Source organism: Heteronotia binoei, chromosome 21 (assembly GCF_032191835.1).
Source record: "Heteronotia binoei isolate CCM8104 ecotype False Entrance Well chromosome 21, APGP_CSIRO_Hbin_v1, whole genome shotgun sequence".
Classification (NCBI taxonomy): domain Eukaryota; kingdom Metazoa; phylum Chordata; class Lepidosauria; order Squamata; family Gekkonidae; genus Heteronotia; species Heteronotia binoei.
In genome coordinates this window covers 145431628-145575806 of record NC_083243.1, presented here as the reverse complement: position 1 = coordinate 145575806, position 144179 = coordinate 145431628, and the positions used below count along the sequence as shown (strand labels likewise).

The following is a 144179-nucleotide window of genomic DNA, read 5'->3' as shown; positions in this document are numbered from 1 at the left end:
TCTGACTAAGAGCCACATAGTCCTTTCTAATACGTTCAGGGCTATGACGGGCGGTATTGTTCGTTCCCACGTGGATCAGCACGAGAGGATAGTAATCCATGGGCTTGATAAATCTTCCAATCCTTTCTGTCACGTGCTGGATGCATGCACCTGGCAGACAGCAGACCTCTTGGGATGACAAGTCCAGTCGGCACACTTTGGGCTCCATCCCTCTAAGCAAGGAGTCTCCAATCACCACCACCTTCCTCTTCCTATAATGGGGAGCAGAAGCTCCAGGCTTCTTATCCACAGGATCCTGAGAAATTTTCTTCAAGCTTCATGGAGGCTGGAAAGTAGCCCTTGTTCCAATGGCTCAGAATCAGTTACTGTGGGGAGATCCCAGAACCTATTGCTGAGCAGCAGGGGCTCAGAACATCTCCTGATTTTCTTTCTCCTTCGGGTTACATTTTTCCAGGAACCCTCCTCCTGTGTTGGGTCCTCTTCCAATTGCTGAGATACCGTTTCCTCTCCCTCCTCTTGTCCTTTCAAGAGTGCCTCATATGTTTTGTCAAGGAAATTCTCATCTTCCTTTATACACTGCAGTGTGGACAATCGCGCCTCCAGTCCCTGTATCTTTTCCTCCAGCAGGGCCACTAACTTACACTTGCTGCAAGTATAATTTGTGCTACTCTCAGGTAGAAATACAAACATCCCACAGTCTTTACACATCACTGCCTATGCTCCCTCACCAGCCATACTGCTGCAATCCATTTCAAAAATTTCTTTATCTTCACTTCTCTTTAAATCTCACTACCAACTGCCACTTGAAACTACTTTTGAGTAACTACCCACCTTTCTACAGAACCCCTAGGCTAGACCCCCAGGCTAAGAGCCACAGGCCAAGAGCCCTTCGGCTCGCTCTGGCAATGATGAGCCTTGCAAATTAAAGGCTCAAGCCCCCACACACCTCTGACTCAACAGCCAGAGCAACAGCAGAGGGTGGGGCCAGCAATTACCCCCAGGCAAACAAGCTGTCCTCACTCAGCAACAGCTACATAAAAGACACACAAAAGCAATCAGAAACCCCTCTCCAGCAGGCACCAAGCACTCCACAGTTACCTCCCACAGCAACTCTAAGTAATGCTCCCCAGCAGTTTTAGAAAAGCAAATCAACTCTCACTCACTTTACCAGTAGCTCTGTTCTAGATCCAAACAGCTTCTTCTACTGCAGCTGAGCCACTTCTGCCTCTGGCAACTATTATCACCTAAAATAGTGGTGCCAGGTCCAGCTCAGAAAATATCTGGGGACTTTGGGGGTAGAACCAGGAGACTCCCATTCCCTAAAATAAACAAAAATACAGCAGTGCAGTTCCCCTGAATACAGTCTTTATTTCCTTGTCCCGCAGCAGCTAAACTTCCACTAAATGAAAGTGAACACACTCTCACAAAGCAACCAAAATAAACACAGTTAGCAAACACACACTTAGGGCAATTTACTCATGTTGCTGAATATAATCATCTGCTCTATTTCAACTGACTTCTTCAGACTAATAGGAAAATGAAAAAATAGCCTAGGGGGTAGAGTTTTTCTCCAAACAGAGGTACTGAGAGCATATGGCTCTATCTGCTCACTCCATCCCCCTGAAGCTTTCCTGCCAAGATTTAAAGGCAAACACACATTTAGAAACACAAATAGTTGCAAACCTCTTCTAAACTTGCTGAGGTTTAAATGTACATGGTGGCTGTCAGGGTGGAACTTCCCCCACCGGCCAGCTGGCTGGAGATGGGGAGGAGGCTGAAAAACTGGGTGGTCTCTGGCCTGGACCTGTGGACTGGCAAACCTAATCTAAAACCACACTTCTGGATTTGTGGAGTGAATAGCAAAGACATTATAGCTAGATAAAAAAGAAGATTTGGTTATATAAGGTTGTACTAATGGAATAAGTTAATGATACGCTACCTGTAGATGCAAATGTATGTATTTTGTATTTTATTTCTTTTTTCTTTTTCTTTTTTTTCTTTATTTTTCTTACCTTTTTAAATTTAACATAAAAGTTAAATAAAAATAATATCAAACCACACTGCAAAAACCCCCAAACTCCTGAGATCCCGGAGAGCCACTGCCAACTGAGTAGACCCAGGGAGAAGCTGATAATGCTCAGCTATTTCATATTTTTCCCCTGGGTCCTAGGCTCAGGCCATTTATATTTTAGTTTATATTTTTAAGGGCAGGGGGGAAAGGTTTGTTACCAACCATAGTTAAAATATAGAGTTCAGCAAACTCAAGGAACTTCAGTTTTGTCTAGAAATATTAATTTTAACATCCCCCTCCTAATGTGGGGCTCCAGTGGAATAGCTGCCATAATATCTTTGTTTTTGCCTGTGTCCTTTATAAAGTTTATATCTCCACTAACTGGCATTCAGTTTTATGACACACATGGCTCTGCTCAATAAAGTCCCATTAATGTCAGATCCAGCCCTCATAACAAATTAGTTCAACACCCCTGGCTTAGTGGGAACATTGATTACAACTGATCATCAAAAGACAGAGATCAGATCCTCTGAAGAAAATGGCTGCTTTGGAGGATGGCCTGTATGGCATTATACCCTGCTGAGGCCCCTCCCCTCTCCAATTTCTGCCTGAGGTTCCACCTCCAAGTCTCCAGGAGTCATCCTACCCAGAGTTGGCAACCTTAATGGACAGACAATATGTAATTTAGCCTACTTCTGCTTGAGGAGTGAATTTCAAAGACTTCCTATTCCATTGTTTTGCAGGTACATTTAAACATCTAGCTTCTTAGACTCATTTGAAAATCGCAGCCTGCAGTTTGTATCTTTATTCCCCCTGCATTGTGAAGAAACTGCCCCAAATTGTAATAAAGCAGATCCAGTCTCTTCATTGCACTGAATACTCCTTTCTCCATTATCACATCTAACGTCTTTTATCCTTTGAGATGGACGGATACCCTGTGTGTTGGTACCTTTGAATCTGATGGGATCTCAGCTCATTAAAAGCAATAAAAGAGCCACTTCTTATCCATGAAATTATATTAAGTGAGAAATATCCATTCTTACTGATATAAGCATCTGGACAGCTGCATTCTTTCCTCAGCAGTTAGCATCACCCACAAGTGCATTAATATTGAATGAGAAGCTGTAGATCACTTTCCCATTCATAATTAGTGCTTAAATTTTCCTTTAGTGAAAATACTGATTGATATGATATTAAAACCAGTGTTTTCAATGTGCTTACAAATCTTCTGAATGCCAAATAGATTAAAATAATGTGATTAGATTTCTTTTTAAAAAACATGAGAATGGTTTCCCCCTCCTCCAACAGAATATCCACTTATTACATGGATATTTACAACATCAATGTGCTTGTTGTAAATTTAATACATCCATTACTACCAAGCAACATTTTAAATTTGACTCTCAGTTAGAATTTTAGGAGGGAGAAGAACTGAGAATGAGGGCAACTGGCACATTTGAGCTTCAAGTTCCCAAAATTTTCTATAAAATACAATAGGAAACATAAGAGCCCTGCAAGCTCAGAAAAATAGTAAGTCTGACATCTTATTTCCCATAGTGGCTGATCAGATGCCTGAAAGGTTCACAGCAGGAGCACTACGCATCCACCTTCACCAACTAGCTTTTTGATCTATAATATCTCTGAACTTGGAAGCCCCATTTAACTAATATAGCTAATAGCCACTAATGTACGTATCCACCATGAGTTTGCCTAGCAAGGGCATTTTGCCTAAAACCCTGAAATACTATTCTTTTAACAGTGCTCTTTTAAATGCAGATGTCAGGGACAGATGCTATGATATTCCAAATGTAAAGCATGAGTTCTATCATGGAGCTACTTCCCCTATTCAAACATTTTGGACAGAGAAGGCCACCCCCATACAGCTGCAAGAGAAAGCTATTGTGGCCAGTAAACTCAGTGTGTGTATACAAGAGATCTCTGGACAGCTCCATAGCCAAGATTTGGAAAGTTGGGGGGGGGGGGCTGAAATTTTTTCAGGGGGCACTCAGCAGCCCCACTCCCATAGCTTTTCCCCCACCACTAGCTAGTTCACCCCAGGGTCTTTCCAGCACTGCTGCAGAGCCTTCCCTTCCCACTCCTCTCCCAGCCACTCTCATGGCTGCTGCCTAACCTACCAGTGCCCTGCACAACCTTCCCTTCCCTTTCCTCCCCTCCCCTTCTTGCTGCTCTTGCTGCCACTGCCCTCCCTTCCCCGCCACTCAAATAGCCCTTGACCTTCCATAGCTCTGGTCAGCACCGCACAGGACCTTCCCTTCTGTAACGTACTCGAAGCGGAGACGAGAGTAGGGCAACATTGTTTATTAGGAGCACGTTGCAAGAGACACAACACGCGGGCCGGGTCCCACTTATATACAATCCCCGGTACAACCTACAGGGTTGGTCAGGCCAATCCTGACCCGTTGAACTTCCCGCCGCAGCGGTTGATAGGCGGGGAGATTCGCGCCCTGCGCTGGGGCTCCTGGGACGGCCCAGTTGCCCCTGCGCCCGGTCGCATATTGTTTGCTGATACACTACACCCCTCCCCCCCTGGTTAATGAACATAGTCTTGCAGATAAGCGGGAGGTCGGCGCTCTCGGGTGGACCGTCTGGGGAGGTCCTGTGGGGGAGGCGCTGTCACCGCATCTGGTGCTGCGGGGGACCCGGGTGCGGACAGTGGCGGCCGGACTGGTTCTTCGACACCTTCGGGCTCTGGCGGTTCTGGTGCTACCTGGGCCGGCGTTAGGGGTGATGGGGCCGTGTCCTCCGGTCGGTCCCCGATGAGCCCCTCTCCGGCTCTTGCCCCTTCTGTGTCCGCCAGTTCCTCTGGTAGCGTGCGGCGCCTCAATTGGTCTATGTGCCGCCGTAGTACCTGGCCCCCCTCAGTTGATATATCATAGTGGCTGGACCCGGTGACTCGTAGCACTCGGCCCGCCACCCAATTGGGCCCCTTTGCGTAGTTCCGGGCGTAAACCGGGTCGCCCGCGAAGAAACCCCTGACTGCGTCCCGGACCTCGGGGCTCTCGCGGGTGTCTGACGCCCAGTCAGGGTGTAGTCTGTCCAGCCGGGTTATGAGCTTTCGCCCCATGAGGAGCTCGGCCGGGCTCACCCCTGTGACCGGGTTGGGGGTGATCCTATTGTCGAATAGGAATGCCGCTAATCGGTGGTCCCAGTCTCCCTGTACAATACGGCCCAGGGCTTCCTTGGTGGTGCGGACCATCCGCTCTGCCTGACCGTTGGTGGCTGGGTGGAAGGGGGCCGACCTTATGTGCCTAATAAGGTATCGCTGGAGGAACGCCTGGAAGTCTGCGGACGTGAAAGCGGTCCCATTGTCCGAGACTATGGTGTCCGGGATACCGTGTGTGCTTAAGACCCTGCGTAATGCTCGGATTGCGGCTGCGGATGAGGTGGACCCTACGGGGATGACCTCGAGCCATTTGGTGTAGGCGTCCACAATTATCATGAAGATCTGCCCCTGGAACGGCCCCGCGAAGTCGAGGTGGAGTCTCGACCATGGTTTCCTGGTGGACTCCCACCTAGTGGCGGGGGCGCTGGGAGGCTCGGGCCGCGACTCCTGGCATGTCTGGCACCTGCGGACCCAACTCTCTATTTCCCCGTCCATTCCCGGCCACCAGACGTAGCTTCTGGCCAGGGCCTTCATACGAACTATGCCGGGGTGGGTCTCATGGAGGGATTCTAGAACACGCCTTTGCAGCGGGGGCGGAATCACCACCCTACTTCCCCATAGTAGGCACCCCTTGTGGGCCGCTAGTTCCTCCCTCCTGACCTTATAGGGTTTGAAATCTTCCCCCATGTTCCCCTCTGGCCACCCCCTCACCACCCAGTCGAGCACCCGTGCAAGTGTCTTATGTTTCTGGGTGGCCTTGGCGACCTCCGCTGCGTGAAGGGGCGGCTCTGGGAGGCTTTCCATCAGCATGACCTGGTGTGCGGGGGCGGGGTCTGGACCCATTTCCGGAAGCGGCAAGCGGCTGAGCGCGTCTGCGTGTCCCATAGCCTTGCCGGCCCGGTGTACCAGTGTGTAAGTGTAGGAGTTGAGGAATTGATTCCACCTCAACACGCGCTGTGACAGGATTTGGGGGGTTTGTCAATCTGGGGCCAGCAGACCTAAGAGGGGCTTGTGGTCCGTGGCTATGGTGAACCTCCGCCCGTACAGATACTCATGGAACTTGCGGACCCCCGCCACGATCGCCAGAGCCTCCTTGTCTATCTGCGCGTAATTGCGCTCTGCCGGTGTCAGTGTCCGGGAGTAGTACGCTACCGGCACCTCCCTCCCGTCCGGGAGTTGGTGCCCCAGGACTGCTCCCACCCCATACGGCGACGCATCGCAAGCCAAGATGACGGGGAGGCCCTCGTCAAAATGGTGGAGCACCGCGTTGGACACCAGAACGTCCTTGACCGCCTGAAACGCGGCGGCTTGTCGTTTGCCCCAAACCCAAGGGGCTTTTTTATCCAGTAGGCGGTGAAGGGGCTCTGCTAGGGCTGCCTTGTGGGGGAGGAATGAGTGATAAAAGTTAAGGACCCCCAAGAAGCTTTGTAGCTCCGCTTTGCAGGTGGGGACCGGAGCTTGCACGATGGCCCGTGTCTTTTCTTCCGTGGGGTGGATTCCCGCTGCGTCCACGGCGAACCCCAGGAACTCCACCCGCAGAACCCCCAGCAGGCACTTCTCCCTCTTGACTTTGAGCCCCGCAGCCTGGAACCGGCGGAGCACCTCTCTTAGGCGGTTGCCGAACTCTTCGGGGTCCGGGGCGGCGACTAAAACGTCATCGAAGAACGGCTGGACTCCGGGGATCCCTTTAAGGAGAGCGTCCATTATACTCTGGAAGATCCCCGGAGCGACGCTTACCCCGAACTGTAGCCTCCTCACCCGGAAGGCCCCCCTGTGCGTTACTATCGTCTGGGCCTCGGCCGTCTTATTGTCTACCGGGAGCTGTTGGTAGGCCTGGGCCAGATCCAGCTTCCCGAAGATTTTAGACCCCACGAGGGCAGCCAGGACGTGGCTCACCACCGGCACTGGGTAGGGGTTATCCTGCAGTGCCCGGTTTATCGTGCATTTGTAGTCTGCACAGATCCGCACCTCCCCGTTTGGCTTTAGTGGGGTTACGATGGGGGTCTCCCAGGGGGCGTAGTCCACTGGCTCCAGGACTCCCTGGGCTGTGAGGCGGTCTAGTTCGGCCTCTATTTTGGGCTTCAAGGCGAACGGAACCCTCCTTGCCTTGAGCCGAACCGGCCTGACCGTGGGGTCTAGGGGCAGGGAGATGGCCGGCCCCTTGTAGCTTCCCAGGGACCCGTCGAATACTTCGGGGAACTCTTTGCAAATCTCCCCGAACCCGCTGGGCGTTAAGGTTTGCCCCACCCCCTCCACGCGTATCCCCAAGGGTTTGAACCAAGCCAGCCCTAGCAGGGTGGCAAGTTGGCGCTTTACCACCAGGATGTCCAGCGGCCCGTAGAAGGACCCCCTCTCGACTTGCACCCGCGCCCACCCCGCAATTTGCACCGGGTTCTTCTGAAAGTCCCGGAGTATGAAGTTCGCCGGCCGTAGTTGCAGCCGCTGCCGGGGGCACAGTTCCCTCAGGGTCTCCTCCGCTATGAGGGAAATGGAGGAACCTGAGTCCACCTCCATTTGGCAGGGGTTCCCTTCGATGAGGACTGCCACTTTAATCTTATCGGGGGTGGCGAGGGGCAAGTTCAGTACCTGTAGGGACGTGGAGTCTGCTGAGTGGGACACCGCTGACTCGTGGTGCGTGGTCGGCCTCCGGCGGTTGAGCTTGGCCCGGCAAGCCCTGGCGATGTGGCCGGTCTTCCCGCAGCTCCGGCAGTCCCAGGTCCGGTACTGGCAGTCTCTCCGATCGTGGGAGTCGCCGCAGCTGGCGCACTTGGTGGCCGGAACCCTCTCCGACGCCGGTGGTCGATCGGCCGCTCGGGGGCGTTGGGCCGCTCTGTTGGGTGGGCCGGCGGGGCGACGCAGCTGGTAGGCTTCTCTCTCCTCCATGCGGTCATGGTCCAGCTCCTCGTGGTGGACGGCGTCTGACCGGGTCTTGGGAAAGGTCCTGGAGGTCCTCTCGAACGCCACCGCTTCGCTGAAGGCGCTCTGGAGGGTGAGCTCTTCTTTGGCGAAGAGCTTCTGCTGGAGCCTCTCGTCGCGGAGGCCCCACGTGAATCGGTCGGCCAGGGTGTCTTCCAGCTGGGGGAAGTTGCAGTTCCCGGCGATCTTGCGGAGGGCTGCCAGATAGTCGGCGGCCAATTCTCCTGCCGCCTGGTCCCTCCTGTGGAACAGGAATCTGCGAGCCACCCGTGAGGGCTGCGGCAAGAAGTGGCCCGTGAGGAGTCTGATGATCTCCTCGTAGGATTTCTCCGCCAGGCGGGCGGGCGCCGAGAGACCCTTTGCGATCTCGAACGTGGCAGGCCCGCATACGCTCAGGAGAACATCCCTCTTTGCTCCGGCGTCGGTGATCTTGTTGGCCCGGAGGTAGAACTCGACCCGTTCCGAGTAGGACTCCCAGCCCTCTGGATTTGCCGGGTCGAAGGGCTCGAGGTAGCCGGTGATTCCGCCCTGGTTGGCCATGGTGGCGGCGGCGGTCGTGACCGGTCGTTCGTTGCCCAAGATCTCTGTCGTAGCCGATAAGGCTAGAATCCCATCCTCGTCGCCAGTGTAACGTACTCGAAGCGGAGACGAGAGTAGGGCAACATTGTTTATTAGGAGCACGTTGCAAGAGACACAACACGCGGGCCGGGTCCCACTTATATACAATCCCCGGTACAACCTACAGGGTTGGTCAGGCCAATCCTGACCCGTTGAACTTCCCGCCGCAGTGGTTGATAGGCGGGGAGATTCGCGCCCTGTGCTGGGGCTCCTGGGACGGCCCAGTTGCCCCTGCGCCCGGTCGCATATTGTTTGCTGATACACTACACCTTCCCCCCTTGCTGCTCTCACCACCTTGTCCCTTCCTTGCCACTCAAATCATGTACAGAATTCATTTTATAATGCTATGTACAACTTAGAATTTTTCAATAAACTTATCTTATTTTGGGAAAAGGTCATGTTTGGGACAGGCAGCCGAAGCAACCATAGGCCTCCAGCATGTTTTAAAGGGCCTGCTGATCAGCTGATCAACGGGGGCTTTAACTTGTGCAGGAGACCAATGGATGCTTCTGCCACTTCTTCCATAGCATGATTTGAATTGCAGATGGAGAGGTGGTAGGGAGAGTGGCTGCTTGAGGGGCCACAGTCATCGCCTCCCTCCCTCCTCCTCCATTCCAATCACACCATGGGAGAGGTGGAAGAAGCAGGCATTGGCCTCCACATGAGTTAAAGCTGGCTGCCAATCAGCAGATCACCGGGCCCTTTAACTCATGTGGGAGGCCAACAGCTGCTTCTGCAGCCCATCCCACACACAATTTGAGTGGAAGGGAAGGGAGGGCAGCGGTGGTGAGAGCAACAAGGAGGGGAGGAAAGAGAAGTGAAGGCACTGTGGGGTGCCACTGGTGCTATGATATGTCGAGGGCCCTGTATCGGGTCCCTGGGGCCTACTTGAAGTCAGGAGGCTGTAATCTCACAGGCCGTCTCGTAGCTATGGGCCTGTTTCTGGATTGGAGTAGTTACATTGATTGATTTGATTTATATCTTATATCAAAATGGTGGACAAAGTTGGTGAGGGCTATAGACAAATCACAGCATCACTGTGAAGTAAAGGATGGAAAGGACAACAGAAAGGCAACTTATACGCCCGGCTGCAAAGCTCTTGTAAATCTCTAAATCTGGGGGTAGGGGGAAGCACTATCTAACTACTCAGCCTAGGCATATATGTTGAAAATATTGGAGCAGGGAAATTATACTGTGATCAAACACATATTTTTGAAATTTGTTCAGTTTAAAATGTATTACAAGTATTACCAACATTAGTTTATAGATAAGGGCCAGTCATTGCATCAATTGCTGCCCCCAAAGAGAGTAAATCACACTACTCATCTGGGCATGTTTAAGTGCTGGGACTGGTATACAACAATAGATACCAGCTAGAGGCATGGTCTAATTTAAATAAAATATGACTGAAGTAATGCAAGGATAACAGAGCTTTGTTTTTATTTTACCGTTTGTTCACCAGAAATGGCCACAGCTTCAGCAAGAAGCTGAATACAAATTAATTATAATCCGGAGGCTGTTCGAATGCCTTAAAAGTCTGTAGGCTCCTGAGTGGTTACTCCCCGAAAGACACTTAAATACTAGCCAAGTTCATTTTTCTGGCCACCATGATACGCCAAAGGATTTTGTAGCCATAGTTTTAATTGATAGTGATGTTTCTAAATTTTAATTGTACTTTTTGTATTTTATGGGTATTTTTTAATCTGTATAACTTGGTAATCCTTTCATTCTGTGTAACTGATTTCTTTTATGCCAACAAAGGCTGATGAGGATGATGAAGTTAATTAAGATTGCTGTGGAGCAGAACCCACAGGAGATGCTCACATATCGTAAAATGCAATGTGCAATTTGCCTGTTTCTATCTTTTAGTCCCCAAATGCTGTTTTCTATTTAGAATCTGGATGATATTCCAAGACATGTTTTTTAATGCAAGTCAGATTTGATGTCTCTGTAATGCGAGGTCTTTGAATTCACAGGGGCTAAATATGCAGTTGTTTAAGTTTGAAATTAGGTAACTATAGGACTAATAAACCCATTTAGTAATAGCATTATTGTCGTTATTTACGAGCAATTAGCTGAAAGGCATTCAAGACAATATTGAAAATAATCAAACATTTGATTCAATAATTGCCAGGCACATTCATTCTATATAAGAGAAATTGGAGGATAGAGGTGGTGGGATGTCAGTATAGCTGGATGTCAGGCAGGAAACAGTTAAGTCACTCCTCTTTCCTTCATTTCACCCTGCCCTCTACCAAAGCTGCTTTTTTCTCAGAAGCTGTCCACACTATGTATAAATTGGTCCTAAAAATTAACCTTTGAAGCATATAATGCTGCAGCTCTGAAGTATGTTCTTTTATTTCCAAGCAATTTTACAGTGTGACAGGGGTAGTATTACTTTCTACCAGTACTACCCCCAAGGCATTATTGACACCAGCACTGTAATCACAAATGGAGTTGCACCTGCCACACAATTCAGACATACACTGGCACACATCTGGTGTACAATCAGTCCATGCATCACTGATAGTATAGGCTAACAAAGCAAAGAAAGCATGTTCCATAGTTGGTGGGGAAAGGGGGCTATCAATTACATGTCAGCCATTCATGGCAGTCCTCACTTGGGACCCTGATAAACCCTTTTTTCTAGCTGCCTCAGGGATCTGGGAGGTGCCGCATCATGTTTGTCTTAGTAGACCAGCAGTTGTGAAAGCTAGAACAAAACTGGTCATAAAGAACACCATAAGAATATAATAATTTCCCACCTTGAAGTAAGTTTGCTATTCATCCCCAGGTCATGTTTGCGGGCCTTCTAAAATCTTAAACCCACTTAAAGAACTTTAAGCATTCACATTTAGTTTGACTCTCATAAAGAACTTTAAACATGAACTATCACTGACAGGTTTATTTCCTACAAGTTTAGATTCTCAAATTAAACTAGATCATTTGATATGAGGGCCAGATCCAACATAAAGGAGACCTTGTCAGGTTGGGTCATGTGTGTCACAAAATGTAATGTCAGGTAGCAGAGATGTAAACTTTATAAAGGGCATAAACACAATTAAAGATTGTTTAAAACTTAAAACATGCTTCAAACATTAGCAGTCTTGCAATATTTTGTTTATGTAACAGTCTCTGATAACTGACACCTCTTGCTCTGAATTATTGCATCAAAATCTAAAGACAATGTCTGTGCTGTAGTAATGAGTATGCTGCTCAGGTGTTGTTCAGGTCTGTATAAATTGTAAACCTACTTCTGATTTATTGCCATTCATTATAAAAATCTCATTATCAATGCTCTGTGCTCTAGGACCCAGGGGAAAACATGAAATGGCTGGGCATTGTGAGCTTTTGTACGTAAATTGCTAGTCAATAACATGTGAAGGCACAATGACACAGACTGAGGGCTATGTGCATATCTAGTAGCTAAAGTCTTCCTCAGAAAAATAATTCCTATGACGTGTTGCAAGAAGAGAGAAACAGCCATGTATAGTGATCAGTATCAGCCTACTACCTGGGAAGCCTAAGTTCAAAATCTGCAGTCTCCAGTCTCCCTGGCTTCTTGTTAATCTAAACAGTTCTCACTGCTTTCCTACTGAGAAAGATTGGATCATGAGAGTGTGGATACAGTGAAAAGGAAGTGGAAACCCAGTTGCACCCAGAAAATCCCAGTTTAACAAGAGAGAGAGGCAAGACCAAAAGCCCTTACTTATCTTGAACAAAACAGTGTTGGTCATAAAGGTGTTTTAAGGCAGCCAAGAAGCACCTCTCTCTTTTCCTCAAGGGAGGGGGAGGAAGGAGCCTCAGCCAATGGAGGAGCTTGGCTCTGTAGCTCTGCTATATGACTGAGAGAACCTGGCACAGCTCGAGCTTTTATTGGGAGAGCTCTAGCTGTGCCAGGCTATTTCAATCACACAGCAGAACTACAAAGCCAAACTCTTCCATTGACTGAGATTCCTCCTCTGTCCTCCTCCCTGGGGGAAGAGAGAAAGAGTGAGGAGAGACTGCTTTCCTTGACTGCCTCAATCCCATGGAGAAAAGCAAAAATGGTGATGACAGAAGCAGGAGAGAGGGAGAAAGAAGCAGGCCATGCAGGACCACACAGAAGACCTCTGGGAGCTGGATCAGACCCACAGGATGGACATTTGACTCCCCTGTCCTAGATAGTGCTGCTGTCTGAAGAAAATGGCTGCTTTGGAGGGTGAACACTATGATGTTATACCCTGCTGAGGTCCCTCCTGTTTCCAAACCCTGCCCTTCCTAAGCTCCACCCCCAAATCTCCAGGAATTCTCCCCCCCAACAGTTGACAATCCTAGATGCATACACTATACTCACTGGCAGGACTCTGATGCTGCATATTCCAGAGAGGCGAACTTTCCATCGAGAATGCCCACTTCCAGTTTCCTGAAGGGTCATATTTGGAGACTATTAATAAGACTACTCTGGTAAAGCTTAATTATATCAAGCAAAAGGCAATTTAAAGAACCTAGGGCATATATCATACTCAACACATTGACTTGCTTTTAAAAAAAATTATGGAAGCCAGTGACAAAAGCAAAGTAAAGATGTTCTGGCATAGCTTAAAGTTAGCTCAATGCATGGCACAATAAGGAAATCCAGTCTGGAGGTTACAGTAACAAATAAAGGATTTCTGGAACCAGAGACATCAATTAGGCAGCTTTAAGATGTACTAACATTCACTAAAAAGGTAAGAAAGGGAAAGATTAAAGTCCCTTTGTTTCTTTGAAAATACTCGTCCTGACCTTTTTTCACTCTAGTTTCATGGAAACCCATTTTTCCTCATCGATCATATCAAAGAGAAGCAACCCTTGAGCTACCAAGTTTGCTTTTTGTCCCTCACCTATACATCCTTTTCTTTGATTGTAAAGTGCTATGTTCCATCTCCCCCCCCCCCCTTCTTCTTCAAAATATGCTGAGAACCCTCAGCTACATCCTCAAGTAGAGAGCTCCTGCTTTAGGGGAAAATGACTAATTTAGATTGGGACTAATTTGTTCGTATCTTATTATTATGAATAATTGGAAAAGCAGAAAAAGATGCATAACATTTTATCAATGGAATCCAAATATAAGAAGATGGGGTTTGCACAGTGTTTTTTTTAAACTACTTTGGTAAGTTACAGGTATTCAGATAAACTGAACTGCACTGAGTTATTTTTAAGCATCAACTTGCAAAATAAATCCTTTCCTAATAAATATTTTCATTAAGCTTTTGTTCTCTTAAATTGGAGTCTTAAACATGTATTAAAATATTATCCACTATTATGTACATTACTGAAATTTTTAACAGGAAAAGAATTGAGAAAGCTATCATCATCATCATGCCATCTTTTCACCCAGTTAGGGTCCACAAGGTGGCTAACATAAAAATATTTAAACATCGTTGAAATATAAAATGCAGTTTAAAAGACATAACCAAACAACAGAAATACGGCCAATAACCTTTACTGTTTGTATGTCAGAAGAAAGGGTGCTGACAAAAGACATGATAGAGAGAAACAGATAAATCTGTTTTGGTGCCACAATGGAGAAGACCCTCAAAGTGTGGAGACAACCAAAGCAGGACAACTTCAAATTACACAAACTGAAAAAAGGCCTTTTTTGTAGAAAAATCCCAGCAGGAACTCATTTGCATATTTGGCCACACACTCTGATGTCACCATCACGGGGTGTGGCCAAATACTGATTTCAGCATGCTCCAAACTCCAAAATTTCCTATTTTAAAACTATCAAGATTCAAGCCCTCAAGAATTTCTAGTTGTCTGTCATAAAGGCTTTGTTGGACATTAGGGAGGGATTACTAGTTATCAAACCCTGCATGCCCCTCCAGTGGCTAATGAAAAAAAGAGCTAGCTTGAAACTATCAGACACTCTGGATGTGGAGGATTCAGACCTGTCTTGAAATGTCTTTGTATCCTTGGCACATGGGCCTGACCTACAGGGCTACAGAGCACCAGGCACACCCCCAAAGATTTCTGGCGCTGCCAATGAGTAAGAGTGCCAAAACAGATGTCCTAGCACAGATGGCAACTCTCAGACCATGAACATTCTGGGACATTTCTCAAGAGTCATACGGTACAGGTGTGTGGGACACAAAGATGTCCTGGGCTTGTCTTCACCAGGCTCATGTCACACCTGATGCACAACAAGCAGGCCAAAGGGGGGTAGGGTTTCAGTTCAGTGGGAGTCTGCCTTCCTCAAATCACTCTGAAAGACCTCTAGACCACAGTGGGTCTGAGTTTATGGGGCACAACTGAGGGTCAGCTAGAACGAGGGGTTGAGTGGGGGGAGGAAACCCCCACCCCACCCCAGGTTTCAAAAACCACCAACCAGGAACTAGAAGCTGAGAATTTCAAAGGGAAAGTAGACGCAAACCAAACTATTAAGAAACACTCATTGGGAAACTGGCCCACTTACTTCACAGCTAGTGGCAGGACAACAAAAGGAAAGGGGGGGGGGGAGTTTGGACAGATAGGAAATGTTGCAGAGTTTACTTTGCTGTGTCAGGAATTTCACCAGAGCATCCAGGTAGGTGTTGGAAAGGGGGGGGGGCAGGAGGTCTAGGAAAGAGCTGCTCCACCCACTACATACAATGAGGGGCATTTTCTTGGTGATCATTTTGGACCAGCTGGAAGCCTCACCTCACAAAACTCCCAACCACTGTGCCCCCCCTGCACAAGCTGTGCTCCCCCCTCCCTTCACACTCTCTGGTCTCCCCCAGCTGGGCTGGGCATTCTTCCTCCTGGGATACTTCACTGGCCACATTTTTTCTTATCCCCACACCCTTCCTCGTCCAGGCTGCTGCCTTCACCAGGCTCATCCCCACAACATCCCTGTGAGGGAGGCTGGCCTGAGAGAACATAGCACAGGCCCAAGAGACCCCTAGAGAGCTCCCAAGTTGAACTCAGGCTTCCCCAGTCTGCACCAAACTATCACACTGGCAGCTTCCACCAAGGGATGGTTTCCCTCTTTCTGCATTGCACTCCTTGTTGCCTGGGAGAAAGGTGAAACATTTCAGAGAAGGAAATAGACTCTTGTGCACACCCCTGTTCACCTCTGGTGCATTCTCAGGTCTGAGCCAGCAGGACCTCCCCCGCATTCCAGATCTCTGTCAGTAGCTAGGGGGCATACACTAGCCTCTTGCCCTTGACTATGGGGGAAAGGGGGCACTGGCCTATTTTAGAGGGCTATAAGCCAGATTGCAAGTGCACCCCACATCCTCCCTTCCAGCTCTTACCCTGCTTTTCCCCCTTGCCACCCTCAACACTCCGAGCACTTCAAGAGCCCCCAGCCCTTCCTTGGGCCAAACTCCCTCACACATATGCTCCCTTTTCCTCCCTGCAATGGTCAGCTACGGCTTTGGCACACCTCCTGTCCCTCAGTCAGCCTCCCTGCATTAACCTTAAGGTTCACTGCCAGCTCCCATCCCAGCTGCCACCACCACCTGGCCAACTTTCTTCTGCTCTGGCCCAGCCAGGCCCCACCCCACCCTGTCCTGCCAGGACCCATGACTTCTGCTGCTGCCCTGGGCAGATGGGCAGACTCCACCTCCCCTGAGGCACTGAAAAAAGCATAGCCAGAAAACCTGGGAAGTTGCGACTGCAGCGCAGCTGGACCCTGAGGGCCTGGGCAGTGAGCCAGGCTCCAGGAAAGCTGCTGCAGCAGCACATCTTCGCCCCTGAGCCAAGCTGGCAACCTGGGCTCCAGGGAATCTGCTGCAGCAGCACAGCTCTGCCCCCAAGCCCTACTACCAGAGGAGGCAGTGACAGAGAGGCCGAGGAAGGAAGGAGCCCATGGCTGCCTTCCATGACTATTTTTGAGCTAGAGCACTTGCTAAGCCAGCCAGAATGGTATTCCAGTGTGTTCTGGCTCAAAAAGAGCCCTGTTGAAAGGTATTCCACACAACTGAACAAACTGACACCCTGGGACTATCTGATCCTGTCACTGCTAATATGGGGTCCAAGTTGGAATGGATGCAAGAGATTTTACCTGCAATGTGCTTAGAAAAGTGATCACTGTGAGCTGCAGAGCGGTCTACCTCCTCCCGCTGGGTGCAACCTAATAGGCCTCTGACCACTTGGAAGAGTTCTGCAGGTCTCCAGTGAGTGGATGCAATAGTTGCAGAAATTTATTGTTTCCTTCTATCATCCCCACCATGGAATATGCTTTCAAATGAGTTCTCCCAGGCCCTTTCTCCACTGTCCCTCTAGCTGTCTTTCCTTCTCTTTTTGTCCTTTGCAGACCCACAGTAAACCAAGGGGTTGCTCAGACTCTTTGACTTGAGAGAGGAAGCTAGGGTTGCCAGGTGTGTGTTGGGAAATACCTGGAGATTTGGGGGGTGAAGCTGGGAGAGGGCATGGTTTGGGGAGGGGTGGGGCCTCAGCATGGTACAGTACCATAGAGTCCACCCTTCAAAGCAGCCATTTTCTCCAGGGGAGCTGATCTCTGCCAGTTAGAGATCAGTTGTAAAAGCAGGAGATCTCCAGGCCCCACCTGGAGACTGGCAATCCTAGCAGGGAACCTCGGTGCAATTGTGTCAATTGCATGTAGGGTTGCCAAATCCAATTAAAGAATAATCTGGGTACTTTGGGGGCGGAGCCAGGAGACTTTGGGGGTGGAGCCAGGAGACATTGGGGGTGGAGCCAGGAACAAGGATGTGACAAGCATAATTGAACTCCAAGGGAGTTCTGGCCATCACATTTAAAGGGACAGCACACCTTTTTAAATGCCTTTCTTCCATAGGAAATAATTAAGGATAGGGGCACCATCTTTTGGGGCTCATAGAATTGGACCCTCTGGTCCAATCATTTTGAAACTTGGGGGGTATTTTGGGGAGAGGCACTAGATGCTGTACTAAAAATTTGGTGCCTCTACCTCAAAAAATAGCCCCCCCAGAGCCCCCAATACCCATGGATCAATTCCCTATTATTCCCTATGGGAATCGTTCTCCATAGGGAATAATAGAGTGCCTAGTAGACATTTCCCTCCCCCCCCCATGCTTTCTAAAGGGGGGGAGGGCCTCCATACCAGGGAATTCCCCCTCCCTGCCCCCTCCCTCTCTCACACACACAAATACTTACTTGGTCTTCTTCCAGCAGAACTTTGCTGTGAAAACGAAAGCAAGGCTGCACAGGAAAAGAAAGGGAGGGGCCATTCTCCATGGAAACTGTTACTGACCCTTTCCCATGAAGCCCTTCCTGTTTCCTATGCAGCCTTAAAGGGACACATTTTAAAAATGGATCAGAAGCTCTACAATAACATGATGCCTACAGATATGTTCTCTCTCCCCCCCTGCCCCCCACCCCCAAATTTTTGAGAGCGGGGGAGGAGGCCGCAAATTCGGGGGTCCCCCGCCAGGGCGGGAGGGTTGGGAAGCCTAATTGCATGGGTCATTTACCCATTCCAGAGGTCTATCAGGACACTGATAGGAGTGCTGACAATACCATCTGAAAACCTATCAGACCCATCAGTCCCTCCACCTTCAAATCATCTTCTTCCTACTCAGAACAAAAGATCAGAACAGATCACTAGTAGGAGTATATTCCAAAAAGGTTATGGCTTGTTTGTAATACATAGCATTTAAAAAAACACCATGGATGAGGTACTATCTTGGTTTATATGGGGTGAAAATGTTTTAAGCAATGAGGCCTCTGTATTTGAGGGCATTGTGTGCATGCACAATGTCCTCTTTCAGTTCCTTCAAGACCAATAAGCTACACTTCATGGTGAACAGAAATGAATCATGGTCAGTCAGGGTGTGGGAAATCCTATGCCACAGCAACCTTCTTTTCTCCATGGCTGCTTACTGAACTTCTGGTTTCATATGAAAGCACTTAACTAGGAACAAGGAAAGCTACTAGAATAATCAAGTATCTCAATTTTAAAGTTGTTTTTAATTTGAAACTCCACCAAGGACTCATTGGCTTAATCCATAATTCATCAGCCCCTGTATCTGTTAAGAGACAAATCCAGCATAAGAAATACAAAAATTTTACCTCAAGTTGGATATTTTTGGATGTGTTGCAGAGGCTGATCATGTACAAGGGGTATCTGTGGTAGAATGGTAAAATATACTGTGAGAACTGTAATTTCTGATTATTTTTATTAATTTACTGATCTATTTATTAATTTAAAAGGCTTACAGTGCTATCCTAAACTGAGTTACACTTTTAAATTCATAGAAGTCATAGAGTCTAACTGCTTAGGAATCACACTGTTATATTTTACCTCAACCAAAGATTGTTTGGAATGGCATGGAAAAGCCTACAAAGGCTAAATGTGATCTTTGCGTACTTTTATGTATCAAGATGGCAGCACCTGGTTCAAGCTGCATGTCAAACTTTTCTGTCTCAACATTCCTGAAATGAATCACTCTGCCAGCAAAAGTTGAAGAATTGTGACTCCAAGAAATTCTTCCAAACCAACATGATCATGTAACCTGGTCTTGAATCAAATAAGATATTCCTACTGATAAGCCTAACTAGGATGGACAAAATGGAGTCTGTCCAAAGCTATGACAAATACAATTTAGGAAAGGGGCTGTGGCTCACTGGCAGAGCATCTGCTTGGCATGCAGAAGGTCCCAGGTTAATTGCCTGGCATCTCCAGTTAAAAGGATCAGATGATGGGAAAGACCTCAGCCTTGAGAACCTGGAGAACTGCTGCCAGTCTGAGCAGACAATACTGACTTTGATAGACCAAGGATCTGATTCAGAATAAGGCAGCTTCATGTGTTCAGCATCTTCAAGTGTTGGTAAAACCTTCTAGCTAAACAAAGTTGAATCTGTTCATTCATATTTCTCAGAACTGATGAGCAGCTAGGAAACAATTACTAAGGCATAGGATTAGGCTTCCCAATCCCAAGGTCCCAGCGGGGGATCCCCCAGTTTTACAGGCTTCCCCCCGCCCCTAGCCAGCTGGCCAGCGGGGGGAAGCCCCACCCCCCACAGCCACCACCTATCTGTAGATCTCTGGCAGCTTTAGAAACCAGCAAATAGGTTCCATTTTAAAATGTGTGCATGTGCCTTTAAATAAGAGCAGGAAGTACTTCATTGGGAAGGGTCAGAAGGAGTTCGCTTTGTCAAAGCAGAGTCCTTCCATTTGTTTTGCTTTCATTTCAAAGCAAGTGTGTGTTAGGGTTGCCAATCCCCAGGGGGGGGGGCAGGAGATCCATAGTTTGGAGGCCCTCCCCCTACTTCAGGGTCATCAGAAATGGCGGTGAGGGGGAGGGAAATATCTGCTCTGCACTTCATTATTCCCTGTGGAGACTTATTCCCATAGGAAATAATGAAGAACTGATCAGCAGGTATCTGGGGCTTGGGGGGGATGTTTTTTGAGGTAGAGGCACCTAACTTTCAGTATAGCATCCAAGGCCTCTCCCCAAAATACCCCCAAGTTTCAAAAAGTTTGGACCAGGGGGGCCAATTCTATGAACCCCAAAAGAAGGTGCCCCATCCTTCATTATTTCCTATGGAAGGAAGGCATTTAAAAAGGTGTGCGGTCCTTTTAAAAGTGATGGCCAGAAATCCCTTGGAGTTCAATTATGCTTGTCACACCCTAGGTCCTGGCTCCACCCCCAATGTCTCCTGGCTCCACCCCCAAAGTCCCCAGATATTTCTTGAATTGGACTTGGCAACCCTACATAGGATGGAGGAGTTATTTCTTTGGACAGAGGAACAAAGATCACAAGACATTTAACATGTTTGGCATGCTATAGGTAGTTCTATTTTCTGAAAAAGGATGTGCTTATAAATGTGCGTTCTGTCCACTTTCAAGGGTATTCTTTTCTGTCATAGGAAGAACTTTTGTGGTAGGAATTCAGCTCCTTACCTGCAGCCAATCGAGTCTGCAGGGGGGGGGGCTGCCTTTGCCTCAGACGGAAGGAAAAGAGCAGAGGAGTTGGCTGCTAGAGCAGCCAGTTTCCTGTCCTGGGGGGAGGGCACAAACCTAGTCATATGACTTCCCCTCCTTGTGCAGTCTTGCCGCATGTTCAGGCAGAAGAGAAAGCAAAAGAGCTAGCTCACGCTCGATCAAGGCATCGCGTTGCAGAGCGGATTTTTTTTTTTATATTTTATATTTTTAAATTTTATTTATAACATCAACAACAACAGAGCGGATTTCAACAGCAACACAGAGTTCCCTAGCAGCTTGCAGGAGCCTTTTGTTCACGAAGGAGCACCACAGAGCATATTTACAGCTGTTTTTTTCAACCCCACTCCCCCCCTTCTTGCTGTTCTTCCTCTGCTCCTTTTGTAAGGGCTCTTGCTGCTTGCAAGTTTAAGTGGGCTTGCTGGCAGCTGGGAGGCAGCGCTAGCTCACCCAGGGAAAGGTGGGGAGGGCCATTCGTGTGCTTCCCCCTCCCACTGGGCAGTTAAGGCGCTGCTTAACTGGAGCCAGGGGAAGACATGGCCGGGTTTTGGGTCCCTTTTCTTCACCACCTCTTCCCAATTTGAGGGTTTCTCCCTTGGGCATTGTGCCCAAAAAAGAGCCTGGTGAATTTTGTTTAATCCACCATCTGTCCTATGCACGGGGGGAATCAGTCAACGATGCTATCCCTGATCAGTTGTGTACTGTGTGGTACACCTCCTTTGATCAGGCAGTCCACATTGTGTGCCAGTGTGGCCCCGGGGCAGAGCTAATGAAATGCAACATGCAGTCCGCATTTCGCCTGCTACCTGTTCACCCAGAGGACTTTGAATTGCTGGGCTTTGCCTTCAAAGGCCAATTCTACATAGACAGGGCCCTACCCATGGGATGCTCCATCTCTTGTGCCGCAATTAAGCACTTTAGCTCATTCGTAGAGTGGGTGGTGCTAGTGAAGATGGGCCTTTGGGGGGTGGTGCATTATTTAGATGACTATTGATGGTAGGCTCCCTGGGAACTGGCCAGTGTATTTAGTTATTGGAGGGTTTCATTGAATTGGCAGGGGAGCTCGGCATTCCCCTAGCACATGAAAAACCAGAGGGCCCCATGCAGAAGTTTACCTTTTTAGGTGTGGAGTTGGATACGGTGGCCAAGGCCTCTTGCCTGCCCACTGGCAAGGTCCAGAACCTGCAAGCCCACATCGCCACTTTTTTAGGCACAAGGAAGGTCACTTTTAGGGAAATACAGCAGTTAGTTGGGTGCCTCAACTTTGCATGCAAAGTGGTTGCACGAGGCCAGGCCTTTCTGAGGAGGCTTTGTGAGGTGATGGACGGGCTCCACCTCCCGCAACACCAGGTGCATGTCACCAGTTGCATGCAGGCAGACCTTCTGGTCTGGCAGGAATTCCTACAGTCATTTAATGGGATTTCTTTCTGGAAGGAAGACCTAAAAATTGAGGCTGAACTTCAGGTCACCTCTGATGCTGCAGGTGCACAGGGCTTCAGAGCCTATTTCCACAGACACTGGTGTGCGGAAACATGGCCAGAAGCTTGGATTAATGAGGGATGCACCAGGGACCTTACCTTCCTTGAGTTTTTTCCGATACTAGCGGCAACTTGGCTGTGGGGGGATGAGTTGGCCAACCATACAGTCCACTTTTGGTGCGATAACTTGGCTGTGGTGCAGGTCATCAGTTCCCTTACATCAAAATCGCCAGGGGTGATGGGGCTGGTCTGGGCCTTCATGCTGCATTGCCTCCGACTTAACATTTTGTTTAGGGCCAGGCATGTGCCAGGGGTGAATAATGGGATTGCTGACGCTTTCTCTCGCAAACAGATGGTGAGGTTTCATCAGCTCACTCCAGATGCTGATCTGCAGCCGGCAAGGATGCCCCCGGAGCTATGGCAGGTTGGAGGGTTGAGGCTTACAGAGCAATAGGTTTGGCTATTGCACAAGGAAAGGGTATGACTGGGCAGTTCATCAATTTGAGCAATTTAGGAGGCAGGAGGGGTATGGTAAGGCCTGGCCAATACCAGTGGAGCATCTGCTCCATTTCTGTGTTTCCCTTAAGACACAAGGTTTGGCTGTCCGCTCAGTACGGGGGAGGCTGTCAGTGATTGCCTACGCCAGCAAGGCCTTGGGTTTCAGCGAAGCTACCAGCAATTTCCGTCTATGGAAGATGCTGGAAGGTTGGACCAGGGTAGCAGGCAAGCAGAGGGATGAGTGGAGGTCCATTTCTCCTGTGATATTTAAGGGGCTGCAGCGGGCCTGGGGGAATGTATGCACTTCAGTGTATGAGGCTTGCCTTTTCCATGCCGCTTTCCTGGTTGCTTTCTTTGGAGTTCTGAGGGTGTGAGCTGGTAGCGCTGTCTAAAACAGACTGGACCAGCTGGGCACTGATTGTGCAGGATCTTAAGTGGGTTGAGGGGGAAGCTCACATTTCGATAAGGGGTTCTAAAACCGATCAGTAGGGGAAGGGGGTCCTGGTAAATCTGGGTCCATGTTCAGACAGGGAACTCTGCCCAGTCACAGTGCTGTCTCAGTATTTGGCACTGAGGCGTAGCGAGGCTGGCTGGCTGTTTCATCATACAGATGGGAATCTGCTGTCAAAACATTAGTTTTGGGTCATCACTGGCAGGGCCCTAGCAAAACTGGGCCTGTCCGGGGTGAAGTTCGGTAGTCACTCCTTTAGGATTGGTGCTGCCTCAACACCAATCCTTAGGGTATGCCGTTATGGAGATTCAGCACTTGGGTAGGTGGAGGTCAGCATCTTTCAAGAGCTATGTGTACCCACTCACTTGGTTGTGAGCTCTGCTCCCCCCTCCTTACCTTGCTGTGAGTTGCTGAAGTGGGGAGGTTGGTGCTTCTTTTTAGGTGCCTTGGTGCGCGGCAGGAAATGAAGGGTCCTCATCTGCAGGCACAGCTATATCTTTTGGGTAGCTCATCATGCCAAGAGATCAGCTACTGGCTCCCATTTGGGGCTCAGTGAATGGGCCACGGTTGAGTGGCAGGGAAGACGAGATTTGCATTGGTCAGGCCTCTTGCCCATGTTGTTTAGGGAGGGCAAAGAGCCCCCACCGCATATACTGGTGATTCATTTGGGTGGCAATGACCTGGGCCTGCTGAAGGGTAAGGCCCTGGTATTGCTGGCCAGGGATGACCTGAGGACCATAAGAGGACCACAATTGTGTGGTCGGCCATGATTCCACGTTTGTCATGGTGGGGTGCTCTGGATCCCAGGGGCATGGAGCGGGCTCACCATAAGGCGACTAGGGAGCTTCAGAAGGCTTTGAAAGATGGGTTGGGCCACATTCTGCCTCACCAGGTGATTCAGGCCGGCAGTCTGGACCTATACAGGAGTGATGGCGTTCATTTATCTGATCGGGGAAATGATTTGTTTCTGGCAGACACAGCAAGGTCTTTGGCAGATTTTAAAAGTTTAAGTGGCCCAGGATCCTAAGCAGAGGCTTGGCCCTTGTGTTGGCAGGTTGGATTGGATTTGGCGGTTTGGTGAGCACCATGCAGCAGTCCTATTTGGGCTGGGGGGTCTTGTAGGGTCCCCCCCCGGGGCTGTGCGGCATGGGGGGGGGAGCATGCAGACTGCCTAAAGGATGGCTGGGGTTGATCTCCACTTAATCCATGCAGTTTTTTTTTTGGGGGGGGGAGATCTCTTGGGTGTATCCTGAGCAATGTACCAGCCAGATGGGAGTCACCCCACAGGGAATTGGCTTCAGTCCGGGGCAGGGTGGCTTGCCCACCAGTGGCAAGGGAGGTGTCCAAACAACTCCTTGCCTTGACTGTGCCACCAACCTATGCCTTGCCTTTGTTGCCAGAATTTTAATAAAGTAGCCCTTAGTTTACCCAGCTTCCTATGTCTGTCTCTTTATTCCGAATGGGGGGGATATTCAGCTCCTTACCTGCAGCAAACAGTCTGCAGCAGGGAGGGCTGCCTTTGCCTCAGGTGGAAGGAAAAGAACAGAGGAGTCGGCTGCTAGAGCAGCCAGTTTCCTGTCCTGGGGGGAGGGCACAAACCTAGTCATATGACTTTCCCTCTTTGTGCAGTCTTGCTGCATGTTCAGCCCATCTTCCCACCCTGGATATAGTGCAGTTTTTGGCTGGTCGCCCAATTACAACGGGGGCTGGGTAGGATTTTTTTGCCACTTCCTTTATTGGCTGTAGGAAGGGTTGTTTTTCGCCTACCCTGCACTACTGTCCAGAGGATTGTGGAATAAGCTGAGGTGGTGCTGTAGTTGAAGTCGGTCACTTAGGGCTGATGGGTTGGATTGGATTTGACGGCTTGGTGAGCACCATGCGGCAGTCCTATTTAAGCTGGGGGCGGTCTTGCAGGGTCTCCCCCAGGGCCACGCGGCATGGGGGGGGGGAGAGCATGCAGACTGCCCAAAGGATGGCCGGGATTGATCTCCACTTAATCTGTGTGGTTTGGGAAACAAATCTCTTGGGCGTATCCTAAGCAATGTGACAGCCGGACAGGAGCCACCCCACAGGGAATTGGCTTCGGTCTGGGCCAAGGTGGCTTCCCCACCAGCAGCAAGGGAGGTGTCCAAAGGACTCCTGGCCTTGACCGTGCTGCCGACCTATGCCTTGCCTTTGCTGCCAGAATTTTAATAAAGTGGCCCTTAGTTTACCCAACTTCCTGTGTCTCTTTATTCCAACTGGGGGGAGCAAAGTTCTTCTTTGGACAGAGGAACAAAGATCACAAGACATTTAACATGTTTGGCATGCTATAGGTAGGTCTATTTTCTGAAAAAGGATGTGCTTATACATGTGTGTTCTGTCCACTTTCAAGGGTATTCTTTTCTGTCATAGGAAGAACTTATGTGGCAGGAAAGGATTTGCATGGCACATGCATGTAATGCTGCAGTTAAACAGTCTGGTCCTCCACAGCCTGGAAGCCTATGCGGCTTCCAGCATAGTAGAACAATCAAACCAGTTTAAAACAATTAAAACAGTTAAAAAATTAAACAATTTAGCCATGACTTACATTAGGTAAGCAGATTGATTAGGCATCCTTGTCCCAACCTAGATGTTCAATCCCAGCTATGTTGGTCTCAGAGAATCAGTATGGTGAATCAGTACAGTGCAATCCGTGCAGGGGGCCCATTTAAATGATAGGACGCCTGTCTGCCTCAGCCATAGGCCTGGTGGAACAGCTTCGTTTAACAGGCCCTCCGGAATGGTAGCAGATCCCAGAGGGCCTGAACCTCCACCGGGAGCTGGTTCCATCAGGTCAGGGCCCTGTCAAGGCAAGCCAGACGTCCCTTGGGCCAGGGATGGTCAGTATATGCTGACTGGCCGATCGCAGCGACCTCCGGGGCTCATATGGGGAGAGACAGTTCCACAGATATGCCAGTCCCAGGCCGTGTAAGGCTTTGAATGTCAATACTAAAACCTTAAAGTGGATCCAGTACTCAATTGGTATCCAGTGCAGACTGCACAGCATCAGCTGACTGCTCGCCTGTACAGGCGATTCAGACAGCAATTGTGCTGCCGGATTCTGCACCAGCTGGAACTTCCGGATCAGCCTCAAGGGCAAGCCTGCGTAGAGTGAGTTATAGTAGTCTAGCCTGGAAGTGACTGTTGCATGGATCACTATAGCTAAGTCCTGAGGGGCCAGATAGGGTGCTAGTTGTTTGGCCTGCCGAAAATGGTAAAAAGCAGATCGTGCAACAGCTGTGACCTGGGCCTCCATAGAAAGGGTGGCATCCAGTATCACACCCAAGCTCCTCACCTTCTGGTTTGGTACAAGAGATGTGCCATCCAGGGTGGGAAGCCGAATCCCCGATCTTAGTCCCCCCCCGAGCCAAGTACTGCCTTAGTTGGATTAAGCTTCAGCTGGTCACTTGTAGCAATCGGCCACTGTTTCCAGCACCCTGGTTAGATGGTCTGGGGCAGAGTGTAGATGGTCGTCCATCAACAGATAGAGCTGGGTGTCATCTGCATACTAGTGACAACCCAGCCCCAAACCTCTGGCAATCTGGGCAAGGGGGCACATATATTTGTTAAACATCATGGGTGAGAGAATAGCTTCCTGCAGCACACCGCACTCTAGTGAGTGACGCAGGGAGGTCCTCTTGCCGATCACCACCCTTTGTCCCCGACCACAGAGGAAGGAGGAAAACCACTGTAAGGCAGCCCCCTGGACTCCAATGTCAGCAAGGCGGTTGGTCATTAGATCATAGTCAACCATGTGAAACCCTGTAGAGAAATCTAAAAGTAATAGCAGCGCTGACCCGCCTTGATCCAGATGCCTTCTAAGGTCATCTGTGAGGGCGACCAAAGCAGTCTCCACCCCATGACTAGGACGGAAGCCACACTGGAAGGGATCGAGGACAGATGTATCTTCCAGGAAAGCCTGAAACTGCTCCGCCACCGCTTTCTCAATTATCTTGCCCATAAACGGTAAATTCAAAACTGGGCAATAATTGCCTAGGACCAAAGGGTCCAAAGATGGCTTCTTCAAAAGCAGGCGAAACACTGCCTCTTTGAGCTTACCTGGAAATACCCAATGACAGGGATAGATTAACAATCTCAGCTAAGGGCCCTTAAATGTCTTCCCCGCCTGCTTTAACAAGCCAGGATGGACACGGGTCCAGAGGACAAGTGGTAGGCTTCACCGCAGCCAGGATCCTGTCCACATCCTCCTGAGAGAGGCAGCTGAAGTGATCCAGTGTAGGACCTGAAGACGGACAACAGGCTTCCAATTCTCATACTGTATCAATTGTTGCTGATAGATTATGGCAGAGAGTCGAGACTTTGTGCAATAAGTCGCAAAGGCCTCATAGCCAATATCCAATTCCCTACCCTTCTGATTGCCAACTGGCACCGTAGTCAATGATCGAATCGTTCTAAACAATTGGGCCGGGTGCAACTTTGCAGATGCAATGGAGGCAGCATAGAAATATCTCTTAGCTGACTTCACTGCCTTCTCATAGACCTTCATAAACGTTCTATAAGAAGTTCGAGACTCCTCGTCATAAGATCTCCGCCACACTCGCTCTAGCCGTCTAAGCTGTCGCTTGATTCTCTGCAGCTCCAAGGTATACCAAGGGGCTGCTTTGGTGTGGCAGCGAAGAGGGCGCTGGGGGGCGAAATCATTGATGGCTGTGGAGAGCCGGGAATACCAGTCCTCCACTAGCTCATCTAGCGATCCGTCTGGGGGCATCAGATCCTGCAGAGCCTTCCGAAGCAGCTCCAGGTCCAGTTGGCTCTGCGGGCGAGCATAAATCTGCTCGCCACCCAAACAGGAGGTGGGCTGCAAGTCCAGTCAGACTTTCAGGGCAAAATGATCTGACCATGGAACTATATCAACAGTTATCAGATCTGGTGTTATCCCAGCCCCAAAGACCAAATCGAGCGTATGGCCGGCCTGATGAGGCTCTCTGGGGGTGCGTTGGGCGGCCAGTACACAACCCAGATAGCCAAACTCTCCTCGGCTTCCCATATCAGACCGACACAATGCCTGTGATGTTTGGGACAGGAAGTGCCCTGAAAGAAAAAGACTCACGAATGAGCACTGCAACCTGCCCCCCTTGCCGGTAGTGCGCAATTGGTGAAGGACTGAGAACCCGGGTGGGGTAAGCTGGTTCAGGGTGACTGACTCACTCTCCCGTACCCAGGTCTCCGCCACACATGCCAGGTCTATCTGTTGTTCCATAAAATAGTCACGTAACACGTAGGTCTTATTATTGACAGACCTGGCATTAATCAACACCAATGTTGGAGCCGGATAAATTTTCCTATATTGGAAAGGCAGACTTAAAATAATTTAAATAGATAGATATGTGTATCTAGTCAAGTGCACTCAAGTTGGAAAGCTGCAATTGGACATAGTTTCTCAGCACCAATATACAGTGGAGGCTTCTGAAGTTCTCTGAAGAAGAATCAGGTTTCTGCCATTTGAAGAGGGGTGAGAACTTGATGCCCTGATGGAGGATACTGCAAAGTTAACACCACAGCAGTTAGCAGTGCCAAGCACAGGCCTCTGATGTTATATCCCATGCCCAAGATGGACACTATCAATATTCAGCAACTGCAAGCTTTTGACATAGATGCTCTCTGCCTTGTGACACCCTCTGAATGCAGAAATGTATCCCCCCCCCCCAAAAAAACCCTCCCTCACTAGGAACTGCTGCATTGGCACCATCTATGCAGGTACACATCACACGTGCAATGATAATCTATGACACCCTGCACATGCCTTTCATGCATTTTTTTACACAGAAGAACTTTGTTTAGTGAAAGGACAATGTGCAGAACACCCCTAAATTCCTTCTTACAAGAGTAGGCTTTCCAATCCCCAGGTCCCAGTGGGGGTTCTCCCACTATCCCAGATTCCTTCCCGCTCCCAGTCATCTGGCCAGCAGGGGGAAGCCCCGCCCCCACAGCCACCATGTGCTTTTCCACCTCCAGAGGCTTTAGAATCTACTTGGAAAGGCTTCTTCTTGGGATGGTGTGTCTGCGTCTTTAAGGCTGAATGGGGGCGGGGAGAGCAGGCAGAACAACATGGCTGCTCCCAGTGGCTGTGAAAGCAGCCCAGACCCTCCATTGGTTGCACAATCTTTTCAGAGGTTGTTTGCATAGGACAGGTAAACTTGAACCTTTGATTGCTCTGTGTTACTTTAAAGAATTTGGAAGTTCAGCATCTCGTGAGTAGAGATGCCAATCCCCAGGTGGGAGCGGGCCCTCCCCTACTTCAGTCATCAGAAATGGGGGGAGGGAATGTCTGCTGGGCACTTCATTATTCCCTATGGAGATCGATTCCCATAGGGTATAATGGAGAATTGATCTGGGGGTATCTGGGGCTCTGGAGGGGCTGTTTTTTTTGAGGTAGACACACCTAATTTTCAACATAGCATCTGATAACTCTCCTCAAAATGCTCTCCAAGTTTCAAAAAGATTGAACTAGGGGGTCCAATTCTGTGAGCCCAGAAATAAGGTGCCCCTATCCATTATTTCTAATGTAGGGAAGGCATTTAAAAGGTGTGTGGTTCCTTTAAATGTGATGGCCAGAACTCCCTTTAGAGTTTGATTGTGCTTGTCATAACTTTGCTTATGGCTCCACCCCCAATGTCTTCTGGCTGCACCCCCAAAGTCCCCAGATATTTCTTGAATTGGACTTGGCAACCCTATACAAGAGGCAGATAATCTTTACCAGTAAGATGACATCTCCAACTAAGATATATCTTTTTTCATTTCCTGAAGCTCTCCTTGGAGTAACAGTTAACTTGCACAGATTACTGACCATGGTGTCCAGAGTCCAAGGATGATAATAAATGAGGGTTTTTAATGTAGTCTTCAGAGAATATTGTTATCTCAACTTCATTTTATAGTTTATGGAGTGTTTAATCCAGATGGACAAGACAAAGGAAGATGGGAAAAAAATGAATCCTTGAACTTCTCCTGACTTGTCCAGTGAACACAGAGCAAATGGGCAAAGCCAGTCCAACACAGATACTATTTGAATGATCATATGGATCCAAGAACTAAACTCAACCACAGTGAAAATAACAGCAGTAGATTTTAACCCTCATACTGGCATATGAGAAGTTTATCTGGATCTTAGAACAAACTCATTTTAATGACATTACATTATATGCAGTGTCCTTTGCCCATATGATTGAAGACAAAAAGAAGTAAACTAAGTAACCTGGTAAAGACAAAAGTGTGGCAGTTAATTAATAACAAGCAAATTACAAGAAAACCGGGGACTTTACATGAACTGTTTTTCGGACATGATCTTCTAACCATGGGAAGCTCCTAAAGAATGCAATGAAATTGTTTGAGAGGGATGGTGGCTCAGTGGTAGAGCATCTGCTTGGTATGCAGAGGGTCCCAGGTTCAATCAACGTCATCTCCAACTAAAAAGGATCCAGGCAAATAGGCATGAAAACCCTCAGCTTGAGAACCTGGAGAGCCGCTGCCAGTCTGAGTAGACAATACTGACTTTGATGGACCAAGAGTCTGATTCAGTATAAGGCAGCTTCATATATGTTCATATATGTTCTATGTTCCGTCCCTTCCCCAAACATATTCTGGCAAAGACGGCGAGGAGAGCTGTTGTGAAGAGCTTCAGCAGTACCAAAGCCCTCATCTTTAGCCCTAGATATGCCCGTGAGTGTGTAATTCTGATAAGGCACCTAGGACAGGAGTGGCCAACGGTAGCTCTCCAGATGTTTTTTGCCTACAACTGCCATCAGCCCCAGCCATTAGCCATGCTGGCTGGGGCTGATGGGAGTTGTAGGCAAAAAACATCTGGAGAGCTACCATTGGCCACCCAACCTAGGATATGGTTCCAATGATCTCTGTTCCATAGGCTGAGCTGGAAGTCACTGCTGCCACAACTCTATTCACTAAGTTTTGCAAAAATGAGAGCCAGAGACAGGAAATGTTGGTACTGGAGCAAGCTTGAATTTTTGGGAGGGTTTAGGCTCAGTTCATGAAGGCTCATTGTTTTACAGACTGGGGGACATTATTTCCAACTGCACATTCTATATTTTGGTGCTGTAATTACCATAGCTTCAGAGCTTCATTCACCACCTGTCTTACCTCTTTTAAATACATAGAGTCCTGACCCTTTCTTATTCCAGGTTCCCTCCTTCATTCACAGAGACATCAACAGAAAGGACAGCCCAGTGCCCATTAACCCTCACATACAATTTACAGGGCTATTGGGACTGGGACTCAAACACTGCTTCAGTCACAAATTGCCACCATTTATTCATTTCCTGATATTTATACAGGCCAAGATTTACGTGTGCATGAGTGTTTCTGTCCCTGGGACTATACAAATCCTGTCTGCAGGGTTAAACAAATGAAGAGTTTACTTTTAAACTCCACAATATTGGAGTAATTCAGGTAGATGATTACAAAGTTTCTCCACACTTGAATTTTGGAGCCATAGCTCTCTGAAGGTGTAATGGACTATCAAGGGTTAATGACTCACAGAGTCTGAGAACCTTTGAGCAACAGAATTCTGTGAAAAGCAGCAGTTAAGAAATTATAGTTGGGAACTGACTGCTGAGGACGAGACAGTGTAGCACTGACTGAGAACTGGGAAGGAGGCAAGAGGAGTGAAAGGATCATAGAAGATCTATATTCAGGCCATAGGGACAGAGTGTCTAGTTAAGAGACAAAATTCCTGCCCAGTGAAAAGGGAGATAACTCTTAAAAGAGTGATCCCTGGTCTGTGTAGAGAGAAGGGAATTTTGTTGTATGTTCCTGCCTTCTAAATTTGAAGTGTGAAATTCAGAAACCTATGCATGAAAGTTAAAGCAGAAACCGAAAAGAAAGCTTCTCTCCTCAAAGTTTCAAAGACCTTGTTGAAAAGCAAAAACACTAACTTGCTGGTGACATAGTTGGATTTAGTGTGATGTTACCTCAGTTTTTATTGGTTCAACCCATATATCCTACCCAATTCCACCTGATCTTTCCCCCCTCCAAGTTAAATATATTTTATTTTTGAACTTTCAAAAGCCTCTCACATGCCATTACATTACATGGTGTTACAGGAGCAGAATCTCAGAGGGTTATTTTGTTTCTTTCCTCAAGTCCATGGGCTGGCCCAGCATCAAAATATTTAATAATGTGACAGGGTGAGAGCCACAGAGCTACATATAAGAAGAAAATAGATGGAGGGGCTGCTCAGCAAGAAAGAAGAAACGAAGGTAAAATTTGATGCATGAGGGAGAGAAGCTGGTAAGATTGCCATAACAGGAATTCAGGGTTCTTTTTTACAAGTTGTCTTTGTCCTAGCTAGCCTTAGGCTATTTTATTCTGCCACTCACTGGTTTAAACTTCAGGCTCCTTACCCAGCCGGTTCTAACTCTCCCTCGAACTGATCAAATGGCTTTGTCAGCCTCTCACCAACTTTCTGTCAGCTTGCAGAACAATTAGTATTAAGGAGAAGCAGAACTTAACCTGTGCATCACAATCCCTTTCCTCCCTCCTCCAGTGATGCTAAAAGTGGACTACTGTAAGCATAGTACTTGAAAAAAACAATTGTTCTCCTGAGAGCAAAGAGATATGTAGAGAGATTCCATAAGGCTACAGATTTGCAACACATTTTTGTGGATTTCCATTTACATGGTTATAATGCCTGCTTCCAGGCTTCCTTCCCAGGAGTCTACATTCCTGAAGGTCACCCATGATTCTAATGGACCTTCATCAAACTAATACCTTTTGTCCATTAAAAATGCATAGTGGATTAGACACGATTACGTGGTAGAATTATGCAAGAATCTCTGAACAAAATAACCTTAAAGAAAAATATTCTATGAAATTTACTTTGTCAAAGTTAGACAAAGGCTACAGTAGCTTAAATAAATCACTGCCACTATCTTATGTGTGGGGTCTGTTATACAACAGGTGACTGTAAAGTTGCACAAGGAATCTAGTCACGTGGATATTCTAGATGTTCAGAGAAGTAAAGAAGATTCTGTAAATTATATTTTCAGTAGCAGAAACAAAGATGATAGACTACAGGTAGAGTCGGATCTAATACAACTGGTGCAGTGATTCTTAAGCTTTCTCAAACCAACCACTGAAACACTGCTTCTGATAAAGCAATACATCTTATTATTACTGAAAGATGATCAGCTGAGTTCAGCATATCATAACATAGGCATAACTGATGTGTTATGATTCTAGAAAGCAGTGCAGTGTGCACCAAAATCAAATCCTGGGAAATAATTTCTGGTTTTTGTATAGTACTGCTAGTTTGCTTCTTGTCTGGTTTGTTACCAAAAGTTCTGCATGCACCATTGGTGCAGACTGGCAAAAGATATTTCAGTGATTACTGTACCAAAACAAAAACCCAAAAACACCCACCACCGTTGTCAGAATCCATAGCAGCTGTTCTTTTAACTAATAGTAATTACCAATTTTTTGTACAGCAAAGCTTATGCCTGTGCAAACTCCCAGTACTGCTCACAATCACTTTTTTAAAAAACCTAAGTAGAAAGGTTCTCTATTGTCGCTCTATACAATATTTGAAACATTATTCAAGGTGATTGTAGCTATCAAATTTTCATGTAGCTAGGAATGAACAAATGACCTAGTATTGCATTTTTAAACACTTAGACTATTGTTGAATAAGGTTTGTCAGAATGGGCACTTTCCTTTTATTTTCCCTGTGGTGCCACTAACTGGGTAACTATATAACTAAGCTACTATGGCAACTAGAAAGCACTCTAAGGCTGTGGTCACACTACAGGCCTGGCACAATCTGGCCACACCTCTAATTACACCACTTTATTTTGTAAAAGGAAGTTTTGATCAGACATCCAGCCCTGAACCAGCTTCACATTGTACTTGCCTGAGGACAATCATTCAGATTGTTGTGGCATCCTTTTTTCTTTTTCTTTTTGCCTCTCACTTATGCACATAAGCATGTATCTGAAGCTCCAGCTCCTTATTGACAGCTCCACAATCCTTCCACCAAATACTGTGGCCCCTCTCAGCTTCCCTTGCAGTGCCTCTCTTCCTTGGAATACATGGGGAGGGGGGAGTGTAAGCATCATGCAGCTTTAAGTGAGAATAACCCCACTGACTTCAGTACATTGACAGTTGTGTTAATTATGGGATGCTCTCCAATAGCAACCTTTTTCTGCTAATACAATTTGCATGGGGGAAAGTGGAATGGGGAGTAGGGTTGCCAGCTCCCCTAGGCTCCCTGCTGATATGGGAACCTGATTGGGGACTGTTACCATAGCTTTCCAGTCCCAAGAAACAGCAGGGGTTTGGGGGGGAGGGAATTGTCGCTCAAAAGCAACTCCCCCAGAGGCTCTTGATCCTGACAGAGCATTGGGTGTAGAAATGCACAAGCAGTGATTCAAAACCCTGGGGCAAAGATCCACTTACATGCACATCACTACCTGGTTTTTAAAAAAACAGCGGAAGAAAAGGCCCATCATTCCTAAGCCCCTTACTTTCACAATAGGAGAGTTCAGACATCTGGAAATGTGGGCTGAAAGCACTGACATTCATAAAGACTGGACTTTCCCTGGTGCCTGATAACTCCGCTCTGAAGGTGGGTCAGAACCGGATGCCAAGGTCTGCGAAATGGGAAGCAGATGTTATCTGATCACGCACTTTAAATCTGGAAGGGAACAGCAACTACATCAGATCAAATTGCTTGTCTGATCACAGCCTATGATTTAGGTACCTCATATCTGGGATGAGTGCATTTATTTTTTACATTTGTATCTCATCCTTCTTTCCAAGGGTTCACATTAGTATTTCAGTTTCACAACATTCTGTGAGGTAACTGAGGCTGAGAGAAAGTGGCCTGCCTAGGGTTACCCAATATGTTGGTTGATGATGGTGGTGGTGGTGTTTTTAAAATTACTAGTGTTAACTTTATAGCTGTTATTGTCCTGGATGAATTATTTTAACATATTGTTCTTAATATTTTTGTTAGCTGCCTTGCTATCCTTCAGATTGGGAGGTAAGATATAAACTGCTTAAAATAATAAACAAACATGGTGATTTGACTTGCTCTTGAACCTCCATAAAACAAAGACAGCTCATATTGGGTGGTTGAAGCAAGAAGCTGACAACTGAGGATATATAAAGTCGTGCATTGAATAGGGCAAGGGATGCTTCACAATACAAAAGCACAGGTTATGTGTTCACAGTAAACGGTTCCATCTTGTGAGAAATACTGACTGATGCATTCCATTTATAAAAAACTCAACATGTTCACAGACTTATGGTTCAAAAGAGCAATAGGCACAATATATGTCAGTTCATTTACAATAGCCAAGAACTTAACTGAACACAGAACAGAATCACCTTTACCACCATGTCATCAGTTTGCAGCCAAGGAACTACTCTGATCAGGTAGGACTGACCTGAGGTTGGCTAATGATGCCTCTGCAGCTCTAACACAGAAAGTCCTGACATTCCCTTCAAGTAACTGTCTCACTAAGGAGAAAGCGCTAGAGACATGAGCTAACAGCCAGTTAGATTTGGTCTTTTAAGACAAAAGGACTTATTGTGCCACTGTCAAGGAAATCAAAAAGGTGGTTGGACTTTCTAAGAGATTCTGTCTGTTTCATATCAAGATGGAGAAACTGTCAGGTCCAGTATCTGGAACAGGGATTTGCTTAAAATAACCTGAGCACGTACAGTAGGAAAAACTCTGAAATAAGCTGAGTAGTTCCGGTGAAGTGCTTTGGCACATCAGTTGATATAAAATTAGGACATTCTAAAAAATTCATGTTAGTCATTCTTTCTCTAGCTTAATCAACATTACTAAATTATTCATATATGGTACTCCACATGGTTTCATGTGGAATATTTGTTTCAAATACAGATGGGTCAATATCTCTATTTCCAGCTCCTATTTGGAAATCAGATTATTTTTCAGGGCATATAAAACCTGGGAAGAAGGCCTAATCTCTGCTATACAACCTGCAGCTTTCCTGAGGCACTGAATATTTCTCTGCATGCACAGTACATTCAGGATAACATGCAACCACAGAAAGTATACGTTTTCCAGAATAATATAAAAACCTTTGAATGAAATATTATGAAAGTATGTGGATCAGAATGCTACAGACGTATTTAGCCTAATTAGCTTGACGACAGTAAAAAACATGTCAGGTGTCTGCTTCTAACCATACTGTTAAGAAATAAATATATCATAGACATTACCTTCTAAAAGAAACATTTTGAATAAACGTTGACCTTTTATTTAGCAGTACAATCCATCCATTTTTTAAAAAAAAGTTACTATGAAAGTTATTCAAGTTATTTTTATTTAAATCAATTCACAAAAAAATTAGCAGCAAGAACACCTCAGCAATGTTCACAGTACTTAAAATTTAAAAAATATGTTCTCTAAGAAATCTACAGTGACATAAACATATCTGGAACAAGTATCATTGACCTTGGTACATGAGTTATAATGCTTACAGTAAGTTTAAAAGCCAATTCTTACAAGTGCAAAATGCACAGTATTATAAAAAATAACCCACAGCCATTACATATTTTGGCTTTTTATTCCCCCCTCACAAATCTTTATGACAATATTAAACAATCTTAGGTAAAACACAGAAAGTGGACTCAGAGAAGTGAGCTATTCACATCAATGATGCCTGCTACTCTACAATAAATTTTATAAAAGATATTTTTAGTTCTGTGCTAGAAAGAAATACTCAGTGGATGCCCTCATACAGGTTAGGAATTCACACTGCATTAGAATGTTTATCAGCACTACCATGAAGCTAGAGCTCTTTTGATAGTTATGGGTTTCAGAACAACAAAAAAGGCTTAACAGTTCAAGACACAATTGATCCTTTTTGATACAGTTGCCACATTTTGGCACTACCAATAGATGCTTTGTAAGAATGGCATTTGGAGCAGATGGATCATCTTTAGGATTTCTTTTTGGTTTTGAGAAGGCCACTACTGGTAGCTGATTTTGGCGTAGTTCTGTTTAACAATCCTTGACTTGCAGAAAAAGAAGCCTTTTCTACTTCCATTTTCTTCTCTTGAAATTCCTGGCTCCGTTTTGAATTCACCCCAGGAGACACTGAACCAGTTCCACAAATCTGTGACTTGAAATATATATATACATATTAACAAAGGGGAAGACTACTATAATGGTAAACACTATGGTACTCACTAGGACCACAGCAATGTAGGTTTGAGAAAGGAATTTCTTAGTAGAAACTTTAGCATCAAGAACAGCTTCTTGAAATAGATGTTCTCCTCTCATCACTAGTGAACAGCACTCATGTTGAATGTGCAAGCACATTCACTTGTCTAACAGTTAACCTCTGTGAAGTCAAGTCTCCTTAGTATAAATCTAATCCTATAAGCCCTTCAAAGTACTTCAGTTAAGTTTAGTTGTACGAGTTGGTTCAGAAATTGGCAGTCCATTGTCTGCAAGTGTCTTCTCAGCATGCAGGGTACCACTGGGTTCACAGCTAGACTTATCACACCTGTAGATGCTCTATGTGTGAACCAGAGTATTCACAGATGCTTTATATGGAAATAGCTCAACTCCCAAGATGGCAGCAGTACTATCTCAATATATTGTGCACAATTGAAACTAGGCAGGGCCAAAATACTGCACTTCAAGTTACCAGTTGCACATTGCAGTTATTAGTTGAACAAAAGTTTGTGAATCACCTGGGGGACTCTCTAACACAGCCCAGATAAAGCAGATAGGTCCCACTGAGGTCAATGGGACTACTTATGAATACAGCTGCATAACTGTGTCTTTATGGTAAAAGGCCCATCCGCCCTAAAATAGTCAACAAACATAATTTCAAAGAATTTTTTGTGTACAAGTTAAATTTATCATCAATGTCATTATTTTCACACAATGACATAATTTTGCACTAAACTGCACTATTTTGGGAACTGGGGCATTCCCAGATGACTCCAAATCATATACATACATACATGATTTCAGCCTGAATGTGAGTCCAGTAGCAACCTCAGAAGCTCCTAGAGTGGTCTTGTGGGGGCACTGCTCAACTGACATTTAATTAAGAAGTGTAGATTAGACACCCACTTGGTAACACACTTCATGTGGGGCTGCCTTTGTAAAGCACCTGAAAACATCCGTTGATTCAGAATGCAGTGACCAGTCTTAACCAAACCCTATTGTGAAAATTATGTAACCACAGTTTTGTATCCACTGGCTTCTAATTTGTTTCCAGGCCAAAGTTAAAGATGATGACCTTTTAAAGTGTTAAATGGATTAGGACTAGGAGATATATAGATGAGAGAAAAAAGTCCTTCATATCTAATTCCCAACTGTGCCCCCTGTGTGTGGATACTTATTTCCACAGAAAGGGAACACATGGAGGGAAAATAGATTATCCTGCACACGTGGGCCATTCCCCAAGCGTGTAGAAAAATCTAAAAACTTTATAAAATATAAGGGAAGGTTAAAAACAGGCAAAAAGTGAAATAGTGTTCATTGTGCCTGTGCAGGGAACGCTTGAACAATTTGCCCACACCACTGTCCACCTGGTCTCCCAAACCCCAGCCATTTCAACCAAAGCAGATGCTGAGATAGGCTCCACCTAACTTCCTCCATCACACCACAGAAACTGCTGCTTGGCAGAGGTCAATGCAGCCTGGCTCCCACATCCAGAGGAGATGCCAGCCTCTGCATCAGCAGCTGCCTGGCAGCCAGTGTGGACACAGATGGCCTAAGGAGGGGTGGAATTCTAGCAGGAGCTCCTTTGCATATTAGGCCACACACCCCTGATGCAGCCAATCCCCCAAGAGCTTACAAAAAAGAGCCTTTTAAGCTCTTGGAGGACTGGCTACATCAGGGTGTGTGGCCTAATACGCAAAGAAGCTCCTGCTAGAATTCCACTCCTGGGCCTAAACATGAAGAGATACTGACAGAAAGAGTTGAGAAAGTTGGGGTGGGGGGGAGGAGAAGAATGGAGACAAGATGAGAAAAGAGCAAGGGTTGGTAAGTGAATGCTAAGGGCAGGAAGGTAGTAGAGTTCAAAGGGTGGGGGTAGACAAGGAGAAAGTTGCAAAGTTGGGGGTTAGTGCAGTGCCACAGTTGGGGGGATCATTGGGGAGAGCAGCAAGGGTTGGGTTAAGCAAATGCCAAAGGTAGGGGTAGATAGGAAGATCAGCAAGAGTGGTGGGTGAGTACAGTGCCAAGGGTGGGGGGGGGCTGCAAAGTTGGGGTGAGTGGTAGAAAGGACTGGGCAAACAGAGAAAAGGTGAGCAAAAGAGATGGAAAAAACAGGTTTCTTACCTGTAATTGATGATCTTCGAGTGGTCATCTGTGCAGTCACACACATGGGTTATCCGCCAGGATTGAACCCGACCTTGGAGAATTCAAAGCAATCTTGGAGCATTAATTTTGGCGCATGCTTCCTCTTGTCCTGGGGAGGAGGCATCCATTGTGCATGCCTAGATGAGAGGGAGGCGCTTCACCCGCCTAGTTTCTTCCCACTGCCGCATAGGTGGAAAATTTTTATTCAGGAACAAGAAACCAGCAGCGGGGAAGGATGGGCGGGCGTGTGTGACTGCACAGATGACCACTCGAAGATCATCAGTTACAGGTAAGAAACCTGTTCATCTTCTTCGTGGTCTCTGTGCAGTCCCACACATGGGTGACTGGCAAGCTATTCTGTCCGGAGGCGGGTGCTGGATCTGTAACCAAGGGACAAGGTTAGTTATGCATATAAGAAGCAATATCGTACTTACAGTGTAGGCGACTGGGGGCATCAGTCTAAGATGGATTGTAGTACAGCCTGTCCGAAGGACGTGTCACGCCAGGCACGGACGTCTAAGTGTGAGGCAAATGTAGATGGAGACGACCAGACCGCAGCAGCACAGATGTCTTCCATCGAAACACCCCTACAGAAGGCTATTGAGGCTGCAACAGCTCTAGTAGAGTGAGCTCGTAAATGTTCAGGTATAGGCTGTTTTGCCAGTCTATAGCATAATGTAATAGCAGCCACAATCCATTTAGAAAATCTCTGCATTGAGATTTTAGTGCCTTGGTTGTGGGTTGCGTATGTTATAAAGAGTCTAGTGTCCTTCCGAAACTGGCGTGCCCTTTCGATGTAAAAGGCAAGGGCCCTACGTATATCCAGGTTATGTAAAGTTCATTGACCTGCATCGGTAGGGCGTTGGAAAAAGGCAGGTAAAGTCGAAGGCTTCCCCAGATGAAACGCTGAAACCACCTTTGGTAGAAAGGAGGGGTCAGGGCATAGAATGACTCTGTCATGATGGAAAATGGTGTATGGCGGGTCTGCTCTAAAAGCGCAGATGTCGCTAGCTCTCCTGCCAGAAGTAAGTGCTACTAGTAAAGCTGTCTTCCAGGACAAGAGATGTAAAGGAATGGATGCCATGGGCTCGAAGGGTGGCTTCATTAGCTGGCTCAGTACAAGTGACAAGCTCCAGGTGGGATGAATCTGGCAGATTGGAGGATGAAGGTGGAGGATTCCTTTCAGAAAGGCTTTAGTAGCGTAGTGGGAGAAAACAGTGCAGCCTTCAATATGTGGATGAAATGCAGAGATGGCCACTAAGTGGACTTTTAGAGAAGAGTACGAAAGTCCTGAGTTAGAGAGAGATAAGGTGTAGGTTAAGATTTGAGTGATAGTGGAGAGTTCAGGTTTGAAGTTATGTAGAACAGCATACGCCGAAAAACGTTTCCATTTCAAGGAATAAGATTTTCTGGTAGCAGATTTTTTGGCATTGAGTAAGACATGCCGAACGTCTGGAGGAAAATTCAGAAATCGATTTTCCAGGCAGTCAGACGTAGAAGTGCCGGATTGTGGTGTAAAACCTTGCCTTCTTGCTGTGAAATCAAGTCCTGAACTTGGGGAAGTCGGAAGAATGTGTTGTCTGAGAGGAGAAGAGTAGTGAACCAAGGTTGACGGAGCCACCATGGTGTAATCAGGATGCAATTGGTCTGATCTGACTTTATCTTTTGTAATACCCTCGTGATGAGAGGGATTGGTGGGAATAGGTAGCGTAGTGTCCCTGACCATTGCTAGAGGAAGGTGTCCCCCGCCGACAGTGAGGATGGAGTGCCCCGAGTGTAAAAACGCGGGCACTGTGCGTTGTCTGGAGATGCAAATACATCTACTGTCAGAGTTCCGAAGGTCTGGAACACTGTGTGCAGGTAACAACGGTTGAGGGCCCATTCTTGGTCGTTGACTAGATGGCAACTCAGCGTGTCTGTTTGGACGTTTTGGACTCCTGGTAGATGCACCACTGTCAGGAAAATGCCGTGGGCAATAGTCCAGTGCCATAAGGATAGGGCTCGTTTGCATAGTCAAACAGAGGCTGTGCCTCCCTGCTAACTGATGTAGAAGTCGGTGGCTATATTGTCGGAGGTGACCTGAATGTGGTGGTTGTGAAGAGACGGAAGAAAGGATCTCAGGGCTCTGTGGACCACCAGACGCTCTAGACAACTGATGTTAAGGGAACTCTCGTAATCCGTCCATTGTACCTGAACTGTCAGTGCTCCCAAGTGGGCTCCCCATCCCCACTTGGAGGCATTGGTCATGACAATCACAGAGGGTGGTGTTCATACGAATGGCATTCCTGCCAGCGGATGACGATCCACCGTCCACCACCTTAGAGATGGGATAATGTGAGATGGAACCGTAAGTAAGGTCAGTTGGTGTTGCTGGTGTGGATGGAATGTCCGAACAAACCACAGTTAAAGAGGGTGCATGTGAAGTCTTGCAAAACAGAGGACGGCAGTGGTGGCTGCCATAAGGCCTAACATCCTTTGAAAGATGAGGGCTGTTTGGGAACGATGTGTTATGATCGTATTGGCTAAGGATTGGATATGCTGCACTCTGTCTGCTGGAAGATAGGCCTTGTGAGATATCGTTGACAGGCGCGCTCCTATAAATTGTATGTTCTGAGTGGGATTCAGGTTGGATTTTGCATGGTTGACCTGAAGACCTAGTGCAGACAGGAGGGACAGGGTAGATGAAATGTCCTTCTGAAGTTGTTCCTTTGTTTGGGATACGACCAGCCAATCATCTCTATAAGGGTAAATGGAGACCTGTTGTTGTCGAAGTACTGCTGCCACCACAGCCATACATTTCGTGAAGACTCTCGGTGCTGTAGAGAGACCGAAAGGGAGAGAACGGAACTGATAGTGCTGATCTCCGACAGCAAACCAGAGGAATCTTATGTGATGGTGACTGATGGTGAGATGGAAGTAGGCATCCTGTAGGTCTATCGACGCCATCCAGGCCTGCTCTGGAATCAGTGGTAGGATAGATTGTAGAGTAACCATGCGGAATTTCTTGTAGTGGATATGAAGGCTGATTTTTCGAAGATCCAGTATAGGGCGCAGCCCCCTGTCTCTCTTCGGGACCAGAAAATAATGGGAGTAGAATCCCATGTGATGGAACTGAGGTGGAACTGGTTCTATAGCTCCCTTGCCCAGCAAGGTGGCGATTTCTGATTGCAGAGGAGGAGAGGGGGGTGTAGGTATGAACCTGTGGAATTTTGGAGTCGAATAAAACTCTATGATGTAACCCTGTGGATGATCGCCAGGACCCATGAATCTGATGTTATGGATTCCCACATGGGGTAGAATGGTTGTAGTCTGGTGGTGGCATCTGGATGGTATTGTGGCTGGTCGAGAGGTGGAGGGAAGAAGTCAAAGAGACTGCTTTGGGGCCGGTGCTGACTTTTTTGAGGTTTGTGGATGTGCTCTCTGCTGAAAAGGCTGTTTTGTCGGCGGAGCCTTACGTTTCCAGAATTCGGCTTGTCAGGGGGATCGAGAACGTTTGTAATATGAAGATTTCCAGGTTCTCTGCCAATTAGGCTGGGATTGTGGTTGAGTAACTCCCAATCTTTTGGCCCGTTTCCTACTGTCGTCAACAGTGGTCAAAATGTCATCCGTGGTGGCATTAAAGAGGCCCTGCCCATCAAAAGTTAAGTCCTCTATTTTGAATTTGATGTCAGGCTGCAGTAACGAGGACCTAAGCCATGCATGCCGGCGTAGGGCAATCGAAGAGGCCATAGTCCTAGATGAACATGACGCACTGTGTTAATTTGCTGCTTGCTGACCCTAGTAAGTTCCTGAAGGAGGTGCGAAGCCTGCTTCTGTGTTGCATCCGGTAAGGAAGGAACCAAGGTGTTAAGTTGGGAGGTGAGGTTAAAAGCATATGCCGAAAAATAGGCCATATAATTGTTGATTTTTGTTGTTGAAGTGGTAAGAGAATAGATCTTTCTTCCTAGAGTATCCAATTTCTTGCCTTCCTTTTCAGGTGGGACTGGGTGTCTTGTTTGTTCTGATTTTGAGGACGAATGCACTATCATGGAATTTGGAGCCGGATGATTGAAAAGAAATTTAGATTCAGGAGCATGAATTTTGTAAAGAGATTCAACTCGTTTCGATGTGGGTGGCACTGAAGCGGGTTTATCCCAAGCCTCTTTCAAGGTTTCCAGGTGAACTGGGAGCATGGGAAGAAAAGAGCCTGCTGGCAGGTCTGCGTGCACTAAATCATGGACTACATCCGAAACTCTAGGTGTGTCTGTAGTCAGCTTGACGTTAACGGGATTAGCCATATTAAATAACAGGTCCAGATAGGATTTGGAACCCTCTGAGGGTGAAAGGTCAGCAGGTTTGATAATGTCAGATGCCGGTGAAGGAGGAGCTGAGGCTGTGGAGTGGGATGAGTCGGACTGCTCAGCTCCGGACTCTTCCTGGGTTTCGATGGGTGTCTCAAGAGGCTTAGTTATTGTAGCAGTTTGTTTGGTCAGCAGCGGAGGCTTTTCTGATTGTTTAGGAGAGACTGAACACACCAAGGTAGATCTGGTTGGAGACAGTGGCTTCGACACCATAGTGTAGTGTTTAGGTTGACGATAGGGACTTTCACGGTACCAAGGACAGTCCTCACAGTATGCCTGCTCTCAATGTGAAGGAGTTTCACGGTACCGAGGGTAGTCATCCCAATATGTCTGATCCCGATGTGAAGGATGGTAAAGTACCTCATGGTATCGAGAGTCTTCACGGTACCAAGAGTATTCACGGTATCGATACCGATGGGAATCTGAAGATGGTGATCTGTAATATCTTCGGTACCTGCAAGGAGATGGTGACCTGGACCTTGATGGGCTATAATAATAATAGCGTTCCCTATGATGGCTTCGAGTTTTCTCGGCTCGAACTTGAGTGGATGGCTCTCTCGGTGTCGAGGGTTCTCTCAGGAGTGGAGATGCGGGTGTCACTATCTGTTGTTTGGTAGGCATCGAGACCTCCCGGAATGAGTGTGCGCCGAGAATGTTTGCGCGCTGACTTCTGGTGGAATCTGGAGATTCGGTATCAAGGATCTTGTCTGGTAAAGATCCGTGAACTGAAGGGGACCGAGAATGGATGTGTACGACCTCGAGAGGTACAGTATCGATGGACGCCGAGGCTTCCAATGGAGTCGGTGCTATCTGTACCGAGGTCACGGTGTCAATATTCGGGTGCGATGCAGAAGTCATTGTTGGAGACTTCGAATCTGAGGGTCTATGGGTTGTCTTAGACTTAGTTTTGGGTGATGTCCAAGTCGAAGGGTCTTTAGAAGTCAATACTGTACGATGTCTCTTCCTAGAATCGTCAGACTTCTTTGAATGTTTCCCGGACTTAAGCTTGCTGAGAACCGAGGCCACGGAAGCTGCCGGTCGAGCCACTCCCTTTTGAGTAGATAGGGAAGATGGCGAAGTTTGGGATCCCGAAGTATGGGACATCGTAGGGCGCAGTGAAGACTCTAGCAAGTGACTTCTGAGTCTAGCTGCGCGGTTTTTTCTTGCTTGCTTCCCAAACTGGCTACAATGCAGGCAAGTGTTGGTATGATGAGCCTCACCCAGACAGCAAAGGCATAAAGAATGTCCGTCGGTAGATGGAATTTTTGAGGCGCACCGAACAAACTTTTTAAAAGTGATTTTGTCTTTTCCTTCCATCCGCCCACGGGAGGGGGGGGAGGACAAAGGCTGACAGAGAAGAGAGGGATAGTAATCTTTTTTTTTTTTTACGATACCAGTGAGTTGAAGAAGACGACGAACAGGGAGGAAAACGGTGAGGAATAGTGCAGGAAAAAGATGAAGATCGCGATGAATAGAGGAGACTCAGTGAGGTAGGTGTATCCCAGGCGGCGGTAAAGAAGAAACTGGGTGGGTGAAGTGCCTCCCTCTCGTCTAGGCATGCGCAATGGATGCCTCCTTCCTGGGATGAGAGGAAGCGTGCGCCAAAATTAACGCTCCAAGATTGCTTTGAATTCTCTGAGGTCGGGTTTGATCCTGCCGAATAACCCATGTATGGGACTACACAGAGACCACGAAGAAGATTAGACTGATATACAAGGGGAATGGGAGAAAAGAGTGAAACAGAGGGTAGATAGACAGATAAAGGGAATGGGAGAAAGGAAAAATGGGATAGGTTAACAGAGATGGGGGAGGGGAGAAGATTGATGGAGAAAGAGGAAGAAGGAGAGAATTGAAGAGGGGGAAGGGATGCATCCTCTCCACAAGTTTCTTGTGGGTCTCCACTTGTGAACTCAGATCTTCAAGTGGGGCCTTGTTCTGTGTTACCATACTGTCAGAACTGATCGATATGAGCATTTGGGGTAAGCCCTTGTGGCCACAGCTCTAGAACTTTCTCCACCAAGACACTCTGTTTGCCACCTAACACCTACTGGCATCTTTCTTTCCAGAAAGCATTTGAGAGTGAATATACTATATGCAACTTTTTGTCTCCTAGTTGTGCTGTTTTTCAGACATTGCTATTTTGCCCTCTGATTTTAACAATTTACAAAATTTGTGTCTTGCATTTCTGCCCTAAGAAGGTCCACCAATGTGACTATCGATTTAAAAGATACATGATAAAATCACATTCCAAAACCATTAAAAGAAACACCCCTCCCAAACAGGCATAATTAAGGCAATTAAAAAAGTTAAAATGCATCCAAAACAGTTTAAAAACATACAAAACACAAAAACATTAGTTAGGAAGGAGGGATCATTGAAGGGATGCCAAAGGAAACAAAAATGGTTTCACCTGCTGGTGGAACACATCAACAGAAGGAGACAGCTGAATCTCTGTGGGGACAGAGTTCCAGAGCTTTGATGCCATGGCTGAGAAGGCCCTCCTCCAAGTTGTCACTCACTTGATTTCAGAAGACTGGGGCAGACAAAGCATAGCCTCCAAAGATTACCATAGTGGTCAGGCAGGTTCCTGTTACTTGATCTAATAAAGTTACTGTTATTTTTGCTTTATTCATACTGAGTTAACCACCTTGTATTATCTAGCAAAAAGGTGAGATACTGTGTTTTAAATAAAGCGGCTGTTTTTTTAAAAAATGCTTACATTGGAACATGACTTGAGAGATGAACTTTTCTTCTTAAGCGTCCCATTTGGTAAAGCATTGGTGCGACTTTTTTTCTTGTTAACCTGAAGAAAGAACAAAAGTTAAATTGGGGGATTCAAGTGTAAAGAAAACACAAAAATATAGTCTGCCAAAATCAAGCTGACTATCAGATCTTGGCCTAGATAGCATTGCTCTATTTTATTTTTAAAGGAAATTTATATGCTGCCTTTACAGAGTCCTGCTTGAGGTGGCTTACAAGCAGGGTCTTTTTTGAGCAGGAATGCACAGAAATGCAGTTCCGTCTGGTTTGGCATCAGGGTGTGGCCTTATATGCAAATGAGTCCCTGCTGGGCTTTTTCTACAAAAAAGCACTGTGTGAAACAATGATGTCAGGAGGTATGGCCTAATATGCAAATGAATTCATGCTTGGTTTCTACAAAAAAGCCTTGTGTGGAACAATGGTGACATCAGGGGGTGTGGCCTAATATGAAAATGAGTTCCTGCTGGGCTTTTTCTACAAAAAAGCCCTGCTTACAAGCAAGTCTCTGATTCAGCAGGAGCTCACAGGAGCACAGCTCCTGAACCTTTCTGAGAGTTTCACCTCCTCCTTCCCACCTTGTCCATTGAATAGTAGGTGCAGCTGCGTAACAATCCCTGGATGAGCTCCACCACCTATTTTTCTACAAAATGACCCCTGCTTACAAGTAATACAACAAAATCATAAACATTGTAATTTAACAATACAAAAACAAAAGAAGTCATTAAAATTACATAAAACAGCCACTGAAAACCCTTAAAATATCCATAAAATAGACTCCATGCCTAGTTTTTGAATTTTTTTTCATCATACAAATATCAGGATAACTGTTACCTGTTTCGTGGGTGTGGAGGGTTTGCTGCTCCCACTCTCTGTCTCTGTTTCTGCCCCAGCCTCTGAATTGCCATTGATACTAATAGGACTCTCTTGGCCTTCACGGTTTTCTTCCTGTTGAGTACTGCCTGATGCACCATTCAGGTCATCTGCAATCAAGCATACTTCTCCAGTCTCAGCACTGCTGCTGTTATTCCACTTTTTCATCAGTTCAAGAACATTACAGGGTCTCTGGATGTCTGTTTCACCCTAAACAGTAATATTCACTTTAGTTTAATATTATCTTGATCTAACTACAAACCAGAAAACAAAACAAAAAAGGCAAGTAGTCAAAAGAAATAAAATTAGGGAGAAAATCTATTGGGGGAAGAACATTCAGAAGTATCTTAAAAGTTAAGTAAGAATAAATACAGCTGACCACTTGTTGACACTCTCATACTCCTCTTCATCATCTGCCCATTTGCCTGTTTATTCTACCACTTGCACATCTTTTCCCATGGGTGGAAAGGCAGGTAAGAAATGGCTCATCTTACTGCCATGGCAGCACACTAACTGTGTGCCTATTATGTGGTGGCACTGGATGATGTGTGTGACAGAAAGTGCAGTCAGGCATGCAAGCATATAGCAGGAGAGTTTATGAGCTTGAAAAGCACATGTGCTAGGAAAAGGCCATTAGTGTGTGGGGGTAACTGGCAACAGTGGGGGGGGGGGGGTAGGCAGCAGGTGGTAAGGGTCTGGGTATTCTATAGCCACCCTGCTGCCAAACAATCTGGAACTAGTCCTGGGCACAAGTAGTGCCACCAAGTTATGGACCTTCATTCTGCATGATCTGACCATGGTTGTCTATGCTCCTATCATATCCAGATGAGACTGTGCATTTGAAACACACTCCATGTCAGACTGCTGTTGGAGACTGCTCAGAAATGACAATATAAATTGTGACACCCAGGTGCTGACTGGGAACATATCTTGCCAATATTGAAAGAGCTATAGGCAGTGGCTACCTATTTGTTTCTGAGCACAACTCAAAATGCTGTTTCTTACCTTAATGCCTAAATAATTGGCCTATTTAAAGGGACACTTGCTCTTATATGAATGTGCTTACAATTATCCAGGTCCTGCTCTATATGCCCTCACTCTGAGAAGTGCCAGGGATAGGGCTTCTTCTGTGATAGCAGCTCATTTTTAGAAAGTTTTCATATACCCAGCACCCAGCTAAATGGATGCTATATGAAAACTTTTCTGTTCACTCAGTCTTTTTGTTTATTTTTGTTGGGGTACATTGTTGGGAGTTTTGTCAGTTATTGATTTGCATTAGTTAGGCATATTGATTCTGATGCTGGGATAGTGGTTAGAATGTTAGAATAAGATCTGGAAAATCCACATTTGAATCCCCACTCTGCTATCAAAGCTTGTTTAGTGACCTTGAGACAGCTGAACATTTTCAGCCTAACTTACCTCACAGGGTGAGGATAAAATGGAGAGAACAATGTAAGATTGTTTGAGTCTCCACTGAGGGAAAAGGAAAGGTATAAATGAAGTAAATAAATAAAAATAAAATTTAAATAGGTCTTTGTAAAGTGTGGATTGATTATACTTTTGTTCTGGACTAGCCATTCCTATAGCCTTTGGCTAAGAGTAATCCTGTACAAACACCAAGCCATCAGCCTGTTGTCAGGCAAGGGGGTTGTTATGAACAATCAATTCTGTATTTTTTTAAAAAGACTTTTTGTAAAAATATATATACTTTATTATTTTTAAAAAAAATCAGAGATGGGTGTTAAAAGTTTGTACCTATATGTATAAAGTAACATGTCAATGCATATTTTCAATGTAAAGATCTTTATTGTAACATGACACTTCTATCACAGCCCAGATCCACCCAAGGTTACTGGGATTCAACAAAATATGACCAGAATGAAGTACTCTGTAGCAACCATTGGCTTGCATTGCCTCAGTTAAGAGTATTTAATTTCATCGTTTGACTTCCTATAGCATGAGGCGTGTGTGTGAAATTTTTGGGAGGGAGGGGGAGGATATTGCCATAAGAAAGACATACACAGAGAGAATTAAGTTTTACATAAATCAAGGTAATGCATTCCCAGAACCTCTGAATTTATAGAATGATTTTCAAATGTGGACTCCATTTTTGCAGCTGCAAATTTACGTCTGTAATTAACTGTAGACAAATTGATGCTGCAGACATCCAAATAGCTACCTTATTTGCAAGCACATTCAGGTAATTAAATTTCTAAGTGCACAAAATCGCACCTACAAAATAAGAGGCTGGGTTGTGGCCTCAAGGAAAAAAACCCTATGTTTTAAAGAGCTACAAATACTTAAATAGCACATGAAATGGAAGGGTGGTTGTGTTCTGACAGTTTTTAAGAAAGTGGAACCACTTAAGTTAATTGTCTATATTGCCTCATTTGAACACCTGTTGAGTTTAATTGGCTAGCATCTGGTGCTAATTGTGGGGAAAGTGGAGGATTACTAATTGGTTGCCTTTTAGATTGTTTCATTTTCTTTTGTCGTTCCTTCAAGCCTTTTCTGTTCAGATTTTAAGGGAGTGCATGTCACAGTGAGATTCAAGACACAGAATGAAGCCGTATGCCCTTCCATCATGTGGCACCCAGCATATGTCAGAAACACATTTTCAAATTTGTGCTCTCCAGTAGATGGTTGTTCTGAATGGCAATACTCCCAACACCACAGCACCCAGAGTGGAATAAAGGTTGTTGGAGAAGCTATACAGAAAATAAGGTCTGGAGAAGTTACAGTGGCAAAAATATATATATCATTTTATAATATTTCTATACCTCTTTGTGATTAAAATTCTCAAAATGGGTTAAAATAATCTTTTACAATATGTGTGATGAAAATAATGAATATCAAAAAATGAAAGATCAGCTAAACTGCTACCCAGTAAACAATTTGTGTTGGAGGGAGAAGTAGAGAAGAATATTTACAGGTTTGTGCTCAGTAAAAGCAAAAGTCTGGGGAAAGGGAAGCGCAAAAGGAAAACAAAAACAAAATAACTGATGATGAAAATGCATTACTCAATTAGAAATAGCAGAAATACCTGCTAAGCAATAATATGTTCCATGAACTCCAACCCTTTGTACATTAACTCCTGTTTAACAGCAGCAGATATCAGCATTCCAAGGACAGGACCCTACAATCATTTGGTGTTGTCTTGTATTGTTTTCAAAAACTTCTAGAAACCAAGAACTAATTCTGTCAATCTGGGTATACATCTACAAGCTGACTTTATGCACAAGGTTGGTTTTTGGTAAACAGCACCAGCTGACCAAACAAAGAAATGTACAGTGCAGTCCTAAACACTAATTTCAATGAATTTAGTGTTGGAGAGGTGCTACATTATCTCCTTGAATGGGATGCCTCTCTTTTGTCTTCATACTTATTGGGAGATTTATTTACTGCACTCAGTATCATGCTTCTATGACTGGGCAAACTCTTGTTATATTAAACCAAATACTCCAATATTTAGTAGGGTGCAACTCTGCTTAGGATTGCACTATAGGAGATCAATACTAAGTAGGTCTACACAGAATCCTTCTCCAATCTACTGAATGAGGTTTACTGCTAGCAAAGTGTTCTTAGGATTGCACTGGCACTGTATATAAAGAAAATGGCCACTAACATACTTATGGATTACTAAGAATAAGGCCTGTTGTGAAGAAAAATACAACGGGCTCTAGAAGGAGGCTCTGAGTGCCCGCCACCCTTGTTGTCTTCCTACCCATCCAAGTGAAAGTATTGACTCCCCCCCCCCCAAGGGGAGCTGATTTCTGCCATCTAGAGAGCAATTGTAAATCTGAGTGATCTCCAGTGGTTCCCCAAGAGGAAATGGCATTGTACCTGTCTAAGGTTCTATCCCTCCTCTAACCCCACCCTCTCCAGGCCCCACCCTTTAAATCTCCAGGAATTTCCTAACCCGAAGTTGGTAACCTATCTCCTTCCCTTTATTTGCCCCTCTGACCAGGCTTCCATCGCCTTCCCCCTCTGTGTAGCCTCACCATAGAAAAATGACAGTATTTCTCCACAGTGGGGGGGTGGAGGACCAAAGCAGTTTACATCATTCTCCTCTCCCCCTATGTGATCTGAACAACAACCCTGTGAGGCAGGTTAGGCTGGAAGTCTGTGGCTGGTCCAAAATCATCTAGTCAGCTTTCACAGCAAAAACCTGGGTCTGGCAGATTCCACTCTGAAGTCCTAACTTCTATGCCACAGTGGCTGTTGCTGAGCAGTAGCAAGCAGCCAGGTGTAGGGTAGCTAACCCCCAGGTGGAGCCATCCCTTTATCTGCCCCTCTGACTTCAGGTTTCCATCACCTTCCCTGCTGCCGCTGCATAGGAAAAAGACAGTCTTTCTTCACAGTGTGGAGGAGACCAAAGCAGTTTACATCATTCTCCTCTCCCCTCTTTGATCTGAACAACAACCCTGTGTGGCAGGTCAGGCTGGAAGTCTGTGGTTCCCAGGTGGAAAGGTATCTGTATTGATACCTTAGGAATTTCCCACCAACCTGGAAAGGTACCACTAAAGGCCTCTGGGCAAGTGCCCTCCCCCCAGCCTTGCTGTTTTCCCACTCACCCAAGTGAAGGCATTAATTCACACACACACACACACACACACACCTGATCTCTGCCATCTGGAATTTCCTAACCTGGAGTTGGCAACCCAGCAGCCTCTACATGGGAAAAGGACAGTCTTTCTTCATGGGGGGGGGCGTGGGAACCAAGCAGATGGAGGTTGGCAACAGTAGTTCCCTGGGAGGAAATGACTGGTAGCATCAAGCAGCTGACACTGTGAAGAAAGCCATTGCAAGCCTCCCTTTCATTCCCTTTGAAGTGCCCCCTCCCTACTGTGAACGAACATTTTTTGTCAGTTGAAGAGATATTAACTGCTACTGTTTGTGGGGATTAAAGGGAGGAAGGTAGACAGACAGAATAAAATAAAAAGACTGAAAGACCGAGATGCAGAGAAAGAATGAGAGAAAGAACAGAAGGGAGAGGTAGAAATAAGAGGAGGAGAAAGGAGTGAGAGAAAGAAAAATGAGAAGAGGAAGATAGAGTGAGGAGAGGCACTAGTGATCAGTAAACCCCCAGCAGAGAACTGTCTCCCTCAGAGGTCAGTGGCCATCCAATGGTGTTCTTGCTTGACAGGGCAGCAGTGGGTACTCTTACTGGTACTTGTGTCATTTTTTTTGTCATGCAGTTTCAAAGAATCAGCCGATGGCATAGCAGAGACAGATTGCAAGCCAATCCTGCAAGAATAGGGGAAGGCTGCCATGGGTGGGTGACAGAGAGGCTACCCAATGGTAGTGGAAAGTGGTGACAGACAGCCAATACTTGGTGCAGTACAGTCCTGGTGACTGCAACGAATCAGGACGCTGAAATCTGCCACCAGGGCTTCGGTTTAATGACTAAAGGATACTATTTATGTTTTCAGTACTTCATACACAACAGACACTAGCAAGATTCTGCAAGAATTTTCTCAAATGGTCAAATCCTTCAGCTTCATTTTGAAAGCTTCTATGATTGCAAAAAGCTGTGGTTCTAATATCTTAGGCATTTCCATGCTCATTGATTAAACCACAGACCTACAAAAATGGCCTTTGTTCTTTATCCCAGGAGCAGCTATAAAAAGAAACTTTTGACACAAATATTAGTTTATATTTAGGATTTTAGCATAGGGTTTCCTTTCTTTCAAAACATGTTAGCCAACAACTCCCTGTGACCACAACTACCTGCAGTGAGAACACTGAGAACAAATACCATATGCGCAAATAATCAAAGGTACACATAAAATCACATGCATTTCCATTCTTCTATCATTGATTATTTATTTGCAATGCACTATGCCAGATTCTTCTAAAAATGTCATCTCTAATTGTGTAGAATTATGATGTCTGCCACATCTTTTCAGAACAAGTCATTATAGTCTCCTGATGGGAGAGTTCAGTTCCATATGCATTAAACGTCTTGTGTGCCATTTGTCACCAAAGAGGCTTTAAAAACACACACAGAAGAATCCTCTACATGATAAAGCACTTTCCATGCTCTGCATCTGGACATTGTGAAATCATTAAGGCTGGCAAGATAAAAGTCTGAAGCCCATAATATTACCCAGACGTTCAGGGGTTTAGTACCATAATTTACACTACAGAGCATAGTTCTCAGCACATCTGAAAATTAGGCTTCCAAAGAATGACTTAATAAACAATGGAGATAATTTATATACAGAGGAACTTACTACTGAAGACCAAACACAATCTTCTTGTACTTCCTAACAAAATCAAACACGTTTCTTTCTAAAGTGGCTCCCAGAGTCATTTAGTATTGCAGGTTGTCAATTCAGCTGTTCATCAACTTCAAGCATATTCCTCTTCCTTTTACAGCTCTCTGCTTCAGTGCCCAACCTAGAGAACCAACTCTTAAAATAATAAATTCTAATACTTGGGCACGACCCTCTAAGTCAGGGCATAGAGCACAGAGACAGTCTTTGTTGAGATAGACATCTTTTTAAAAAAAATTGCTGAAGCAAAAGGACATTTGGGGGGGGGGGGGCATTGTTTTGTTTTATACTTGCAACCATACAGAAACCAAAAGACATAAACAAATGCACCACTATCAGGCCACTTTTTCTAACTAGCTGGTAACCCTAAACTGGATATCATCACCTTTGTCCTTTACCTTTCCAATGTACTTAAAATGGTGTAACTCTGCTTAGCATACCATTGATTATGTACTAAGCTTTTGGAAAAGCAGTGATACAGTATATGAATCTCACAGATAAAAATTAATTTTATACATATAGGTAAAAATGATTTTAAGACATTTAAATGGAAACTTACCGTTATCCACTGATTATCAAGGAATTCATTAGCAGTGATTCTGTGGGCTGGATCTACTTTCAGAAGCAGCTGCAACACATATTTGGCTATAAAGAGAGAGGCTCATGAATATTATGTCCATTAGTCATAACAAATACATTTTTACAGTTGTCTCAAAGTATTTCAATCCAGAAAAGAATATTTTACCTCTAGTACTAATTCATCATTCATCAGCTTTGCAAATTTTTCTTATTGATTTTACATATATAAGAAAACATATTCCTTAATGGTAGCAGAAAGGTTTTTAAAAACTGCCTATTTGCTGTGTTTCTTACTGGTACTCATGTCATTTGTTTTGTCATACAGTTTCAACTTACCAGCCTCACTGACTGATTTCCAGACTGAATGTTCATAGTGAAGGTCTCCTTTCTTTATGATTTCAAAAAGTTTTTCTTCTGAGCTTGCTAGAAAAGGTGGTTCACCACACAACCTATTGTGACGGGGGAAAAGCCACTTTATATTCTATTTCTACTTTCTTATATCTCCTTTAAGGTTCTGCATTCTACCCTTTTCACTTTAGAGCTATATTTTCACTATGTATTTTTCTTCATCCTCCAAATGATGGTACATGAGTTGCAAAGCCCTTAGATCATCTGTTGAAGGACACGGGTTTTTTAAAAGTGCTTTCTATCAGTGGTACTAATGCAACACCATATTATTTCTTACATTCATGCTAAGACAACTATGCCTTTTTATTCACAGCTAAAATACTGAATATCCACTCTTTTGAAAAATCTATTGTCAGCTTTTAGAATAAAAGATTTATGATATGGAAAACATGCATTATTCAAGGTAGCAAAGATTTTTGTCTATCAAAATTTTCAAATCTTCCAGCGGAGTAATAAGACTGCAATCAACCAAATAAAATGTTGGCATGCTAGGCTAAAAGATCATGGACCAAGATTAAAGATCTATGAAAATCTGGCTTCAGTGTTCTATTTCTGTGTAATCACATTTTTTTCCTGACAAGCATATTTCAGCTTGGATAAACCCATTAACACAAACACCTTATCTTTATAAAAACACTAGAAATCGAATTTGCATTGTTGTGTGATTTATGGGAACCGAAATGAAATTACTAGTCATATCAAGGCAAAAAATGCAAAAAACAAGAAAACATTCCAGTCGCTATTGTTAACATGGCATTAAGGAGAGAACTAAGCAGGAAAATAAACACTCTGCATCTAGGGCATGTGCACCCACTTGCGAAGGCCCTTGAGGAGTGAGAGGTAAGTGCCAGTTCCTGGCACTCAAATGTACTGATACAGTTCCCTTGAGTGTGACTGTACAGAAATAGTGACAAAATAGCTTGTTCTTAGAAAATCTGTCAGACTTTACTTTTATAATAGTACTAGGAGTAAGGCCCGTTGTGACAAAAAATACAACAGGCACTAGAAAAAGGCTCTGGGTGAGTGCCCCCCCCACCCTTGCTGTCTTCCACCCACCCAAGTGAAGGCATGCACTTCCCCCCTCCCTCCCACACACACACCTGAAGGGGAGCTGATGTCTGTCATCTGGAAAGCAATTTTAATTCTGAATGATCTCCAGCCCTCACCTGAAGATTGGCAACAGTGGTTCCCCCAGGAGAAAATGGCATTGTATCTGTCTGAAGTCTCCCCCCTCTTCAAACCCCACCCCTTAAATCTCCAGGAATGTCCTAACTTGGCAGTCACATCCCCTTCCCTTTATCTGTCCCTCTTTCAGCTTTCCATTGCCTTCCCCATCTATGCACCTTCTACATAGGAAAAGGACAATCTTTCTTCACACTGGTGTGGGGTGGGGGGGAGACCAAAGCAGCTTACATTATTCTCCTCTTTCCTCTTTGATCTGCACAACCTTGTAAGTTAGGTTAGGCTAAAAGTCTGTGACTGGCCCAAAATCATTGTCAGCTTCCACAGCAAAAACCTTGGTCTGGCAGTCCACACCTCCCCCCCAACCTTGGCTTTCACTCACCTCCTCATCACCAATATTCCCTCTAAGCTGCAGAGTCTTGTGAGCAAATATTCTACTTTGTGAACTACTGGCATTAAAGCTGTGAGCTACTGCATAAATTATTGTGCTCTGGGGCCATTTTTCCTGAGCTAAGACAAAAAGGTGTGAGCTGGAGGCTAAAAATCTGTGAGCTAGCTCATGCTAACTTAGCTTAGAGGGAACACTGCTCCTCACCCACCCTGCAACTAAAACAGATACTGGCAGGGCCGATGCGTGGGAATAGGCAAAGTAGGCAGTCGCCTTGACTGCCTACTCTCAGACGCATTACTCTGGCTCGTTACCACTGTCACCTTGTCTTCTCCCATCACCAAGCTGCCCTCAACAAAACCACGCCACCCCCCCTCTCCCCAACGTGCGACTTGGTCTCCCACCTTATCCTATCCCGCCACCCTCTTTCCTGGTGTGGCCAGCAAGCACTTATTCTCACAATTTTTTTATATAATATACCACTTTTTAAAAAAAATTAAAATTAAAAATCAGTAAATAAAAAATATGAAAAGTTTCAAGTTTGGCGCTCTTCATTTTCCCTATATTTTTTAATAATTGGGGGGGGGGGTGCTAGTGGGTGATTCACCTAGGGCACCAGAAAGCCTAGCACTGGCCCTGGATACCGGCTTTCCATTCCACACCCCCCCGCCAGCATGTGTGTGTATGTGTGCCCCAGTGTCTGTGGTGGCTTAAAGCCCTGAAACAGGTCCAGAATGTCAAGAAAGAAGAATAATGGGGGGGAGGGGTGCAGGGGGAGCATGGTCACACAGACACTGAAGCACATAATTCCTTTTGTTTGCAGTGCATTGTTGCCACCTTTTCCTGTCATATCCAGCCTTGTGGTGCTTAGCATCAGCGTGAGTTTGTGGCATGATTTTTTTTGGGGGGGCGGGGGGGGGTTGCCTGGCAATGTTATAAAGTATGCACCTCAAGACAGGTATTTTCTGTAGGAGAATGTATCTGATTTCAGTTTTCCATCTTCTCCCCCCTTCCTGCAGCATCAACCTGGTAAAAGTACAGTCTTTCTCCACAATGGGGACAAAAGCAGGAAGCAAGCAACCTCAGCAGAGTATAATGACACAGCCCTCACCTGGAGATTGGCAACAATGGTTCTCCAGGCAGAAATGGCTAATTTTGAGAATGGATTCTATACCATGGTACCTGGCTGAGGTCCCACCCTTTCTCAAACTCACCCTCTCTAGGCCCCACCCACCAAATCTCCAGGGATTTCCCAACCTGGAGTTGGCAACTGCTAATTCACATTAGCTGTCATAGAGGGAGTGCCGCTGAACAGGAGCAAGCAGCTGGGTCTAGTTAAGTCATGCCAGCTGGGTGACATCTAGTCACCCAAAGGGTGCTGCCAGGCCTAGGGTAGCCAATCCCCACTTGGAGCCTGAAGATCTCTTGTGATCAGAACTGAATTGCAGACAACAGATTCTCCATTATACTCAATAGGAATCGGTCTCCATAGAGAATAATGGAGTGCCCAGCATACATTCCCCTCCCCCCTGCGCTTTATGATGACCCTGAAGCGGGGGGAGGGCCTCCAAACCAGGAGATCCCCTGCCCCCAACTAGGGATTTAGGCAAATAGGAAACCACAGTGTAACAATTGGTAAGGCAAAAATAGGAAAACACTGTGTAATTTACAAAGCAAGAATAAATGCAACCACTCTTATTATGCTTTCAGTTCATTGGAACATCACAAACACAACTTTCAACCAAAATACAGTGGCTCTTCACTGAGCTCAACATACATAGTCATTCCAGATCAATATGCAATGCTAAACAGGTGCAATATCTTGCTGTCTAAAAATGTCCTGTTCCTTGGTAGTGAGGGTAGCTTCCTTGATGGGAGCACATTCAGCCAGTGCTGAGAGAGCTGCACTGGCTACCAATTGTGCTCTGGGTCTATTTCAAGGTGTTGGTATTGACCTTTAAAGTCCTTTATGGTCGAGGGCCTACCTATCTACGGGACCGTCTTTCTCCGCATGTTGCACAGAGAGCACTGCGTTCAGGGACACAAAACCTATTATCCATCCCCGGGCCAAAGGAGGCCAGGTTATGCTCTACACGGGCTCAGGCCTTCTCGGTGGCAGCACCAGAAATATGGAATGTCCTCCCAGAGGCTGTAAGGGCCCTGTGGGTTCTACCTTCTGCAGAGCCTGTAAAACTGAACTGTTTCAGCAGGCCTTTAACATATAAACCGGGAGAGGACTGCCACCCTACATCGCTAAAGAGCTACTGTTATTATAAGACAACCATCAGGACAGAAGAGCCTGTCTATATTGAAATGCACAGCACCATAGAATATTTTAAATTGTAATTATATTTTATTGATTTTAAATTATATTTTATAATTGTCTGAATTGAATTGATTGTCAGCCGCTCTGAGTCCACTCGCAGAGAGGGTGGGTTAGAAATTGAAAGTAATAAATAAATTAATAAATAAATAAATTTAAGGAAGTTGAAACTAAATTAAATTATCTGTATTTTAATACAAAGTGTTAAATACAATCCTATGCAGGACTAGTCAGAATCCTACCCAAGCGTACTCAGTGAAGCCACTAAGAGCTTGATAAGACACAATTGCTAGTTGTGGGGTGTTTTGAATTATACCTAATTTTTGTAATGGAATGTGTAATGTACATCTGAAAAGCATCATGGTGGAATTTTTCCTTTAACTCAAAGGCAGCACATGATATTTAACATACATGCAAAGTGAGTTCATGTAAAATGTCAAAGCTTTGATTTCCTAGGGAATTCAAAACTATATTATAGATCGTTAAGATAAGGCACACAGAATTGCCAGTGCTTTGACAGCTAGCAAGTTAATGCAAATACTGAACAGCCTCTAGGAAGCTCAACTATCAAGGCCTGGCTTTGCCCACAGGTGTGGGAAAGGAAGTTGGGGATGGGGGCTTCACCTAGGGTGCAAATAAAACTGGTACTGGCCCTGTAGGACTAATATTGTCACTGAATAAATTATACTGGCATAATGTAGCACTGTTGACTGCATTGTAAATTGGGCTGGAATAATCAAATAACTTGATTGATCAGTAAAAATTCCAACGTGTTTCTGCAATCAGAACAATTCACAGGCCTTGTAAAACAGAGGGGCAGTGAATTGTTTTGATTGTAGTCACAGCTCACATTTCCTGTTATTATATTTTAATGTAAATATTACAAATTAGCGTTTTATAATCACAATACTGTTGTAACAATGTAGTCTTATATTGCAGATTGTTTACTTGATAATATAAAGTTAAACATAGTATTTGAGAGTTAACAGAACACAGCTCATATCCTTTTAATTGTTGTCGGAAATGATACTTAAGAGACTTATTGGATGCTCTCTTAATTTTAATACTATTTTTCTAAGTAGCCCATCCCATCAGTGTTAGATGGTCTTCTGCATACTGTTTCTGAGTGAATACTGAATGCTGCCATTTTCAACCCCAGAAGGGCAAGCTAGCACACTGGCTGGCCCCCAAGGCCCCTCTCCTGCCTGGGGCATGCAAGCAGACTTATTTGTGCTTTTGAGTATAGCCGCTGCTGTGCTACCACACCGTCCCCACTCAGCCCCTTCCCCACTCCCACTGCTACCCATCCACAGCACTCCTAGTAGGCCGCCAGGCTGGACAGTGAGGGGGAGGACGGCAGCAGAGAGGTGGGCAGTGGCAAGGGTGAGCGTGGCAGTGGTGGGGGACCCAATCTGAGGTGCTCTGACTGGACGGTGAGGCGAAGGAGGGCAGTGGAGAGGCAGGCAGCAGTGAGGGCAAGTGCAGAGGGCCTGAGCTAAGGGCACCACTGCCCACTCTACCCTCCAGTGGCACACTGGAAGGGGGAGCACACACATCACCCCTGTTCAGCCCATTCTCCACCGCTGCTGCCACCCACCCACCTGCACTCCTGGTAGGCCGCCAGGCTGGATGGGGAGGCAGAGGAGGGTGGTGGAGAGGCAGGCAGTGGGGGCCTGAGGGAGCACGCTGGTAGGGGATGCCCACCACTGCTGTGGCCAGGTGGCGCTTTAGGTGGAGGCCTACCTGGCCTACTGGGTAAACCCAGCCCTGTAATTCTATAAACTACAGCTACATATGTGCTGCTGCTTCGTTGTTAAAAAGTATGCAGATCAAAACAAAAATTTTAAAAGAAAAAAAGCAATAAAGCTGAGCAGGCTATGTTATAGTATACAAAAAACTATAATGGATTGGTTGTAAAAATGGGCGAACAGGGAGGGTGAGAGCTCAGAGTTCACCATCCCTACTTTTCCCCCTCAGTCACCCATCAAATCAACTTAAGTGGGAAAAGGTTTGTTCTAATAATAGGCATCCTTAATTTCTTCCCTCACTTGCGCTTAGTCAGAAAAAAATGCGCTACTGTTGTTGCTTCCTAACCTCTGCTCTAAGCTCAGCAGTTTAAAGGAACTAGGGTAGACAGGAGTTTAGAGGAGGTTGTCCAGGCCACGACATCTTGGCCTCCCCTGCCTCCGCGACAATCCAGGGACCCACGACCTGTGTTGGCAGGGCCACGATGCTCCTTCATGGCAGCGGTGACCACCTTCCGTGGCTGCTGGCAGTGAGCATCCTGGGGCATCAGCAGAGGTGCGGGGCTTGGAAGCAGTGGTGGCCCCCAGCGAGACAAGGCAAAGTGGAAAGCCCCGCAGCCACCATGAATTTTATGCAATTTGGGCAGTGGCTCATGGAGCAGGTTGTCCTGGAACAGGCCCTCCAAATAGTGCCTGCGCGGATGCAACATTGGATTGCCTGCTGGCGACCCCGCATACTGGACGAGGCACTGGAAGTGTGGGAGAATTTCCTGACGGCCGACTCTGTCACCACCACCAAGGACACAGGGAAGCCCAGCGCAGGCCCAGGCCCATTTGCCCCCAGACAGGGCACCCTCAACGCCCACAGGGGTCCCTGCCCAGACAGGGGCAGGAACTTGGACAGGCCTGTCCCCCATGGAAACCCCAGGCCAGGCTCAAGCCAACAACCTCTAGGTCGCATCCTCCACTTCCAACTTCTGGCCTTTGAAACGACCCGGACAAGCTACAAGCACCCGGAGCTGCCAGTCCCAGCAAAGAACCCGCAACTGGGCCACCTAAGCTGCCTGACCCTGGGCCCTGTTTCACCTGCGGCAAATGGGGGCACTACCATAGAGACTGCCCCCTAATGGAATGTGACCTAGGGTGGGACTCTACCTACCACAAGGGGATGCTGCAATCCCTGTTCCTCCCTTGCTGCTGATTGTCACAATCCACGGCCAGAGGCTGCACGCGCTGGTCGACAGCAGCAGCTCCATATGAATGATCTGGACGGACCTGGTGAAGGGGGAACCCATGTGTCCGTCATGTGGCCTTTTCCTGCTTCCATGGGCAAGTGGAACAAAGCCCTGTGGTCAGCATGTCCATCAGTTACAATGGGTGTTGTTATGAAATGAGTCTGGCGCGAGTACGCTCCCCTGCCATACCCTGTCCTCCTAGGAAGAGATGCTTCCAACTTTGATCCGATGTTGCACCTGTATGAGCGGGGCGCCCCGCAGCTGGCCACACCCGCTGAAGCCAAAAGGGTCGACCCTGGAGAAGGCACATCATCAACCACGCTGAGAGACCCAGAACCGGACCCCCGTCAAGAGTGGGCCCCCCAACCCGAGTTCAGGGCAGCCCAGGACCATGATGAGATGCTGGAACACCTGCAATCCCAGTGGCAGTGAGTGAGGGGCGGGTGTAGGATGTACACCGGGCGGCCCAAGAACCCAGGGTCATATTGGAGGGAGGGGTATGGTACCAGAAACGTTGGGACCAGGGGGAGGTCCAGCACCAGATCCTGGTACCCGGACAGTACAGAGACGCAGCCCTACGAACAGCCCATGACCACCTCTGGGCAGGGCATCAAGGAAGGAAGAACACCCTACGACAAGTATTGGCCCGCTGTTATTGGCCTACAGTGGCCAAAGACGTTGCTCGCTACTGCCACACGTGTGAAGTGTGTCAGAGGACCTCCAACCAGCCCATGGCACGAGCTCCCCTGCTACCCCTACCGTTGATTGGGATCCCATTTGACTAGATAGCCATGGACTTTGTTGGCCTCCTTCCCCGCACCCCGCGTGAGATGCAGTATTTGCTGGTCCTGGTTGGTTACGCCACAAGGTACCCGGAGGCCATTCCCGACAATATGAAGAGTGCTGTCATCGCAAGGGCACTGATGCATTTCTTTGCCTATGTGGGGTTTCCAGAGAGTTATTGACCTGGCAGGGGCCATACCCAATAGTCCGATTCCTCGGCCTGGTGACGTATGAGGTCCAATGTGGAGCCCGCCTGAAACATCGGAATACATTGCATATCAACAAGCTGAAGACTGTGAGATGCTATCGTCGGAGCCCCAGAGCAGACACGTGATGTATATGGCCTGGCCATGCCCCCAGGAGAGCTGGAAGTGCAGGCTCATCTCTTGTCATGCCTCGGCGGGGAGGCACTGGAACCCCCACTTGACTCCGAATTGTCAGACACCCAGAAGGAAGACCTACGTTGGCTCCTTTGTCAATGTCCCCCAGTGTTCTCAACGGAACCCGGACAAACCACATTGACAGAACACAGCATTCCCACCCCGCCAGGCATGGTCGTGCACACAAGATGGAGACCAATCCCCATGAAACAATGGGATACGGTTGACTGAGAGGTGCAAGATATGCTCTGCATGGGTATAACTGAGCCCTCACAAAGTGCCTGCCATAGTCCCCTGGTGCTCATTCCCAAGCCTGATGGGAGCGTTCGTTTTTGTGTCCATTACCAGAAGGTAAACACGGTGGCCATCATCAATGCCTACCCCATGCCTCAGGTGGAACACCTGATCGACCAAATAGGGAGGCTTCTTACATATCAGCCCTTGATCTCACAAAGGGGTACTGGCAGATACCCATGAAGCCTGAGAACCATGAAAATACTGTCTTTGCGACCCATCAAGGCCTCTTCCAGTTTCAGCACATGAAATCGCAGCCCACATCTGCTGGACCCCGGAGAACCAACATCCCTATGAGACACTCCGCACCAGTCTCTCCTACCGACCAGTTCCGCACAACCCCGATTTCAACCAGCCCTTCCTTCTGTGTACAGACACCTCGGGCACTGGCCTCAGGGACATGCTAGCACAAGACAAAGATGGCTGTGAACGCCCAGTCCTCTTCCTAAGGTGCTAGCTTCAGCTGGCAGAATTGCACTATTCCACCATTGAGAAGGAGGCTTTAGCATTCAAATGGGCTGTCGGGGCTCTCCAGTTTTATCTAGCCAATAACCCGTTTGTCCTGGTCGTGGACCATGCCTCCCTCTAATGGTTATGTCGGATGGAGGATCACAACAACCACATAATGAAATGGTATCTGTCTCTCATGCCTTTCAGGTTTACGGTGCGACAGAGGAAACGGCGGGTGCTGCAGAGCCACAGGGGGAGGGCCCCAACTCAGCTGGAAGAAGAGGTCCGGCCCCAGTCCTGAAGCGATGCAGTTGCGGAGCCGGCTCAGCCCAGCCCAGCCCCAGCCCTGGGGAGGATCGGGGGGGGGGGCAGGATCTGGTGATGGGAGGGAATGGCAGCACGAACGGGAGAGCAGGGAGGGTGAGTGACGCAGGGAGGAGCACTGGGGGGAAGTGACAGGGGTGGGAATAGCTGTGTGAGGATATAAAAGGGGAGGGAATGCTGATGGCCAAAGAGGAAGACGCGGAGAAGGTGGCTGAGAGAGAGAACGGGCCTGTGAGCTAATCCCTCCACGGAGGTGGTGACAGCGTGACGTAACGCCATCCCCCTCCATTCTGAGGCCATAAGCATCCCTCCTCAGAGCCCCCACATATCAAGGCGGAAGCCCTGACCAGCAGGGGCAGCAACTGGGAGCGCCACAGAGGTATAATTTCTTCCCTGTTGAGTTTGGTCTACGGTTGCGTTCTGAGCCTAGAACAGCTTTGGGGAGGAGCAGACTGCCTTTCACCAGGCTGTAGACATAATTCCTCTCCTTCCTTAGCCTCTCTCAACCAAGAGCAGCATTCTAAGCTAACCTCAGCAAAAGGAAAACAAAGTTGTGTCCACACCACTTGTCCCAAATTATTTTGACATTTTGTTTTCTTTACTGAAAGGCCTAAATCCAAGACTGGGGTTATTATTAACTAGAAACTGATAGATAACAGTAGCTCAAATTTGAGGGGGAGGGGGTGGGATGGGGATAAACTCCAAAACCTGATCTTTAAAATTTCACTAGCAACTTTTAAGATTTTATTTTGTTGGCTTAATTAAAATCATATGCCTAAACCAAAATAAAACAGTAAAATATTGGATAAGCAGAAAAAAATCTGTAAATACACTCAATTCAGGGGGCAGAGTTGAGCTGTCCAGAAGAATTAGATAGTATATAGCAAATACACTTTTGCATTGACATTCCCAGCAAAGAGTTACCATTGTTGTCAAATATTCAGTAGAAAACCAAAGAATGTATTTCCATAAACCCTATTTTTAATCAAGGAAAAGTTGTCAAGAGTATTCCCTATCACACTGTCTAGATAGACACATATAATCTAAGATAATGATACTGAGAACACTCAGAAGTGTCTATAAGGATTCCTGGGAGTAAGACCCAATGAATAAAATAGGCCTTCTAAATAGACCTGCTTAGGATTGCTCTCTAATTATATTAGAAAATATTAATATTTTGTTTTATGAAATCAAGGAAGTTAATCTAAACATTGAATAATTCTACTTTTTTCAGAACAGAGCCAAGCAATGACTTGATTTCTTTTTTAAAAAATAATGAAAACTATTTTTCTACAGAGGGAAATTTACATTTTATATAAATATTACAAACTACTTACAACATATACATAATGACACCGATGCTCCAAACATCACACTGTTGGCTATAGTCATGTGCACTGATAACTTCTGGAGCTGCCAACAAAGCAGAAAAAATAGTATTAATAATACAGAATTTTTTTCTTTTAAATTTTTAAAAACAAAGCATGTGATGAGCAGTTTTCCCTCTAAGCTGAGTTAATGTGAGCTAGCACACAGATTTTTAGCCTCCAGCTCACACATTTTTGTCTTAGCTCAGGAAGGATTATCCCAAACCACAATAAGTTATGCAGTAGCTCACAAAGTAGAATTTCTGCTCACAAGACTCTGCAGCTTAGAAGGAACAGATGAGATATATCCCCCCTGAAGGAAAAAGAACAGCAGCAGATATTGAGATGAATAATGTACAGCCCTTAACAATTCATGTGTCCTCACTTTGATCATTTAAGATAGTAACACTGTAGGTTTAACTAATCATGATTTCCATAGCTGTAAATTGTGAAAACACTGCTTACAAAATACTGACTCTCAAAATACAGATATTTCATGACACCATCAGATGAAAACATACCATCAGTCACAAAATCCTTCCCAATCACCTTTCAAGACTAGGAGGCACTGTCCTGCAGGGTTGCTACTCTGTCCCTTGGCCCCTGACCTATAGGTACCCTAAAGTTCCATCTTGTCCCCCATGATTTTCAACACCTATGTAAAGCCACTAGCAGAGGTCATCCAGAGATTTGGGCCAATATGTAGATGACACTCAGCTCTATCTTATGCTACCATCAGATCCCAGGGAGGCTGTGAAAACTGTGAACAAGTGCCTAGAGGCAGTTTTGGAATGAATGAGGACTAACAAACTGAAACTTAATCCCAACAAAACAGAGGTGTTATGAGTGAGGGAAAGGTCTGACCTGGGAAATGGGTTACCTTATGTTCTGGTTAGGGATTACACTCCCCCCAAAGGAGCAGGTTTGTACCTTGGGGGTCTTCCTGGACCTAGCTTCCTGTTGTATAAACAGGTGGCAGTGGTGACCAGGGTACCTTTCACCAGCTTTGGCTGGTGGGCCTGCCGCAGCCTTTCCTGGGCAAGAGAGACTTTGACACTGTAGTGTATGCGCTGGTAACATCTAAATTAGATTTCTGCAATGCATTCTATGGGGTTGCCCCTGAAGACTGTCTGGAAGCTATAATGCTGAAGCCAGAATGCTGACTGTAGTGGGTCGTAGGGACCATATCACTCCAATTTTGGCATACCTATGCTGGTTTCCAATTCGTTTCTGGGCACAATTCACGGTGATGGTCTTGACCTTCAAAGCTCTATACGGCTTGGGGACAGCATATGTCAAGCACTGTCTTCTCTCAAATGAACCTATCCATTCACTCCACCATTTTCAGAGGCCCTGTTTCAGATGCTCCTGCCATCTGAGGCTAGACAGGTAGCATCCCAAGAAATCACTTTTCCATATAGGATTGCACTGTAAAGGTAGAACCGTATGCACTCCTTTTTTCTCTAAGACTCACTTGTTCTTCTGCCAGCAATATATTACACTTAACCCAGTTTTCCTGTTTATTTAACAGAAAGGTATAGGGTCTACTTAAGGTGTATTTCCATGATGGAGGGTGCGGCAGGGTGGATTGGTAGGAAAGAACTTTCTTGACATACAAAACAAATTATTCAGCTTCTGATTGAAGCTTTAAGAAGCTTTACATTGGAAGTGATTTCAAAACTGTTCATTACAGCCAGGCCTCGGATTCAGCAGGAACTCACAGGAGAATAGCTCCTGAACCTTTCTGATGGTTCCTCCTCCTCCTCCCCATCTTGTCCATTGAATAGTAGGTGCAGCTGCATAACAATCCCTGGATGAGCTCCACCACCTATTTTTCTACAAAACGACCCCTGATTACAGCAATTATTTCAAGTTCTGCAACTGAAATTGCCAAGATTAGTAGACTGTATATGAGCCTAAATAAATTAGCATCACCATTTCACTCACTATGAGCTACAAAACTAACTTAGTTCATTATTACACCATTTTTTCAAGCAATGAAACTTAACAGGAATACATCACATGTACTTGACTTACCCATGTAGATAGGAGTCCCACAGGTAGACTGGAACATACTTTCACTTCCACCCACCTTTTGTACCGCTAAACCAAAATCAGTCACCTGCAGGAAACAGAACTCAGCTGTCTTGAAAATTCCATACCCGTATGTAGTTGAAGCACTTAAGAGTTCACTGTTCATAGCAAAACCACTTTAGTGAGAGCTAACAGAACTTGACTAGATTTCTCAAATGGTCTCATGTAACAGTGCACCTTAGGCAGAGAAAGTTCTACACCAATCCCCCATGAATATTCATAGTCTAGTTTTAAACAACTTTAATCGTTACTTTGCAAATTGCACCAGTATTTGAGCATACATAATGATAGAAAGCTTTTTATGAAGTTTGAGCTAAAAGAATACACTGCTTTATACCCTGGTATACAGTCTGAATCAAAGCCATTAAATAAAAAGACAGCTATTTTAATTATGTTATATCAGGCTTATTATGAGGTCATTCTACGGAGAAATTCTAGCAGGGAAGTACTGAGCATTAGGGACAGAAGCCAGAACACAATCAGGAAATAAAGGAGTTGTTGGGAAACAGGAATGTGTTTCTATTTTCCATGTGTATGCACACTCGTCCTACATATGCAGCAGAGTTTACAAATATGTAACTGACATCTGAATTTAATATGGTCAAATTGCTTATTTATTTGCATGTTGAACCCCTCATCAGATCACATTGCTGTTTAATTTGAAGTTCAAATCAGATGTCATATTGATCAATTCTGCATTTGTACAATTTGCAGCATTCATCCTGTTAGCTGTCTATGAAGCTACTTCTACAGACTTTCCTGTGTAAGCTGGTTTGTATGCTATAGGATCACAGACAGCCTATGCCTTGGTAAATAAGCTGCATTACGTATTGAAGAATTTGCCATCACAACACAGGACACAAGTCACATTCCTTAGAGAATGCTAACTTTCTCCACAGCAAATAGCTATACTTCCTGTAATACATAGATTATACAAGCCACATAGCCCCCAAACTCCTCTTTTGCTATTGGTACACGTTTCAAATAAAGAATTTGGCAATGGAGTGTGTGTGTCAAAAAAGGCTTACATTTCTCATGAGGCAGTGCACACACATGCAAATTGTTCCAGTTCTAGACAGTTCACCTGCCTTTGCCTTTATTATTAACAAATTGTAAGGCAAGCAGGGGTAAGAGACAGAAGAAAAAAACAGGGTTGCACTTACCTGGAACTGTTGCTCTTCAAGTGGTCTTCTGTGCAAGCACACATGGGACTGCACTTTCACAGGCCATCCATGGAAAGGAGCTAGCAAGCATTTTTAAAAAATGCTTCCTCCCTTCACCACACAGTGTGGTTTCCCATGATGTGGGAGGGACAATCACTCTTCCCTTACTTCTCCATTCACCACCATAAACAAGTACACTAGAAATTGAGCAGTCCACAGTGGAGACAGGAGGGAGGGATGTGTGCCTGCACAGAAGACCACTCAATGAACAACTGTTGCTTACTGTCTTCATCATCATGGCTTCTGTGCAGTCCCACATGGGAGAGTAGCAAGATCACTTACGAAGGAGGAGGGTGTGGGCTGAGTCAGTGGAATATTAGGGTTTGTAGACTCTTTCGGGCTCAAGTGCTGTGTTCTACTGAAGAAAGTTTTCCTTCCAGACATTTCGTTCTCAGCTGCGGAGAACATCCTCCTGAGATCCTTGACTTAAAGGTCCACACCCCAGTCCAGCAGATCAAGCAAAAGTTTATTTATTATTGCAGAAAAAGCAAAGAGACCTCCAGTGACAGTAATTAATCAGGCAAAAAAAATTAAAGTACTTTCGGAGGTCCGCAAGTGTCGTGCTCAACCCCCTTCGCTAGGTCGCCTCTGCCAGTGGCCATCATCCCGTCTGCCTCGGCCCCACCCCACCTGTCAGCCTGGGATCTCAGCCCAGGTGGAGGGCCAGGTTGTCACCCTTGTGGCTTCTCCACCCTACTGGATATCAAGCAGCTTTTCCTCTCTCTGCACCTAGTGCTCCTCCAGCCTCCTCCTCATCAACCCATATGACCTTTTATCCCTCCCATCCTCCCCGGTCCAACCCCAGTCTCCTAACCCTCCCCCCATTGTCCCTGTGGCTTGACCCCACCCTTCCTTAAAGGCCAGGACACTCAGGCAGAGCTCAGTGCACAACTGCGCACCCCGTGGACTCTGCAGCTCCAGGGAGCTTTCCTTCCTCATTCATGGCAGGCCCTGTGGGCTTGCCACAGTCTGGGAATGCTTACACGCCTGGCGGCAAGCACTTACAGGGGTCAGCTGGGCCTTCCTCTGGCTGCTGCACTGCTTCCCCCCTGGCATAGGCGTCTTCAGCTGCCATGCCTCTCCATCTGTGGGAGTGACGAGCTGAAGGGCCACCGCTCTGCACGTGTCTGGGGCCACGCTCAACGGTTCTTCAGAGTGGTCCCGGGGCTGTTGGTGGTGGTTCCAGGCTTGGGGACGAGCTGTGGTTCCTCCTTCGCCGGTTGCTCAAGGCCACCAGTAAGTGTTGCGGCAGCTGACTTGGCAGCACCACGGCTCTCTGGTCTCATCAGGGATGGGGGGCTCCACCCGAGTCCCATCCGGGACTAATCAGGACAGCAAGCAACAACAAATCAATTAAAATCAGGCAAACATTATCCAAACTTCAAAGTCAGTAGAGTTTCCTGCCCCAAAATACATGCATGATTAAAAAAAAACCCTTTCCCCCTGCTTAGGTTTATTCTGAGAGGGAAAAAATCTTGACTTACTGTCTCATTCCCTCCCATTCAGTCCAGCTGTTAATTAAGGTAACTCAGCAGCTCTGGCAAGGTGAAGGCTGGACCGTTCTTGCAATGACTTGCAGATTAGAGTTTTCCTTTTAATTCATCAGAGTTGCTGTTTTGGGCCTAAACCAGTCTCTTCCTTACAATACCTTTCAAGATGATCCAAAGCGGTGGAAACTGTCCTCTTTGTCCGGTATGGGGTTATTAGTATAGAGGTAATCCTGTTTTTGTTGAGTCCGGCTACTACTTTGTGGAGGAGGCCCAAGGAGGGGAAAGCAAAAGAGGAGGAGGAGGAGATTGGATTTATACCCCACCCTTCACACAGAGTCTCAGAACGGCTTACAATCTCCTTTCCCTTCTCCTCTCCACAACAAACATCCTGTGAGGAAGGTGGAGCTGGAAGAGCTCTCCCAGAACTTGCCCTTGAGCAGAACAACTCTGAGAGTTATGATTGACCCAAGGTCACTCCAGCAAGCAGAAATCAAACCTGATTATCCCAGATAAGAGTCTGAACATTTAACCACTACACTAAACTGGCTCTCACAGATGCCCATGCCACAAAAACTGGAAGGCATCCCTGAGGGAACCATGATGTACTGCTGCTCTGGAGCAGGAATGTGGGCATTTCTTGGCTGGAGTAACAAAGAACCCTCATTCCCAGAATATCAGGTGAAGGTAGCAATTCACAATGCAGCATTCATGGGACCCAGCTACATCTGTGCTGAGGATGTCTGCTACAGTGTTTTGAAGCCCAGCTATGTGAATGGCTGCGTGAAAGTGTCCTTTCTGTTTTATGGCCCAGTGCTATGAATAGTTGTATAACGCCAGTACCCCCTTGTCTGTTTATATAACACATGGCTATAGTGTTGTCTGTAGCCAGGAGAACATTTCACCCCCATCGGAAGTCTGCAAAAGAATGAAGAACATATTTTATAGCTCTGAGTTCAAGTAGGTTGATGTGGAGTTTAGTTTCCTTCTCAGACCACTGCCATTATACTGTGTGGGGTTCACAATGCACTTCCCAACCTATGCGAGAGGCATCAGTGAATACTTGTACATCATGAAGATGTGTACCCAAAGGGGTCCTATGCGAAAGTGCAATGTAAAGGACCACCAGGTCAGAGATTGTTGACCTGATCTAGGAATGGAAAGCACATCCATGGAGAATGAGACAAAGGAAACAGTTTTGGAGGGTGTGCATGAATAGTCTAGCATATGGGGTTACTGCTGCAGTGGAGGTCACATTGATCAAAAAACCAAAACTACTGAATGTGTGTAAAGCACATGACAGGTTTTGGAAATGGATTCCGGAGACTTGGCCACAAAGAGCCAGTCATCTAAAATAAGGGTAAAGTGTACAGCCTTGCAGTTTTAAATGTGAGACCACCCCCAACATTTATTTTGTAAATATCCTAGGACTGCATATTCATAAATATTGCCAGTATGCACAAATCTAAGGTACTTTCTACATGATGCTATGAATAATAGCAAACCAGAGTCCCATCCCAAGTAATGGGAGGACTTTTTGCAAGGAGAATATGTGAAATTTAGGCACATTTAAATATTCCGTTTCCTGAGGTCTAAAATGGGCCACTTTCCACCTTTCTAGTTAATTGTAAAATATCTCAAGAACCCTGTGGGGTCTGCATTATGGGGGTATTTCTACAATAGTGCCCTTTTGAAGCAAGGCATTAACTTGAGTAATGATATTCACAGTATGTGGCAGAGAAAAACCAGGTAAGTAGCAGGGAGGTGATGACTGGAACTCCAAAAAGTAACCATGCTTTATTATAGACTACCCAACTGTTATTTGTAATAGATAACCAGAACTCAAAGAATGGAAGCAACCTATTCAGGAACAATAGTTTTCCGGCTAGTCAGGGAAGCCCAGAACCCATTGGGTTGCTGATCCTTGGGAAACTAAAAGAGATGCTTATTTCTAGACCTGTTCTGTTTCTTACCCTGGCCTTGTTGGAGATAAGGAGGCCTGGAGGTAGGTTGATAGGGCTAATTCTGGTATCTATATTCTGAATACCTAAAAGATCTAGTATAGAGGAATTTCTGCAAGGACTTTTGCTTGGGTATTTCCTGAGGCAAGACTCAAAAGATTTTGTGGTCGGCTTATATTTCTACAAATGTTCAAGGACCTCATCATCAGGTAACTGAATAATTCTTTTCCCTCAAAAGGAAGTTCCTCAGTTTTTGCTGTGGTGTCAGTGCTGAGGATCAGCATTTCCTGATCATTATGCCTGATGCCATTGCCCTGTTATGACCATCAGTGTCATGCCATGAGGCATTCAGCTGTTGTTTTCCAAGCTATTGGCCTTCCATTATCAAAGATTTTGCCAGCATGTCAACAAACTGATTTATTCTGTCTCTATCATCTATCAACATGTCAACAAACTGATTTATTTTGTCTCAGATGAACATTTGGTATTGACAGATTATGGCTGTGAAATGTTCAATTATGAGGCCCACAGCCCCCAACAATCCAACAATTTTATGCCCTTCTTTGTCCATAGGGAGCCAGAACAACCTCCCACAGGCAGAAACTCTGACACCAGGAAGTTTTCCTTGGGTTGCTGGAAGAGATAGGTGCATTCTCTTTCCTTTACACAGTATGGGTTCTTTAGCTTCCTGGAGGAAGCAGGTATGGAGGCTGGCTTAGACCACACAGCCAGGACTACTACTTGTATACCCTCCAAGAAGAGTAATGCAACAGGACCCGATTCAGGGTTGAAGAGAACTTACATCAAAGGATCTTTAGTTTGTGGCACCACAAGATGGTAGTCAAGATTCAGAGCCTTTGCCATGTATATAATTTGTTCTCCATAGCTTTAGGACTGCTGGAGGTTTTTTGCCATCATCTGGGCATGAAGTGAGGGTCACTAGGGGTGTGGGGGAAGGTATTTGTGAATTTCCTGCATTGGGCAGGGGGTTGGATTAGATGACCCTGGAGGTCCCTTCCAACTCTATGATTCTGTGATCCCTATCTTTACATCATGGGGTCAAAAATTTCAACATCAGATGATGTAGTTGACTGGTGCCAGCAAGGTCATTCTTCGCTTCTCTGTCAGTTCGAGGTCTCTTAGAATTGGCAAAGAGTAATGCTGATGGGAAGAGAAACACACACTCTGTCGATGATACCTAATGGTCCCAAGACTCTAGTCGCTGTTGAGCCGTGTAGTTGGAAGCAATGGCAATTGATGTTGGGCAACAAAGCAGATTTGACAGCTGACAGTGTCGTACGCTAGGTGATTTGTGAGTGCAGGTGAGCAGGAAGAACTTGGAGATTTGCTCTGGCTATGCTTGGGGGGGGGGGGGTTTAAAGATTTTTTTTAGCTGACAGTTCAGATGTAGAAGGTTCTTTGTCCATTAGGGGTTGTATGGGGGTCGGTACAGGACTTACTGACAGGGGCTTGGCAGAGATATCTTTCTCTTCTGTGCCACAGTCAATTGGCTCAGGGTTTGCAATGCCTTCTCCCAGTCAGCTGCTTTTAAATGTGATGCCCTTCCCTCCCTCACCTTGGGCTTGAAGTAGCAGCAGGCTTGGCAAGTGGAGGCATTATGGCATGAAGAGTGTTCATTGTTTTGGGCCATTTTGGCTGTACACTGAGAGTAGAATGATTGCCCCTCCCACATCACGTAATTTTGAATGGGAAAATCACACTGAGTGGTATGGAGAAGGAGCACTCTTGGGAGTCTGGGAAATTCTTTAAAGAAGCTTGCTAGCGCCTCTCTGTGACTGGCCTGTGAAAGAGCAATCCCATGTATGCCTGCACTGAAGCCACAAAGATGAACACTTTATAACTGTATGGCATTAACTGAAATATTTATGTTTTGTATATTTAATAAAGGTAGTGAAGAGCAGAGGAGGAAAGCCAATGGTGGCAGATAGATGAGAAGCTGTGGGAAAACAGTATGAGAATACACATACAGAATCAGCATTTCCTGCATGGCAAATATATGTGAACTGTTTGAATACAAGTGAATTTCTGATACTGGCTGCAGCCCTTTGGAAGGACGGTGAAAGGAACCAGTGGAAAATTAAGAATTTGAAACAAACACCCTGTGAGGCACATAAGACATTTAGTGGCTAGTCAGCCAAAGTTACCAAATATGCTTCATGACTAAGCAATGATTCAAAGTCCAGTCTTCTGATCAAAGTACAAAAGTCCATTGCCTAGAACAAGTAATGCTGAAACACTTGCCCGTTTGACTCATATCCTGCTCACTGATCACACGTGGGGGGGGGTGGATTTCTATTCATCTGTAAAGCTTTCAGATGCTCTGCATGAATACAGTTATATCTGTTTGTAAAATATTTTATATTTATTTACCTTAAATTTGTATACTAACCATTCCACAAGTGGACTCAGGGTGGCTAGCAGTCATATTAAAACCACAATTTCAGTTACAATTTTAAAACAATACAACTTAATAACAATTTTAAAAGTATTTGGTGCTATGTAAGAATTTCACCATAGGCGGATCAGATTATTTCTGACGTCGCAGTTCTTCTGATTGTCTGTTAGTGGTCCTTTTGATAGTATAACTCAGCAACACAGAAGAGGCAGCCTTCTCCCACATTAGTTTTTATAGGCCTGTCAACAGGGTTCAGTTTTACAGGCCCTGCAGAACTGGGAGAGATCCTGCAGGGCTCTTACAGCCTCTGGGAGAGCATTCCACAGCATTGGTGCTGTCACTGAGAAGGTCCTAGCCCGTGTAGAGCTTAATCTGGCCTCCCTTGGTCCAGGGACAGATAGCAGATTTTGAGCTCCTGAATGCAGTGCTCTCTGGGGAACATATAGGAAAAGGCGGTCCTGAAGATAGGCAGGTCCTCAGCCATATAGGGCTTTAAAGGTCAATACCAGCACTTTGAAACGGCCTCGGTACACCATAGGCAGCCAGTGTAGCTCTCTCAGCACTGGTTGAATGTGCTCCCATCAAGGGAGCTCCATGAACAACCGCGCTGCAGTGTTCTGCACTAACTGCCATTTCCGAGTCAGAGTCAAGGATGGCCCCATGTAGAGGGCATTACATTAGTCTATTCTTGCGGTGACCATAGCATGGATCACCATTGCTAAATTGTGGTGTTCCAAGAAAGGGGTCAACTGCTGTACCTGCTGTAGATGGAAAAAGGTGGACTTGGCACTGGCTGCTACCTGGGCCTCCATAGTCAGAGAGGATTCCAGGAGCACTCACAGACTCTTGACCTTTGGGGCCAGTATTAGTGGCACTCCGAAAAAACCCGGCAAGGGTACCTCCCTTCCTGGGCCACCGCAACTCAGATAGAGAACCTCCGCCTTCGTCGGTTTCAACTTCAGTTGACTCAGTCTGAGCCAAGATGCCATGGCTTATAGTGCCAGGTCCAAGTTGTCCAGGACGCAGTCGGATTGGCCCCCTATCAATATATAGAGCTGGGTGTTGTCTGCATACTGATGGCCCCCCAGCCAATACCTCCTGACAATCTGGGCAAGGGGACACATGTAGATGTTAAATAACATCGAGGACAGAACTGCCCCTTGTGGCACACCACATGTGAGTGGGTGCCTCCGTGACAATTCTTCCCCTATCACCACCCTTTGTTCCTGACCTTGGAGGAAAGAGGCCAGCCACTGCAAGATGGACCCCTGAATCCTCATTTCAGTGAAGCGGCTAGACAGAAGCTGACGATCAACAATATCAAAAGTGGCTGGGGTTGAGTCATGGAGGATTGAACTGCTTCTCACAAGAGAAGCAGGCCAGAGCCTCTGTTCTGGGCAGAGAAGGTGATCCTAACGCCTACTGCCTACTTCTCCTAGGCAAGGAGAAGACCAAGACATGCTTATTAAATTCTGAGGGGATTTACTTTGGCTGACGAGGGATCCCAGTGGGGTTCCTTTTTGGCTTTGAAGAGTCCCCAGAGAAGGATTGCCTTCCAACGTCTACAGAGGATTACTGGGATCGTTAAATCGACTTAAATTCATCATGATTCAAAGCCTCTTTGGAACTAATTAACATCTACTCTTGAAGAGAACGATGCTTCAAAGGATCATGATCTAAAGGTAAAAGATCTTTATCTATCACTCCGGGACTAAAATAAGACTTATTTGAAGTAAAAATAAAAGTCTGAATTCATCTATATTAGTTTAAAGTAAAGAAGATAAAGGAGGGGGTAAATTTGGGACTAACGAAATCAGAGAAACAAGGTTAAAAGAGGAAAAACAACTATTGTTATGCATACCTGTGGTCGGGCTAGACAACCCCTCCAAAACAGAACTGCTGATCAGAAGGATGTAACAGGAAGTGGCATCATAGAAACAACACGAGACTTCTCAACCATAGAAAAAAACTTCGTGGCAAGAAAGGAAGGAAGTGTCCATTAAGAGAAGGGAAAACTGCAAGCCTCCTAGCCCTCTCTAGGATTACAATCATAGAGAAACACCGGCAGCCAATGAAAGGTCAAAAAATTTAAATTTTTTAAAAAGACAATGGGACTTTAAAAATTAGCAGAGCCAGCAAATATCATCATTAGAAGGCAAGCTTTATTGGACCATTTACTTTGAATCAGTTTTGGAACATTCTAGAAGAAAAAGGAAATATTTTTTTTTAAGGGGCAGTGAAGCTGCAGGCGCCATTTTGAGAAAATAAAAATTTAAAAAATTAATATCTCAACCTAGGAACTTCTGGGAACGGCAATTTTGGGCTCATCTGAAAGGGCATGCTTCAATCTTTAAGACTGTACATTCAAAAACTGACTTGGTGAGGTCAACTTTGAAGCCTATTTTTATAATGGGCAGGCAGTGATGTCTATCCATAAACCAGGAGCAAAGCAGATTCATACGAGGGCTAGGTCACTTGAGGAAGCAAAAATGTCCAAAATGCAGGAACAAATAGAAGCCATGGAGGCAAGATTGGTTAAAGTGATAAAAGACTCAGTAACTGAGTGTAAGAAGGAATTTAAAAAATACATTGAAGAGCTCAGAACAGATTCCCAAGAAGTGTTAAAGAAAGTGCAGGAGGTAGAAGAAAAGGTGAAAGACCATGAAGCAAGAATTGAAACAGTGGACTCCACTATTTAAAAAATGCAGGAGAAAGCAGTACTACAAGACTGTAAATTAATGGAAAATCAGATACGTTTGAGAGGGGTGCCTGAATCTGCTGAGACTGATTTAAGGACATATATAATAAAAATCATTGCTGAATTTTTGGGCGATTACCCTGATGAAACCAGTTATTTTTATGATTATATCTACAGGGTTAATTCAGACTATGCTAGGAAAAATAAACTACCAAGGGATGTGGTAGTGAGATGGGTGACAAAAGACATGGTGGGAAGGATTCTAAGTAACCAATTTGAAAATACACTGGAGGTGGATGGCAGTAATGTAAGAATCATGAAAGAATTGCCAAGGAAAGTTATAAATGACAGAAGACTATACAAAAAACTGACTGACAAACTGAGAGAATGAAATGAGATACAGATGGATACTTCCGGAGGGTCTAAGTTTTGAATACGAAGGGAAGAGATTTACCATAACAAGTACACAAGACATGACAAAGTTTTCGGAGGAGCATAAAAAATTGGGGGGTACAGATTAAAATCAGAAAATTATGATGGATTACAAATTAATATCTTGGAATGTAAACTGACTTAATTCACCACAAAAAAGAAGGGCAACTTTTCATTGGATTGGGAAGCAAAAATGTAATATAATTTGCCTACAGAAGTAAACATCAAACAAATGGATTACAAATTTTTATGGAATAAACAACTTGGTGTAGAATTTTGTTCATTGGCTAAGGAGAAAAAAAGGGAGTGGTTTTTTATGTGAAACAAGAATTAGACCCAAAAATGATTTTAAAGGACAATGATGGTAGATTTATTGCAGTGGAAGTGATGTTGAATAATAAAAGAACTTTGTTATTGGGACTGTATGCCCCAAACGGAGCAAAAGACTCTTTTATTGGTAACATATGGTGGGAAATCTATATCTTACAACTTAAAAAAGGAAAGATTTATCTACCCCATATCTTACTTTTTTCCCCACCCCTCCCTCCCTTTACTTGACCCCCGCCAGTGTTATTTACTTAAAGAAAAACAAATATTAAAGGTACCCTTAATTAGTAAAAAACCAAAAGTTATATTCTTGTTTTAAAAAACTTAATCATTATCAAAGATTGTCCAATGTCCTTTTATTTTCCACTCTTTTTCTACGTATCTTCTGAACTTCTTCCACTCCATCTTAAAAACTTCTAAATCATAGTGTCTTAATATTCTTGTTAATTTGTCCATTTCACTCCATGACATAACTTTTATAATCCAATCCCATTTCTCTGGTATTTTTTCTTGCTTCCACAACTGCGCATACAATGTCCTAGCAGCTGAGAGCAAGTACCAGATTAAAGTTCTATCTTCTTTTGAAAATTTTTCCATTTGTAATCCCAACAGAAAAGTCTCTGCAACTTTGTTAAACTCATATCCAAAGATATTAGACATCTCTTGCTGGATCATCTGCCAAAACATTTTAGCTCTTTCACAAGTCCACCACATATGGTAGAAAGAACCTTCATGCTTTTTACATTTCCAACACCTGCCTGGCATCTTGTTATTTTTTAGGAGTCATATACCATCTATACATCATCTTAAAACAATTTTCTTTAATACTTTGACATGCTGCAAGTTTCAAAGAGTTCTTCCACAAACATTCCCAAGTCCACGCAACTTCTGAGCATTTGTAATTGTGACTCTTTTCCCCTAGAGTTCAAAGCTCAAACCCTTTATGGCAAGCCCAATTTCGCCGTTCTCTGAGCCCCCAAAGTCCAGATATTTATTTTTAAAGTCTTTAAATTTTCCAAAATGGCGGCCGCAACTTTTTATTATTTCTTATAATTTCTTTTTCCTTTTAAAAAATTCCGAGGAGCCCACAAATAATATGACCAATAGTACTTATCTTCTTACCCTCTTTTCAACTGATTCCAACAATTTTTAATGTCCCAAATTCTTTTAAAAACAACGTTTTTAATTTAGCCTCCCAGCAATGGCTGCCGATGTTTCTCAATGGTATATATTCCTAGAGTAGGTTTTCTTTCTACTGCTTCCTGTTTTTGTTGCCACCAACTCACAAGGAGATCTCACGATACTTGACGTATTTCCTGTCTTGCTCAGATGTGCTGCAGGTCTGTTCCAGTGTGATGATGTTGCTTTTACTTCCAAACCGCAAGTAGACAAAACAATAAATTCCTTCTCACTTTTAGCAATTTTAACACTGTCCTTTATATTTATAAAATCCAAATTTCGCCTCTTCCTTCTCTCTTCTTCCAAGCTTTCTATACTTTCTTTTCCCACCTTTTAATTTTGTCCCTTTAAGCTATAAATAGCTCCGGAATGAAAAAATAATCTTCTGTACCTTTTCTTCCAATTATCCAAGTTTCCACTGGTCTTTCAAAGCTTTAGATGTTTAGCAATGTCCAAGAAGGTTAGGATCCTGATGAGCTTATGTCAAATAAATGACTCTGGGCACTTCTGCAGACGATGACTATGCAACTTCCCCGGAGACCCCTCAAAGCCTCAAAGAAGTCCTCCCCCCGGGGCTGCCTTTAAGCCAAGGTAAATCTCCTTAAAGTCTTGGACTATTCTCTAACTGAGAAAAGTAGGCAGTAGGCATTAATTTGCCTTCCACTACCCCAAACAGAAGTTCCAGCCTGCTCCCGTTATGAGAGACAGCTCAGCTCGGCATTTTTCTCCCCCGGAAGTCAGAAAACTACCAAAGTCATTTTTTGAACTAGTGAAACAAGAAAGTCTGGAAGATATATGGAGGGAATTTAATCTCAGCAAGACATAATTCTTTCTCAAGAACTGATATGTTATGGATGACAAAAAACTTGGGACTTATAACAAAAAAATAGAGATTTTTCCTAAAATAGGGGCAGACCATAATCCATTAATGTGGTCTGCAAAACCCATGAAAAAGACTTTAAGATGGCAGATAAATGAAGATTTGCTGCAGGAAAAGGAAATAGTAGAATCTCTGGAAAAGGAGACCAAATCCTTTTTTCAAATAAATGAAAATGAGGACATTCAATTTCAAATGGTGTGGGATGCATATAAAGAGGTAATGAGGGGCATCCTAATTACATTGAACAATAAAGACAAAAGAGCCAAAGACAAACAAATGATGGATATACAAAAAGAGATTGGAAAGAAGGAGAAAGAGCTTAAAAAGAGACCTGGGAAAAAGAAAATTATAAGGGAGATTACAATATTACAAAGTCAATTGAGACATTTGTTAAATAAAGAAGTGAAATCTTTTGAAGGAGCGAATAAGCCTGGGAAATATTTGGCCTGGCAAATGAAAAAAAAAGGGAGAGTAAAGTGATTAATAAAATTATATCTGGAGGCAAGGAAATTGTTGATCACGAAGGAATCAAAAGAGAATTTTATAAATATTATGCTAAGTTGTTTAAATGTCAAGAGGTGGCCAAGGAAAAGATTGACGCATATCTATGGAAAATTAAAGGGAATCCCTTAACTGAAAATATGGAGAAGGTATTAAATGAACCAATTGGAAAAGAAATAGAGGCGGCAATTAATTCAATGAAATTAGGGAAGGCTCCCGGTCAAGACGGCTTCACAGCAAAATTTTATAAAGTCCTCATGGAGGCCCTACTACCAAAACTGCAGAAGTTGATGAATACTATCAGAACAGATGGGAAAATATCTAATACTTGGAAAGAAGCAGTAATTTCGCTGATATTGAAAGAAGATAGAGACTCCACGAACGTAAAAAATTACAGACCAATTTCATTACTTAATAATGACTACAACATATATGCCAGAATATTAGCAAAATGCCTTAAACAGCATTTGAATAACTTTATTAAAGAAGAGCAAACAGGATTTTTTCCCAAGAAGCAAATTAGAGACAATATCAGAACGGTTATAGACATTATTGAATATTATGAAAAACACCCTGAAAAAAGAGGTAGCATTATTTTTTGCAGATGCAGAGAAAGCATTTGATAATGTGCACTGGGACTTTATGTTTGCAGTGATGGAGAAATTGAGATTGGGAGAAGATTTTATAAGAATGGCGAAGGCGATATATACTGAACAACAAGTAAGGCTCTGTATTAATGCAGATTTGATGGAAAAATGATAATTAGTAAAAGAACAAGACAAGGTTGCCCTCTATCTCCATTGATATTTATAATGACTTTAGAGGTATTGCTTATACAAATCCAAGAAGATAAAGAGATAGAGGGACTGAAATTAAAAGGTTTTTCTTATAAATACAGAGCGTTTGCAGATGATGTAATGTCTATAAATGAAAATCCCACTCATGTGACACCATTGTTGCTACGTAAGATACAAGAATATGGAGAATTGGCAGGCTTTTATATAAATAGAAATCAAAAAAATTGTGTAAAATATGTCAAAGAATAAACAGAAAGATCTGCAAAGTTTAACAAAGTGTGAAGTGACCCAAAAAGTAAAATATCTAAGGATAGAAATTACAACAAAAAATATTGACCTGTATAAAAATAAGTATGAGAAACTTTGGCAAAAAATTGAGGGACACATTAAAATGGAATAAGTTGAACCTGTCTATACTGGGCAGAATTTCTGCAATCAAAATGAATGTTTTACCAAGAGTTATGTTCTTGTTTCAAACAATTCCAATAGTGAAAGATAATAAACAATTTAATAATGCCAAAAGAAACTTTCAAAATTTGTATGGGCTGGAAAGAAACCAAAAATTAAAATGAACAATTCTGACCAATGCAAAAGAAAGGGGAGGCTTTCCATTGCCGGATTTAAAGTTGTACCATGATGCAGTTTGTTTGGTGTGGATCAAGGAATGGATGACGTTATTAAATAGAAAATTATTGGCATTAGAAGGTTATGGAAACGTTTTTGGTTGGCATGCTTCTTTGTGTTATGGGAAAAGTAAGATGGACGGCTTCTTCTTACATCATTATATAAGAAGTAACTTGTTAAATACCTGGTCGAAATACAAAAAATATGGGGATGAGAGGAAACCGCTTTGGATTGTGCCAACAGAAGTAATAAAGTTATACTCAGATATTAATCAGGAGAAATGGTTATCCAACAAACAATTGTTAAAAATACATGGAGGCAAGGTGGAAATAAAATTGGCGGAAGAATTAGAATATAAGTATAATTGGTTTCAATTGCAAGAAATCAAGAGTTTGCTTGAACAGGATATTAAAAATGATGGAGTGAGACAAGAACAAACAGATTTGGAAAGAATGCTGTTTGGCGACAACGAAAAATTGATTTCAAGAATTTGTAAATTATTGTTGAAATGGTCTACAGAAAATGAAGTAGTTAAATCTCAAATGATAAAATGGATGATAAACATAAAGAAATACAGATGGAACAATGGGAGTATCTATGGAAGAACTCTATGAAGATATCGACATGTAATAATATTAAAGAAAACTGTTTTAAAATGCTATATGTGGTATATGACACCTAAAAAACTGTCAAAAATGAACAATCAGGTGTCAGATAGATGTTGGAAATGTAAAAAACATGAAGGCTCTTTCTACCATATGTGGTGAACTTATGAAAAGGCAAAACAATTTTGGCAAATGATTCAGCGAGAGATTTCAAAAATTTTGGGTTACAATATTAAGAAGGCACCAGACATCTTTTTGTTGGGATTACAAATGGAAAAATTTCCGAAACAAGATAGAACGATAATTTGGTACATGCTTTCAGCTGCATGGACATTATATGCACAGATGTGGAAGCAAGATAAAATACCAGAAAAATGGGACTGGATTATAAAAGTTATGCATTGGAGTGAAATGAACAAGCTTACGAGAATCTTAAAAGAATATGATCTAGAGAAGTTTAAAAATGAATGGGAAAAATTTCAAAAATATGTTGAAAAGCAATGGAAGGTAAAAGGTTATTTGGTGATTTTTGACAATAGCTGAACGTTAAAAAAATGAGACTATGTGATTATATTTTTTTTTGTTTTCAACTTATTTTGACAAGGATTATAGTTAAAAATGAGACTACAGGCATATATTATCCCTTCAATTTTATTTTTATGATAAGGACTAAAGGATCATAATGAAGATGGATTATAATTATAGTATATGGTTTTTCCCCTTATTGTTATTATACTTTGGATATAAGACTTTTTATGAAGATTCTTAATTGGATAAAATTACCTTTTACTTTTTCTTTTTTGTTATTTTAATTAAAATGCACCGTCGGAAGTCACGAAAAGGGAGGAAGGGAGGAGAAAAATGTAATGTATTGGTACTAAGTTTTTAATAATAGATGAGTATTATTACAATATATTGCAGAATAATAAAAGTTGTTTTTTAAAAAAAAGCGGCTGACAAATCTAATAGCAACAGTACCGCTGAACCGCCTCGATCCAGATGTCGCAAGAGGTCATCTATGAAGGCAACCAAAACCGTCTCCGTCCTATGACCTGGACGAAAGCCAGACTGGAACAAATCCAGTGCAGAAGTGTCATCCAGGAACCTCTGTAACTGAGTCACTACAGCCCGCTCTATAACCTTACCCAAAAAGGGTAAGTTCGACACCAGCCGGTAGTTCGCCAATTCAGCGGGGTTGGCAGATGGCTACACCCTCTTTAAGAGGCGTGGGAAAGATCCCTTCTAAGAGGGATCTATTGATGATCACCTGTAGTGGTTCACGTAGCGTCGTCTGTCTAGCTTTCATTAGTCAAGACGGGCATGGATCCAATCCACAGTTGGTAGGATGCACAGTTAAAAGGATCCTGTCAACATCTTCTAGGCTGAGTGGAGTGAAGGAATAAAAAAATGGACCAGAACACGTGCTATGTGTCGAGTTCGCTCACTGTATCAAATGTGGCAGGGAGGTCGTGTCAGAGTGACAAGACCTTATCTGCGAAAAAACTCGCAAAAGCTTCGCAGCCTATTTCCAATTCCCTAGTGTTTACTTTACCTTGTGATAAGGCTGTTAATGGCCGAATTATACTAAATAATTGTGTTGGGTGTGAGGTCACAGACGTGATCCGGGTTGCAAAGTAAGCCTTCTGTGCGGTCCGGACAGCATCTCATAGGTCCGCATAAACAAGTACATCGCCACTGCCTCTCTAGTCATCTTAGTCGCCATTTCATTGATCAAAACTCCAGGGTGTACCACGGAGCCAATCATGAACGGGGATGAAGAGCATGCCGGGGGGGCAATCTCATTGATACCTAAGGTGAGCCTGGTATTCCAGGTCACCACAAGCTCATCCAAAGAGTCACCAGAAGGCCAGGGATCCCGCAAAGCCATCTGAAACCGCATTGGGTCCATCTGGCTTCATGGGCGAGCCAAAACCTGCTCACCGCCTAAACAGGGTAGAAGTGGGATATTCACACAGGCCCTCAGGGCACAGTGATCTGACCATGGCACTGCATCCACAGATATCCGGTCCACTACAACTCCCACCACAAAGATCAGATCTAGTGTGTGTCCGGCCTGATGTGTGGGGGTTGTTATATATTGGGAGAGTCCTTGTGCTGTCATGGAGGACACTAGGTTCGCCACCCAATTAGAGGCTGCATCCTCAGCATGGACATTGAAGTCACCCAAGATTATGAGTCAAGGGTACTCCACAGCCCAGCCTGCTACAGCCTCCATCAAGGATGGTAAGGCACTGGCCAGTGCGTTAGGTAGACAGTACACCAGCCAGATTGCCAAATTCTCCCCAACATCCCACATCAAGCCGACACACTCTATGCCAGTGATCTCTGGAGACAGGAGCACCCAGAAGGAGTAAGCCTCCCACTCACTAGTCTGTGCTTGGTGGAGGACTGAGAACCTGGGAGGAGCAACTTGGGAGAGCAACTGCTGCCCTCCCATCTGCTACCACCTCTTCTAGTTGTTAAACACCCATAGTTAAAGGAGAGGGGAATTGAGATTTTTGAGTGAAGACTTACTATTTAGATTTACTGCATGGTTTCATCATCTGTCCATGAACCTAAACTGGCAGTCATCTAATTAATAGACAGCACTGACAGTGTAGGTACAAAGAAAACAGGCAAGGTGTATCCAAAGTTGGTCATTTTAAGGATGCATCCAACTGTGCAAGCACAAAAAGGATGAGTTGCAAGCAATACATGCTTCTTCTCTGGTGACTGAGAAGATTTTGGCAAGTTTGCTATTTGTTACTTATTGCCAAGACACAACCTGACCTTGTTGTACATGAGGATACTGCTCAGGCACTTAACTACTTAGCATGGTGCTAGAAACATTTTAACAGCAACACTGAGGCAATCCAATAAAAAGCTTGCCTCACATGTAATGGAGGAAGTGTGATTAAAGCAAGCTTGTCTGGTAATCATGTTCGTGTTGAATACAATACAGTAGCTATCTAACATTTAATATAATATAATGACATGTAAATACATTCAGAAACAATTCCTGCAACTATGGTACCTGTGACGGAACCGGCCCGATTCCGCCTTCAGACCCGGTCCCATCAGCTCCCTATTGAGTCGCCAACTCCTGGAGGGAGCTATTTCTCCTCCTGCCCCTTGGGCTCGCTGCCACCACCTGCTCAGTCTAGGGGTTCAGATTGAGAGGAACAGGACTCCCAATCCCCCTCTCCAGCTATTAGGCTAGGCCTCAAGGTCCTCTGCCACCCTGCACTTGGGTTTCACAGAGACCTCAGCACTTCTTTGGGGCACCCCTGGAGGATTGGCACCTTATCCAACTGCATGCCTTCCCCCTTCCCCGGGGCCCCCTTCTCAACACAGCGTGGTCTAGAGCGGTTGGGGATCTATGTGGTACAGAGATTGGCTGCCAGCATTCAAAACAGCAACAAAAATATATTTATTTAAAAGAGAAAAAGAAAAGAAAAGAAGAACAAAACAAAAACAGTTGCATTTAAAAAGTTAGCACAGCACAGCACCCGTACAGCAAACAGCATGACAAACAAAATGTGGTTTTAAATGTGTCCTCCTATCCCTGATCTAAACACACCCTGCCTTTTGGGATGACTTACTTGGTCTTACTGCCTGGAGGCCTCATTTTCCTGACTACGCCGCATGCACAGGCAGGAGCCCCCACACTGGCAACCTCTTCCTTCGAGCTCCAGCTGAGAACTGAAAAACTCTTCCTCCTAACTCACATGCAGCGAACAAAAGAACTTCCTGCCTCTCTAGGAGACTTTCCCCCTAGTGTTTTTGGTTTGGCTCTGGAAGGGAGGGGGGAGGAGGGGAAGGCTAGGCCCAAGCCTGCTTGGCAGTTTAGCGATCCCTCCCAATGAAGCACCAACATTGACTAAGATGGCGTTTCTCCACACGTCCCCCTCCTTAAATTCTGAGCCGGAGGGGTTGCCTCCTACAGAGGTGACCCCGTAGCAGAATCCAACCAAACAAGGAGAAACCCGTTAACCCAAACAGAACATTTACCAATATTAGGAATTTTCCCAACAATACACAAAGTCCAACACCCTAGGTGTCCATGTCCTTTCTGGGCAAGTCGCATTGTTGCATTCGGAAGGAATGTCCAGTCTTTAAGATGTACTCCTCCATCTCCCAGGACCACCTCTGGAGTTTGGTGCTCTCCCTCCGTTGCTGCTGCTGCTGGGGTGAGTGGCCCATCAAAGGAGGAAATCCCTGGCCCCACATATGGGGTTGGAAACTGTCCAGTTCCCACACAGTTGCTTCTTCTTTATCCCTCATTGGTGGAATATTCCCCCTGTCCACTCTGACCTCCCAGAAAACCACCTCTGGGGCTCCAAACAATTGCTGTCCCAGCTTCTTTTTGTCTCCTTCCTCCCTACCTATATGCACCACCATGGACCTCGCAGAGAATGGCTGTGGTATATTCACCTGCCCCACTTTAACTGCCTTTCCCGTCTTCTCCATAGCCACCACATAAGTAGCATCGTCCAGGTCATCCACAATCACATGGGGTCCCTCCCATTCCACTTTCCGTTCACCAGTATGAAGTGGCAGGAAAACCATCACCCTATCCCCCGTCTCAGCTTCTGAGAACTCCACTTTCTGGTCCCTTGCCACCTCCCACAGTGGTTCCAGCCTAGGGTCACTTTGAACCTCAGACAGGAACATTCCTGGCTCCCCCAGACTTCCTATCATCTGTTCCTTCAAGCCACCCCTAGTCCCACTGTTTCCAGAACACTCAGCCAAAGTTTGATCTGGGTTCTCCGCCCCCTCAGTTGGTTTTTCAGTGTCAACCAACTGAGCTCCTTCCTGCCTGGAAGGCTCCACAGCATCCTGCTGCCCTTGCGGAAATTGGCACCCCTCTTCCCATTGTGCACACCCTCCTGCAGGGCTTGAGACAGGCTGGTCCTCCCCCTCCCTGGTTGGTGGTGAGGTGGCTTCCCTAAAGTTGCCTTCCTCCCCCCACCTTCTCCTGAGGGTTTGGCTTGGGTTCTCAGTCCCCTCAGTTGGTTTTTCAGCACTACCCAACTGACCCCCTTCCTGCCTGGAAGGTCCCACAGCTTCCCAGGACTCCTGTCTGCCCTGCTTCAAGACAACCTGTTCTGAGAGCATCTCGGACGATCCCACTTCCTGATCCACAGCTACTTGGTGAACCGGTTCCAACCTAAGGCCGCTCAGGACCCCCTTCTGGAACCGCTCCCGTTCCCCCAAGCCTTCAGCTATGTGCTCCTCTGAGCCCACATTAGCCTTGCTGCTCTCAGAACCTCCTGTGAAATCTCCACTCTCCACCTCTGTCTCTTCAGCATGCACATCCTTTATGCTAGACAGGTTCCTTTCCTCGCTAGGAACATCTACAGCCTCTTGCTGCACTTGGGGAAAGCTACACCCCTCTTCCCCTTGGGAACACCCTCCTCCAGGGCTTGAGACAGGCTGGTCCTCCCCCTCCTGGGTGACTGCCCTCTCTTCGTCCTCAGTAACCTGGGCTATTTCCCCCTCCCTGGTTGGTGGTGAGGTGGCTTCCCTAACGTTGCCTTCCTCCTCCCACTTTCCTCTGAGGGTTTGGCTGCGGGTTACAGCATTGATAGAGTACTGACCAACCAACAAATCCCGGCCCAATAACACTGGAACTGTCTGTTCCTTCATTACTCCAAATTCAGAATAGGACTTACATTCTTGTGGAGCTAAACCCCTGAACTGCTTTCGGGAGTGGTCTGGCCCCAGTTTAAACCTTTTAAATACAGTGGCTTTATAGGCCACAAAAGTTATCCCCCCATCTTCCATAGGCATGCTGTAATAGATGGCTGAAAGCTCTCCAGTCAGGATGCTACAGAGGTAAGACATATAGTCTTCCTCTGCAATCCCCCACTGTTTGGCTGCCTTCTCAAAGTTGGAGAGGTATATGGAGGGGTCTTCTCCCTCTTGGTACACTGCAAAGTCTTTGGGGGTGACTTTGATCGTTCTGCTTAGTTCAGCTTCCAGACGTAGCACCTCAAGCTCATGGCGACGTTGTCTTCCTGCTCCCGTCTGCGGATCTCAGCTTGTCTCAGCTCCCTCTCTGCTTGTCTTTCCTCCCTCTCTCTTTCTTCCTGTCTGCGGATCGCAGCTCGTCTTTTTTCCCTCTGTCTGCGGATCTCATCCCTCTCTCTTTCCTCCCGTCTGCGGTCTCGGTCCGCCTCGATACGCATTCTCTCCAGTTCCAACTGTAGCCGCACGATTGCTTCTGACTGGGTAGGGGGCACTTTTGCAGGTGCCCCTGCATGCTTAAGATGCTCCAGCAGGAGGTCTTTCATATCTACTACAGTCATGTTATCACACTCCAGCTTTTGCTTTGCACACGCTTCCTGGAGCTGTGGCTCTGTCATCTTCAGGATTTCCAGTCTCTTAGCACACTCCATCCTAACTAGCTAAACTTTCCCTATTCCAGTTGACCCGAAAATAAAACAAACCCTCTGTTGCTTCCTCTGGGTGCTTGCACGTATCAAAAAGCAAAAATGCCTGGCCAATCAAGTTCTCTGTTTGTTCTTATCCCACCGCTGCCACCAAGTGTGACGGAACCGGCCCGATTCCGCCTTCAGACCCGGTCCCGTCAGCTCCCTATTGAGTCGCCAACTCCTGGAGGGAGCTATTTCTCCTCCTGCCCCTTGGGCTCGCTGCCACCACCTGCTCAGTCTCAGGGTTCAGATTGAGAGGAACAGGACTCCCAATCCCCCTCTCCAGCTATTAGGCTAGACCTCAAGGTCCTCTGCCACCCTGCACTTGGGTTTCACAGAGACCTCAGCACTTCTTTGGGGCACCCCTGGAGGATTGGCACCTTATCCAACTGCATGCCTTCCCCCTTCCCCGGGGCCCCCTTCTCAACACAGCGTGGTCTAGAGCGGTTGGGGATCTATGTGGTACAGAGATTGGCTGCCAGCATTCAAAACAGCAACAAAAATATATTTATTTAAAAGAGAAAAAGAAAAGAAAAGAAGAACAAAACAAAAACAGTTGCATTTAAAAAGTTAGCACAGCACAGCACCCGTACAGCAAACAGCATGACAAACAAAATGTGGTTTTAAATGTGTCCTCCTGTCCCTGATCTAAACACACCCTGCCTTTTGGGATGACTTACTTGGTCTTACTGCCTGGAGGCCTCATTTTCCTGACTAGGCCGCATGCACAGGCAGGAGCCCCCACACTGGCAACCTCTTCCTTCGAGCTCCAGCTGAGAACTGAAAAACTCTTCCTCCTAACTCACATGCAGCAAACAAAAGAACTTCCTGCCTCTCTAGGAGACTTTCCCCCTAGTGTTGTTGGTTTGGCTCTGGAAGGGAGGGGGGGAGGAGGGGAAGGCTAGGCCCAAGCCTGCTTGGCAGTTTAGCGATCCCTCCCAATGAAGCACCAACATTGACTAAGATGGCGTTTCTCCACAGTACCAATTTCTGAAACCACCATAACAATTCTTAGAACATATATTGCCAGATTCAACAATAAGATCGTTTTTGCACATAGCTTACCACGGGGTCACGTTCCTGTTCTCTCCGCAGCATCCGTCGGATTTCCCATTATCTGCGCCTGAGTTACAGGAAGTGCCGCGGCTTTTGCGTCGCAAACGTAAACTGGGTTTTAGCGGTTTACGTTTACTACGCAAAAGCCACGGCACTTCCTGTAACTTCGGCGCAGATAATGGGAAATCCGACGGACGCTGTGGAGAGAACAGGAACGTGACCCCGTGGTAAGCTGTGTGCAAAAACGGTCTAAATTTCTCTATGCATTTGCAAGTAAGTGTACACTCAGGAGCACTCACACAGAGAGAAAAGGCTGGTGGGAGGCATGTATGAAATGGCTACATAAGTTGAGATAAAATACATTTTACTACACACAGGATACTGCTTTATCTACTGCAGAAAATCATACAACAGATTTCTAATTCGGTCAGTATGCACATTACAGAAAATTCACACAGTAACTCCCAAAGAAATGATTAAGAAAGATGTAAAAAGCCGCCCTGAGCCTGCTAGGGGAGGGTGGGATATAAATATGATAAAATAAATACATAAATGTAAATTGATCAACCATGAAAGACCAATTATTTCCATACAAACAAATGCATATAAGTATCTGGTATATTAAATGTGTTTAGTTAGTAAATAGTAAATAGCAGGACTCTTTTATAGCAGGAATGCACAGGAATGCAGTTCCGACTGGCTTGGCATCAGGGGGTGTGGCCTAATATGCAAATGAGTTCCAGCTGGGCTTTTTTTACAAAAAAGCCCTGTGTGAAACAATGGTGATGTCAGGGTATGTGGCCTAATATGCAAATGAGTTCCTGCTGAGTTTTTCCTACAAAAAATCCCTGGTAAATAGTAATATCCAAAGTCTATGAAGCAGAATATAACTGCCATGTTAAAATCAGGGAAATAGACACAGTTTTTTTAAAAAAATTACTAAAGCTTTTAAATTAAACCAGCAGTATGAATAATTCAAAATAATTACAGTTCCTCTTGGCTTACTGTTGCTAATGGCTTGGAACTATATCCAGCAGTATAAGTAGATAAGACCTACTTTTTTAAAAAGTCTTTTAAAATGACCTATACTACTCTTCACTCAAAAAGAAATGTCCCAATGGCATTTAACTTCTGCATTATTGTCAGTTGTTCCTGCCTCAGACCTTTCCTTTTTGGTTTGATTATATCACTTCGTGCCTCAGTTTAAAAGCTAATAGGCATTTACTAAAAGATTATTTTGATATCTGAGTCTAAACCCAACCTCCACCCCCCAAGTACAGCTTGAAGTGTTGTAGTTTCTGGACTTACCTTTATATTCAATTTTATTTCATTTTCTTCATCAACATAACTGCTTTTAACTAAAATGTTTTCCAATTTCAGATCTCTATGAACAATATCTGTCAAGATGGAGAACAAAAGTAAAGTGTTATTTATCAACTGCACTGAAAATATTCTGACAGAAATGTTTTAAAGTCTTTTGATCGAGTAATTTATGAACTACACTTCCAGTGCATTTCATTTTATGATAATGTACATGGCAGATGCTATAGTCTTTTTTAAACAGACATTGTCTGTAAATTTTAAACCAGATTAGACTTAAATTCATACTGCTGACAAAAACAAAAGTATGCATAGATTTCATGGTGTTGCCTAATGTGATCTGTCACATGATTTGTTTCAAAAGCACCAATTCGTAAAATTAGTACATATGTTAAAAAGTTCAACTTTTTGCTGTATTAAGAAGAACAACACATACAGTTCCATTTAGCCTGTTTTCATGACAAATAAGGGCAAAGGAAAGTTGAATATCAAAACCCAAAGGAGGCAATATCTACAGAGCCCTATTGCATGGAGAAAGAAGAAGTGAACATTTGTATAGGAAACATGGATCAATATAACAGAAGATTGGAAGCTCTTACCGTGAAGCTTCCTTCTCAGTGGTCCTGGAGCAGGATGGTCCGAAACTGCTGCTTAGACCGTCCCACTCCAGGACCGAGAAGGAAGCTTCATGGTAAGGAGCTTCCGTTCTCCGGTGGTCCCTGGTGGTAGGATGGTCCGAACCTTCTGGGAGTAGGCTCCTCCTCCAGAAACAGGGTCATTGATCTTTTGATCCGGCCTGGGGGAGGGGCCTCTCCCTTGGAACTCTCCAGTCCTTAGAAAAGCCATGTTCTCCCATCGGGATAAATCTAAAAAACAAAACTCTGAATCACGGTAACAAACCAATCAGAGACCATAATGATGCAACACCATTTTAATAACTGCAACACCAGAGGTAACCACATACAACAGGGAAATTCCATGACTAGCGCCTCTGTAACTCCTGGAAGCAAGCTCCCTCAGCGCCAGTCTGGAGCTCTCTGCAACAGTGGGTGGGATGGACCATCCCACTCCAGGACCACCAAGAAGGAAGCTTCACAGTAAGAGCTTGCAATCTTCCATTCTCTAGTGGTCCCTGGTAATGGGATGGTCCAAAACTGCTGGGACATACAAAAGCAATATGTACCCCAGGCAGGATCAACTACGTTCAAGATATAACCTGCTGTAGCACCCTGTGACCGAAAGCCACTTCAGCAGATGCTCACCTATCCACCTTATAATGCCTGGTGAAAAAATTAGCAGAACTCCAGGTGGCCACCCTACAATTGCTTTCCAGGGACGAGAAAGACCTGTATACTTCTGGTGTGGCCGCTCCCTGTAAGGAATGAGCAGTAATCCCTCTTGGGGGCTCTAACCCTTGTGCCGTGTATGCCACAGCAATACATTGTCGCAACCACCTGCTCAGTGTAGGAGTTACCTGCTTTCCCAAGGAGGGCGAACTAAAGGAAACAAACAATGAGTCCAACCTCCTCAAGTCTTTGGTTCTGTCTATATAAAAACTCAGGGCACGCTTAACATCTAACCGATGCCACTCCTTTTCCTTCTCGTGTTTGGGATTAGGAGGGTAATACCAACTCCTGAGACCAGTGAAAAACAGAATTCACCTTAGGAATAAATGCTGGATCAAGCCTCAACACTACTCTGTCCTCATGAAAGGTACAAAGCTCTTATCCATGGACAGGGCTTGCAACTCAGACACTCTCCAGGCAGTGCTAATCCCAACTAAAAACAAGATCTTAAAGGTAAGATCTTTTAAGCTACAACTAGCCATGGGCTCAAAAGGTGCATGACACAATGCCTTCAACACCACATTTAACTTCCAAGTGGAAAACCTATGTGCAGTAGGGAGATTCAACAGAGCTGCCCCTCTCAAAAAAGTTTGACATGTGGGTGCAAGGTCAAGGAAACCCCTTTCTTAGCTTCGTGAACAGCAGAAATAGCTGCCACCTGACTACAAAGGGTATTAGTGGACAACCCCTGATTCAGGCCCTCCTGCAAGAACGGAAGCAGCTTCCGGACTGGCAACTTTAAGGGATCCCAACCCTTTTCCACACACCAAATGGAAAAAACACGCTGTGTTATTATAAACCCAAGTGGTAGAACGTTTTCTGGATGCCAACATAGTGTCAATCACAGATTTTTCAAACCCCAACTTAGCTAACTGCGACCGCTCAGCCTCCACGCAGTTAACTGTAACATGCCCGACTGAGGGTGGCAAGCTGTCCCTTGTCTCAGCAAAGTCTCTGACACTGGTAGACACCAGGGCTTCTCTGTCAAAAGTCTCATGAGGTCTTGAAACCACCCCTATCTCGACCAGAAAGGAGCTATCAGAACCAGTTCTGCTTCTTGCTGAAGAATCTTGTGAATCAACCTGGGAATAACTTGCAGTGGTGGGAAGGCGTACAGGAGACCTTCCGGCCAGTCACAATTGAGGACATCTATGCCTTCTGCCTGATCGTCCTTTTGTTTGGCAAAGAACTGTTGTAATTGATGACTGTTCACAGTTGCGAACAAGTCCACAGTCACTCTGCCATATCTGCATTGAAGAGACTTGAACATTGCCTTGTCCAGCATCCATTCCATCTGATCCAATCTCTGTCTGCTGAGCCAATCGGCCAGCCTGTTGTCCTTCCCCACAGCATGAATCACCTTTATTGACAGAACACACTTCTCCGCCCACTCCAGCAAGGTCTTGGCCTCGCTGCAAAGTTTCCTGATTCAGGTCCCACCTTGCTGGTTGACATAAGCTTTGGCTGTCATGTTGTCTGTTTTCACTAACTCATGACACCCCTGCAGCTTCTTCTGAAAAAGTAGTTGCCCCAGACGGATAGCTCTCAGTTCCAGCAGATTGATGCTCTGTCGGGACTCCATCAAAGACCATTGACCTTGAGAATGTGCTCCCTAGCCAGACAGACTGGAGTCTGTAGTCACAACTATCCTCTGCGGTTCCTTCATCGACACCCTTTCTGAAAGCGGGATGGTTCCAACCACCACTGAAGTTGTGTCCACAGCTCTGTTGGTAGAAATACTAGCTTGTGCAGCTTGCGGGCTATCGCATGCTGATAGGGGATCAGGAAGCATTGTAAGGGTCGTAGGTGGAAACACGCCCAGGACAGAACATCCTGGCACAACACCAGAACCTCTAAAAGCTTTGCAAGAGTCATCACTGGCATTCAATGTGCCTCTGAGTATTGATCAGAACACCCAGATGCACAATATCTTGCGTTGGAGTGAGGTTGCTTTTCGTTCTCTTGACCATGAAATCATGGTCCTGCAATATTTGTATTGTCCAATTGGTATCCTCCAGACTTTGGTGGTAGAATGATGCTCTGACTAAGAGATTGTTCAAATACAGATGAAGAGCCATGCCCCCCATCCGTATATGAGCCACCAACGCCACCATGATTTTTGTGAACACCCGCAGGGAAGACTTAAGACCAAACGGCAAAGCCTGGTACTGGAAGTGCTTCCCGTCGCACGCAAATCTGAGGAACCGTCTGTGACTTGGCCGTATGGGGACATACAAATATGCCTCAGAGAGATCTATGGACGTATTCTTGTTCTTGGACTGCCAATAGAATAGATCGCAATGTCTCCATCCAAAACTTTTTTGTTCTCACAAAGCAATTTACCCACTTCAAATTCAGAATGGCTTGAACATCGTCATACTTCTTTGGAACCAAGAATAAGATGGAGTTCACCCCTTGACCCCTCTGAGACACAGGTACGGGTTCTATTGCTGTGATGTCCAGTAGGTGTTGGATAGTGCCCAGCATCCTTTGGTGAGTGCACATGTCTTGTTTTCTCAGCACTGGATGAAACCTCTGAGGTGGGAAAGTTTTCAGCCCTGGTGCATAGCCCTTGTATACTGTGTCTATCACCCATTGGTCTGCTACCGACACCTGCCAAAGGTCTGCAAAAAAAGGTAGATGCCCTCTGATTGGAAGCAACTTTGGGTTTCTGGCATAGTCATTGCGACCCTCCCTTTTTGGAGTCACCTTTGTTTCCCTTGTCGTTTCTGCCTGGAAAGGATTTAGCATCCCGACTATGAGACTGCCACTTCCCCCTGGACTTAAATCCTGAAGGGCGGGAAATTTTTTTTGAGTCCCAAAAAGACTGAAAGGATATCTTGGGCTTAAAATCCTTCCTCTTGGAGGGCAGGACTTTCTTTTTGTCCTTCCCCTCAATCAGGAATTGTTCTAGCTTGTCACCAAAGAGACTAATACCTTTGAATGCTACAGCCGCCAGTCTAGCCTGAGCGGCTGCATCTGCATCCCAAGTTCTGAGCCAAACGTTCCTGTGCATAGCTACACTGCAAGCCAAGGCCCTTGCAGACAACTGCATTGCATTTAGGATTGCGTCTGCAATAAATACCGTGCCCAAGGCAATTTTCTTAAGCTCATCTTTTAATTCCTTTGGCGCATCACTATGAGGCCAAATTGGATGCCCAAGTATACACTGCACGGGCAAATAGCGACCCCTCTGACGACGTCCGGATGGACCACGCCGAGGCTTCAAAGTCCTTACATAATGCCAGCTCCATCTGTCTATCACAGGCATTTTTGGGGATAGCCCATCTGCATCCATGGGAAGCACTGATGTGGACAATAAACTATTTACAGGATCGTCCACCACTGGCAGTTTCAGCCGTTTAGTAGCCTCTGGAATCAGCCCATACAGTCTTGAGAACAGATGTGGGTTGGATTTTGGCTTAGTTGGGTGCTCCCACTCTGCTTTAATAAGACTAAAGAAAGGGGCAGGTAAGGTAACCCGTCTGAGAAACCCCCACCTTAGGCATCACCTTCCCTGAACCTACGGGCAGGTCAGGTCTAATTCTGCCTTCTCTCTGGGTGTGGCAGTAAAGTCCAGTTCCCTGAGGACCTCAGGAAGGAATTTAGAGTAAGATTCCACAGGAAAAATCCTGGACTGTACTGAAGGAGAAGCCTCCTCCTCCTCAGACAGCTCCCCTTCCTCTTTCTCAGAGGAGTCTATTGAAGAGTTACATTCCTCCTCCTCCTGAGAACTATCACAGGGGGAGTCCAGGCTCAGACCCATTTTGGCTTTCTTTGAATCTGTAGGACCTGTGGCAAAATCTAGATCTGTTTTTCTCTTCCTTTTCTGAGGGTGAGAGGGCACCGTAGAGCCTTGAGCAGGGACAAACTCCTTCCTCAATTCTCTTTTTAGCCATATGAGCAAATTAAGCTTGGCATCTTCTCCAGTTAATTCAGGTTCAGAATCCTCTCACACATTTTCAGAAGTGGATCCTGAGTATTTTGGAAGGGTGTAATCACTGGTTGAGTTTCCTTTCTCACTAGCCTGTCCCAGCCTGTCAGCCATCTTGGCTACAGTAGAGGACTGAAACGAAAGTGAAAGGAGAGACAGAGAAGCCTCTGTTACAAAGCTAGGTGCCTAAGATGTCTGCCCTTCCCCTTGCGCAGTAAAAAACCCCATGCAGACTCTAACTGTGCCTGAGCTGGAAAAGGCATACTGCGTTCTAAAGCCTCCCCCCATGACTGTAATGAAAGCAGCCCTAGAGGGGTACTTGGGAATGGCCGTAATCTATCGGGTGGGCTTCCCTCGTCCAAGTGGACCCCGTCCTAACCAAACAGTCTGCGCACTTTATAAAGAGCTTTGCCCACTCTCCCTCAGCCAGCTTACCGTGTCTCCTCGTGAGTAGATCTGCCGGCTGTGTTAAACCATCAGCCGCCCTCAACTACGGTCATCTGCACTATGTCCCCAGGCGCTGCGTAGGACCACGAAGGTGGACTTGCCGCTTTTCCCTGCCTCAAAAGGCTTAGGAAGGGAGGCCGCAGCTCTCTGCAGCAGTCCCCAGCCATGCCACTTTTGTTGGGCAAAACCCCTATGCTAGCGGTTCAAGTGCTCTGCCTGCCACCTGCTGTGTCCGAAAAACAACGGCAGAGACGCCATCCGGATCACTGCACTCTGAAGCGCAACAAACACATCCTGTCTCTAAACAGGGCCGTTTAGACTGGAGAGTTCCAAGGGAGAGGCCCCTCACCCAGGCCGGATCAAATGATCAACAACACTGTCTCCGGAGGAGGAGCCTACTCCCAGCAGGTTCGGACCGTCCCACTACCAGGGACCACCGGAGAACACAAGTAAACATTGCTATGTTAACTGAGTAAATATTGATATATCCATGGAGAAACAGAACTTTCTTAGGAGTAAAACCCATTGAATATTGAGTGAAAATATTAGTATATCTCCTGTGGAATACTCATTTAGTGATTAAAGGAGCAAGACCACCTGAAAAAAGATATCCATATCTTCAGGAATTAAAAAAAAAACACCCTGTGATGACTACAAAGCTAAATAACAATACAGGGTAAACAGCCTTACCTCTTCTATGAAGATATGCTATTGCTGATGCAAGACTCTGAACTATGTGCCTTGTTTCATTCTCTGTGAATTGACCTTTTCTTTGAAGAATCTCTTTAAGCTCTCCATCCTCACACAGCTCCATTACAAGGTACATTCGCTAACATTAATTGAGCAGAAAATATATTTCTTTTATGTACAATATTAAAATATTAATAGTGAAATTTAATTTACAATTATTTCAAATGTTTTTTATGTTGCTTTTCACAAGGATAGAGTAATATTCCTATATTCCACCATCTATGCTTTTGATCAGCCAACTGTCACCTTTACTAATACAGTAATGTCTAAAATATAAAAAGTAGAATTTATATTGGTTATTAGTTGATCTTCAAAAAGCTAAGGCTGATTTCACATTAAATTACACTCAGATTCTGTATACGTTTGCCAAACTGAAAATTTCTTATGGGCATATGAGCTCCAAGCTACAAATATATACATTACTTAAAATGTATATTTTTACATATTTACTTAATATGTAAACAGATTGGGTTTCTTCATAGAAATGAATGAGGATTCCTGCACATGGACATTTTTGATGTACATCTCTGAACATATACAAAACTCTTGACACAAACGTGAATGTGGAAGTATGCTGATATCTGTGAACATCTCCTCCAAGTAATTAGACTATTCCAAAGGCCCTAAAGGAGGAATTCTAAAGGAATGAGTGAGTTCCCAGTGAATCTTGGCCCACACAAGAAGCTCCAGGTGGCACATCAGTACTCACAGAGATGTTAAGATCTTAATGTGTTTAAGAATGATCTGATCCTTACTGTTCTACTCTATTCCTTCAGGAATACACATGATAAATCTCATTTCCAATAAACATTCTAGCAAACAAAGGATAATTGTTCCTGTAAAAGAGATGTATAGTGCTTCATATATTGTTGAGATGAATAAGCCAGAGCCACCAACAATGAAAGATCAGTATTTAAGAATATGGAAAGTCTAGTTAATGAATAAACTTACATATTACAAGTAATTTAATGACTAGCTACCGCAGACAAATTAGCAGAGAAATGGTCCATGTTCATTCTGTTTTGGAATAACAGGGTAAGATTGCGCTAGGAACATGCATGGTCTAGCCAATGGAACTGCTGATACGTTGTTTTGCTTCCAGGAGTGGCACTTCCACGAGCTGGCCTGGGAGCAGATCTGCACCCAACCCCAATGCCAGCCCACTTGTAGGGGACTGGAAGGCTCAGGGAGCGATAGCCAGGCCTTGAATTCAGCAGGAGCTCACAGGAGCACAGCTCCTGAACCTTTTTGACAATCCCCCTCCTCCTCCCCTCCTACCTTGTCCATTGAATAGTAGGTGCACCTGTATAACAGTCCCTGGATTAGTAGAGTGGGCAGCCAGTCAGCCACTAGAAGCTTTGCCACACACCCAGCAGCCCACATTAACCCCTGTAGAAGCCTGCACCACCTTTCTCCACTTCTTATGTGACTTTGGACAGCGAGTGATTTGCTGACCCTTTGACAGTGGGGGGGAGGGGTGGCCAAGGAGAGCCCCAGGTGAGCAAGGCCTGGGGCTCTCCTTTCTAACGCTGGGTTGCTTTTGACCATTGGGGGGCGGCAGCATATGCTAATGAGTTATGCTAATGAGCTGCACCACCTATTTTTCTACAAAACAATCCCTGGTGATATCAGCTTCCATGGTTATAGGTATGAGGGCAATTACAACAAGCACTGTAGGGGGACTGCCAGATAAGGTAATTTTGAGGATCTGTAAGTCCAAGATGGATCAAGCAGGCAAGAGACATCACATGGTTCCACAGACCAACAGGAATCCCGAGTTTTGCCTGGTGGAAGGTCTCAATACATTCAAGAGGATGCTGAACAGAGACCTGGGTTGCTTTTTTAAACAGCATTACAGGTCATCTTTAACTCATTTTCAGTTTGGGGTGGTTATTGGCTGAAGAGGGGCTATCTGTACACGAATTCGGAACCCATTAATTTAGGATTGGCACAGCTTCTACAGCAGCTAGGCAAGGGCTGCTGCAGTGTATGATCCAAATGATCGACACATGGCACTCCAAGACTTTTAAGTCCTATATGCAATGAGTGATGCATTTTTGTTTTTGTAGGTGCAGGCAGATCAAGGAGTCTGACCAGGGTGCTGGCGATCGGCCATTCTATCATCTTCAAAGCAAGCGAGAAAGTGGCTGCCTCTGAGGCAGGGACAGCCCCATAACCAGAAATTTTGGGGTGGGGGGGGCCCAGGACATAAAATTTTGGGTTGGGGGGCCATGGAGGCTTGGCTGCTTCTTCTAGGCCCCAGCTCTCTCTCTCTCTCATGCTCTTGGGGGTGGGAAGAGCCTGGGGAGAGCAGCAGCAGTGAAAACGGGGCTGCGAGCAGTGCGGAGAGAGTGGGAGAGGCAGGGAAGAGCCCGGGGAGAGCAGCAGCGGTGAAAACAGGGCTGTGGGGAGAGTGGGAGAGGTAGAGAAGAGCCCAGGGAGAGCAGCGGTGGCAAAAACGGGGCTCCAGGGAGAGCGGGAGTGGCAGGAAAGAGCCTGGGGAGAGCAGCCGCAGCGAAAACGAGGGTACAGGGTGACCGGGGGAGGCAGGGAAGAGCCCGGGGAGAGTGGCAGGAAAAGAAGGGGCCACACAGGTGGAAGGGGGGGTTGGATGGAGGGGCCATGCTCCCCCAGGCCCCACCGTGGCTATGGGCCTCGGCAGGGATGCAGTTAGGTCTCCCCTCTACCCCCCGGGCATGTCTGCAGTGGTTGATCCTGTGGTGTATGTTATGGAATTATCTTCCACCCTTTCTCCACCAGGTTTTTAGAGAGAGCAGCAGTCCTAATGTTCTTGTCTTGCATCTGGGTGAGAATGACCTGCTGTGGACAACACAATCAGCTGTAACCTGGAAGATCCACAAGGATTTAATCAGGATTCAAGAACTTTGCCCCGGGACTATCCTGGTGTGGTCAGATTTCTTGCACAGAAGAGTGTGGAGAGTGGTCTGCAAACCAGCCTGCATTGAAGTAAACAAGGCTATTCACATGACAGTCAAACATGATATCCCACACCTGTACAAATATGCATCTCTCTACTGAAGGATGCAATGCCTATTTAGCTGTTCTGTGTCTGGCCTGTACAATGTTATAGTCAGCAGTTGGAGCAGGGGGTGTTAAGCTACATTAACTCCTTTGTATGGCAAGGACTGGGTGGGCTGATACCAAAAGGTAGGAATGATCAACAAACACCCTGAGACATCCAAAGGGTGTGTCCAGAACAGCACATCATTGTTCAGAACGGCAACATCTCCCTGTACCTGGTGGTGGCTGTACAGCGCATCAGATAAGGGGATGGGGACAAGCACCTTTCAGTGCATTGTGTGCAGGTAATAATAATCTGAACTGGCAGAGGATGTGGGCTCTGTCTGAAGTCAGGGTGGGTCTTTCAGAAAGTCAGCCCCAGGCAGGCTGCCTAGCCTTGCCCATTCATTTAATTGTTAGATTATTTAAATACAACAAAGATCAATTAATTAATAATTGTTAATTATCAACCTGTATTTTTGTATTTCCACTGAAGGAGTGCTGGGGCAAAGCTGTATAGCCCTTCATACAGTGTTGAGATGAATAAACCAGATCCACCACAATGAAGGAGTGGTATATAAAGTTGTTTAATTAATGATGAAATTAACATATTATAGAAAATTTAATGACTTTGCTACCTCTGATAAATTTGTGTCTGATAAATTTCCATGTTCATTCTGTATTGAAATGATAATGTTCAGCATAAGATTGCACTTTATGTGAATAAGATCTAATGAATAGAAACTTTGCAGGTGGAGTTCATGTAAAATAGGCCATTTTGGTAAATATAGGTATTATACCTGATTGGATGGGATCACTGATATTTTCTTATGGATGGTTTTACACTTGCCAAGAAATGTGACTGAAGAAAAAGGAGGGCCACACCAAGGCAAAATGATGAAGAAACAAACTGGTACGGAGCGAAATGAATCTTTAAGCATTATACTTTGTTCTAGTATATATGCATGGGAACAGAACTAAAAAGAATCTGAAAAATTCCTCCTGATGAAGCTGCACACAAAACACATAGGGGCTGTACAATTATAAAATATTCACTTCCCTCTGAATCAGTTTGTTTCTTCAGCTTCATTTTTCCTGGATCCATGCCACAGTAACATTGAGACTGGACTATTGTAATAAGCTCTACATGGGGTGTCCCTGAAATCAATCCAGAGATTTCAGTTGGTATAGAATACTGCAGAGCTAGGTGGGGCATGCATGTTACATCCATCCTGCAGTCTATTGGTTGCCTATCAGTCAGTGGGTTCAGTTCAAGAAGTAGTAGTAGTGTTGGTTTTTATCTCCTACCTTTCTGTACCTTAAACAGTCTTAAAGCAGGTTACAATTGCCTTCCTTTCTTCTCGCCACAACAGTCAACTTGTGAGGTAAGTGAGGCTGAAAGAGTTCTGAGGGAATTGTAACTGGCCAAAGGTCACCCAGTAGGCTTCATTTTGAGGAGTAGGGAATCTAACTCAGCTCTCAACATTAGAGTCCACAGATTTTAACCACTACACCATGTTGATTCTCAAGTTCCAAGTTCTCAAGAGGAGGAGAGATTGTCTGAGAGGGAGTGAGGGCAGAAAGGGGAGTGAGGAAAGATTGACAGAGAAGGGTGGAAGAAATGGGGGAACACTGACTGAGAAGGGGGGGTGAGGGGAGGAAACAAGTGGAGAAATGGGATTCTCTCTCTCTGGAAATTCCTTGCAGGTCTCATCTTGTATCTGATGATGCATTTTTCTGCATTGTATCTGCATTCTGAATGACGTCTAATATTCTTTGTTTTCATATTTCTGCAATACTAATCCTGTTATACTGCTTATTAGATGTCTCACCGTATTGATCACATCAACTTACACCGTGTAATCTACCTTGAGCCTCAATGAGAAAAGTGAACTATAAACATAGTAAAGTAAAATAATAAAAAGAATTGTTCCTGCGAAATGCATGCGGTACCAAGAAGACAAAAAGTCAGTGTCAGATGACAGAAAAGCTGACTATTATCATTTATTGTAATCTAGCTTTTTGCATACTCTTGTTTCTCAGGTAACTTCAGTCACAAACCCCCACCAAAACAACAGCAGAGGGATGCCATTTTGTGAGAAAAATGCAGATAGGCTGAGGATTCTTCAATTAATTCTTTAACAACCCGTTTCTAATATGTAAGTATAAGTCATTAAATCTAGCTGGCCTCAAAGTAGTTTCCACATGGACACCTTGCTTTCCAAACTGTTATTTTTATTGGACCTTCTGCACAATTCTATCATTACCCTTTCCAACTCCTTCCATGATTTTCTCTATTGCTTCCTAAACCTGCTTTAATATGAACTTGCTAAAAAGATCGAATTTAAAGGGGATTTTATCACAGTGTGGACAGAAAGATGCAATTTTCCAGATCTCCCCACCCATATTAGTGCCATTTTCCTGGTATCCCCACAGGCCTGCCACAAACACATGTACACACCAGCAGACTTTTTTCACCATTTCACCCTCCCCCGGTAGGTAGCTGATGTATCTCTATAGCCTTTCAACACTAGACCATATATTAGCTATAGATTGTTATAAAGCCATCAAAAACCCTACCAGCTGGAATGGGGAATGATGGGCAGTACCTAGGTAAACACAGAGAATCTCTTCTCATGTAAATGCTCTGTTGCTGCTGCAAATGCAATGACATCACCACATGGAATCATCTTTGTGTGAAAGAAACCTCATATCAAGAAGAGGTTGATTTTATAAAAACTTACCTTAGGTGTCTCAAACACTTCTTCAAGATGTATTATATGTTCATGATTTACTCTTTTCAGGATGTTTACTTCTCGTTCAAGTAATTTTACTGCAGAACTTCCAGCCTTAATCAGCATGAAAAATGCATTACATTAATTCTATAGTTTGTTAGATTTTTAAAAATACCACTGTACTACTTGAAACACAATTTTATTAGCCTCAATTGTATCAGATAATCACTAGAAGATATAACAGAGCCTTGTTTATCACCTCTCCTTGCCACCCACATGTGAGGGAGCACATATAGGTATATATGAAGCTGCCTTATACTGATTAAGCTCACTGGTCCATCAAAGTCAGTATCATCAATTCAGACTGGCAGTGGCACTCCAGGGTCCCAGGCAAATGTCTTTCACATCACCTACTGCCTGGTCCTTTTAAGCAAAGATGCTGGGAATTAAACCTGATTCCTTCTTGATGCAAAGCAGATGCTCTTCCTCTGAGCCACAGTCCCTCTTCAAGTTGCCAGTCCACTACAAGAAAAAACAGGTTGCTTACCTGTAACTGATGATCTTCAAGTGGTCTTCTGTGCAGTCACACACATGGGTACTGCCCCTGTACCAAACCCAACATTGGAATCTTCTAGAGATATCCGTAGACAGTTTGGTACACTTTCTCCTCAGGTCTGAGGAGTGCGCATACTCTGCACATGCTCAAACCTGAGGAGAGAGCACATCCCGCTCAGTTCATTTGACTGCCACCAGCAGGTTCTGAGAATGTGAGTGACGAAAGGTGCCAGCAGTGGGGAAGGTTGGGTGGATATGTGTGACTGTACAGAAGACCACTAAAAAATCATCAGTTACAGGTAAGCAACCTGTTTATCTTCTTCATGACTTCTGTGCAGTCCCACACATGGGTGACTGGAAAGCTGCAGAGAAAACGGATGGAGGTGCTGGGCAGCTGGGCAGCGGCCCCGGGCTGGCGTGCGGGAGGAGCCTGACCAACGCCGGAGAAAGGAGTGCAGTACAGGCCGGTGCAGCGAGAACACGAGCGGTGAGCAGAATGTGCGGTGCAGCCGGTGGCTGCTGCAGACGGAGGCTGGGGAACCTCTTGGGGTGTTGTGAGTGGGCGGAGTGGTGGACTGGTCCTGGGGCATCGGCCTCGGTGAGCATCCCAATCTTCAAAGATTTCAGGTTTTCACGGCTGGTAATATCATTAGGGTTTGTAGAATCTTTCGGGCTCAAGTGCACTTGAGCCCGAAAGATTCTACAAATCCCAATCTTCGTCCCTCGCCCCCCCCCCTCATCTTCCCACCCTGCGGACGCTAACGAAGCGCAGCTGGGCCGGTAACTGGGAGCTCTCCCGACTGCGAAGCCCTGTACGGTGCTCGGACATCGGGAGGCCCAGAGTGTGTGCAAGAGCCACGGAACAGCTGGAGGTGGCACCGACGGGGCTATAACCTCCTAGTCGAAGCTGCAGGGATTCAGCCAAACAGCTGGGAGGGAACGGGGAAGGCTTCACCCCCCCCCCCGGGCCACCTAAGCTGTGAGTATCAACAGGACCTGAGGAATTTGCACCCACATGAACTGCACCCGCACTTTAAGAACATTTACGGACTTCTGCAAGCACTGGCACTTTAACAACAGCACCTTAAGAACAATATTCTAATCTACCTCTCTAATTCAGTATCCTGGACTTCCATTCTGTTGGATAGAAGATCTTACAGACCACTAATTGGAATTAATTAGAGACTATTTAATTGATTAGTAATTGGATTTATTATTATGTATTTATATATTTAAATACATATTTATCTATTTATTTATTTATATTAGCACATTAAATTGGGAGATAGGAATGGGGGGATTTTTTTTAATGTGCTAAGAAAGAAAGTAGCTAATTCTGACTAATCAATTAGAGGGAGAATCAGGGTGGGTTATGATATTAATTAAATTTGATCAAATTATAGTGAGTCAGATAACCAGGGGACTGAATGTGGAGGGTGGGCTGGGAATCTAAGCTGTAATTTGAGACAATCTAGCTAGGTGGGTGAGGCCATCCTACTATTAATAAGATCATACCGGGGCATAGGTGTGGATGCTCGGCCAGGGGATTCCAGTGCTCCTGGGGAGGGGAAGGTATGACGGTGGAAATAGACAGAAGTGCAAGAGAAGGAGGTGGAGACAAAACAGTGCTCGGCCCCCCTCCAGTCTCCTTCCCATCCCAACGGTGACAGGTAGGGGGGCCAAGAGGAATTGCCCGTTCCCGTCATTGGTGTTATGCAAAGCCAGGTCCATAAATAATAAGACCTCGATCCTCAGGGAATTCCTGCTTCGGCAGGACGTGGACCTGGCTTGCGTGACCAAGACCTAGGTGCGAGAGGGGGAGAGACGGTGGCTCTCACCCAGATGACCCCCTGGGTTACTCGGTCTTTCACCAATCACGGACTAGGGGCGGGGGGGGTGGCGTTATTCATATGGGAGGGTTACTCCTTCCGGGCTCTCCAGGCCCCAACGATCGATGGTATTGAATGTGCCGGTCTGGCATGGGATGTTGGAGAGGGGTTGGCGATCTGGCTGGTGTACCATCCGCCTAACGCACCAGCCAGTGCCTTACCATCCCTGATGGAGGCGGTGGCGGGCTGGGTGTTGGAGTACCCAGGGCTTATGGTCCTGGGTGACTTCAATGTCCATGCTGACGACACAGCCTCCAATCAGGCGATGGATCTAGTGTCTTCCATGGCGACATTGGGACTCTCTCAATTTGTTACTACTCCTACGCAACAGGCAGGACACATGTTAGATTTGATCTTTGTGTCCAGGATTCAAGTGAACGATATCGCGGTGGAAGCGGTACCATGGTCGGATCACCTAGCCCTCAAGACCCGTATGGAGACGCTGCCTCAACCCTGTATGGGCTGAGAGCCTATTAAGGCTCGCCCGCGGAGCCTGATGGACCCGGAACGGTTCCAAATGGCTCTACGGGATCCCTGGCCCCCTGGCGACTCCCATGACGTCCTGGTTGAGGCCTGGCAAGATTGGCTATCCAGGGCGATCGATGAGATCGCACCCCGATGCCCTCTGCGCCCTCATGTGAGGCTGGCTCCATGGTATACCTTGGAGCTACGTCGGCTGAAACAAGGGCTCAGACGGCTAGAGAGGCAGTGGCGGCGTACTCGTGACGAGAACATCCTATAGAACGTTTATGAGGTCTTATGAGATGGCAGTCAAGGCCGCAAAGAAAGATTACTTTGCGGCCAGGATTGCGTCTGCAAATTCACGCCCGGCACAATTGTTTAGAATAATTGGAAACTTAATTACACTGCCTCAAGGCAGACCAAATGTGAGAGAATTAGAAATAGGCTGTGAGGCTTTTGTGAAATCTTTTGCAGATAAGATCACGTCGCTCCGTCAGGTCTTGCCCATCACAGTACATGAACTGGAGGCTCCATGCCTGTCTTCTGGTTTAGTTCTGGATCACTTCGACCCACTCAGCCTGGAGGAAGTTGACGGAATTCTCTCCTCTGCATGCCCAACAACTTGCGATCTGGACCCGTGCCCCTCTTGGCTAATTAAATCTTGCCTGAGGGAGCTTAGATGTCCTTTACGGGACATCATAAATAGATCCCTCCTGGAGGGGTGTTTTCCAACACCTTTGAAAGAGGCTATGGTCCACCCCCTCCTGAAAAAGTACAGCAGATCCGGCCGAATTGGCAAACTACCAACCAGTCTCTAATTTACCGTTTTTAGGTAAAATTATCAAGAGGGCAGTGGCGTTGCAGTTGCAGGGTTTTCTGGATGACGCTTCCATCCTAGACCCTTTCCAGACCGGCTTTCGTCTAGGTCACGGGACGGAGACAGTACTGGTCGCCTTGGCAGATGACCTCCAGCGGCATCTGGATCGAGGTGGCATGGCGATGCTGATGTTGTTAGATCTGTCAGCTGCGTTCAACACGGTCGACCATCAGCTGCTGACCCGCCGCCTCGCTGATGTAGGGGTTAGGGGGTCGGCTTTACAATGGCTCTCCTTCTTCCTCGAGGGTCGGGGACAAAGGGTGGCAATCGGGGGTGAGCTGTCCCAGAGGCGCACAATAGATTGTGGAGTGCCTCAGGGAGCAGTTCTCTCCCCAATGCTATTTAATATCTATATGCGCCCCCTTGCCCAGATTGCCCAGAGGCCTGGGCTTGGGTGTCATCAATATGCAGATGACACCCAGCTCTATCTGCTAATGGATGTCCGGCCTGACTGCGTCCCAGGGAATTTGGACCTGGCACTGCAGGCCGTGGAAACTTGGCTAAGGCTGAGTAGGTTGAAGCTGAATCCAACGAAGACAGAGGTCCTTTGCGTGGGTCGGGGCGCTTTGGGGAGGAAAATACCTCTCCCGGTTTTTGACGGGGTGCTGCTGAAAACGGCGCACCGGGTCAGGAGCTTGGGAGTTCTACTGGAGCCTTTACTATCAATGGAGGTCCAGATAGCAGCCACTGCCAAGTCAGCCTTCTTTCATCTAAGGCGGGCAAGGCAGTTGGCCCCCTTCCTAGAGCGTCAGGACCTAGCAACAGTGATTCATGCAACGGTCACCTCGAGATTGGATTACTGTAATGCCCTCTACATGGGGCTGCCTCTGTGCCGAACCCGGAAGCTGCAGTTGGCGCAGAATGCGGCGGCTAGGCTGTTATTGGGGCTCCCGAAGTGGGAGCACATACAGCCAGGGCTGCACAGACTGCACTGGCTGCCAGTTACATACCGGGTTGGCTACAAAGTGCTGGTTATTACCTTTAAAGCCCTATATGGCCGAGGACCTGCCTACCTGAGGGACCGTCTTTCCCCGTATGAACCCCAAAGAGCACTGAGGTCAGCAGGGAAGAACAACTGACCATCCCCGGACCGAAGGAGGCAAAACTGCAGAGCACTCGCATGCGGGCCTTCTCTATCGTAGCTCCACACCTATGGAACCAGCTCCCGGAAGAAGTGCAGGCCCTGCGGGACTTTGAACAGTTTCGCAGGGCCTGCAAGACCATCCTTTTTGGGATGGCCTTCACCGATTAAAATGACAGAGGGACTCGCCTAAGCGATTTTCACCATCATGCTGAAATAGCACCAGAATGTTAATTTTAAATTAGACTGTTTAAAATTAGCTACTGTTTTTAAATATTTATTGTATAATTTACTGTATTTGATGTTGTTAGCCGCCTTGAGCCTGCTTTGGCGGGGAGGGCGGATATAAATAAAATGTTGATTGATAAAGAAAAGCTTGGTTATCACAGAAAGAAAACATCAGTTACCAGTGACATATGTCATACCCATACAGATGTCTGTATTTGACAGGGTCGCCTGAGATGCTAGGGGATCTACATGAAGATTGAGTAAAGGACCATTTGGCCAAAGGACGCATCACAATGAGCATGAACATTCAAGGTAAGAGGTATGGGAGGAAGAAGAGAGTCCCCAACCATGAATGGAGGAGGACATCTCCCCAAGAGATGTGTGAAGGCTTCCCTCTCATGAAGAATGTGATACATTTGGCATTGTTCAGAGCTGCAAAAGTATCTACTGTTGGCTGTCCAAATACTGGAATGAAGTTCCAAGGATTGATGGACCATTCATGCTCATTCAGGGAATGGTGACTGAATAGATCTGCCTGCATGTTCTGGATTCCTGGGAGATGCACAGCCAAAAGCATGATGTTTTGACATATGCTCCAATGTCAAAGGCCAGAGTGCAAAGGGTTTTGCAGCCTGTGTCCCTTTCTTGTTTATATAGTACATCGTGGCTATGTTGTCCATGGCCACTTGCCCAGAACGTCCTTAGATCATTGGCAGGAAAGCGCACATTGCTAGATGCAAAGCAAGAAGCTGCAAACAGTTGATGTGCAGGCAAAGTTGATGAGGGGACCACCTGCCCTGAGTAGAGAGGTCATTGCTCCCCATTCCCATTGTGATGCATTTATTGTTAATAGAACTTTGGGTTGTGGCTATTTGAAAGGCATGTCCAAAGAAAGATTGGGAGTTTGAGTTCATTAGTGAAGAGAGTCTCAGACTTCCAGAGGCAGGCACAGGACTGTGTTGAGAGATTGTTTGCGTATTGATAAGTTGCGAAGAAACCAGATCTGGAGTGGACGCATATGAAGACAAGCAAACTGGATTACTGAGGCCATGAGGCCTAGGAGATACATCACAGTTCTGGCTGATTTAAGATGTTTGTCCTGGAATTGAAGAGCCATCTATTGGAGGATCAGGAGACAGTCTGAAGGGAGACAGATATGCTGATATATGGTAGCTAACACAGCACCTATGAATTGGATAGTCTGTGTGGCCCTCAGGGAGGATTTCTGGAGATTCATGCAGAGTCCTAGGTTTATGAGACTTCCAGAAGTCTGAGGAACAGGCTTGATATTGTTGGTATCGTTTGCCGCAGAATTTCCACAGATGGAGTTTGGTATATTTGGTGGTTAAAGACTGGGTCACTCTCAGATTTCTTGTTCTTTTCCTGCTGCCATCCACATTTTCCAAGGTGTTGTCTGTGGATGAATTAAAAAGGCCCTCACCATCAAATGGGAGATCCTCTGTCTACACACATTTTCACATCAGGAAGTAGGGAGCTGGACCATAGCCAAGCATGGTGATGTAGAGCAATAGCTGTTGCCATTATTCATGATGAAGCAGTGACTACACGAGTCAGGTTATTAGTATGTTGTTTGAAACCCTTGAGGCCTCCTGTACTATGGCAGTGGCTTCTTGTTGTTCTTGTGTAGGTAATTTGGCAAGAAACGGTGTAAGTAAGCTGATTGATCAAATTAAAGGAGTAGGTAGACATGTAAATAGCAAATAGCTATGGATCTTAGCTGAAAAGGATGTCAAAGAGTAAATCTTTTCTGCAAAGCTGTGTAATTTTTTTCCTTCTCAATCAGGCAGAGCTAGTTGGTGGGGCTGCTGCTTGGACGAGGTGGAAGAATGAATTGTTACAGAGTTTGGGGCTGGGTGTGCAAAGAGGAACTTGGCATCACTCTGCTGTATCTTGTAGAGAGCCTTCAGATGCTTAGACATGGTAGGAGCTGAAGGTGGTCGGTCCCACGCTGTAGAGTCTGAAAGCTCTGTTGCGATGGGCTTGTCTGGTAAGGTTTTTGCAATGACGACAAGCAGGGCTTTTTTTTGAGCAGGAACGCAGGTCCAGCTGGCTTGATGTCAGGGGGTGTGGCCTAATATGCAAATGAGTCCCTGCAAGGCTTTTTCTACAAAAAGTCCTATGTAAAACAATGATATCAGGGGGTGTGGCCTAATGTGCAAATGAGTTCCTGCTGGGCTTGTTCTACAAAGCAAGCCCTGATGACAAGTATCTATGCGATGGCCCTTGCCCAGGCAAAAAAGGCAAATTGGTGGCTGTTGGAAGACTGTGACTTAGTCCCATGGCTACAACGCTTTTTAATGCAGTCTGTACCTCCCATATGTGACTGCCCAAGCCTCACACAAGGGGAGGGGAGGGAAAGATGAGGGAGGGAGAAAGGGCTGAATGAAGACGAAGAACTACAAACACTTTTTTTAATTTTTAGACAGAAGAATGACAAAGAGAAGAAAAAGATGAGGAAAACCGGTAACAAGAAATATGAACAGCAGGGACCAGATTAAAACAGATGAGGCAACAAAGGAAAGTCAGGCTCAGGCAGTGATCAGAAAGGAACTGAGCAGGACAAACTCTTTCCTCAGGTTTGAGAATGCACAGAGCATGCTCACTCCCCAGGCCTGAGGGAAAGTGTGCCAAAATGGCAGGAGATAAGTAGAAGAATCCAATGTCAGGCTCGACGCAGGCACAGAACCCATGTGTGGGACTGCACAGAAGCAGAAGAATCCAATGTCAGGCTCGACGCAGGCACAGAACCCATGTGTGGGACTGCACAGAAGTAGAAGAATCCAATGTCAGGCTCGATGCAGGCACAGAACCCATGTGTGGGACTGCACAGAAGCCATGAAGAAGACTGTAAGGTTTCTAGAGTTTCTAGACTGAGCAAAGAGTTTCGAGACTGAGCAAGGAGTGCAGTGCTGCATCCTAACTTGTGCCATAACTTAGCTGGCTTTTAAAGTCCTTTTAGCCCAGTATACAACCCCCAACACCAGCATTCTCTTTTTCTCTAACCAGTAAGTAATTTCAGTGTAGTATTTTATAGGACCAGTTTCCCTTTAAGGAAATAATTCTGGAGACTTGTGACATTTTGCTAATATTTGTGTCTTTAGAAATATATAAACTACACCAGCAAAAAAAAATGGCATAACCCATAGAAGACCATGTAAGAAGGAAAATATGCTTCCTTCCTTAACCCTAAGCACTGGCACAAGTTAGGATGCTGGCTAAGCCTGCAGCCAGTCACATGACTCCATAAAAGTCAATCACAGCCCTTCCCCATACCTTATATAAACCTGAGTCTGGACATACATAGCTTGGATGATAAGACACATGTGTGAAATAAGGGAAATGGATGAGGCACATGGATGATAAGGCACAAGTATCATTGCTGCATTTACCTAACACCACTCTGCTCAGAACCATTACAGGTATTGCATCAAAAGACAAAGACACCAAAAAGAATCTCTGCTGCCCCAATGGGGGATTGTAATGAGAATACATCAAAAACAGGCAAAGGAGTTGGAGGCCCAGCCCCCACCTGGGACTCTGGGAATGTGTATGCCTGGTCCCTAGAACCTTCTATGTGTACTGCCTCAAATATCTTGACTACCACAACAGTTGTGACCAGTCAGTGTGTCCAGTGGTGAAGGGGGATGGGGAACAGCAGGCATGCTAACACTCCAGAACTATGCCATCAACACAATGTAATTTCATACACAGTGGTTCAAACTGGGCCTTTAGACCTCTCCTTGTAATCCATCCCTCATCTCATCTTTCTTCTGTTTGTAGCTTATGTGTACATATCCGCCAACAATGTAACAAAGGGGTGTCAAACTTGTGGCCTGGGGGCAAAATCAGGCCCCCAGAGGGCTCCTATCAGGCCCCTGAACTGGCTGTCATCTGCCTCCTTCTCCCTCACTCTTGCTTTCTCCTGCATCACAGCTTGCTTTGCAAGTCTTGCTCAATTGCATAGGAACTACAGAGCAAAACCTCTGTTTTCTCCATTGGCTGAAGCTACTTCCCTTGGGGAGGAAGTGGGGAGGGAAGAGTTTGCTCAACTGTGCAGCAGAGCCCCTCTTGCTTCTATTGGCTGAGGCTCCTCCCCCTCCTGGGCCCCTGGGGAAGAAAGGAAAGAGCCAGGGCTTCCTTTGCTCAGTTCCCTGGATCCTATGGGAGAGATACAAAGAAAGCAACCAACAAGTGCTAATGTTTTAAGCATGTTTTAAGTTTTTAAAAAAAAATATTTAATTGTTTTAATTGTTTAATTTAAGTGTCCCTTATAAGTTTATATCTCTGCTATCTGGCATTACATTTTACGACACCCATGGCCCGGTCCAACAAGGTCTTATTTATGTCAGATCTGGCCCTCTTGAGTTTGACACCCATGATGTAACACTTGATGCATCTGATGAAATGTCCTCTGGTTCACAAAAGCTTCTGATGCAATAAATCCACTAGTCCTTAAGGTGCTACTAAACTATGCTATTGTAGTGATTTTAATGCATATTAAATAAGATTATTATTGCCTGCATAAAGAAAGCTTTTATAATGCCTACCTTTTCCCGGTTTACTTTCTTGATTGCCCACTTTATACCCGTTTCTCTGTGAGTTACTTCAATCACCACCCCAAAGCTGCCTTGTCCTAGTTTTCCTCCAAAAGAATAAATTTGCTAGAGAAACAAAGAATAATCATTTATAATACTAATAATAAAAGAAAGTATTTAATAACAGAATGTTGTTAAAGAAAAATGCTTAAGAAGGTCACATCTAGGGGTGGGGACAACTTCAGATTTCAGCCATTTGGGAGAAGACATGAGTTATTACAACTTTTACTCTCAGCCAAAAATGTGCAAAAGTAAATTATGTATTAAGCATTAAAAACAACATGGACTATCTAGAAAGGTTTTGCAGTCTCTTTCTCACTTACAATGTCTTCCTAAACAGAGTTACAACCTTCTAAGTTCCCTGCAGAGGATAGGACCACAATTATCTCAGTGGATGCCAGAAAATTCTCAAAAATTCTCAATATAAAAAGCAATTTTAATTAACTCTCACTTACAGAATATATCCTCTTTTTTCTGACCAATTTCCCAAATTCAGTTGTAATGTAGTCAAGTTCATTTGCCTCTAACTCTGATGCCATTTGTTAACAGCTTTTCATTTTAAAGAATTCTATAAACCCACCAACTCAGCCACTACTTGTTCAACTCAGAAACATCTGCCAGGCCACTATCATGGTAACCCCATCCTCATGGAATGCAGCATGCAACAAAACTGTTCCGAAGAAAGTTCAAATGGATACTATTATATATTAATAAAGATTTTAAAAAATTGTCCTCTAGAAAAGTGAAGCTAAAAGTTCAATGTGATACACAGTTGCAAACCTGAATTGCTGCACCATCTTCTATTCGTGTATGAGGAACTTTGCATTCTGTACTACTGCTTCGAATGTTTGAGGCAAAGAATATTGCTCTATGAGAGTCTGTTAAGGATGATTTTGACACCTTTGGGAATATAAAAAGAGAAACATGACATTAAGATAGGAGTCATTGTTTTAAAAGGCTATACGGTATTTTGTATACCTTCCAACATACAAGGAAAGAACAAGCAAGGTACAAGAAATGTAAACTGCTAGAAGTGAGACGAGCGAGAAAAGAAGAATTTAACAGATTTCAAATCAGTAGTAGAAATATCTGTTCAGGGCTTTTTTTATAGCAGGAACTCTTTTGTATACTAGGCCACACACACCTGATGTAGCCAATCCTCCAAGAGCTTACAGGGCCTACTGTAAGCTCCAGGAGGACTGGCTACATCAGAGGTATGTTGCCTAATATGCAAAGGAGTTCCTGCTACAAAAAAAATCCCTGTATATGTTAGACTAATAAGACATTACATATGAGAGAGAGAGAGAGAACATTTTGTGAATGTGGAATTATGCATTCCCTTGCTGCTGCCCTGTCAACTTCCACCTTGCAAGGCAAGAGACTTGTGGTCTTTAACTCTTGCTCGCCCAAGGAGATAGCACTTTGTGCAAGAGAGTTTTAGGCATCTATTTGTATTGCCTCTGCCAAGTGAGCTGTGGTTGATGTGATCAGAGCAGTCATAGTTCTTTCCCTGAGTTTCTGTCTGGCAAAAAGTAACATAGAATAAGGTTTCCTGGGGCTTGTTCCTGAGTTCTTATTTGAAGGTCAGCAAACAGGGCATAGGTGCCTTCCCTGATTGATGCCTCCAAGCACTGATATTTAGAGGTTTACAGCCTCTGGATATGGAGATTCCTTTAGTCTCAAAAGCTAACAGCCATTGATGGACCCTATTCTCCATAAAACTGTCTAACCTCTTTTAAAGACATTTATGATGGAGGCCACCAGTACACCTACTGGAAGTGAACTGCATAACTGAATTATTAAATGAAGTATTTCCTTTTTGTTCATCATGAATCTGTTGCCCATTAGTTTAATTGGATGCTCACTACTAGAAATGTGGGACAGAAAATGTTTTCTCTACCTCATGCATAATTTCATAAAACTCTATCTTGTAAGCCACATTAGGTCCCCACTGGGGAGAAAGGAGGGTTTTTAATGAAGAAAGTAAATAAATAAAAATTTAGTATTTTCTCTAACCTGAAAACTCCTAGGCCTTTCTTCATGGGACAAACCCCTTAATAATCTTGATTAATCTCTTATGCACTTTTCTAGCTCTGCAACATCTTTGTTTCCTTTGATTCCTCCCTTCTTGTGATCTGTGCATGGGCAGAGACCTGCTGACATCAAGAATCCATGCCAACACTACAGGCTCTGGTTGGCTGCTTCCATATGAGTGTTATGGAGACGTCACCTCCAAAACTGTTGGGGGAGGGTGCATGGGGTGTGTGTGATATGGATTTGTTATGTACAGTGGGGTCTGGTTTTTTCAGACATACTTTTCCTCTGATGAGGAAGTGCAGTATTAATAATAATCACATTAGTAGTAGTATTAGTAGTAATAATCACGTTATTCAGCAGCCCCAGTGTTGGGTCAGCAATGTACCAGCATTCAGGGCTTGGGTTTGGGTTGCCATTTGTTTCCTTTTCCAGCATCAATATTCAGCTGAGAATAATAAACCTTAACCATTTTCATGTAGTTGATTCAGCACACTCTAGTGCACTTTCAAAGTTGTGCTATAAAAAGCAACCCAATTTCTCAAAGCAAAAGTGGGCACTATTTATTGAATAATGGCAAAAAAAACCCCAAACCACCTAATCTGAGCTTGCAGTTAGAGAACAAAGTCTACTTACCCCTTTTGAAAAAGACGCTGCTTGGCGAGACAAAGAAACAAGCATGTCTTGAGATTCTGAACACTTATTCACTGAAGTAGAAGCAGTCAATGCCTCTGATACAACTTCTTTACAGTAGATGGGGCTGTTTTGGCAATGGTGGCAAAAAGATACAACACTGCTGTGCTGAACTGGTCCTGAGCAGTGAATGCATTTTACAGTCTCCTCTTCTTGATCAAGATCAGCCATCTGCTCAGTCGTGTAGAAAATTAAACGTTAGCACAAAGATTGGCACCTCTGTGTCAGCTGTCAGAAAAAAAAGGGGAAAAGGGTGAGAACAAGAATTGTAAGGTTATAGTTAGTGGGCTGGTGGTATAAAAACATCCCTGGCAATGACTATCAAGCAGCCAAAGTAGACTAAGACAATCTTTTGGAATGCATGGCAAAGGCAGGAGGAGAGGGCAGGGTTCTTTCCAGGGCTATTTTGGCCTTTGAGGGAGGACTCCTGAGGCCATTCCTGGCTAGGTTGCCAACTCCAGATTGGGGAAATTCCTAGAGATTTTGGAGTAGATTCTAAGGATGGCAGGGATTGGAGAGGGGAGGGAGTTCAGCAGGATACAATGCCACAACAGTGGTAGGAACTATTCAAAGGGTCAAAATTATTGGTTTTACTGACCAAAATTTTAAACAACTGCCAAAAAAAACTCCTGACAAAGTACTGAACAATTTAATTCCAGCCTATTGATAATTTACAGTAAAACCGAGGCATCATTTAAATATTATTATTATCTGGTCTCCACCATCCCCATAGCCAGCTATTGCACACCTTTTTATTGAAAAAAATATTTTTATGAAGACAATGTTTTCATTACTGTACAAAATTTTAGGCAAAAAAAATCCCTTCTAAAAATAATCACATACTGCATATAATAAAACAGCAAAACAGCTTTGGGCTATATCTGTTGATGAGTGGTCAGCTGGATACTGCCCCATCAGTTTTGGCTGAGGAATTGGAAGCCATGGTGGGATGGTTAAACCAGAGCCAGCTGAGACTGACTCCTACTAAGATGGAGGTTCTGTGGCTGGGCAAAGAGGATTCAAGATTGGGGTGCCAACTCCCAGCTTTTGACAGTGTGCCCTTTACACTGGCACCAACTGTCAAGAGCTTGGATGTGATTCCGGATGCCTCCTTATCAATGGAGGTCCAGATCACAAATGTTGCCAAATTGGCATTTTTCCAGCTACACCAGGTTAGGCAACTGGTTCCCTAACTGTCCCTCCTGGATGTAGCTACAATAATCCATACAAAAGTCACCTCCAGATTGGACTACTGTAACTCACTCATTGTGGGCCTACCTTGAGACTGACCCAGAAACTCTAGCTGGTACAGAATGCAGCAGTGTGGATCCCTACAGTGATCCCCACAAACAGCACACATTCACCCTCTGCTATGTGAGCTGCACTGGCTACCAGTTGAGCACTGGATCAAGTTCAAGGTTTTGATGCTTACCTGTAAGGTCCTTAATGGTCTGGGACCCACATATCTTCAGGGCTGCCTCTCCTGGTATATCCCCTGAAAGGCATTGTGCTCCACTGATAAGAACTTGTATATGGTCCCCAGCCCCAGAGATATCCAGCTGTCCTAAACAAGGACAAGGGTTTTTAGTGCCCTGGCCCTAGGGTTGCCAGCCTCCAGATAAGGCCTAGAGATCTTCCACTTTTACAACTGATCTCCAGCTGGCAGAGATCAGTTCCCCTGGAGAAAATGGCTGTTTTGAAAGGTGGACTCTATGGCATTGTACCAAGCAGAGGCTCCTCCCCTCCCCCAAAATGATCTAAAGTGCCTTGGTCCACACTGTAGAGAAAGGCAGAGTATGAATGAAGTAAATGAATAAATACAGCTGAAAATGGAAGGCAGATAAAAGGCAGGTTGATTAATAGCTGAGGAGAGAATGCAGGGAAAGGGGAGAAGATACGGGCATTACTAGGAAGAGGAAAAGTCCTTTCCTATCTTGCAACTGGCACCACACGACTAGGCCATATGGTTTTCCTAGGTAGAGGCTGGGAAGGGGGGGTGGTGTATAAGGAAGAGATCAGCTTACACTCAAAACAGACCAGTGATTTATAAGTCTTTGCAGGAATGGTCCAGTTGTCATCTTGCTAGAGCTGCTGAGTTACCTTAATTAACAGCTGGACTGGGTGATAGGAGGGGGCCAAGGAGCCAAGGTTTTCCCCTCTCAAGATAAATCCAAGTAGGGAAAAAGTTTTTTTTTTCATCAACATCTTGTGGGGCACGTAACTCTCCTGCCCGTGAGGTTTGGATTTATTTTATTTTAATTGACTTGTTATTGTTTATGGAACTCCAAAAGCATTCCAAGTTTCTTTGCCTGGTTAATTATGGTTTCTTTGCCTGTTTAATTATGGTAAGCTTCTCTGCATCAATAAAAAACCTTTGCCTAATCTGTTGGAGTAGAATGTGGACATTCGAGTGAGCCTGTTAGCAAGTGACTGACGGCCTGAAATCCCACAGGGCAGGCAGCTGAAGGTAGGTTGGCTGGGAAAAAGAGGAGTCAGGAAAAGGCGAGCAGCTGTGGGGGCTGCCTGGGAAAGAAAGAGGAAATAGTGTGGTAGGGGGAAATGAGATAACCCCTGCAAGTCCTTGCAGGTTTCCATTTGTATTTTGCAATGCTCTGTGTTTATAACACAAAAAAAGCCCTGTGGAGAATAAGTATTTTGCTCTAGTTGTAAAAATTAATTTCTCTAAGGATCAATTAGGCTTTTCCACATTCTCATTTTACTTGCAAGTTCCTGTTTCTTCTGAGCTTTCCTCTGTTCCACATGTTTTGCTCCCTCTAGTGGTTGATTCAATATCACACCTCCAAATGCCTCCAAGCGAGGAAGCACACCCCACCCAGCCACCTCCAGACCCAGAGGAGGCTGGGTCAGGCATGCATCATTTTTGCTTGCCTCAGAGATATTCGGAGCTGCTCCAAAGACCTCTAAGACAAGCAGGGATGGTGTGAGCAGGGACAGGTCACCCACGCCTGCCCCAGCAGTCAGGTGGTGCCCTCAGCGGCTGCCTACCCTGGCCTACTCCCATGAACCAGCCCTGAAACCACCATAGCAATAAACTGCAAAGTATGCCTGAGAACCACTTTATGAGCATGAACCTTCATAAAACGTGGGTCACACTGAACAGCAAACAGCTCCCCCACCCTGTGTGCAGATGTATTGGCTACTAAAATTATCAGTAGACAGTGGGTGGGTTGCCATAGGCTCAAAAGGTTTGAATCTCAGTTGTGGTAACATTAAGGATATGCTGCATTGAAGAACCAACAGAGTAATATGTGGGTAAAGGATGAAGAAGCCCTTTAAAAATCTCTTGGAGGAGTGATTGAAAAAAATCAAAACATCATCTGCATGAACATGAGAAGACAAAATGGGAGCTAAATGTACTTTAACAGAAGTAACTGCTAAATCTGCATCTTTCAAACTCAACAGGCAAACATAAATAAGCTGAAGTGAACACATTTCTGGGGAAACCCCTCAGAGTGCAGCCTTTTCTTAGCAGCATAGGATCTGTGAGTAGAGAGTTTTAAAAGGTAAAGGTAGTCCCCTATGCAAGCACCAGTCATTTTTGACTCTGGGGTGACATTGCTTTCACGTTTTAACGGCAGACTTTTTATGGGGTGGTTTTCCATTGCCTTCTCCAGTCATCTACACTCTCGCCCCCCCCCCCCCCCAGCAAGCTGGGTACTCATTTTACCGACCTCGGAAGGATGGAAGGCTGAGTCAACCTGGAGCCAGCTGCCTGAACCAGCTTTCTCTGGAATCGAACTCAGGTCACGAGCAAAGGGCTCCGACTGCAGTACTGCAGTTTTATCACTCTGCGCCTTTAGGCTTTACAGGAATGTAATAAAATTTTCAATACCCCAGAGGAAAAAAGAGCTTGATCTACGAGCCAAGCTGTGAGACAAAGGGTTGATAGTCTGTGACATGACAGGGGACCTATATGTATCAGATCTTCCACTTGGAGCAAGTAAATGTAATTTTCCCCAGGTAACTCCTGCAGAATTTTTTTAAATGTCTGGGCCTAAAAGGGGCTATGACAGGGGTGGGCAACTGTAGCTCTCCAGATGTTTTTTGCCTACAACTCCCATCAGCCCCAGCGAGCATGGTCAATGGCTGGGGCTGATGGGAGTTGTAGACAAAAAACATCTGGAGAGCTACCACTGGCCACCCCTGGGCTATGACAATGCTCCTGGTCCCATCCCTCCTGAGTCTGTTCACGAAGTTTGGACAAATAAGTGATGACTAGAAAGGCATAAAAGAGGTTCCCTTTTCATACCAACTGAAAAAATTCCCCCCCAAAATCAGGGCCAAATGCTGCTCTAGGACTGCACTGACAACACTTCCAGTTGGCATGTGTGACAAAAAGGTCCACAGCTGGGAACCCCTATAGATACTGGTGTTAGATAAGTGTCTTTTAGATTTTTATAATTTTTATTAACTACAAAGGGGGAGAACAAGAGCAAAGATACATAAAAGGGGGGGAAGGGCATTTACAGAGTGGGAAGAACAGAAACAGAAAATAATACAAATATATCAATTATAATTCTACCTCCAAATAAAATACCCAAATCATTCTACCTGCAGGTATGAAGTTCTCCATATATTTTACCATCCTTGTCTTTCATTATAGAAATTTTACCATCCTTGTCTTTCATTATAGAAATTTTTTACTAAACTAATACTAGCAACATAAATCTAAACAATTCTTCTTAAACACAAGTAAGTATATAAAAAAATTCAAAGCCATCTCAACAAAAAGCTGTCTGATTTTGCTTAACCATGTTAAAAGCACAGGGTAATTTGTTGGTTTAATAATATCCTTATTAAAATAAGCACATAAAAATCATATCTTTATCCTTAACAAATTAAAAAGACATAATAATTTGTCTATCTCAGTATAAATAGTTTCTCCAAAGGAGCATATTAAAAACAAATCTACCAGATTACAAAATAATTGTGCTATCTGCCTTTTTAACAATTAATCCAACTCTTATATCAATATGAGCAATTTCACCAAATAAGCATACTAAGAATAAATCTCCTATGTAAAAATAAATGTGTTGTATGCACTCTTTAATATTGATCCAAATTAGCTGTATATTTAACTAAAATTTTAACAACACCCTTCCTTCCTTAGGATCTCCCTTGGTCTTTTAAAATCACATATTAATTCATATTTGTTTACCCACAAGGAAAACCAGAACTCAGGAATCCTTCCCAAAATGTAAAAACTTTTGGATTCCTTTAGTTTCAATACCCATATTACGCCAGAGAAAACTAATTTAGTGTAACCCAAACATCACACTTTGCCTTTTAAAATCGCACGTCTGTTCTTATTGAGAGTTCCATATCCAACTATCCACAAAGAGGGAAAAAGTTCGAGTCCTTCTTCCTAAAAGATTTCCACATCTTAATTTGCTGGCAGGGATGCACCTTCTCTCTTCTCAATGTGACCTGCTCTCTCGATAATGGGAAGAAGAATTCTGCACCATTTCTTCATCTCAGCATGACTTCACTCAATCTTGATTTCCAGTCTTTTTTTGCAACTGCGCCATAAGGATCCATTTTGATTTTTCTTTGTTCATTTTGGAACAGATCACTTTCTCATTCTAATTCCGCAGACATCACCAGAATCTCTTTAGCACTCAGCTCATATAGATTTGAAAGTTCGCTAGCTTTCAGCATAGAAGCTCCCATTTGCTTTGTAATCAGCTGCATTAATGAGCCAAAATCCTGTTTCAGAGAATTAATATTCCATATCTTTTTTATAAGACATTTCGCTTGGCAGTGCCATTTTTCAGCAAACTCAGTCTCTTAATCCAAGTTGAAAAGCAGTTTAAAGATCCTGTTAAATCGTCATTCCAAATCAGCTCCAGCTGAGATTTCAAATGTTATCATTTCAATTGCAGTCAGACGACAGGGACAGATCTCTCTAAAATATATCTCATTTATGTTCAGATCATAGTGCAGCCAAATAATAGTCTCTTTAACATATGTCCAATTAAAATCCGGGTCGATTTAAGTATTTGTATTCAATCCAATTCAAGTAATTACCGATACTTAAGATTGCTCTTTGACTTTGAGGCCTCATTCCCAGGTGAAGTAGGCGTATAATCAGCCTCTATCCATATATCAAAAGCTTACTGAAAGGAGCGAAAGAAAGCAGTCGGGCGTTCATCTTTTCCTGCTGCATCAGCTATCATGGCGGCAGAGCCTCGGGACATGCAAGAAGCACAGGAGCAGCCACCGCTGTACCCCTAGCTTCCTGCAAAAGTCCTATGCCGAACCCCCCCCCTCCAGGGTCTCCCTCTGGGGGCACCACGTCTGTGACACCCCTCCAATCACCTGATTCAAAGGTGCCGTAGGAGGATGATCTGCAGACACCCCTGAAGTCAAGATGATGTAACCCGGAAGCCTAGATAAGTGTCTTTTAAAGTCCACTCTTGGGATGATGAAAAGGTTCTGCTGAAAGCATCTGCTCTGAAGTTGTAAATACTGGCCACGTGGATGGCTTTGAGAACACAGTTGTTGAGACTTCCAGGCTATGTCATCTTGCTAGCAGGTGGAATTGTGAGCTCTCCTGCTTGCGACTCCCCCTGATCGGGCAGGGGGAAGGGTGTCACTGATCTGGCACCCTCAAAGAGACCCAGGAAGGGTCTCTTAGGCATGGGGCTTTTCACAGTGGAGCGGGGGCACAATGGCTGTTGCTCCTGCTCCTTCTGTGTGCTCTAGCTCTCTCCGTCGCGACCGCTAATACAGCAACAAGAGACGAACGCTCAACTGCTTGTCTTTCTTTTCTTTAGCAAGCCTTTGATCTATCAACACTATCTCAAGCACGATAAATCTGCAATGTCAGTAAGTTTGCTTTCAATTGTCAAACGCTTTTTTATATTCAAATGACTTAATAGTTCAAAAGAAGGGAAAGATCGATGTCTCTAATTTCCCTGTGAATGAGGCCGTGGAAAGTCAAAGAACATCTTTAAACGCTGGAAACAATTTGAAATACTTAGAATATGGACATTTAAATCGACCCAGATCATAATTGGATATTTCCTAAAGAGACTATTATTTGGTTGCAATATGGTCTGAACAAAATGAGATACCTGTTAGAGTGATTTTTCCTTGTTTTCTAATCTGAAATTCATACGTTAACATCTAAAACTTCAGTTGGAGGAGACTGAGAAGGACGGGCTGTCTGGGAGCTACTGTTTAATCAGGATTAATGGACTGAGTTTGCTGACAGAGAAAAATGGCTTTGCCAAGCGAAATTTCTTATAAAAAAGACATTGAGCTATTTAAAATCTGAGGCAAGATCTTGGTGTACTGGTCGAACTGGTTGAGAAACAAATGGCAGCTCTTTTGCTGAAAGTTAGTGAAATCTCAAATCTACATGAACAGAGAGCTTAAGAGAACCTGGTGATGTCTGTGGAATCAAAATGGGAGATTTTGCTGCTGGGAAATCAACAAAAGAAAATCAAAATGGAATCTTGTGGCGTATTTAAAAAAGAGGTCCAGAAATGCAGACTGCCTCAAGCTAGACTGAGAGGAACAAAGGCTGTGGAATTTTTCTTAACTCCTTTGAGAAGGATGACTGCTTTAAGAAGTGAAAAGAGATATTTCAACCAGAAAATTATGATATGGAAATCTTTCAGAAAGAAGACTCTCCTGAATTAGACTTTTCTCAGTAGATAGCTGGACATGGACTCTGTAAGAAATTCTGATATGTGAAACCAGAAGGTTAAGTGAAATTTATTTATTTATTTTGTTTTTGGGCTATAAGAAGCTGTTTTGCTTAAAACAATATAGATTTAAAAGTTAAAGGGCCAAAAAGTTTTTGAAAAGAATTTTATGGGAAAAAATAATTATTTTAGATTAATTTTTAAAAGACAAAGTAATTTCTCAACAAAATTCAATAGATAATGACATTAGTTTCTATGTTTGTTATAGATATGGATAATTTTACAAGTTAATCTATAACTCAGGAGATTGATTTCTTTCTAATAAAAAGGGTTTCCTGAAATGTTTTTATTTTAGATAGTTGGGTAGGTAACGCTAAACAAAAATAGGTTTGAGATTTTTATTTTTGTGTCATAAAAAGTTGTCTTTCCTAGCCCAATAGGGATACAAGAGGTGGATAAATGGTTAAAAAGGTAGACAATATAGATGTTATGTAAATTGCTAGATTTGTTTTTGTTAATAATGTCTCCCAGGAGAAACTGTCTATATTGAAATAGACATAATACCAGGTTGTATTTATTTTTCTTTTCTTTTTTTTAAGAATAAAGATATGAAATTTTTGTGTCTCTGTTAATGAGGATAGTGATAAACTGATAAATTAGTTTGGTTTTTTGGTTTTCTGGTTTTTTTTAACAAAGTTAAGCCAAAGTAGTAAGTTTTGTGCTGAGACTGCTCTGACTTGTTCAGATTTATACGTGCTGAAGAATAGTTTAGACTTGTATAGCAAATAATAGTTTGGTAAAAATGTTTTATAATGGAAAATAAAGATGGCAAAACATATGGAGAATTTTATACTTGCAGGTAGAACGAATTGGATATTTTAATTGGAGATAGACTTAAAACTGATATAATTGTATTTTTTCTTCCCCCCCCCCGCCTTTTCCACTCTGTATATGCCCTTCCTTTTTGTTTTGCTTTTGTGTATCTGTGCTTATGCCTTTTCTTTTGTTCTTAAAGCCAATAAAAATTATATAAACTAAAAAGAAAAAAGAACACAGTTGTTGGTGGTTGCCCAATTCCAAATCCTAACAGCCTCTGCAGATAGGGAAAAGAAACCCATACCACCCTGCTTGTTGACATAGGACATTGCTGTTGTATTGCCCATATCTAGTTGAACACTTTTGCTCCACAGTAGAGCTGCAAATGAAACCACAGCCTATCTGATAGTTCTGAGTTCAAGCAGATTAATGTGTAAACAACTCTCAGAAACAACTCCCAGTCTAACAATCACTGACAGACAAATTCTTATAGTGGGCCTCACAACGTGGTAAGAAAATATCAGTAATAACTGTGATGTCAGGAGAAACAGAACCAAAGAGAATTCCCTTCTCCAAATGAAGTGCCTGAGACCACCACCCCAGATAATACATAACTGGTTTAAGAGATGGAAAAAATTGACTCTGAGGCAGTGATCCCTCTAAGTTGTGGAGTATTGTGGATTTTACTTTGTGAGCTACTGGCACACATTTGGCTACTGCTCATGCTGGCTGGCTCGGCTCCAAGCCATGGAGCCAAGCAAACACGCCCCTGCCCAACCCCTTCTGGGTCCTCTGCACTGCTTGGAGACTGCCTTCCCATGAGAAGACAGCCTCTGAGTGGCACAGAGGCACCCTGCTGCCCCTTTCGCCTGCCCAGGACTCAGGTAGGCGCAAGGAGCAGTGCAGCAGCAACATGCACACCACTCAGAGGCTGCCTTCTATTCAGAAGACAGCTTCCAAGTGGCACAGAACCACTCCGCCACCCCTTTCACCTGCCCAGGACCAGGCAGGCGAAAGGAGTGGTGCAGTGGTGACGTGTGCACTGCTCAGAGGCTGCCTTCCAAAGGAAATGCAGCCTCCAAGAAGCACAGAGATGCCCGACCACCCTTTCGGCTGCCTGGGACCCAGGTCTTTTTGAAAGAAAATAAAATCCCAGGGAGACACAGAGAAATCTAATAAAAAACTTTTTAGAATGAGTCAAAATAATTTCCTTTCCCCTTATCGCAACACATCTCTCCTGTGCCCCCTTCCTTTCTTTTAATGTGCATGTGTGTCTGTGTATCTGACCAAAGACAACCTGTACTAATCAGGTCTCAAAGAAAATAGCAGAGAAGGGCAAACTAAATGTCAACTGCATTTGTAAGAATCCTTCTCCCCCTTCTCTCTCTCTCTCTTTCCCTCCATCTTCCTTCCTCCCCCCTCCTTCCTCCCCCCCTCAGTGAGTAGGTAGCAAAGAATAAAGGTGTGGGGGGAGAGACCTCAGCCAATGGAGGGAAGGAGGCTTGGATAACCTTAGCAACTTGGGTGCTTGACTTAGGCTCCTGGCTGCAGATACACCTCAGAGGCAAATTCACCCCGATGCTAGGGGCTTGGGGCTCATCTTTGTATCTTTTCCCATGTGACTGAGGCAGGCGAGAGCAAGCAGTGACACAGCAGTAGAAGAAACAGCCCCAGCACAAAAGAAGTGGAAGAAGCAGTGGCAGCCAGATAAAAGCCAATTGCTCTAGGCTGGATATGAGAGTCCTGGATGGGCCCGTACCAGCCCATAGGCCGTATGGTTTAACACCCATGATCAAAAGAAACAGATTATTTTTAAAAGAGATTGTATGAGTTTATCAGATGTAGAACCCAATGACCTTGCCCTCAAAGCTAAAATGATTAAACTAAAGCTACCATACTTTGATCACTTTAAAAGAAGACAGTCACTGGAAAAGACAATAATGCTAGGAAAAGTTGAAGGCAGAAGGAAAAGAGGAAGATCTAACATGACATGGGTTGGTTCTATAAAGGCCATGGCCCTCGATTTGCAAGACCTGAGTGAGACTGTTAACTATAGGATGTTTTGAAGGACATTAATTCATAGGGTGACTTGAAAGCAATTAACACAGAGAGAACCTACTAAATGAACGTCCTTGTCACTACAGAAAAAGATTGGACTAGACAGCTTTTAGATCTTTCTTCATTGTTTCAAATTATTAGTGTATTTAAGATAAGCCATTGTTTATCAGACATAAAATGGCATTTCTTAAAAGTGTAATTAATTGATCCCACACACGCGCGCTCACAGTATTCCCACCCAGTTCCTATACTTCTAGCAGTATTTCTCCTCCACCTTTTGGATTGTTACACCCTTGATGCATTCTCCAGCTCTGCTGGCTACCACATGCTCTCCTTCTCTTTCTTACTGCCACTCTCATGTAAACTGACCAATGAAACAAAGAAAACTATGCACAAAAACTTATACCAAAATTTAAATAAATTTAACCACAAACTATTTGTGTATTAACTGAATATAATGAATAAATTTATAGAATAAATTCATAGAAAATTAAACATACAATGTTGTGAATATAGGGCAAACAAATATAAAGCCGATAATTCAATAGACGCTCAACAGTCCACAACAACAGAACCTGATCCATGTCGAATAGAAGCCGTTGTTGCTTGTAGTCTCATGTAAACTGACTGGCAGTACTCAAAGACTTGAAATCCAACCTCGCCCTTTCAACAACTGCAATTAGAATTATAATATATGCCTTGAGGAACTCGGAACTTTTGCTGTCTATAAGCTTGTAATAAGGTGCCCTGTTCACACTCCATCCATTCACCAACACAGATGACCTGTACATAGCAATTGAAACAACGCTGACTTGAGCTCAAACATATAGAGCTGCACCAAACTCCCCCCCCAAAAAAAAAAAAAATATTTTCAAGGCAAAAAGGGCATTGGGGTGTGAAATGCACCCTTGGGGGAGGAGGACTCTGCTTCCAACCTTTTGCAAGTCTTTTTGTGTATGTTTACTTTACAATGCTGTGGTCCATGCTTAACTACAGTGCTTCAACTTTATTAGTTTCAGAGAGAAGCCATGTTGGTCTGCAGTAAAACCAGCACCTTAGAGACCAAAAAGATTTTCAGGGTATGAGCATTTGAGAGTCAAAGCTCCCTTTGTCAGACATGAGTAGAAAGGGAGATTGGAGTCTTTTTATCCTAATCAGAAGAGAGTTGTAAAGTATGTTTACAACCTTTTTTAACACCCTTTCCCACCTTCTAATTCGGATAAAAGGACTCAGAGATCCCTGAGTGCAGAGATCAGAAGGGTGTGCATTGATCCGAACAAACAGATTATTCTCTGTGGTTCCATTAAGAATTGTTCTGTTGGAAGAGGGATAGAGCTGATAAAGGCATTTGAAACTGCCCATTAATTTCGGATAAGGCAAGTCCTCTCTCTCTTTTGGAGATCCTGTTTTACAGTTCCATGGATTTCTTCATTTGCTACAGTTAAGTCTCAACTCAAGGTCATTCCAACACAAGCATTAACTGTTTTGGAAGCGAATACAATAAACACACAAGCCAGAGCACCAGGAAGCATAACAATGTTTACAAATCTCCCTGTAGCAGTTTGCATGGTGATAAAAGAGACAATATTTACTTTGGAATCCAGGACTGTGGCTATTGCGAATTGAAACACTGGCTATTATAAGATTGTGTATGTAAAAGCTATGTATGTATAAGTAGTAAGAGTATATTTGGTTGTATATGTGTATAGAAATTCAGAATATAAATTTGGAATTGTTTATAACATTGTTCCTTCGGTGCTTGCTTCTTCAGTTCTATTTTCTCAATTGGCTGAGGCTCCCTCCTTGGGGGGAAAAAGGCAGGGAGAGACAGCTTGCTTTGCTAGGCTCTCTCAATCATACAGCAAAGCTACTGAGTTGAGCCTCTTTCCCTTCTATTGGCTGAGAATCCACCCCCTCTTCATCCCCTGGGGAAGGATGGAAAAAGCCAGAGCTTCCTTTGTCCAGTTTCCTCTGTTGCACAGGAGAGATACAAAATCTTTGTTTGTCTGTGTCCTTTATAAAGTTTATATCTCTGCTACCTGCCATTACATTTTATGACACACATGGCCCAGCCTGACAAGGTCTCATTTATGTCAGATCAGGCCCTCATAAAAAATGAGTTCCACGCCCCTGGTCTAAGTATATTCAAGCTGATGCTTTGCTTTACACTACACAGTAGTGGCTATACCGTCAACCATATTCTTCCAAGCCCTTTTGAACATTTCCAAAATGCCAAAAAAAAAAAGAATAGGTTTATTAGGTTTAGGTTTACTGGATTTATATCCCGCCCTCCCAACCAAAGCAGGCTTAGGGCAGCCATGTGGCAGCCACAGAGCATGACCCCGACCCCCCAAATGTTGCTCATCTCTCTCTCTCTCTCTCTCAACTAATTTTGTAATAATATTTACTATGGAAGGGTTTGGCCATTTTATTTATTAGAAACATTTTATGACACCTTTCTATCTCATCCATTTTATCCTAGCAACAAAGCTATGTAGTAGCTTAGGCTGAGAGTATGAAACTGGCTCAAGATTACATAGCCCTGGGCAGCCTTGCCAAATTATAAAAATGCCATGATAAAAAGTTTTCCATGAGTTTCAGTTGTTAGGAAGAGAGAAACAGATTCAACAGAACAGATATTCCACATATCAGTGTTGCCTCAGCTAAGTAACCATGTATCTCTTTCTCCTAAATAGTATTATCTTTATCATGGTGCCTAACTGCTCACAAGGGAGTCAGTTTTTGGTTAAAATTACAATTTCCATTTCATCTGGAGAACAGAATAGTCCTCACAAATATTTGTTTAGAATTTACTCGTTTTATTTATGTAGGATACAGGAACTGGTCATTTCTGACATAGTTAAGTTTAATTATCATCCACACCAAACCGGAGTGTGTCTTATCTACCACATAGATACCAAAGAATAATTAACCTTAGGCATCTCTTCTATGTTTTTTTGTGTTAGCCAACCATATCAAATATGCATGAAGAGCCAATTTTTTTTAAACATTTCTTTTTAAAAAAAACCAAGTAAAGCAACACCACCAAGCATGAACCTTGTAATCTAAACAATATCGGGTAATTCAGGTGGGTAGCGATGTTAGTCTGAACAGAACAAAGTTTGAGTCCAGTGGTATCTTTTAGACTAACAAAATTCAATTCTGGGTATAAGAATGCACAGAAAAGCTTATACCCAGAATTAAACTTTATCAGTCTTAAAGGAGCACTGGATTTAAACTTTGCTCGAATACAGGGTAATATATTTATTTTTATTCTTTCTAGACAAGTTCAAGCAACAAATAAAGAGGTCAACAGAGTGGTCAATTTCATTCGGGTCTGCATAGCTGAAAGTTTCTAGAACCAAGGGTTACATTCTGATTAAAACGGTTCATAAAAATTCTGCATAATTTCTGGCAATTATTTCATCTTTTAAAACAAAATGCCTTATTTTTTTTTCTGTTCCTTAGAGTACATTTACAAGCAGTAGACAAAAGGAGTTTTACATTCTCACCTAAGCTTTCTGTAAAGTGTCTAGTTTAAACAAATGAATATGCTAATTCGAATTTTGCACTTAAAAATACTTTGGCCATGCAGTTGCCTAACCATTGTTGAAATGTATGGAAATTTCAGCCACATTATTTATATATTCTGTATTTCAAAGTAACTATATTTTGTAAAATTGGTATTTGATTATGACTTAAATAATGCAATGGGAGGGATGGGAGGAGAGGGACTGAGTTAATGAAAAATACTAGGGCAAATACCACTCTACCAGAAAAGGCATTTGAGGAGATCAGGTATTTGTGAGAGGGGCAGGGAGTAAGTTACAATATCCTTGGCTCAATATATTTTTGGTAAGACTACTACTGAATAAATCAGAATCATAAGAACATAAAAAGAAGCCATGGTAGATCAGGTCAATGGCCCATCCAGTCCAACACTCTGTGTCACACAGTGGAAAACCAGTTGCCACATAGTTTGTTTTATTTTCCTAGACTAGAGCCTGTGAGTTCTAGACAGCTTACATTTAGTTTTAGAAATTCCAGAAAAGGAGCCAAATGCTACAAAAATGCTTTCAAATTATAGGAAATTAGATTTTAACTCCTATAAACAGAACTGATCTTTCCTGCCCTCCTCATTCTTACAGAAACTTTTGATCCATTCATGAAAGGGTGAAGAGGAGGATTTTATCTGATTTCCCTGACTTGCTTCAGCATTCCCCCTCCATGTTGCATAGCATCTTGTTTTGGAGATGCCCCCCAAACATTAGCAGCAACTGTACGGAAGGTGAAGAAACCTGTTGAGGGAATACAGAAGGCAGGAAAGATATATTTCTACACAAAATCCAATTCTACATTGCATGATTAAAATGTTAAATAAGTAAATTAAGACTCTCTATATGCATTTATGAAGTAAAAACTTGGTAAATAAACAAAATAAGATGACTACAACATAGTTGCTTAATCCAGCTTGGTGAATTAGAACCCACTTCTAAATTTATTATACTATGACCTTCAGGACCACTTTAAAAGTTACCATAGTTTTTGGGACCCACTTGCAAAATAATTTTATGATACCTCCCCTCTTGCTAACATAAAACAGAAATCTTATATCAGTTAACACTGAAAAAGATTATATTTTCATGTTTGGTATTTATAAATTGCAAGACCAGCCACAGTTAATGACCATTTCACACATTCTGCAAAAGAAAACACAAATTTGCCATCAAGCCTCTCAGAGTCTCCTCTCTCAATTTAACTCATTCCTTCTCTACCCTCCCTCCAGACCTCATAGCTCACCTATACGAGGGTTATGAAACACTGTTCGGTCCTGCCCTACAGCTGAAGAATACTGGGCTTAATCCTTTATATAGAGCAGGGGTGGGGAACCTCCATCCCGAGGGCCATATATGACCCTCGAGGTCACTTGGTGTGGCCCTTGGGGATTGCTGGGCTGAAATGAGCCATGTGGCAGCCTCCCTGAGGCCTGGCTGGTAAGCGAGGATCATGGGGTCCAGCCATGCTGTGCAGCAGCCTCCCCAGGGCCAGGCAGGGATCACAGGGCTCAGATGTACTGTGCGGCAGCCTCCCTGGGGCCTGGCTGGCCAGCCAGAATTGCTGCAGGGCCTGAAAAGTTACTGTCACAGTTCAGCTTGCACTTGATTATCCCAGATGGTGTGGCCTAATATGCTAATGAGTGTGTGACCTAATATGCTAATATTAGGGGATGTGGTCTAATATGCTAATGAATTCCTGCTGGGCTTTTTCTACAAGGCATTTGCCTAGGGCAGCAAGCCAGGTGTGTGTGTGCGCCAGATTAAGCTCTCCCCACATGACTTCAAATAGAAAAACAATTATTTGCATTAATTTTTCTGGCCTGAATCATTCTCCCTCCGCGGAGCACTGTTTTTTAAATTGATAATTTTTATGGCCCATGATTGATGTTACAAATATCCAAATGGCCCTTGGCAGGAAAAAGGTTCCCCACCCCTGATATAGTTTTCTTTGTATTTTGCAAAAAAAACAAAATAGCACAAAAATACTGCTTTGATCAATTCAGCACAATACTTTAAAGAATATTGAGAAGGGTTTACTCATTCAGGAGAATAAGGCATAACAGCATGAACTGATACTATGAACAGGCACACACCTTGTAACTGGCCAAATCTGAAAAACTGCCTTCTAGCATATCAAGAAGTTCATGGGTTAACTCCGAGGTACAGAGAAAAAATGTAAAAAGCAAGAACGGGTTTAGTTTAGCTATGAAATAACAAAAATATGTGTGCATTTGAGCACAACAGTGACCTTGAATACTCATCACAAAAAAAAAAATTGAGGCAAATATCTGATTATTTTAGCAACTGGTCAGAGGAAGACATTATTTGAATAAATGGCTTGCACAAAAAGAAAACTCAATTTTTTTTTTGGCTTGGCAACTTTCCAGTACTTCACACTGGATCATTTTTTAAAAAGTGAACAGAATTCTGATATAAATTCTGGAGTAATTTCACTGTAGCCCATGCTGCTACTCTAAATTTAAAGAATCTGGCTCAATGTGATTAAAATCAATACAGCACATCATTTGATGATACTATTTTTCAAGAAAAGGTAATAAGCCTGAGGCATGCTATTATTAGATTACACATTTTCATTGACAGGTTGAAAAGCTTAAAAGGCAACTGAGAATGTGGAAGCTTTTGTTTTCAAAGGAAGAGTATTCATTTCCTCATTCAAAAAGAATATCACCATGTCATTTTTTCACAGTTAAAAAGTTTGTCCTTTGTTGTGAGAGAGAGGGGAGGGGTGGCAGGAGTGGGGCCAGCTACCACCACTTCAGTGTGCAATTGATTTTCTCAGATGGTGTAGCCTAATATGATAATATTAGGGGGGTTGGCCAAATATGCTAACAAGTTCCTGCCGGTCCGCAAATAATGTTCATAGAACCATACAATCATAGAGTTGGAAGGGACTTCCAGGGTCATCTAGTCCAATCCCCTGCAGGAAACTCACAAATATCTCACCCTAAATTCACAGAATCTTCATTGCTGTCAGATGGCCATCTAGCCTCTGTTTAAAAACCTCCAAGGAAAGAAACCCACCACCTCCCGAGGAAGCCTGTTCCACTGAGGAATCGCTCTAACAGTCAGGAAGTTCTTCTTAATGTTGAGCCGGAAACTCTTTTGATTTAATTTCAACCCATTGGTTCTGGTCCTACCTTCTGGGGGCACAGAAAACAATTCCACACCATCCTCTATATGACAGCTCTTCAAGTATTTGAAGAGGTGACCATATCACCTCTCAACCTTTCCTCATAGGACTTAGTCTCCAGACCCCTCACCATCTTCATCGCCCTCCTCTGCACCCATTCCAGCTTCTCTATATCCTTCTTAAAATGTGGTGCCCAAAACTGAACACAATACTCCAGGTGAGGTCTTACCAGAGCAGAGTAAAGCAATACCATCACATCACATGATCTGGACACTATACTTCTGTTGATACAGCCCAAAATTGCATTTGCCTTTTTAGCCACCGCATCACACTGTTGACTCATGTTCAGCGTATGATCCACTAAGACTCCTAGATCCTTTTCGCACATACTACTGCTAAGACAAGTCTCCCCCATCCTATAACCATGCATTGGATTTTCCCTACCTAAATGCAGAACTTTACATTTATCCCTGTTAAAATACATTTTATTGATTTTAGCCCAGTTTTCCAGCCTGTCAAGGTCATCCTGTTTCTGTCTTCTACTGTATTTGCAACCCCTCTCAATTTAGTATCATCGGCAAATTTAATACGCTTTCCCTCTATTCCTTCATCCAAATCAATTATAAAGATGTTGAACAAAACAGGTCCCAGGAGAGATCCTTGAAGCACTCCACTTGTCACTCCTCTCCGAGAGGATGAGGAACCATTCACAAGCACTCTTTGGGTGCGATCTGTCAACCAGTTACAGATCCACCTAACGGTAACAGGATCCAAACCACATTTTACCAACTTGTCAACAAGGATAATATGTGGAACCTTATCAAAAAGCCTTACTAAAATCAAGATCAACGATGTCTACAGCATTCCCCTGATCCAGCAAGGTAGTCACTTTCTCAGAAAAAGAGATCAGGTTGGTCTGACATGACTTGTTCTTGAGAAAACCATGCTGGCTCTTAGTAATCACAACCATCCTTTCTAAATGTTCCAGGACTGACTGTTTGATGATTCGCTCTAAAACTTTTCCAGGTATAGACGTCAAGCTGATGGGTCAGTAGTTACCCGGATCCTTTTTTCCCCTTCTTGAAGATGGGGACAACATTCGCCCACCTCCAATCTTTCGGCACCTCTCCTGTTCTCTAAGAATTCTCAAAAATAATAGCCAAAGGTTCAGAAATCACATCCGCAAGCTCTTTTAGAACCCTTGGACGCAGTTCATCTGGGCCTGTGAGTTTCATTTAAAGAAACTAGGTGTTTATGTACTACCCCCTATGCTGATCCTAGGTTGGAACTATACCGTCCTTATATGTTCTGTTTATGCCCTGTGGAGCACGGTTTCCCTCAGAAGAAAAGACTGAGGAAAAGTAGGAATTGAGTAGTTCTCCCCTTCTCTTCATTACCTGTTACAAATTTACTTTCCTGCCCTCGCAATGGGCCTACCATGTCCTTGCTCTTTTTCTTACTTTGAACATAGGAAAAGAACCCTTTTTTGTTCTTTTTAGCATCTTTGACCAACCTAAGCTCATACTGAGCTTTAGCTTTCCTAACTTTTTCTCTACAAGCACTGGTGATTTGTTTATATTCATCCTTGGTTATAAGGCCCTCCTTCCAATTCCTAAAGAAGTCTTTTTTATTTCTCAAGTCTTTAGAGAGCTGCTTATGGAGTCCTCAGCTTCTTTAGGCTTTTTCCATTTTTTCTTCTCATACGAATCATCTGTGAAATGTTATAAATTTCTAATTGGCCCTTGGCAGAAAGAAGGTTCCCCACCCCTGCTTTAGTGGTTTGTGTTTTAATATTGTGGCTTAAAACTGTAAACCACCTTGAGAAGGCTTCTGAAGAAATGGCATAAACATATTCTAAATAAGCAGAAGTTTGTATGGAGATGTGTAATGGGAGTATTGGGTTGTGGATGATGCAGAGGTTTGATGGACATTTTATGATATATTCAACCCAGCTAATTAGAATGTCCATGATATTCCATAATATCCCACCAACTCAGCTAATCAGTACTACGACCAGGGCTTTTTTTGAGCAGGAACACACAGGAATGCAGTTCTGGCTGGCTTGGTGTCAGGAGTGTAGTCTAATATGCAAATGAGTTCCTGCTGGGCTTCTTCTACAAAAAAGCCCTGACTATCACAGAATCCCTGAAAACATTATAAGAGCACTTCATGGAAAGTATTTCAAAAAAGATAAAGCTCAACCTACTCCTTCCGGTGTTCATGGAAAATAAAAACCTTTAACGTAAAAAATGATAAAGAACACAGTTTTAAAATTCTGTGTAGATGTATGCAAAAGTGAATGAATATACTTAAACAGCTTCTTCAGAGACTGAGAAACCCTGAGACTTCACTGGGATATGAAATACTTGTTCAGCCACACTTTTGGAGTAACTCAGTTGTTTGGCCTTTGATTCCCTGTAAATCAACCCATGTGTCATTTTTATTTTGTTGATTAACTGTTATGCCATTTGTGTCTTTGCAACTTAATGCTGCTGTTTACTAGCCATCACCTTGAGTACCACCTTGAGTAAATTACTTATTTAAAATTTATTTAAAACATTTCTTGGCCAACTTTCCACTCAAATAGGGTCTGCAAGGCAGGAATATTCTAAATAAATACATGACATTTAGAGTTTAGGGAAACCTAAAGAAATGGTTTTGTCAATGACTTTAGGACATGTTTTACATTTAAAGAGTGTAATTCTTGCCTTTACCAACAACAGCAACAACTAAACATGACCTCAAGCAACACAAAATTCTAAGTGACAAACAAATGTTACCCCAAGGAAAACTAAAACATTACCACATTGTTAACATAGCTAATAACATGTTTAATAAAACTGTTCACCCGCTATCTGATTCAAAATCCACAATTTCTAACATGTAAAAAGTGATGGCAAAAACTTGTATAAACAATCAACAAGCTTTAAGTTATGTTAGCTACAAGTTCAGTCCACAGCAAGAGTATAATAAACTTTTTTTAAAGACTGTAGTACTACAGAGACGCTAAGATTCATTTACATCATGTAAGTACTTTCTAGTAATTTTCTATGTATAAATCAAGAATTGAGTAATGATGAATTGCTGTTACAGTTATCAGTTTCTAGAGGTGAATATCTGAAGTATCCTTTTGACCTGACAACCTCTCTTTTTTTGGATCAAAATATAAAATGCAAAAATTAAACTGAGATTGTCCAGAATACCCTTTAAACCTAAAACCTAATAAAGAATAAAACTGGCTTTTTCTTACAATGAAAACTGTTTCTGTTTACTGAATACCAAAGGGAGGAAAAACTTCCAGAATTCTAACTTTTTACTATTATTAAAAATTTAAACTCTTACCTGATTTACTTGGGGTTGGCCGTGCAAAAACAGGCAATACAACATCAAAACTTCCCCATTACCTGTAGTAAGAAATGAATAAATGAGAGAACATTTTACTGTAAAGTTTTGTATTTCTATTTACTGCTGCCAAAACGGCAAGTCAACCCAGAGAATGAACTGAAGAACATATGTTAAACTCATATGATACATGCACAGCATCAGGTTTTTACTAGCTGCTAACCCAAGCTTTTTTACTAACTGCTAACCCAAGCTGCCTAAATAATTGGTGGTGTACAGAGGGGGCAGAGATGTGAAGTGGAGGCAAAATAATACTTGATTACACAGTAAAGAATCCCATTGCCAAGGACAACAAGGGCCAAGCCTGTACAAGTAAAGGTTAATCCTTAACCTAAGAACCTGCTACTCAATGCAAAATAAGGCTAAGAATATTAACTATAAAATATATATTATAGTTGGGACTGAAAATTAAAGGGATCTGCCCAGTCTTTTTTTTTTAAAGAAGCAAAAAAAATTATGTTAATATTATACTACCACAGAAAGCTGCTGGCTGGCATAGCTTCTAGAGACCTTATCACACTCCAGTCTTGTAGCACCTGCACTGGTTTCCAATTTGCTTCCAGGACCAATTCAAGGTACCAGTTCATAAGACCTTTAAAACCTTGTATGACTCACTGCCTGCATACTTTAAGAAGCACTTACTCCCTTAAGAACCCACACAATCACCATTATCATCTTCAGCAGCCCTGCTTTGGATGTCCCCATCATCTCAGGCTAGAAAGACAGAACCTTCTCAACTGTGGCACCAAAACTGTGAAATTCCCTTCTAGAGACCCTTGTCTGTCCATTCTATCATTACCGTCTGCTCACAGGTGGAAAAATTATTTTGTCTGGCATTCACTTATTACCTTTCCTTCTTATCTGTTTTAATTAAATTCAATGACCATTCTTCTTGGTTGTTTTAATTAATTGCAATAATCATAGATGTACTGTTTTTAAATCTGGTATATATCTTCTTTAACTGTTTGCCATCTTGTGGGACTAACTGGCTAGAAAAATAAGATACAAATGTTTTAAATAAATACCATCAAATGACAGAATAAAGTAAACAAAACTTCATCTTGGGCCACGCTTCAACAGCAGAGCTTCACTGAACTCTCCTGGAAAAAAATGTGCTGTGTAACTAAAAATCTCACAAAATATATCACTTCTCCTATACGGGCTCTTTCTGACAAAAAAGACTTAAAATAGACACCAGTGCTTATTATTACACACTATAGGTGACACTGTATTCATTATCGTAGTTCCATTGAGAGCATTTTATCTTATTGCCTCTGCGCGTGGTTTGGGAGCTGCACGGAAGCAGAGAGAAGGGTGCTCCAAAGAGTGACGAGAAGAGCACAAAAGATTTGTGGATGTTCTCTCCCCTCATTGGTGGATCTGTATAATATGGCATGTAAAAGGAAGATACAAATGATCCTAAGGGACCATACACATCTGGGCCATTTGCTTTTTGAGATCTTACCGTCAGGTAGACGATATAGAGTGTTGAAGGCTAGGACAAACAGATTTAAGGACAGTTTCTATCCAAGTGCTGTGGTTAGGTTAAATGCAGGGTTATGAAGGATTATCTGTTTTAGATGTATTTAATGGTTTAAATGGTTTTAATGGTTTTATGAATGTTTAATGGTTTTATGAATGTTTATTTAAGGGTTTAAATGGTTTTAATGGTTTTATGAATGTTTATCCGTTTTAGATGTATTTAAATGGTTTTAATGGTTTAAATGGTTTAATGGTTTCAGATGTATTTAAATGGTTTATGAATATGTGTGTTTGATGTGTTGGTATGTTTGTGGAAGAGCACCTCATTTCGTTGCTCTCTTTTTGTTGAGAACAATGACAATAAATTCATCTATCTATCTATCTATCATGCCTATAGGGAACACTGTTATGGATAACACCATATTATTAAGACAGTTGCTTGTTTGATTACACCAGCTGGATACAGTTCCTATGCAACAAAAACACGAGGTTTTAGTTAAAAGCTTAGTTATCACCTTAGTTCCAGAATGATCAGTGAAACATTTTTCATAGGCCATAGTTTACAGAACCCCACAGGTTCCTATTGCAAAGAATATATATACTCAATGTTAATTCATTAATGTCACTGGCATAACATTCAGCTGCCCTATTATAGAACATGCATGAATTATTCATGTTAACACAGGTTTTAATTAGAATTTTGAAAGAGCCAATTTCATTTGAAATTATTGTGACAAGGGCTGGTACAAACATAATGTGTTAAAAGAGGATGGGCTAGGTGACAAAACGTGTAGAATCCTGTAATCTATTCTGGACTGTGGTAAACAGGCACTTTCCACAGTCAAGAGAAGGTTACAGGATTCCACACGTCACCCAGTCCATGCCCTTTCAACAGAAATCCCTAATGATGGTTCAGTGTTATGTCTGGTTTCTAATGTGGGATTAGAAATGTGTCTGGGTCTGCATTAACAGTGGTTTAACCTAGCTCAACATGAATAAAAGTTTTTTTCCCCTGCAACTTCAGTGACAACATTCTTAAATGGGTATATACAGTGTTAGGCCCTTGGGGGGCTGCTAGCAGGCCCTCAAGTAACTCACTGTCATCTGCTTCCTTCTCTCTCTTTCTTGCTTCCTTCTGCATCACAACTTGTTTTTTAAGGTCTGCTCAACTGCACAAGAGCTACAGAGCAAAGCCTCTATTTTCTCCATTGGCTGACCAGCACATGAAGCAACTTATGTACAAAAGCTCACAATGCCCAGCCACTTCATGTTTTCCCCTGGGTCTTAGGCTCAAAGCACTGACCATGAGATTTTTGCAATGAATGGCAGTAAATCAAAACTGACAGAAACACACCTGAACAACACCTGAACAGTATACTCAAGATTGCCACAGCACAGACTATTGAAATGGTATCTATAAATCTTCAGCTAATAAATCTTCAGCATACACACTCCCTAAATGTACACTTTTCATGCAAATAGATCCCCAAGCCAAATGCCTTAAGCATTAGGGAAATGCAAGGTTTCAGAGATGCAGATCAGTCTTGATTCCCAAAACAGAACAGGTTTATGAGGATTCCCTGCTGCTGATAGGGCTGCCAGTACAGTGAAGTGGCAACAGGATTTTCTCATGCACTCTTGTGATACTTTTCCAGATTTTTTTAAAAAATCAGCAATTGTATATTGTTACATCTTTATAACAACCTAAGTATCAGGTTTTCAAAATTCCCAGCTTTCATTTTCTAAAAAGTCTCAAGCCTTTCTGTTGCAAATATGCCTTTCCCCTTATATATCCACAATGAAAGGCTTTTCAGCTTACTCTTTTTTTAATAAAATGAGAGCAAATTCATAGAACCTGATATAAATAGTTATAATATTCAGTTGACGATTTAAAAAACCTCTCCAGTGGCAGGGGGGAAATGCCTCCTGCAAGGAGAGGGGCAGAGAAAGGGGTTGAGGTGTGGGATGTAGTAAGTCTGAACTTTCCCACCCACATGACAGCATCTAGACTTTACTGTGATCTTTTCTACAACCTCACAACAAAGCAGGTTTGAAAAAGATTAAGAAAAGCTGAGGAAACCTTGAGAGGTAAACAAATGCACCACATTGCTATGAGGAAGTGGGGAATATACTATTTTCCCAAATCATTGAACAAGGAAAGGGTCGCAGTTTCCATGACATAATTTTCTTACACAAGAAAATGAAAGACTAACATAGCCCATTAAAATCATATAGCAGGGCTGTTCACCATCAGTAGTTAGCAATTTTGTTCAGTAGTTTTTACTATGCTGGATATTAACTTAAAAATGTTATTGCATATTCTAATGAAAGGACAAATGCTCCTTATCTACATCCTTTGTAAGGATTGTTTTAACTGTCCGTTGTATCTTGCCTTACTAATAATATACTATTTTATAGTTTTATCTGTAAAGGTAAGATACCGTAAGAACTACTGTCCAGGGAGATTTTCATTTCATTTGGTGCCTAACATGAGGCAAGTACCCACCTTTGTGTATATTGTACCTGCTGCTCCTAAAGCTCAAGTATAGACATAAAGCACTCTAGTGCATGGGGAAATGTCAACACAAGAAAAATCTACTCAATATCAAAACAAGTTCAATGATAATATGGTTCACTGAAACAATCTGTCACTAACTTCAGTAAATCAACAGGCCAAACTTCAGTAAATACATAAGACAAACAGAGTTAGTATTACACATTAAAAATGTTTTCCAGCTTAAAATTATAATACGGTTCTCAAAAAGACCAAATACCCCAAATAGTAATAACATAACATGCTAAAATTAAATATCTGGAAAATTAAGATCATATAATACCAGAAACCCAAAGTATAGAATTTTAATGTGAAATAGACCAAGTATGAATCATTGAATCATAGAGTTGAAAGGGACCTCTAGGGTCATCTAGTCCAACCCCCTGCACAATGCAGGAAACTCACAAATACCTCACCCTAAATTCACAGGATCTTCATTGCTGTCAGATGGCCATCTAGCCTCTGTTTAAAAACCTCCAAGGAAGGAGAATCCACCACCTCCTGAGGAAGCCTGTTCCATGAGGAACTTCTCTAACGGTCAGGAAGTTCTTCCTAATGTTGAGCCGGAAACTCGTTTGATTTAATTTCAACCCATTAGTTCTGGTCCTACCTTCTGGGGCCACAGAAAACAATTGCACACCATCCTCTATATGATAGCCCTTCAAGTACTTGAAGATGGTGATCGTATCACCTCTCAGCTGCCTCCTCTCCAGGGTAAACATCCCCAGCTCCTTCAACATTTCCTCATAGGACTTAGTCTCCAGACCCCTCACCATCTTCGTCGCCCTCCCCATTCCAGCTTGTCTATATCCTTCTTAATATGTGGTGCCCAAAACTGAACACAATACTCCAGGTGAGGTCTTACCAGAGCAGAGTAAAGCGATACCATCACATCACATGATCTGGACACTATACTTCTGTTGAAACAGCCCAAAATTGCATTTGCCTTTTTAGCCACCGCATCACACTGTTGACTCATGTTCAGCGTATGATCCACTAAGACTCCTAGATCCTTTTCGCACATACTACTGCTAAGACAAGTCTCCCCCATCCTATAACCATGCATTGGATTTTCCCTACCTAAATGCAGAACTTTACATTTATCCCTGTTAAAATACATTTTATTGATTTTAGCCCAGTTTTCCAGCCTGTCAAACTCATCCTGTTCGAGGGTGGCCAGATCGTCCCGGTTGCCCGGGAAAGTCCCGCCGCCCCCAAATTCCCGCCTCCCGGGCTGGCTATCCCGGGACCATTAAAAGTCCCGGTTTAGCCAGCTCCTGGAGCCGGCGAGCGAGCGCGCGGGCGGGAGAGCCGGCGGCGAGCGAGCGCCTGTCCGGAGGGGAGGCTGGGAGCTTCCTCCCTGCGCGTGCGCGCGGCTCTGCGCGTGCACAGGGCCAGGAGAGTGGGCGGCGTGGTGGAGGCGGCGGCGGGACAATGGCTGCGGCCAGAGCGGGAGGCCCCGGGTCGGTGGGCTCGGCCGCCTCCTCCTCAGCCGCCGCCAGCCCCACCAGCAGCGCCACCAGCAGCACCAGCCGCCGCTGCGCCTCCTGGCCAGCCCGCCCGCCGGGGAGGCCGAGGCCGCCACCCGCGCCCTGGGAGAAGGTAAGCCCCCCCCCGAGGCAGGCAGGGAGGGAGGGGGCCGAAAGCGGGGGGGCAGCTGGCCTTCCTTCCTCCCTCCTTCCCTCCCTCCTTCCTTGGACCCCCTCCCCCCTCGGCGGGGCAGCCACAGCCAGGCCGCCGGCTCAAGCTCAGAGGCCGAGGTGCCCCGCCCCCGCCCTCCCTGCAGGCCCAGTGGCCTGGCTGCGGCCTCCCCGCCGAGGGGGGAGAGGGTCCGAGCGGCGAGGAGGCCGAGACGCCCCGCCCCGCCCTCCCTGCAGGCGCTGCGTGGCAGGAGGCCCCGGGTCGGTGGGCTCGGCCGCCTCCTCAGCCGCCGCCAGCCCCGCCAGCAGCGCCGCCAGCAGCACCAGCCGCCGCTGCGCCTCCTGGCCAGCCAGCCAGCCCACCCGCCCAGAGGGGAGGCTGCCACCCGCACCCTGGGAGAAGGTAACCCCCCCCCCGAGGCAGGCAGGGAGGGAGGGGGCTGAAAGCGGGGGGGGCGGCTGGCGGGGGGGGCGGCCGGCCTTCCTTCCTTCCCTCCTTCCCTCCCTCCCTCCTCCCTTCCTTCCCTCCCTCCTTCCTTCCTCCTTCCTTCCTTCCTCCCTCCCTCCCTCCTTCCTTCCCTCCCTCCCTCCTTCCCTCCCTCCCTCCTTCCCTCCTCCTTTCCTTCCCTCTCTCTCCTTCCTTCCTTCCCTCCTTCCCTCCTCCCTTCCTTCCCTCCCTCCTTCCTCCCTCCTTCCTTCCTTCCCTCCCTTCTCCCTTCCTTCCTTCCTTCCCTCCCTCCTTCCTTCTATCTGCGCCACCTTCATCACTTTCGGAGTGTGGATCCCCCAGTGGGGTGGGCTCCCGACTCCCTCCGCTGGCTGTTTCTGATAGCCCTGCGCCCCCTCTTTCATTTGATATGTGTCCCGTGCGGGTGCCACCCTCCCGCCGGGAGATGCCGCAAATGAGCCCCCTTGAGGCTTATGGCGGCAGCGCTCGGGGAAAGCGAGCTAGACTGCTGTTCTTTTGAGGGGTTATAGAGTGTTTCGAGCCCGTCCCTGTGGCATTGGTCCCATCGTTGTGGGACCCAGGCGGCCCGCGCAGCGGCCCGCCGAAGCAGCCTGTCACTAATAACACAGGTCGAGATGCAGGACAGGAACCCGAAAGTGACCGACAGGCGGCTTCAGCGGGCCGCTGCGCCGGCCCCCTGGGTCCCACAATGATGGGACCAATGCCACAGGGACGGGCTCGAAACACTCTATAACCCCTCAAAAGAACAGCAGTCTAGCTCGCTTCCCCCGAGCCCTGCCGCCATAAGCCTCAAGGGGGCTCATTTTGCGGCATCTCCCGGCGGGAGGGTGGCACCCGCACGGGACACATATCAAATGAAAGAGGGGGTGCAGGGCTATCAGAAACAGCTGGCGGAGGGAGTCGGGAGCCCACCCCACTGGGGGATCCACACCCCGAAAGTGATGAAGGTGGCGCAAAAACACAGTGGCCCAAAAACTAGGGGCTATCAGGAGGTCCAGTAGTGGGGCCAGGACACTAGAAGCCCTCCCACTGTTGCCCCCCACCAAGCACCAAAAATACAGAGCATCACTTGCCCCAGACAGAGAGTTCCATCTATACCTTGTGGCTAATAGCCACTGATGGACCTCTGCGCCATATTTTTATCCAATCCCCTCTTGAAGCTGTCTGTGCTTGTTGCTGCTACCACCTCCTGTGGCAGTGAATTCCATGTGTTAATCACCTTTTGAGTGAAGAAGAACTTCTGTTTATCCGTTGCTCAGCAATTTAATTGAGTGTCCATTGAGAAAGGAAGAAAAGTACTTCTTTCTCTACAAGATGTGTACAGTGTCTCTGCTCTAGTGCCCTCCTACAGTGATATTTGGGGGGTTTTGGGGGGGGATTTTTGGGGACGTCACAGGAAGTGCTGTGAAGTCACTTCCTGTTTCCGGCAGTGGCATTTGGGGGAAATGATGTCACAGGAAGTGATGTCACTTCCTGCTTCCGGCAGGTGGTGCGGGGGAAATTATGTCACAGGAAGTGATGTCACTTTCCTGTTTCCGGCGGTGGCGTGACGTCACCGGAAGTGACGTCACTTTCTGTTTCCGGCGGTGCGCGCACTGCGCGCGCACGTACACACATCATTCCCCCCCTCGAGGT

The 144179-nt window shown here is 44.6% G+C and overlaps 1 protein-coding gene across 1 annotated transcript; it reads right to left on the bottom strand.

The window, feature by feature from the left end:
* Nucleotides 1–36312: 36312 nt before the first annotated feature.
* On the bottom strand, nucleotides 36313–115924 carry STK33 (serine/threonine kinase 33). The gene is made up of 13 exons (XM_060262742.1): nucleotides 115686–115924; nucleotides 113796–113915; nucleotides 112968–113081; nucleotides 103317–103421; nucleotides 97492–97630; nucleotides 91063–91151; nucleotides 67075–67159; nucleotides 65008–65083; nucleotides 54495–54607; nucleotides 54139–54224; nucleotides 47263–47511; nucleotides 46391–46474; nucleotides 36313–37130 (listed from the first exon to the last, which is right to left on the bottom strand). The coding sequence occupies exons 1-13, from the start codon at nucleotides 115911–115913 to the stop codon at nucleotides 36948–36950; spliced, it is 1671 nt and encodes a 556-aa protein (XP_060118725.1). The 5' UTR covers nucleotides 115914–115924; the 3' UTR covers nucleotides 36313–36947.
* Between the last annotated feature and the right edge of the window lie 28255 nt (nucleotides 115925–144179).

Excerpts from the sequence above, each read along its gene's own strand:
- STK33 (XM_060262742.1), bottom strand. The coding sequence starts at position 115,913 with ATGGCTGATCTTGATCAAGAAGAGGAGACTGTAAAATGCATTCACTGC. Across the intron at positions 103,422-112,967 it reads AGAAAGTAAACCGGGAAAAG|GCTGGAAGTTCTGCAGTAAA; the intron begins GTAGGCATTATA and ends ATGCTGATTAAG. Across the intron at positions 37,131-46,390 it reads CTCTCAAGTCATGTTCCAAT|TCACAGATTTGTGGAACTGG; the intron begins GTAAGCATTTTT and ends ATATATTTCAAG.